The following is a 144179-nucleotide window of genomic DNA, read 5'->3' as shown; positions in this document are numbered from 1 at the left end:
CTTTGTACTAAGCAAGCAAGAATTAACATGAAATGTGAACAGAAAAACTGTATGCTGAAAATTTGTTTTGGAGTAATTAATGTTATGAGAGAATTTATAATTTAAATATACTAAAGAAGAAAAGAAGTATAAATGGGATTGGAATTTCAGAATCATCTTTAATTCAAATGGAATTTAAGTTATAGTGTCAACTTATTTTAATTTGACTATCACCATTTGTGTAATAAAAGTAGTAAATATATTATTATATAAAATAACAGTATTTTAGTTTTTATTAATTTCTCTACATTTAATTAATAATGAGAGCTCAACATTTGTATATATTGAAATCAAACTCTAAAACCTAAGTGTCAAAGTACCAATGTAAATGTATACATAAACACCTTAATCTGCCGAAAATATCATTATTCCCATTGCATAGACTAGAAAATTGGAACTTCAAGTGGATAATAATTTTTCCATGGTAATATCACTGATATGTGGCAGAATTACACCAAGCACAGACCAAGGATAACAATTCTGCCTCTTTCACTTCCATGATCCTGACATACTCCTGAAATGGATCTGCCCTCTTTCCTTCTCAGTCTCTCTGTATTTTTATATTCCATACGCTACACCTGAAATGTGTTCCCATCTTAATTCCTGGCTGAAACTGTTGTAAGACCAGATATTAACTATGAAAACCTGTGTTGTGGCAGGAATTTATAAAATATATGAGTAAGTGTGAAGAAACATGACACCTGTTTTCACTTATCAAGAAAGATAAGTGATGACATTTGGGACCAAGTGAGAATCGCTTGGTAAATGTGAAAATTGTTGAACGTAGATAGGAGAAGCTGTAAAAGGCAGACTTCAATGTTGACTTTTGATAAGAACTAGGCCATGGACTTCCAGCATTTGATGTTTTGAAAGCTGTTCACAATTTTCCATTGTTCATTTCAGTGACTTGAAAAGATATGAAAATATAATATTTCTTCAAGAAAATCACAAAGAAAACACTCAAACATACACATATGAAAGAAAGGTAGAAATAAAGAGACATAAAGAATATGACAAATATTAAACAAAGGGGGCCAGTATTCTGCTAATACCAGAAAGAATTTAAGACATAAGTATAAATAAGTTCTGTACATAATAATAAAAGAGCAAATTCAATAAAAAAGAACTCAACACTGAGACTAAGGAAGACTGAGCAAAACACTGAGAACAGTCAACTCATGGTGAAATAAAAAAACTTGTAAAAGGACGATCAGTCCAATATATAAATAAATTTAAAAAGTAAATTGTGAGGAAATATTTCTTAGAAAAATGAATTTAGAATTATTAACCCTAATTAATGAAGATAATCAATGTTAAGAGCTAAATTATTAGCCTGAAATAGCTAGAGAAAAAAAAGCCATCATTTACAAATAAGTAATGCAGAATCTAAAGAAGATGCAATGAATGTGAACAGAAAAGAAAGGAAATAAAAAAAAAAAACACGGAGACATTTGATGATAGCACAAATTCTAAAACAATAAATAAATAAACAAGGAGATAGAAATATACAATAATGGAAAGATAACAGCACCAGTGGACATCTATCATTTGAAATAATTCACCATGATCTAGACAAGATGGACTTAATAAAAGCAGAAATGTTGAATGTTTCCTGATCTAAAAAAACACATTTTGTTAAGGGAATACTTGACATCTGACTTTTTGTTTACAACTCAAGAAAGGGAAAAGAGTATAATAAGGGCTAAAAACTACAGATTAAAATGTACAGTGACATTAACATTCTAAATATAATCAAACCTTCACTTTCTTTCTAGTGTTAAATAAAGATATTAACTGATATGAAAGAACTTAGAGAGTAAATCATGCGTGTGGAAATATACTCCAGACAAAAATCAAATGTGTAATCTATGACATTTCAATACAGATTAATGGTCAAAGACAGTGCTAACCAATGAGATTTATAATAAGCATAGTTGCATATAAAGAGAAAAGAGAATGACTATTGGCATTCTTAGAATAAAATAAACCCATTTTAAGAAAAACCTTACCACCCAACAGCTAGGAACAAAAATATTAAACCTCATGAATTTAGGCTTTTGGAGACAGCTATATCTAGGGGAGTTTAGAGGGCTAAAATACTTTCTAAAGACTTTCCTTAATTGGCATCAAAGACGAGGAGTGTAGTTAGAGAGTACTCTGGTGGTGATGGGATTAGGGAAAACTAATTAGGTATCTTATTTTTTAATGATAACAACAAGGCTAAGGGCAAGGATATCTTCAGTGTGTTAGAAACAGGGATATAGTTGCTAGGAGAGGTGAAATACAGAGTTGAAATTGAACAGAACAAAGGCAAAGCACTAATAACTTGCAAAACAAGCAAAAATAAGAAAAAGGAAAATGATCATTTAAAAAAGAAACAAATAAGAAAAATAAAAGTATTGGAATCTGATAAAGTACATCTGAATGTTAAATGAATCATTTATTACTAAAGATGGATTTCACAAACAGAACTAGATTATTTGTTGTTTAAAAAGAAATATTCCTAAAAGAAAGTATTGAAGAGAGGTTAAAAATAGAGGGATAGTCAGAAAGCACCAGCAAATAGTCACATCACAATACCACTATATTATTGCCATGTTCATAGCAGACATTAAATGACATTAAATGTTAAAAGCATTAAACAGGTTGAGGAAAAATATTTTATGACTAAATTTGTAAGACATACCATATACTAAAACATGCTTAATCTATGGGAAAATATCAATTAAAATAATAATGTGATAACCATTTTAATCTATTAGATTGATAAGTGTTTAGATTTAAAAGATTGATAATATTTAGTGCCCTCGTGGCATATAAGAAATACATATTCTTATATAGTTTGTAGGACTAAACTGATGGCAAACTTGTTGAAACAGAGTACAAATTTTTGAAATCAGCAATTTCACTTTAATATTCTTTAGGATGATTTCTCCTTGGTATAATTATCCTCATGAGAGAGCACAGGCTTGGACTCAGTCTAGGGTTTTAGTCATTCTAATCTATTTGTAGGATAATCTTCTAAGAAAGAATAATACATAGTCAACTTTATGATTAGGTAAAGTGGGTAGTAGTGATTAAGAAGAAATTTGGTAAGCTCAGTATCAGGTTACAGTCTTTTTTTCCTGAGAATTTGTATGACATTACCAAAATGATTTTTTTTTAAACAAAGCTATATGGTAAGTAGTATTTCTTTGGTGCTTTGAGGGCAAAAATAGTTGAGAAAACAAGGGCAAGAGATAAGCATTCAAATATATTTAGATGCATTAATAAAATCTGTATTCACAAAGGAACGTATAGCATTTGAACAGGATTTTTGGTTTACTCACATCCTCAGATTAGCTTGATAAGTATTAGAACAGTATATTGAAAAGTTAAAGTACATGTATCCTCGTTCACATACACTGTCCTTCAAAAAGAATCCCCGTATTTTCTATGACTTGAAACAAAAAATCCCCAGTAAAGGGGCTTTGAGTGAGGCACCAGTAATCTCTACACAAGTAGGTTGAAAAGTGGGGTATGTCCAGTCTTCAAAACAAGCATCATGAGAAGTTTTACTCTTTGTCAAAAATCTTTCTTTTTAGGATAAAATGCGTTCAAGGAGAGTAAAGGGCTTAACATATTTGAATTAATATTTCATCATTCATTATTTAATTTCCTTCTTAAAGGGCTGCTAATAGTTAGATCTCGAAATACCCTGTTGTGTTTAATGGGCTTAGTCAGTAGTCAGCTGAATATTGTAGGAAACATTTTAGCAATATCACCTATCATCACCATGATTACTATTATCAAATATTTATTGAAACTACATAGGACTTATTATTCTCAAGTGTGTGCCTTTATATGATATTTCTCAATAAGTTAGTTATTTTAACACAAGGTGCATAGCCTGAGGATTTATTTTTTTTACAACGTAATTATAGAGGGAAAGAAGCAGATGAAATTCTACAAACTCTGTCCTTTTCTTTTCAGCATTCTTGTTGTTTGCTGTGTTATGTTGAGGTTCCATCAAGTGGCTGACTCTTTAAGTTCAATAGTAGATAATTACCATGGATTATAAAATGACATTCCTATTGAAAATCAAAACTAGAGGAAAAAGAAAAAAAAAACTTTGGAAAGTTTTTTTAATGAAAAAAATAACAATTTATTCACAAAAATAAAAGTAAGCCTGACAGTTTTTTTTCCTGCTTATCGACTTGTATGTCTTTGAAAATATACATATACAGATTTCTAACAGAAAATTACTAGAGTGTAACTAACTGTTGATATTGACAGAGTTAATTATCAGCATTGGATTATAGTCTTTAATAAATATTCCAACAGTTAAAAAATAAAACATCTGTCAACAAAGTGAAAAAAACAGAACAAGTTGTATCAACACATTAAAAATCATAACAGAAAAAAATATATAACGTATTTTTATTTATCGACTTACTTCATTTCGTAGACCTATCAAAATATCAGTATTTTCAAAATATGTATATGAAATTGCAAAATATCAAGTAAAATATATAGTTTTTTTATCCAGTAAAACAGCAATGTAGAGAAGTAAATGAGATCAAGAAATTTATTTTCTCAGCTCTCTGCTTGCCGATTTGCAATGAGTTGACTGTCCCCCTCAATAAAAGTCATAGTTCCATTCACAGAACTCTTACATTATCTGTACCATCTTTATGTTTTGGAACCTGACCTTTTGTATTTTTCAGGCCTTCGGGTGGGAATGCCCCCCTTCATATTGCTGACCTTAGGGTACTTCATCTTCCTTGCTGGTTTCCTTAAACACATGCCACATCAATGTGGTAAATAGTCAATTTATTAAAGATTCCTCAGATTACACAGTTTGGAAGGGCCATTTGTCTGTTGATAAGAATCAACAGGTAGGGTTGAATCTAACTGGTGTAGTTAAAGATTCCTGGCTGGAATGACTTAGAAAAATAACTGAAAAATAATGATATCTAAATTTAATTTATTAGTTTTTTGGGTTGATTTGTTTATAATTTTTGAACGGATAATATAATGCTCTAAATAGCTATTAGCCAGAGCTCTACATAGGCTTTTTATCTTATAAAATGTAATCTTATAAAATTTTGTTTTTTTAATATTCATAGCAATGAGAATATTTTACATAATATAATATTAAAGTCTGATAGTGATTATTGAAAAATGACAATATTGCAATAGATTTGGTTCTCTTTCCATTAGAATGAGTTTTATACAAAGGTAACACTCTACTCCTATGGAAATAAAGAAGCTGCTAAAGATACATATGCAAATTTCTCTGTCTTGACAAAATGAGCTTTATGAAAATTATAGTTGGGAAAAGAGTAGGTATCCATGATGATAGAAAAAGGAACAATATTTGCTGTTTTTGATTTATTTTCTATTCATGCTAAACTAATCTCTCAAATTGTTAAGGTGTTTCTTAAAAAATTCAATCACAATCAAGCCATCATGATTATCTCATTTGTTATATAACTAAAACATTCAGTGTGAAAGCAATCTAAATTTTTATCTTGGACCTTATATGAAAGAAAAAGGTTCAATTCTTAGAATGCTGTAAGTTTTAATAGGTAAAACAACTATGCAGCTGTGATTAGTCATGAGCTAAATGTCACCTCAGAAGGGTTACATAATAAGTCTTTTATTCCTCCTGGTTGAATCATGAATATTCTGTTGAATGCCTTCATTGTGTGAGGAAACTTAAGAAGTAATGGATAGATTCTGTCGTGCTATATAAACATTCCTAGTGTGGTAAGTACTGAGAACTGCATTCTCAGAGTTTTAACAACTTACAGAAAAGTGAATTGAATTTCTGAAGCCTGGGAAATGATAAGAGAGGTGAAAGAGAGATAGTGTGCTAATGATCCTAGAGAGTTTGAAAATGTTATGGTCACGTATATGAGAGAATCTCCTAAAAGAAGATAATGGGCATGGCTGAGTCTGTAAAGAATAGATCTTGCTATCAAGTGCCTGAGAGCGTGGCAATCAGGAGTCAGGGGCAGTCTGCCAGAACCTGAGTAAGTTATTCAATTCCTTCAGAGTGAGGCTGTGCCTACACTACCAGAAATGAATTAACCATTGCCACTTTTCCCCCCTCCGCACTAAAATGAACAGACTTGTTCTTTTCTTTTTTTTCCTTTGCTCATTTTTTTTTTTGGTAATGTGTAAGTATTAAACTCGTGCACGTCATGAAAGACATCTAAAGGGCATTTCATGAAATTATCTGAAGTATTTGGGAAATGAAACGTAAGATTTGTAATTCTCTACTATTGTAAAGTCATAGTTCTTTCTCCTGTTCAATTAATGGCTTTAAATCAATGTATTTTATTTCTTCTTCATTTCAGTGATGCATCAAAATACATACCCTATAGGTACTGTTATCACCAGAATTGTGTCATACTTGATATCTCAAGCTTTAGAATTAGTCAACTATAATATTCCTATCTCTCCTGACATTTCACCCCAAACATAATCATACTCCCCCATGTCTTCCTCTCAATTTCAGATTTTCTCCATGTAATTATATTCCCTCTGTATAGACCAAATCATATAAGTAACCAGCCATAAAGTTGGAAATACCGAACTTAATCACCTCACTTCTTAGTAGATGGCTTTAACTTCTATTATGGTTTTAAAACAGAGGCAATGAAATTTGAGGTTCTTGAATATTATTCCCCTCACCTAAATGACTTCAGATAATTTTTTCATAACTGATTTTCTTATCTCTGCTTCAACAAATAAAATTCTATTCATTTATGAGTTGTAATGGTGACAGTGTTCAGAGCCAGGGGAATGAAGACCTTGTAGATTTCTAAACAACTGGTGTCCCTTCAGACTTTCATAAAATACAATTCAAAGGTGGTTTCAAGCATCCTCCTCAAATTATATTGCTGCTTCTTATAAAAACTCTGGTTGAACACTTTCATTGTGTGAGGAAAAACTATTGGTCTCCAAAACTTTAAGCTATTTCTTTCATCAGTGCTTGCTTTCTCTTTCTTCTTTCTGTTTTCATTGTCTTCTACTACATAGGCTATCTACGCATATTCAAGATCTCTTCTTTAAGAAATAGTGAACTGAGATTTCCCTTCAAACTGCCAGTAGACCAAAGACCATAATAATTAGAAAGGTCTAACCCATAACTCCTTTACCTCTTTTCATACTCTCAAATTCCTGACATCCTGGACTCCATAGTCATCGTTATTATAATACTGGTTCCTCAGAACTCACCATGCTTTTCTTTTTTATGAATTGAAATTTTTATTGTGATGATTGTAGCTTCACCTGCAGTTGTAGGAAGTAATATGAGTAGATCCCTCATGTATTTTATCCAGTTTTCTCAATGGTAATATTGTCCAAATTGATAGTGTAATATCACAACCAGGTACTGCATTTATGCAATCCATGAGCCTTATTCAGATTTCCCTGTGCAGGTCCTGTATCCACCACCATAGTCAAGATACAGAATATTTCCAACACTAAAAACATTCTTCATTGTAAAATCGTACCTACTTCCCTCCTGCATCCTGCCTCTGTCTATAACACCTAGAAACTTCCTGGTTCTTTTCTATTTGAACAATAATCTTCCTGTGTGTTTTGTTTTGTCTTTTTTAAGAAAAAGAAGACTAATTTCATCCTAAAGTAAAATGACTGATTGTTCTAGAAAAAGAAAGAGGAAATAGATGACTATGACAAAACCTGAATAGATATAAACTGTTACAAAATTTTCACAAAAAACAAATTTTGTCGTGCAAATAAAATGGAATGGGTTTATTTATAAAATTTTAAAAAATAGCTTTACTCTCAAATAGTATAGTGAAGCAAAACTAGAATTTGTTTTTTTCTCTATTAATAGAAAAACACTTTCTTGGATATTGGTCTGTTTTTAAGAGGTTGTAAAGATTTTCTTTACCTTCTTTGTAACCTACCTAGCAGGCAAAGATTCTAGTCCAACCAGAATAATTTTCAGTGCTTTAGGTTGACTTTATCATGTCCCTAATTATTTATGAAAACTAAGTCTTCTCACTTAAAAAGATGAGGTTTTTTGTTTTTGTTTTTACAGTCAGATTACCTTATATATTTACTTTTAAAATCTTTTATTGTCAATGTAATTAAACAGGTAGCCAAGTATTGTTTCTCAGTGATCCTGTTTAGCTAAGTGTTCAAACCTCCAGGCAACTTTTAACATTTTGCGTTCCCCAAATCTAATGACATCTTTACACATAAAACTAACTCTAGTATTTCCCAGAGGGCCTCTGGAAAAATCACAAAAGATTTGTTGGTCCATTTTGTAAAAGAGATGTAATAAAAATAATTAGGCTTATTTAATATTATTATACACTTAGAAAGTATTGTCAAATTTTAAAAATACTTACCCTTCCCTAGATCAAATTTGTATCAGTAATGTTATTTGTAATATTATTGGTATAAATATTTAAAACATATAATATGCCTAGAGTTTTGACAATGCCCTCATTGCCCATATATTTCAATTTATCAGAGTTCTAATTCTGCTGTGTCTGATGTTAGATAATCCAGTGTTATTGCCTATCATCTCAATTATTTTGTAATTAACCTGGTCACAATTTTACTTCTTTAATTTAAAACCATTATATTACAGACCAGTGGTTTCCAGTTGAGATTTCTCATCAGTTACCTATGGAGTTTTATTAATACACAGATGTTTAAGACCTTTGCTTAATTTATAAATAGATTTTATTCATCTCTCTAAATCTCATGGTTGAAAATAGATTCTTGCAATCATGTACATGTCCTTTCACTGCCTCTTTTAAGAGGACTGGTGCCATTATTGCTGTTAAACTTTTATCAAAGCAAATGTTCGCCACATTTTCCACTGGTACAGTAACTGAAGAAATCCAACAGTTCTTCCTTACTCACCCAAAATATGTTATCCTTATCATCTTCAGTCATCTGAAATAATAGAGAGCTAATTAGATTATTAAAATTAAAACATGCTAAACTGACGGAAAAACTCAATCTCCCATGACCTAAAGTTTTACCCTTTAGCCTTGATTGCCCTCCAGTCCTGTCCTGATGAATTACACCAGTGACTCCATAAAAAATAAGTGGATGACCCATGAACATTCCCTATCTGCCTAGATTCTCAAAGACTCAAACCCGGCGAATTCAGATATTCTAAAATACCATAAGGGACTGATTAATTATATGCAAACTTACCACAAATAGAGGCTACTTTTCCTCCAGCGTTAGAAACTTTGTTCTCTGGAAACAAGTCACCAGAAAATGAATCTTAAGGGCCTTGTTGGATGGACCCTTACAGTGTACTTTTTACCACTAAACATTACCACCAAACCCCAAATTCACATCTCTAAACTAAAAAGATGCAAAAGCTACTCTGAATAAAAGTCCACTCCAGTTGAAGACTTGAAACAGGTTCTCTTGAGAGTCATGAAGGGCAGACAACACTATGAAGTAGAAAGCTTTCTGGAGAACTTTGAACCAAGACAATGACATCGCAAGGTGGTTACCAGCAATCCTAGGTGTTAAAACAAGACCCCAAGGATTACCTGTCGGGAGGAAAGTCTTGGGCCCACTGTGACAAAGAGACTTCCTATTCTGGGTCACTAGCTAAAATTGGACCTCTTTTTCCTGTTCTGTCTGCCTATACCAACGTCTCTGTGTGGAGAAGAGTCTTAGTCCGTAGAGTCTAAAGGCTTCCTGGAGTATGCCACCTGCTGTAGCTGAGTTTGTCTTGCTTGTTCTGCTTGTTTACCCCCATTATCTCTTGGCAGAACATAGACATAGACATATGTTTGGTAGGGAAGGGTATTATTTCACCTGGAGTTATTTATGACAGAGCTTCCAGTTCCATCTCACCTGTGGTGTTGGGTTCACAGGATCTTGCTAGAGGGACTGTCATTTCAATCCAGGAGAAGATAAGCCTACATAGGCTGTCATTTCTTGCTAGGATAAAAGTTAGAAAGCACTGGATTTGGGTGGTTGTCTTCTGTTAGTTGAAGTGATGCCAGACACACTATCCTCCAGACTTTGGGTCCATAAGCAGGCTGCCTTCTCTTTAACCCCTTTAAGTTTTCCTTTTGTTGTTTCTTACAACATTTCCTGGAGTTATAAATATGATTAGTAGATGAGAGTTGGGAAAATGGGCATGCATCATTGATTCGGTCTCACAATGACTTTTTAATCTAAATAGCTTCTTTTAAATCAGACTTTTAAATGCATTTAAAAACACATTGTACATTGTATAGAGATGACTAATCCTTCCTATCTGAACTTTTCATTTTTCTTATTCTGTAGCATTGAAATCTACTTTTTTTGTTTGTTTGTTTTCTTCAAAGCAGTCTTCCTTTTCCTTCATGGATAGCCTTCCTGTGCTTAATATTTAAATACTGATATTCCAAAAATAATTGTTTTGGTTTCTTTTCTATAATCATGCTATATTTAACTCTTGATTTACCACATTTTGTTCACAATTTGTAACTATTATCACAATTTGTAATAATTTAGGGACATTATTTTTTTCTGAATTCCAAACTTATTTTATAGTTTATTGTTGGACATAGTTATGCAAATGTAATGACAATTTGGCAAAATCAAATGCTTAAAATTTCACTCAACAGCTACCTTACTGCTGGCGCCCCCCTTTATATTTCCTAATGTAAATTCTCAAGACTTAACACCTGGGTAATGTTTTTTGTCTTTTGGTTGCTACTGCTAAGTATTCCCCATTTCACTGGAACATGACAGGCCATCATTAACTTGCTCATTGAGTGTTACAGCAATACCTCCTTAAGTGCCCTTCTTATACACACACTCCTCCTCTTATAAGTTATGCTCCATCCTTCCACCTCAAACACTGGCACATCTTGCCATGGAAACTATACCAGGCTCAAATCCCCATACATACCTCAGCTCTCCCTGTCTTTATACTCTACTCAAATTATTTATTTTTAGTCCTTTTCTAATTTAAATATACATATAATTTTTAAAAATCATACTCAAGTCTTAATTGAAATCTTATTTCTTCACTTTTGTTGTAAATAGTGACCCTTATGTCCTGTGCATGCTTCTATTATATCACTAAACTTAAATGTTTTAGATTTGTATGTCTCTATCAAATATTTTCATTGTAAATACCATAAATGTCTTATTTATGTTTGTATTCAAACCATTCTAGCACTAAATCATTATTTTCCATGAATTGTATATGGTAGCTCAACTATATTAGAAATTATAATAAAGGTATTACTTTCCCAAAATTCCTATCTAATGCCAACTTTTCATACAAGTGGTATACATACAATTTAAGAAAATTTAGATGAAGAAAGAAAGAAGTGAAACTAATTGTTATTCTGATACATGAATACACAAATGGTTTGCCATTAAAATGTTTTATTTATTACTTCTGTATTGGTACAAATGAATGATATATAATTCAGAAGGAACAAACTGCTAATCGGTTTTCTTCCTCAAAATATATTGATACCAACTTTTCTACTTGCCTACTCTGCCAAATAGAAGCATGCATATTTATGTGTGTGTGTCTCACTCTCTCTGTCTTGTTTTGTTTACACACATGGTATTAAAAGTTGCAAAATGTTTTGGCCTGATTTTTTTCGTTAAAATATATATTTGGGGATTGTTTCGTATCAGTAAATATACAGCTAACTTTACTTTCAGTGACTTAATATTCAATTTTGGATATATCTTTTATATATATAATTATATATATAAATTATATGTGTATATATGTATCTATGTATAAAAATTATAGATATGATATATTTAACCTGTATCTTATGCTGGACATTTAGATTTCAATATAATTTGATATTGCAAATAATAATCTATTGATTATTACATCAACAGTGGGAGTAGTCTGAAAATTTACCCTACTTTCAAATTTAAAATTTATAATGCCACAGTTTTATGGATGCTGGCAAAAGATATGAGACTCCTGAGTCAGAGATAAAAGACATTACTCTTAAATGGAGTATGGCATTTGCTCTAATTCCTGGGACCCCAGTTTGCACAGGGGCACAGGGTGATGTGAAGAGAGGCAGGTGACACCTGCACACTGAGTGAGTAGGGTTACCTAAGAATAACTCTGAGTTTATAAAACTCAGGGCAGTAAGTCCACCACCCAAATTTTGCCCCAGAGTGAGACATTGCCTTATTATACAGGACAGTGAACAAAACTGACATTTGCTCTGGAGGGAACATTATCTCTGTTTTCCAAAGCTGTTCAGTATACAAACTTCCTGGAAGAGAGTGTCTAGAGCAGAAGACTATGAGTGACTCTGTTCACAAGACTTATGGAAATGTGAAAGACTTTTGGCAGGTTGTCTCCCAATATGTCTATATTCAAAAGTCCCAAATGTGATTTTAACTGGACAATATGTTTCCAGTAACAAAATTGCTGAGTTACATTTGAGTATTTTTAATTTTGATAGACATTTCCAAACTGTTCTATTGCAATGTGTAGTTTCCACTCTCTCCAGCAATATTGAGAGTGCCTATTTGTGAAACCCATTCCAACTCAAGGATTTATCAAACTTAAAAAAAGTAGGTATAATTAACATACCACATTATATTAGTTTCAGATGTACAACATAATGATTTGATAATTGTGTATATTGTGAAATGATCACCAAAATAAGTCTAGTAAACATCCATCACCATACATAGTTATACATTTGTTTATTCCAATGAAAACCTTTAAAATTTACTCTTTTTGACACTTTTAAATATACAATACAGTATTATTAACTATAATTGTCATGCAGTATTTATTTTTATAGCTGGAAGTTTGTACCTTTTGGTTCCCTTCACTCATTTCACCTACCCCTAGCCTCCAGTAACCACCAATCTGTTCTATCTGTGAGGTTGCTTTTACTTTTTATTTTTATTTTTTTAAGATTTTACATGTGAGTGATATCATACAGTGCTTGTTTTTCTCTGCCTGACTTAAATCACATAGCATAATGCCTTCAAGTTGTGGTAATTCTCTTTTTAATTTTTTAAGGATTCACCATAGAGTTTTTCATAGTAACTGCACCAACTTACATTCCTACCAACAGTGCACAAGGATTCCATTTTCTTCACATCTTTGCCAACACTTGTTTTCTCTTGTCTTTTTCATAATAGCCATTCTGACAGGTGTGAGGTGATATGTGACTGTGGTTTTGATTTGTATTTCCCTGATGATTAGTGATATTGAGCACCTTCTCATATACTTGTTGGCCATTTTTATGTCTTCTGTAGAAAAATATTTATTTAGATTTCCTGCTCATTTTTTAATCAGATTGTTTATTTTTTTGCTATTGAGTAGCCCGAATTTTTTATTTATTTTGACTACAAACCCCTCATCAGATATATGATTTGCAAATATTTCTCCCATTCTTTAGGTTGCCATTTTATTTTATTGATGCTTTCCTTTGCTGTATAGAAGCTTTATAGCTTGATATAATCCACTTGTTTTGATTAGCTTTCTAATATTTGAAAATTTTATGGATGAAATACTATTTTCATAATTTTGAGCACTATCTTCTTTTGTCTGTTCAGTATAGCATTTTTCATGTTTAAGAGAAGTTGTATTTCATTTGCTGTATCCATTTATACCTTATGTTAATTTTTCTACAAGTTTAAATCATTATTCACACTTATTTTAAGAGCTTTTCAATATTAAGACAATTCTTAGCTCTGTTCTTTTTGATGAATTATAAACATTTTCGGTTTTTTGGAATGTGTTTTTGACTCTTTTACTGTGTTTTGTTTCACAGTTGAAATGTTTATTTTTTGTATATGCAGAGGTACCCATCCTTTTTCTCAAGGCAACTGGGTTTATGTTATTTTTATGAAGAAAGCCTTCTATGTTGTTCTTTGCTATCATATAATAACTGTATGGTCTTATTTTTAACTTCTAAATTTTGAATCCCTTGTAATTCAATTCTGCTCTCTGAATAAGTTGTTCTTGTTTTTCTAACTTTTTAATATAAAAAATACATCTTTACTTATGGACTATGAATAAGACTTTTATAATATTTTGTATTCTTCTATGTAGTGAGATTGTATGTGGATACTGTGTTCCACAAGTCTAACACAATTACAATGTTTTGATTATTTAAGCTTGAAAATTCAAAATAATGACAGATCAGAATAATCTACTCTCTATACTCTAAATATTATTGATATTTTTATTTATTTCTTACTGATATTAGTGTATCTGGCTCATTCCATTTATTCCCCCAAAATCTTTTTTTTTCATATTCAGATTTCCCAGTTTTATTTGTATTCATTCTTTTTTTTAACATTTTTTACTGATTTATAATCATTTTACAATGTTGTGTCCAATTCCAGTGTTCAGCACAATTTTTCAGTCATTCATGGACATATACACACTCATTGTCACATTTTTTTCTCTGTGAGTTATCATAACATTTTGTGTATATTTCCCCCAAAATCTCTTTAGATCTTTAAAAACCTAGTTTTGGTTTTAGATTTCTAGATTTTCTTTAGAGTGAACTGACATATTATGATGTTATGTTCTGCTTCACAACCATATAATGCTTTGACATTTGTTTGAGTTATTTGCTATCCCTTAGTAGCATTTAAAATTTTTCATTATATAAATCCTATATATTTCTTGTTAATTTTTCCTAGTTATGCCATATTTTGTTGCTATTTAAGTGGGTATTTTGATCCAGTTTAAATAATGTTTTAAACATTATTTATTAAGGAATTGATTTATACATATTACACCCCAAAATTCATTGAATTGTTATGCCATATGTGATAGATTTTTAGTTGATCCTTTTAGGCTTTCCAGAGAAACAATCATATTTTCTGTGAATTCGAGTTTATACACATGACTTTCTTACATTTATTTATAGCTCTCTATTATCTGGTTGTCTCTGCTATTAACCTTTGTTGTTTAATTTTTTTTTTTAATTGGTAAGTTATGGCATCCTCATCTCTTCCCTCATTTAAATGAGAAAAACATTTTTAGTCAGTTTACAAATATAAATAGATCACTATTCTATTACTCTTTTATTATGAAATTTTAGTGTAAATACTGATTCTTTTACAGTTTTTTTTTAGTATATAGAGATGTTCACCTTTTTTCATTATATGTCAATATTTTGATTTATTTTAATGGATTTCCTTATATTAATTTTTGTATTGCTCTAGAAAACCTTAATTGATCATGAAGTATTATTCTTTTATATTGATTCTTGATGCTATTTATCTTTTATCTGAATTCTTTTGCTTTGGTGTTCACAAGTAAATTTGATTTCTATTTTTTTAAATGTACCTTCTTTTTACTGGGATTGACCATTTATATTTATCTAGAATGTCATTTATTTTACCTGTGTTTTCCAATTTATTTGGTTAAAGTTGTAAAGTGTAGTTGCTCCATTCTTGTTTTATTGTCTATGTCTGACAATTTCCCACTTTGTCCTTGACTAGTTTGGTTAGAAGGTATGTCCATTTATTTTCCAAAGAAATAGTTCATGGCTTTATACATTTATCATGTTTTATGTTTTTCTAAGTTATGGTATAATTTCATCTCTATTAAATCCTTTGTTATGCTCTTTTACTTGAGGTGGGAGGGTGTGATGTCCTACCTTATTGTACAAAGTACCTAATCATTTTTTTTAACCTTTTTGAATTGAATACATAATTCACTTATTTTTACTATTCCATAGGTTTTTTTTTTAAGCTAAGATGTTTTTGCTTTTAGAGTTTCTGATTTGAAGAAATTTTATCATTATTCTCAATCAATATTCCAAAACTTTGTATTAGAAATCTTCCTTTATCGCTTAAGAAAGATGGGTTTTTAATACTTTTTGTTCCTTTTGTCCTAAATTTCCAGGAGTTAGATTTTTTAACCATGAATATTTCTATAGTATTAGGTTCCACCTTTTCTATCTTTGCCATTAAAAAATTATTTCTGCCATTTGTACTTATCATAACTTGTTCATTTTAATGCCAATTATTATGAATTTTTCCTTAGAAACTTTAAAATAAATATATTCTCTCCTTTAAGATATGCAGTTAGTTACATTTAATTTTATTGCTTTATTTATTTATTTTCAAGTCCGTTTTTATTGTTCATCCACTTGGTCTATCTTAGACTGAAAAAGCTGAATTAATAATGTCTACTACACATATGTTTCTACTACACATACTACACAATTTCTTATCTTCTTCATGAATGTCTTGTTTTTTGAATAGTGTCTACTTTATTTGACCCACAGATAACAATCATAATCATAAGTGACTTCCCTGATTTTTTCAAAATAATTTTTACTTCAAATTCTACTTAATCTGATACTAATATTGAAATTTTACCTTTTTATTTTTCACCTTTTTAATTGCAATTTTATAATATGTCTCTGGCTATGATTTTATTATAAGTCTTTTAGTGTCAAAAATTTTTATAGTCATTTATATAATGCATATAGTTAAGTTTTGCTTGCAATTCCATCTGAATTTCTGTTTCTTTCATTGATCTACTAAGCAAAATACAAAAGAGTTGCATCCCTTGTTTGAGATATTTATAGAAAAATAGCTTTTAATTTACTGTCTAGTTGTCTTTTAAGAATTTATCAAAAAATGTGTTGCCTTAATACAATACATAAACTCTTTAGGAATAAGTGCATGGAAGTTTGAAGACTTATATGAAGAACACACAGAAGTTTAGGTATTGATATGAATAGTTGAAAATTGGTAAGACCTACTATTTTGAGGCCATAATACTACAATTAATATTATAAAATTAGTAATTCCTTTTAACTTATTGCAATGGTTTTTAACTCTAAGACAGTTCTGCCAATTATCTAGACTCCAAAATAATAAATATTAGAGAAACAGTGGATTACTGATGGGAGGAAGACAGAGATATCCACTAGAGATTATTAATACACATTAAATATGCAGAAATATAAATATTGTTGTAGCCCAAGAATAAGCAAATTGACCAGTAGAAGAGACTTGAAATACCTAAAATTAAAACTGATATATATGGAAATTTGTATATAAAGTAATTATCACAATGTAAGGCACACGTTATTGGTTACCAAAATTATATGGGTGTGTGTATGTGCATAATTTTACTATAACAAAAAATTTTAAAGAAAGCAAAATATGAAATCAATAAAGAGTTTTTACTTTGTTTTCTACTCTTTTATTTTTGGTATTTAAAAAATATTTTGGCAAATTAAAACAATTTTCCATGAAGAATCCTATACCTTGCAAAGCTATTCAGAAATGAAGATTTTCTCAACACACAAAAGCTGACAGAGTTCATCACCACTTGACTTGCCTTAAAAGAAATGCTAAAGGGACTTCTTGAATTTGAAATGAAAAGATGTCAAGTAATAACATGAAACATATAAAAGTTCAAACTTAATGGTAAAGCTGAGGAGAAAATGATTTGCCATGAATAATATGAACTACAAAAGAATTTCAGTGTAATGATCTGAGAATTTTCACCTATAGATGCATATATTTTTCTGGAAAGCCTTGGGCACATGAGGCAGTTTTTCAGCTACAGTTACATTGATTGCATTTTTATAGAAATATGAAAATCTATCCTCTCCCTTTAACTTAGGGATAACAAAAATGTGATTAAAATAACTTACTACTCAAATTCTATCTTTGTAGAATGAATATATCTAATTTCTCACCGTGAAAAGAGGTGATTTTGTTCTTCTATTTTAATATATATGCCTTTTATTTTCATTTTTTGCTTTATTGCAGTCCAGAATCTCTAGTACAAGACTGAATGGAAGGGATAGTAGTGTATATCCTGGCTTAATTCCCAATTTAAGTGGAAAAAAATCATGTTTTCATCAATAAATATGTTAGCTGTATATTTTTCACAGATACCCTTTATCAGTTGAAAAGGTGTTTTACCTCCTTCTTACTTTGCCTAAAGTGTTTTTTCAAAAATAGATATTGAATTTTATCAAATGGTTCTCCATCCATTGAGATAATCATATAACTTTTCTTGTTTATATTGATAGTATAGACAAATACATTGATTGACTGTTTGACCAAATTGGATTTCTGGGATAGCCCATTTGGTCATGTTGCATTATATTTTTTTATTCATTTTTATTGGATTTATTGGCTAAATTTTGTTGATAATGTATATATCTATATTCATAAAGAGTTCTTGTGTATAGTTTTCTTTATTTGCAATATCTGTGCCTTACAATGATGTCAGAGCAATGCTGGTCTCATAGTATGAATTGGGAAGTTTTTCCTCCTTTTTTATTTTCATGTAAAATTGTCATTTAGTTTTTCCTCAAACGTTTGGTGGAATTCACCAGGAAAGCCATCTGAGCCTAGATTTTCTTTTTTCGTGGGAAAGGGTTTAAACAAAAATTGAGTGTCTAAATAGATATTGAGTTATTCTTGTTATTCCAAACAAAGTTTCAGGTATCTTCCAAAATAAAAAAAGTGTTCATTTCATTGAAGGAGTCAAATATACTGGCATGGAGTTGTTCTTAAAATATCCTTAGCTTTATTTTAAAGTTCATAGGAATTTCTAATTCTGCAAGTATTTCCACTCCAGTTTGTGGAATCATGAACTAGTCTCAGACCTGTGTGTTTTCTAGTGATTGATATGCCTGATCCTTTCTGGTGGTCCCTCCGTGGGCTTTGAGAATTAGCTCAGATGTGTGCACTTATCTGAACTCAACTGAAGACCAGAGAAGAACCCCTCTCAGAAATCCAAAGCCCTCTCGATTTATGTGCAACTCTCTTTACTCCACTTGCCTGCCCTGGGAATTTTACCAAACATGAACTCTGAACACTGTCTCTTTTACTCAGAGAAACTGTTCATTCTGTTTGAGTATTCCTTCCCTGTAATCACAGCCTGGTAAACTGGGGCTAATGTAGTGATTACCTCATTTATTTCCTTTCTCTCAGATATAACTATCCCTTGTTGCCTGATGTCTGATGTCCAATTTGAGAAACTCTGTGTGTGTGTGTGTGTGTGTGTGTGTGCACATATGTATGTGTGTATATATATATATATATATATATTTTTTTTTTTTCCTGTCACTTCATCATGACTGGAAAGGGGGATCTGAATGTTATATTTTCACAGAGGAACAAATAGAGTGAGGCAGTCTAAGGTAAAAGAACACTTTCCAGATATGTACTTGTGGACTTTGAAAATTCCTGTGTCCCTTTCATAATTTTCTTAGATTCCTCTCTCTGGTCACATTAGTTTTTATGTTTAGTTTGGTTAGTTTGTTTGTTTTGGCTAGGATGTGAAACCTAATTAAAAAAATAAATGCTATAACATAGTGGAAAGAAAAAGTAGTTTAAAACATCTCACATGAGTTGAATAAAAAAACATTTTTCAGTCAAGGAAAATATAATTCTATCTTAGTATATACTGTGACAATCTTACAGAAAACTCCAAAACTTACTGGCAATGTAGGAGACTATCTGGTTCACTGATTTATATTTTATTTCAGTAAAGGAGAAAAGTACAGATGCTTTGGACCTTAGTTTAGAGCTCAATTAACTTTGAAAGGTTTGAAAGTAATTTCCAAGGCCATACAAGTATTTAATGAATCAAGTGCCAAGGGAGGTTAAAGTGCTTGAGCAAGAGATAATAATAAACCGCCCCCTTTTTAACCCACAAATCATGGATGACTTTTTGTAGCCTGGTAAGTAGGACAACAGATTCTTCAAGCTCAGGATGAAGTAAATCAAATAAATATAAAGAAAATAAGGGTTCTCTTTATAAAGTAAATGGACAAAACTTTACAAACATAAGAAATAAATTTTGAATAATTAAAGCTATTATTTATCAAACAGTTTTGCCTGGCATTCCTTTATATCTTTTTAGAATATGAAATTGTTTGTTGAAGGAGCTTCAAGGACCAGTTTTTTCCTCCTGCCACCCTACCTCCCCCTCAGAAAGTATATAGGTGTCTGTCAAAAAATTACTTATTTTTACTATTTTGATGATATTTTAGATGACCTGGCAATACCATTCTACTGGCTTAGGGTCATTTAAATAAATCATGTGTGCTCTCTCTCTCTCTCCTCTACTTAGTTTTCACTAAAATCCTGTACAATCTTATTTTGAAAATAACCCCAAAAATGCCACTTTTATTCCATGATATGAAATCATATCAGTAGGAGAACTCATAGGCCCATATATCACATTTCCCATGTTATCTAAAGTTTACTGTGATATTATAGATTGTTATGATTGCTTATAACACCGATAATTTTTGCCACTAAAAATCACTTGTATTAGAATATGCAGTAGGAGAATAGCTGTGAATTTTAAAATGACAGTCTACTACATTAGTTATCATACTAATCATTAGTCAGAATTAAATAATAATTTTATCATCAAAAATTCCTTACATTAAAATGTATAATAGAAAATAAGTATGGATTTTTTCCAGGATAATACATTAATTAATGAATTAATCAATAAGTAGAATTAAATATATTTAAAATCAAAGAGCTCCATAGATTTTTGAATCTTATTTAGAAGTAAGTCAAATGTATGTCTGAGTAATTAATAATGGGAATCCAACTCTTCAGTTAGAATTGAAATGTCGAAGGGTTGGTAGAGCAATTTGAATCTTGTTAAATATGCATCTCTTTTACGGAAGATTTAACTTTGAAAATTCAGTCCTACACCGTAATTATTTTTAGTAAGTCCTCTTAGCAGTGTGCCATCCAAATGCATAACATTTAATCACAAAAGAAGCATGGAAAGAATCTTCACAACTCACCATTGTGCAATCTCAGGTAGCCCATATGCAACTTACTTTCAGAGTTCAAATATTCTAGCCTCAAGTTTATTATCTTGCCTTTGAAAAAAAAACTACTTTATGATATTGCATCCAAGTTTATTAAAATGACTACCTTTTTCTCAATTTATCTGAATTCAGGCTAAACTAATCTCTACATTTTTAAAAACTCCTTATAGATCAAGAAATCTTGGGTACATAATAGTGTCAGGCCAAACATCCCTTTGAAACTCTGTCTTTTCTTCAGGTTTCACTTCACCTGCAATAAATAGATTTTTAAAATTTTGTTATTTACACATCTCTCAGCTAAAATAATAAAATTTCTAAAGTTTACCTGTTGTTTTATTGTTCTTTAGTTAAACTTAGACACATAAAAATCAGCGTTTTTATCAGTATGTAATGAACGAAAGAAATTGCAAAGTGGCATCCACAAAATCTCATGGAATTCCTAGGTGGTCTTCTTATCATCCAATGAAGTGTGAACATATATAGAAATCAAGTATATAATTAGAATAATCAAAGGAGTATAAACAGAAGATATTTGTAGTTTCTTTCAAAATAATAAAAATAGAATAAATAAAATATTGCTCTTTTGGGGGGCATTTTATTTGAGAAAAATTTTAAGAAATTGAGAAAATAAAATCTATGTTATAAACTTAAAGAAAAATTAGTACTTAAGTCTAATTAGATTTGTTTTATCAAGCTAGAAATGTCACTGAATAAGTGAATCAATTAAAACAGGTTTGAATACAATAATTTTGGAGAGAAGCTGCAATTACGTATTTTTTAATAAAACTTCCTTTTTGATTTATCTCCAAACGAGACCTCAGAAGCTTATTTCAGCAGTCGAGGCCCATTCTCTTCATTAACATTCATAAAGCATCAGTTATTTAAAATCCTAGCTTTCTATTAATACCTTACAATTTAATTCACAAGTATATGAAATTTTCTCACATTTGAAGACCTGAATATGTGGAATCTCAGCTTCTTCAAACAGTGGCTTATCCAATGATTAAGTCTTTAGGGATTCATTGTTTTAATAATATATTTATTAGTAGATATTTATAAAGGTTTATATCTGTTAACCATATACATGAATATGAGTATAACACTAATTATCACTGTTATATGTGTCTTTTATTGAACTTGTAAATAAATACAGTGAAGTTAAACAAAATACTTTAATCACATTGGTAGAAGGAAATTTGGCCACATGATCCTAGTAGTAAATTACTCTCTGTTTAATTTAGAGACCCAAATTGAATCTTTGACATGCTTGACTGCTAGTCATATTTTATGCAGATAAACCCAATAACCTTTTCCAAGACTTGGGCAGTAAATAAAAGAGGCGCTGATTTTATAATATTGACATCCCATGAGGAGTGCTCCTGCATTTCTCTCAATTTCTAGAAAATGTTTTTATTAAAAGTGTGTAATGTTGTATAAAGATAATCACATTGGAAAACAAAATTTGCTTACGATTATGAAGACTAATGTTAATTTCTGTCTTCATAGTGAAATCACTTTTTGATCTCTGCACTTCACTTCATCAACTACCCTATTTTATTTTTGACATTGGAAGATAGAATATATATCTCACAAGACACATAATGAACCAATCTGTTTTTAGCTATTAAAATTAAAATATTTCTATAGTAAATAAGCACTATCTAATTGTCTATAGTATATAGAAGGTATCCTTATACTTAACATATTACATGTTTAAAAACAACAAGGGAAACAAAATACTGCCATTCCTGAGGTGTCTGATATGTGGGGATCTAAAATCTGTATAAAGTTGAATAGATAGTTATTTAACTAAACCAGTAAAAGGGAAAATAAAAGTACTTTGTTGATAGATTTATTTAAATACTGTAGACAGAATGGAATCATAGCAAATCACTTTTTAAAATGTTTTTAATGATATTTGTAATCTAGGGAGGAAGACAAAGAAATAAAAAATTACTTTTGCAAGGTATTTTTGAAAATAATATTTTGCATAAATTCTTCACTTCACATTTGGAAATATCATCCACATGTTCAAAAGACTTTTTTAAATATGAAATATCTTAGTAATTACCATCAGCACTGAGCATGAGTTTCAATATATCATAGATGTTATTATTTAAAAGTTTCCAAAGCTCTACAAATTACATGATGGGTTACACAATAAAATAAAGTAATTTATAGGAAGTAACTTTATATAGAGATAAAACTATATGTTCTAATTACTAGGTGAAATAAACCACCTATTTGATTTCTTCAAATTAATTTGACAATTTTTGCCAGTGTTAAGGGAGATATAAGTCTCTCTCACTGTCTCTCAGTCTGGATTAGTCATCTTTTAATCAAGTAAGCAAAATTTTAGCTTAATCTAATGTTATATTTTATTTAACTTTATGATAAGAGATAATAAACTATTATTTATTTTACATAGATACACAAGTTTTTATAAATATGCTCACTAGATTTACTGCTGATATAAATAGCATATTAATCTAATTTTTCTCCTTATACTGAAAATATGCCAGGAAGGACTATATGATAAGAAATAGATAGATAGATAGATAGATAGATAGATAGTTAGTTCATTAGGGCTGCTATAACAAAATACCACACACTGAATAGCTTATAAACTACAGACATTTATTTCTCACAATTCTAGAAGCTCAGAGTCTGAGATCCGGGTGCCAGCAGGTCCTGTGAGGGCCCTGTACCAGGTTGCAGACTTCTCTGTACTCTCACACAATAGAAGGGACTGGACTGGGGAGTTCTCTGGGATCTCTTTTAAAGGAGTTCTAATCTCCCAAATTTATCCCCTCCCACCCCTTTTCCCTGGTAACAATAAGATTGTTTACTAAATCTGAGAGTCTGTTTCTGTTTTGTAGGTGAGTTCATGGTGTCCATTTTTTTCCTTTTTTTTAGATTCCACATATGAGTGATGTCATATGGTATTTTTCTTTCTCTTTCTGGCTTACTTCACTTAGAATGATAATCTCGGTCCATCCATGTTGCTGCAAATGGCATTATTTTATTCTTTTTTATGGTAGAGTAGTATTCCAAGACTTCTTCATCCAGTATTCTGTCGATGAACATTTAGTTGCTTCCAAGTCTTGGCTATTGTATATAGTGCTGCTATGAATATTGGTTTGACATTAGTTTGATATTTACAAATGTTAGCCACTATATATAGAGATAGATTTTTAAAAAGTTTCTTTTGTATAGCACAGGAAACTATGCTCAATATCTTCTAATAACCTTTAATGGAAAAAATATGAAAATGAATATATGTATGTATATGCAAGACTGGGACATTGTGCTGTACACCAGAAACTGACACATTGTAATTGACTGTACTTCAATAAAAAATTAAAAATTAAATTAAATTAAATGTCTCCACCTCCTAATACTATTAAGATTTCAATATATGAATGTAGGAGGGGACACACATATTCGGACATTCAGATCATAGCAACAGCTAAAACCAACACACTTAGTAGTTCTACTTCATCAACTCAAATTTAGATAGATTTGACAGATAATTACCCAACAATGGTTCTAAAAATAGGCAACTTATCTGTCCAATTTAACTGAACAATAACTTGTTAAGTATCATAACAAAGTATGTAAGTATGTTGAGTAGAACTATGATCAAATATCACAAACTGCTTTTCTTGCCAACTTTATCTCTTGTTTATGCTACTATTTTTACTCATACCTGCATTTTTAAAAACACAGATCTGTAATACAATGAAGAAAAAAAAAAGTGAGTTTCATCTTGTGCTGACACCTTAGGTGATGAAATCCCACTCAGATATTCGGAATAATTGGCAGTTAGAGATCCTTGCTTAAAAGTACCACCAGGACATTTAAACTAGCTCCACGTATTTATTGGTAGGAGAGCTACAGAAATGCCACTTTCCTGCTAATGACTATTTCAGATTTGGAGATGCAATACATTTGGTTTATGATGAACACTTCAATAATACTACAGATAGAAGTCAATTTACAAACATGAATTATTTTTATTTTCCTAACATCAGAAGTTTTGCTTTTACATCAGGCTGAAGTTTTAAATCGAGAACTTGAGTGAAATTCACATTTATTTTATCAACAAATTTCCATGAGATTTGTTTGCATTTCACACTGTGTGAATCACATAATGATTCACATATTTCATATCCTACTTTCAGGGGTAGTAATATCATGCACCCAACAGTGTGCGTTTGATTTAAACTGCAATCGAGCATATTTTAAAAACAATCTGTTTTAGAATCACATGCACAATTTCAATGTTGAAAACTTTTATTCTTAGGAAAATATATATTTCATGGGGCCACTGCTTTAAATATAGAAAATTTAAGACATCAGATATAATACTGGTAAATAGATGATGTGTCACTTACTTCTTTGAAGTTGTTATTTATATCACTGAAACTGGCTATATCCATAACATTTAAATTCAAACAAAACCCATTTGAAATGACTATGAAATTGAGGCACAAGTGATATTATGACTCTTAAATCTTGAAAAGTTTTAATTATTTCACATGTAAAGTGTTACTTCTAATACAAATTTGTGAAATGTTTTGAAAAGTAAGCTTTATTCTGCTTCTGTGCCTTAAGGCAATAATGAACATCAAACATCCAGGTATTCATTTATTTATTTAACAACACATATTTTGCACACCAATTATATACAAAATATTCATTTGGTTACCATTAGGATAAAAAGCACAATCAACAGTACACGTCTCTAATAGAGATTATAGCTGAGGGAGGGTATAAACCTAAACAAATATACTGCAAGGGGGTTAAATGTGTCAGAAAGGAAGCACAATGATAGAAAGAATGCTGTGGAATTTCAGAGGAAGAAATATTTGCATTTGAGGGATCAAGAGGAGTTTAATTAAGGAATTCACACTTGAACAAAGATATAGAGAAATTATTTGAATTATGGGGAAAAAAGCAATAAAAATTATTCAGGTCTATGAGATAATGATTAGAAAATACATAGCAATAAGAAAATATTTGGCCCAGAAAGAAATATAATAGATTGCCATATTTTTAATTCTAGTACATGTATCCTTTCTCCCAGGAATTATCTTCAGATCCAGAACAAACACGTTTTGCAGTTTATATCCTAAAATCATTCTTTTTTACAAAATTACTCATATTTTTAAAATTAATTTTAAAGAGGTAAAAGATACAAAGTTTGCTCATTGAGAATCTAAGTCCCTAGTATGAGTTTTTCATGTTACCTAAATATACATTCACAAAGTTCAAAAATTATCAAAATCTAACCACAGATAACAACTGCTTTTAAGCATTAAAAATATGACAATTTATTATTTCCTTCAGGGCCAAGTATTTTCTTGTTGATATATGCAGTGAGAGAGAGAGGGATTACAGAAAATATTTTAACAACAATGTCACATACCTCTTACAAATGGAATAATAATAATTGGATATTTTCCTTGAATGGTAAGGTTTCATAAAAAACACTGGATTTTTAGATTCAGTTTTTATATTCTATATTGGAAATTTACAGCTAAGTATCTCAGATTAGTTCTGGGTTTTGCCATATGAATATGCACATTCACGTTCCTATTTATTTATTGTTCTTTATCATTTGAATCCATTTTTAACAAAAAAGCAAATGGATAATTAGATCATTGCATTTCTTGACAGGTAACTCCATAATAGCTCAAATTTGCTAGTGAAACAAAATGTAGGATTCAGTTTTAAATACTTTAGTCATATGAAAATCTTTGATTAAAAAGAAACTTGCAGAGTTTTTGCTTTGTTATATTAACACCTTAGAAAATCCTATCTTAAAAAAATGTATTTACAAAGGAGTAATTCTAAAAATAATTGCATTAAATTTGATCTCATGAAGACTTCATAAGATAGATCTAATTTAACATTATTCCTGTTTATGATATGCAAGTTTTTTTCATATTGATTTATAATGAGTTTGCAAAATAAAAATGTTAAACTAATACAAATTCACATTTGAAACAATGGTTTTAAATAGTAAAAATACACATTTTATAATTACTTTTTAAATAGTGTTTGTGTATTTTTGGCTTTTTATCTTTTGGTTTCTTGTTCTGTACTCAATCTGAAAATCCATAGATTAGTTTCCTTGGGGAAGAATATATATATTGTTATTTTATAAAATGACATTTAAAAATTTTTAAATAACATAGTCTCTATAAGAAGCCATAAAAAAACAAAGTGACTACTTTACATTTTTACATTAATTGTTCAGCAAAAATTAACGAAAAATATCACAGATATTACTTTTATTTATTTTTTCTAAATCAAATTATTTTCAGTTTTTCCACATTGGTAGTCTTTTGAGTTCTTGGAGCATTTATAAGTGTCCAGAGAACCCAAAAAAAAATACCTCATTTCCTCCTTCTGCTGGAGTCAAGAGATTTTCCCTTCTGCCTTTCTACTCTGATTTGAAAAGTTGATCTTCGTGTCTGATCCTCTAGCCTTTTCATCTTAATGACTTCCTCTTATTTTGACCTGATTGGGTCTGAATTAAAAACCACAGCTTAGGAACATCTTATGACTTAGCACCTATTCAAGAAAATACTCTAGAGCCTAGAAGATGTTGCATCACTGCCCATTGGAAGTTTTTAAGGTAATTATGCTGCTCTCTCTAACAAAGGACACCAGTACATGCACCCACTTCTACACCTCTACCGCCACCACTCTCTGGTTTGAGAAAGGCATCATACATTCATAAAGATCATCACACATTTTATATATTTTGTCATGCTTATATGGATAAGATAAATTTTCATAGGTCCCAAGTTGGGGAAAAGAAAGAACGTCTAGTAAAGAAGAAGTCATATTATATGAAAAATTTAACATGCCATCAGAAATGACCTTGATAAGTTTTTAGGTGCAATCAATCTTCTTGTCTTTAAATTTCTTAGGTCCAACATTGATTTCTATAACCTTTTCCAGGAGACAATGAATTTTAAATGTATGCCAATAATACTTAGCACAGAGTTTTATGAAGTGAGTGGATGCTTTTCACATTTTTGACTTTAGCTTTCTTTGTCCCTTCCCTAAGCTGCATTTATCTTTTCTGGTTAGAAAAGCAAAGGATCTAATTATCAAGTTTTATTTTCATTTTGCATCTCTCCTCTCTTGAGGATATGGTGGTAAAGAACTGTGTCACCTTGTAAGTGTTGAGGAAATCACAATTAAATAATCCTCTGAGATATGTTGCAGGCTGTCCTCATGTTCCTCAGGGAATCCAGATCTAAGGTGAGGATTTAAATTCAAAATTATTAATGTTCATAATATCATAAAATATTAAAGCTAGAAGATACCAGAAAAATAATCCTATCTTGATTTCCTTGCTTTATCTGAAAGAAAACAGTGTCAAAGTGACAATCTAGCCCAAAGTCACAATGTCTGTTAGCAACTGAAGATAGACAGAAACCTAGACATCCTGATCTAACATAACCTTCTGCAGCTAATTGAATATGGAATCTTTCATATGTCAAAGTAACAATGGTGAAACAATACATCATCCACCTTGATTAATGACCATAATGAAAGGCTTGCTTAACACAACGGAAGTAAATGCAGCAAGTAGACTTATTGAATTTTAAAGGCTGTAATGCCTTTGTGTCTGTGATCTGCTTGTACTGCAACCATGCTCTTTTAAATCTGCTTATGTTTTAGTTACCAGGTCTATAATACCTGGTTATTCACGTGGCCATAAGAAGGGGAAAAAAAAAAAACTCAAAGATGAATAATTATGTTGGAAAGTGTGTAGTTACAGAGAAAAAAAGGCTCTCATACATTAGAGAAAAATGTATCTGTGTTGTGTTCATTTGTGTGTTTAATTTATACATTGTAATAAAGGAAAATTTTCCTATATATTCATTTGGAAATATTGAAAGAATAAACCACAAAAGAGTACTGGAAAGAAAATAATACTACTTGGCTTTTTTAAATGAAAGTAATATTAATTTTAGACATTTATGAGAGCTCATTAACATTTACAACTAATTATAATGGCTACTAATTTTTATTAGAACTTTTATTTTTCAAGAGCTTTTATAATCACATCTTAATTTGTCCCCGCCATAGCTGTGGAAGTCATGGAAGATTTTATTTTCTCCATATTACTGATGAAACAACAGGGTCAAAATGGTTAAGTGGTTTGCCCAAGATAAATAAACCAAGTTGTTTAGATCTTTGACCAGCAATTGTCTATTATATAGCAAGTTAACAATTTCACTCACTTTCAATATCAAATTCTTTATAAAACCACAATCATCTATAACTCACGTGGTATGATCTCTGTTTACTGTTATACATTGAAAACCTTCATAATTGGTTTATCCATTCCATTTCCTCTATTCCAAAGAAACCTTCCTTAAAAAGCATCTATTACCATTAACTTTACCAAATGTATTTTTATTAATAGTATACTTCGACCAATAAAATATAGCCCAAAACACCTAAGGACTTTCATGCAGTCTGAGATCCAACATGATGCAAGAAAATAGAACTGATCTTAAAAGCAGGAAGTATCAGTTTATACCCAGATCTAATAAATATATAAGAATATGCCTTCCCACATCTTAGCAATAATCACTAATAAGGTGATTTTATTACATAGCCTAATCCCTGCTGCATTCCCAAATTGGTTCTTATTGAGATACGTGGTAGTTCCTAGAGTCCATGATGGGCCTGGGGTTAGTTGTAGTGCAATAATCTCAGTTTACAGTGTGAGTGCAGAGTCATTGTTCTCACTAAGATGTAAACATGTAGCTCTGTTCAATAATGCTGCATGCGGGGGCACTACATTATCAAGAATCAGCAACCTTTTTTTTTTTTTTAAATTTAAGTACAGTCAGTTACAATGGGTCAATTTCTGGTGTACAACACAATGTCCCAGTCATGCATATACATATATATATATATGTTTATATATTCTTTTTCATTAAAGGTTATTACAAGATACTGAATAAAGTTCCCAATGTGGTGCAGAAGAAACTTGTTTTTTTTAATCTATTTTTAGATATAGTAGCCAACATTTGCAAATCTCAAACTCCCAAATTTATCCCTTCCTACCCCCTTTCCCTGGTAACCATAAGATTGTTTACTAAGTTTACTGTTTACTAAGCAAGTCTGTTTCTGTTTTATAGATGAGTTCATAGTGTCTTTTTTATCTTTTTTTTTTTAGATTCCACATATGAGTGATGTCATATGGTATTCTTTCTCTTTCTGGCTTACTTCACTTAGAATGATGATCTCTAGGTCCATCCATGTTGCTGCAAATAGCATTATTTTATTATTTTTTATGGCTGAGTAGTATTCCATTGTATAAATATACCACAACTTGTTTATCCAGTCATCTGTCGATGGACATTTAGGTTGTTTTCATATCTTAACTATCGTATATTGTGCTGCTATGAAAATTGGGGTGCATGCATATTTTCAAATTAGAGTTCCCTCTGGATATATACCCAGGAATGGGATTGCTGGATCATATAGTAAGTCTCTTTTTAGATTTTTGAGGAATCTCCATACTGTTTTCCATAATAGCTGCACCAAACTACATTGCCACCAGCATTGTAGGAGAGTTCCCTTTTCCCCACTCCCTCCCAGCATTTATTGTTCATGGACTTTTGAATAATGGCCATTCTGACTGGTGTGTCAGCAGCCTTTATGCTGCTACATTTCAGTTTCCTGAATCATCATGGCTAGAGATTATGGCTTCCTTCTTTCCCTACCTCAATGAGACCTGGTTCTTTGATTTCATTTTGGAAATTTTAGTTTGGATAGTTGAACTCCTTGATCCAGTAATAATCCCCTTCCTTTCAGCACTTATCTTCCCCAAACCACCTCCCTTCCTCTTGAGTATATGATTTTAGATTGTTCACGGAAAGTAATGAATTCAGTAGGGTGCATTCTTTAGGGCACAAAGCTTGGATTTTTTAATGTGATTTCCCAGCAATTCTATTCACCTTGAAAATTCTTTATGCAGATTCAAGCTTTTATATTTACCTTTGGCATTAATATAGTTTTTGTTTTCAGATTTAAATTTTCCACCTGATATAAATTTAAACATTTCTCTAGAATCTAATTTAATCTGTATATCCATCCTTCTTACAGTTCAGGCCCGGAAGACTGGCAAATGACTGAAATTACTGAGAGTCATTTCTGACCACAATGTTATTAAACTAAAACTAAAGAAAAATAAGATAATTTTAAAATATCTAACTTTATAGAAATTTTAAGAAAAGATATAAATAATCCATGAATAATAGAACTCAAAATGAAAGTTAAAGCATGTTCAGCTTTTCAAACAACAGAACATTAATTAAGATAACAAGGAATAGTTTTAACATACAGAAAGTAATAACCTTCATTTACCCAAAAAATAACCAGTTAGAAGAGATACTTACAGAGAAAAGTTATTTGCAATAGAAATAAAGAAGATAAATAGAGCTAGGAAAAAGATAATACAAACAAACAAGCAAACAAACAAAAACCTCCATATATGCCAAAAATATAAGGAAAACTCTAAGACAGTATTAAATAAACAAGTGGAATTAAATAGAGATACTTTCTGTAGATGACTAAACTTACAAAGATGTGAGTTCTCATTAATTTATAAATTCAAAGAAACTCGATTAAAAAATGACTATAAGTTTTTATCAGAACCTAAACAAATTGATACTACTTAATATATGCAAGTAAACATTCAAGAATATTTTGAAAAAATGACAAGAAATCTACTACAAGTAGGACTTACATTACCACATGTTAAAACAGATTATAAAGCCTCCATAATTTAAACAATGTAATGTTGGTACATAAATAGACAGACAATAAAACTGAATAGAAAATCCAGAAAAAGACACAAGTACATTCAAATATAATGTATGGTAAATTTGATATATGATAAAGCTGCCATCACAAATCATTTAGCTAAAGGGAGTTTTTTTTACATTTTTTTATTGAGTAATAGTTATTTTACTATGTTGTGTCAAATTCTAGTGTAGAGCACAATTTTTCAGTCATACATGAACATGTATATATTCATTGTCACATTTCTTTTTTCACTATGAGCTACCACAAGATCTTGTGTATATTTCCCTGTGCTATACAGTATAATCTTGTTTATCTATTCTAGATTTTAAAATCCCAGTCTGTCCCTTCCCACCCCCCACCCCCTTGGCAACCACAAGTTTGTATTCTATGTCTATGAGTCTATTTCTGTTTTGTATTTATGTTTTGTTTGTTTGTTTGTTTGTTTTAGATTCTTTATATAAGCGATCTCATATGGTATTTTTCTTTCTCTTTCTGGCTTACTTCACTTTGAATGACATTCTCCAGGAACATCCATGTTGCTGCAAATGGCGTTATGTTGTCAGTCTTTGTGGCTGGATAGTATTCCATTGTATGAGTATACCACATCTTCTTTATTCAGTCATCTGTTGATGGACATCTAGGCTGCTCCCATGTCTTGGCTATTGTAAATAGTGCTGCTATGAACATTGGGGTGCAGGCATCATTTTGAAGTAGGGTTCTTGTGTCATATGGTTAAGTCTATTCCTAGTCTTTGAGGAATCTCAATACTGTTTTCCACAGTGGCTTTCCTTGCTTCCCTCTCCCGCTCTTAATGATTTAAATGTCTTCTTTTACAATTTTTTGTTTATTCCTTTTGTAATTCATGGCAGTTATCTCCTTTCCAGTTAAGAGTTTCTCATTTTTGTAGCATCCTGCTTCTCTTCTATTTAGAGTAGACCTGTCAATATTTTTTTTAGCATGGGTTTAGTGTTGCTAAACTCTGTTAGTTTTTGCTTGTCTGTGAAATTCTTTATCTCTCCTTCTATTCTAAAGGATAGCCTTGCTGGACAGAGTATCCTAGGCTGCATCTTTTTTTCATTCAGGACTTTGAATATATCTTGCCACTCCCTTCTGGCCTGTAGTATTTGTGTAGAGAAATCAGCTGAGAGCCTTACAGGGGTTCCCTTGTAACTCACTCTTTGTTTTTCTCTTGCTGCCTTGAGGATCATTTCTTTATCCTTGACTCTGGCCATCTTGATTATAATATGTCTTGGTGTGGGTCTGTTTGGGTTCTTCCTGTTTGGGACCCTCTGAGCCTCCTGTACTTGGATATCTGATTCCTTCTTTAGGTTTGGAAGTTTTCAGTCATGATTTCTTCAAATATCTTTTCAATCCCCTTTGTTCTTTCTTCCCCTTCTGGAACCCCTATTATGCGTAGATTGGCATGCTTTATATTATCCCATAGGTCCCTTATATTGTTTTCATTGTTTTTTATTTGTTTTTCTGTCAGCTGTTCTGATTGGGTGCTTTCTGTTGTCCTGTCTTCTAGGTCACTTATTCATTCCTCTGAATTATCTAGCCTGCTTTGTACAACCTTTAGGTCAGCTCTCATCTTAGTAAATGAGTTTACTAATTCTACTCGGTTCCTCTTTATAGCTTCTGTTTCATTTTTGACATATTTTATATCTCTTCACACTGTTTCTTTTAGTTCCTTCAGTACTTTGATCACTCCTTTTTTGAAATCTTGATGTAGTAGGCCATCAATGTCTATTTCCTTGATTGTGCTTTCAGGGGATTTCTCTTGATCCTTTAATTTGGAGTGGTTCCTCTGTTTCTTCATATTGCTCATAGGAATTTTTAATAAATGATTCTGGAACAGCCAGAGAGCTATTTAGAAAAAGCATTAACATAAGTCTATACATTATACATAAGAATAAGTAAGTATCTAAGTATATCAGAGATCTAAATATTTTTAAAAATATTTAAGTTCTAGGAAATAAATATAGGTGAATGTCTATGTAAAATGGATACAGGTATGAACTTTTTTATGACTCAAAATTTAGATGCAATAAAGTAAGATAGATTAAAAATGATAAAGTAAAACTGTATAAACAAACACTTTCATGTAAGCAAAAATCACCATTGAATTTGTAAAGAAAATTTAAAATATTAGCAAAATATATCACACAAAGGGCTACTATTCAAAATGTATAAATAAGTCATAATGATTCAGGAAAACAACACCAAAAGTAAGTTTACTATAATCACATGAACAGGAAAAACTGACTCAAGTAACTTTACAAAATTTTTTTCCTTATGATGAGAACTTTTTACATTTATTCTTTTATCAGCTTTCAAATATGCAATGCAGTGTTAACTATAGTCACCATGTTGTACATTACATCCCCATGACTTATTTTATAACAGGAAATTTGGACCTTTTCACTTCTTTAATCCATTTTACCCACACCCTAGCCTTCACCTCTGGCAACCATCAATATGTTCTCTCTATCCAGAGCTCATTTTTAAATTTATTTTAATTTTTTTTAGATCCAACATATAAGTGAGATCATACAGTATCTCTCTCTGTCTGACTTATTTCACTTAGCATAATACCCTCAAGGTCCATTCATGTTGTCACAAATGTAAGATTGCCTTCTTTTTTATGGTTGATGATATTTAATTGTATGCATACATAACACATTTTCTTTATCCATCCATCCATTCATGGACACATAGGTTGCTTCCATGTTTTGGCCACTGTAAATAATGCTGCAATCAACATGGGTGGGTGTATGTCTTTTTGAATTATTTTTTCCATTTTTTTGGATACTCAGAAGTAGAATTGCTGAATCATTTAGTAGTTCTATTTTTAATTTTTTGAAGAACTTTTATTTTTCTCACCACTTCCTCACCAATATTTGTTATTCCTTGTCTTTTTAATAATAGTCATTCTAACAGATAAGAAGTGATGAATAAAGAGAATGGATCTCTGATTGCCAGAGGCAGGGTGTTGGGGTTGGACAAACTAGGTAATGGTGGTTGAAAGGTACAAACTTCCAGTTATGAAATAAATAACTCATAGGTATGAAATGTACAGCATTGCAACTATAATTAACAGTGCTCTATTGCATATTTGCAAATTTCTAAGACAGTAGATTTTAAACGTTCTCATCAGAAGAAAAAATTTATAAATATATATGGTAACTGATGTTAACTAGAATTATTGTGAGGATCACTATGAAATATATACAAATATCAAATGACTATGTTGTACAACTGAAACTGCTGTAATGTTATATATCAATTATACCTGATTAAAAAGTAAAGAAGTGTATGGAAAAACTATGACTCAATTACATTTAGAACCACCAAGTGAATGTCCACATTTCACCACAACTCAGAGAAATATTTTTATGTGAAAGAATGAATGTAGAATGCCACCATGTAGCCGTGTCATTTAAAAAGATCAACCCATAAATAACTATTTGTTTTCACTTAAATGTGGAATCTGAAAAATAGAACAAATGAATGACTATAATAAAACAGAAACAAGCTCACAGATACAGACTAGTGATAACCAGTGCAGAGGAGTCAGAGGAGGGGCAAGATAGGTGAAGGGGATTAAGAGGTACAAACTATTAGCTATAAAATAAATAAGATACAAAGATGTAATGTACAGCAGGGAAATACAGCCAATATTTTATAGCTTTATATGGAGTATAATCTATAAAAATATTTAATCACTGTGTTGTACACCAGAAACTAATATAATATTGTAAGTCAACTATACTTCACTAAAAATAGCAACACAAATCTGTTTGAATAATTAGTTAAGCCAACAGAATATGGAAATCAGTATTCAGGGGGCTGTTAATATACTATGAAATTATTAAGCTTGATATTAAACCAATATTAAAATTGATATTAATTATAATCAGGATAGTAATAATATATGTAGTAATTATTTACTATGTGCCGGGAGATGACCACAGTGCTTTACATACCACAAATCTCTTGACTCTCACAGTAAGTTTATTATGAAGTTATATGAAATAATGCACTTGATTCCACACTTCACAGCCTCACCAGTTTATTCCTATCTGTGACTCTTGTGTCCCATCAAAAGGCTTTATACCCATTTAGTTTCTAGAGGTGAAACCTGAGTCCCTTGTAATTTCTTCCTTCAATCATGCTATTCTCCATCAAATCCATTATTAATTACAATTGATTCTGCCTCCAACCTGTATTTCAAATCTGTTTTATTTTTTTTTCCATGGCCCCAACTCCACCACAAGTCAACATCATATCTGGCCTGGAATACTGTATTTGCCTTCTCAATGATTATTCTTCATAGAATACGTCAGTTATGTTTTATAATATAAAAATATTCCTCTGCCTTTCATCTATATAAATCCTCAACATATTCCCACTGAATTTCCAATAAAATTTAAATTCTATAATAACACCTTCCAAATCTTACTGAATGGAGTCTATAAATTCCTTTATAAATATAGGAATATAGGCAGAGACTCCATATATTTTATACAAATATCCCACTCAGTTCAGTGTCACTGGCGTTCCTCCTATTCCTCTTTAAAATAACAACTTTTCCCACTACTTTGCATTTGCTGGTTCCTCACCTGGAAAGCTGTCCCCAAGATGTTTCAATTGGCCAACACATTCCCATTTTTCAAATATCTGTTCAAATGTCACTTGCACAGAAAAGTTTTCCCCAAGTATTTCATCTAAACTAATGCTTCATTACAAACTATCATATACTTCAATATATTCATAAGCTGAAATGATTTTTATTTATTTTATAAATGTATTTGCTTATTTATTATCTCTTTCCAAATAGGACTAGGATCCTATTGACATTGCCTATCTTTATTTTACTATGGCCTGAGCTTAAAACATTGCCTCACATATAGAAAACAATAAATATGTAAAATGACATTTTGTGTCAAAATTATATAAATGGTGAAGTTGCATCTTCCACAGAGTAGGATTCTAATTTCAAACAGGAAAGTAAAATTACATACAGCCAATGGTAATGTCAAGTATACTTTTAATCATCAATAATTACAGGGTGGATATTTTGTGTGTAGTATAACACTCTGTAGATGACATTAGTAGTTCCTCTCTTTATTAGCCATGTTTTCTTCATAGCAGGTAATTACATAATTGATGATTTTTTCCTGGTCTTCTACTAATTTTCTCCAACTGGTATTGGTAATTTAATTTTATAGTAACCTATAATTAAAAAGAATATGAAAATGAATATATGTATGCATATGTATGACTGAAACATTATACTGTACACCAGAGACTGATAAAACATTGTAAACTGACTATACACCAATAAAAAAGGAAGAAAAAGAAAATATGAAGTTTACTTATAAGCCATTTTGCTATGCTTTCTTGTTCTTCTCCCCCTCCCTCTCAGTCCCTCCTTCCCCATCCTTTCTTTTTTTTAATTGAGAGAAAGGGATTATCATTTCCAAATGAGTATGAGTATTTTGCAAATTATCACCTTACTTATGATATGTAAAGTTAAGGGAATTGGAAACTTTTATCAATATCTCCCAAAGGAAATCATGCCTACTCATTTTCTGACAATGTTGCAATAATACAAAACATATGCTTAAGACAAGATTAAAGAATCGAAATCTTAGGTGTTTAAAAATTCTGACTGATTCTTGAGTCACAGAGGAATGATTTGGATGGAGCAACTGAATCAGGGTTGGTCTTACTTATGGGTGTGGGGGAGGAGCAGGTAATGGGTAATAACAACAAAATAGTTTCCATTTTGGACAGGTTAGATTTAAAATTCCTTAAGGAAACCAAGTAGAATGCTGCAAATACAATTCTGTGTCTAAGTGTAAAATCTAGGAGAGAAGTTTGGCCAGATAGTAAAATTTCATCGTCATCTCTTTAGAGGCAGTATGTGAATGTGGACATGGATGAAATAACTAAGGGATTGAGTACAGAGAAAAATGAGAATTGACACTACACGCTGGACAATTCACAATTCAATATTTTGTGCATGAGAAAAGCTAGTAAAAGAGAATGAGAAATGGTGGAAAACCAGGAGCATGTGATATTTCAACATAATTTCTAATGTAATACTATACTTCTGGAGCTTTCCTTGATGGACATAATGAAACTAAGTAACTTCTCTCTCCTTCTCTCTCTCTCTTTCTCTCCATATGTGTCTGTGTATCTGAGTGTGTTTGCGTGTGCTGAATAATGATACAATGGTTAGTGTGTCACAGTCAAAATGTTTCATAATTACTCTATAGTGCTTATTTCCTAAATCTTTTTCCTTCAACATGAAAACTTTCAAAGCAGTCTTTAATGAGCTAAATGCATTCTTTTAAAATTGTTTTTTGCTCAATTTTTCTCTTACTAGATCCTAGAGTAAGTGAACATTCTTGGATACATTTGATGCAGTGTGACTCTCTTATTTTCATTTAATAAATGGGCATAAACATAACTAAAGAATAAATTTATTTTTATGATTTTCTTCTTCACTTGTTTATGCCACAGGCCAATGTCCTTCAAAGTACGCTTTCCCTTTTCCTTTTGTGTACCATGGAGTAAATGTCATATTTTTGCCACTTTTGTGTCTAGGTTGATTTCATTTCCAGAAAAGGCAATTTAAGTTTGAAAGTCATTTTAATGTTTTTATACATAAAATGTGCTATTGTGTTTTGGAGAGCAAGAAACTATATTCATATTTTATTTAATTTATATAATATATTCACAGACTCTTCTTCAAGATTGAGCATTTGGAGTAATTTATAATATAAAAATATGCAAGATCCTCTAAAAATAATTTAAGAGCCTTCCCAGATTATGCTATACTCATGCACGTGACAACTAATATTCTCAGCTTATCAGTATTTCTCAAATAGCATCATAAAATTAATTTTAGCCAAAATCAACAAGAGAAAATGTATGCTTCAAGGAAAACATTATCTTGTGACAGTTTCTTTTCAGCAGTTTAGTGATTTTGCTCCAAAGAAAATATGACTTACATAGTCTTACTAATTTTTTGAGTAATCTGTGAGTATATTAGTATAATTAAGATTGAATTAAATTTTGACCTGGAAAATTTTGCCTATGTGCATAATTTTATTTTTCATTGTGATGTTTATAAGTATGGGTATCTCCTTTAAACATTTAATATTAAAATATTTTATATAAGTAGTAGGGTTAATACCAAATTGAAATTTGAAGGTAAATGGTCACTAAGATCAGCAATCACCAGTTCCTAATTTTTTTTATGGTCACTGATGCTTCTATCTATGTGCCTATATATGTGCATGTACATTATTTCATAAAATTTCAGATATTGTTTTTTGGAGTAGGATAAGAAAACAGATTAGTTATTAAAATAAATCACAAACATATGGATGCTTTGACTATTATTTTTCTAATGAAATTGCCATTCAAGCAATTATTGAATATATATTACGCATAAGCCCCAATATTTTTTTCTAGGAATACATATACAAGTGAAATATGGTCCCTAATCTCAAGGACCTCAAAATTTGTGAAACAATGAATTTATGTAACCAATCAAATTTCATAACTATTGGGGCTGTGTCAGTGATACGGACAAAATGTTATGGGAATACAGAGGACAAAAATAGTTAGCTCTTTTTTTTTTTGACATTGGAAATGCCTTCCAAGAAAACGCAGATTATGAAAAATGAGTGTCCTTTCACTAGTGTGAATGAGGCAGAAGAGAAATGTAGCACACCAGGAGTCAAGCAGATACAGGAATAGAGATTATGTCTTACTTATTATATTTGTATTATTATGGACCAGTATAGTTTGAGGCATAAAACAAATATTAAATGAAAGTTCAATATATTAAGATTGTAGACTCACTAAAACAGACATAGAAGAAAGAGATTGGGAGCAGAGTTGGTAGAGAGAGTGTTGAAGTGACAGAAGGCTTAAGAGAGTAAGTTAGGGAGAGGATTTTATTGTCACTGAATTGTATTATGGAACATTTTCCTGTAAGCAATATGAAGTTCTACAAAGTTCTTAAACTGTCCTTTAAAATGTTTAAATCTATGAAAAATTTAGGAAAAGAAAGTGGCAACATGGCTTGTATATTACAAAAGAAAGAACTTGATGTGTGAAGGAAGTTATTAGTATTTTCTATAGAAGATTAGGACAGAGTAGAGGAGAGAAAGATGAGGAAAGTAGAGTCAATACATATATTTTGAAAGAAGAATAATACATTTTTGCTCAAAGCATTGAGTTCACTTATTTAACAAATGATTTGCAAGTCATATTTATAAAATAAAATGCAAGAAATTATAGTCTAGAGTGAACTTCTAAGATTCAACCACTATCTTCAAGGAACTGACAATATATTACAAATTTATAATTGGTAATCTCAAATTATACCCTAGTTTAACTTCAATCAGCTATATTTTGAACTTCTAATTCTAGGTATTTCCATTTTAATGCCTTTTAGAATGCAAATACTTCTTTGTATCATTTCCTTTATGTACCTGATTTTTAAATTATATATGCAATCCTTTACATATGCAGAAGCATAATAAATATTTCCTTATCCTTGTAGCATATAAAGTAGTATACAATAAAATGCTGAGTGCATCCATAAAATAGTGGAAAATACATAATCAGCCCACTAGTCACAAGGAAGTAAATCAAGTAATGACTTTTGAGAGTTTTTCTTCTTTATGCACAAATAAAGTGGTTAACTTTAGTGAATGTCCTTGCTGATTTTGAAACAATGTATAAGATTGACATCACTTATATGCAAGAGGTTAGAACACTTAAAAAAAGTTTTGTATATATGTGTGTATATATATAGCCTATATGTGTATATGTCTTTTCATATGTTTATATACATATTCACCATAATATTATAATATGCTTGTTTTTCTTTCAGTAGTATTTTTAGCTCTCTATGACCAAGCAAATGTGGACTTCCAAATAGAGAAGTTGGAGAATTTCTAGTTTTGTTTGAAAATCGATATCCAGATAATTTTCTTCATAAACCACTTCTTTATATAATGAATAAGGTGTTGGCATTTCTACTTTTTTAACATGTTAGCTATTTTTGTTTCTAGTGTAGTCTCCTTGTAAGGATTTCTCAGGACCCGTTGTTTAACATGCAAAGAAAAAACATTAAAATTTGATATATGGAAATTGAATGTTATATTTTTATTGTATATCAGCTAAATCTAAAACTTGATAAAACACGAAAATAGTACTTCATTATATTCTCTTCTACACAAAACTGTCAGCAATTTTTGTCTTTCTAAGGATTTGCATTGCAATGATTCTATAAATCTTCCTTAACTCCTGCAAGGATGGTTGATCTTTAGAATGCCATTGAAAATGAACTTGTGGGACAGGTAATTCCTATGTGGCAAACCTATTTGCACACTGCCATCAGCATGCAATGACGAGATATAAAAACTGTCAGAGCAATTCATGTGAAGAACATCACAGCAAATAACATCACAGAGAACCCGTGTAAACCAATGATAACACATTTTCTCCTGATCTTGTTAATGCAATACATGTAAATTATTCACTTGATTGCATATTATAAAATCTACATTTTATTCAGACTATCTTATTTGTTCCTATAAACAATGAACACACACACACACACAAGTTTCCAGTGCATTAAGTTCCAATGAGGAAATACGAGACACGGGCAGAACCGGAGAGCCCTTGATAGAAGTAAACCTTTATTAACCCATGGCACCACTGTAGTAGTTCTAGCCAGCAATTCCACAGACACTTAAATCTAAATTAGTTAATGGTCCTTGTCAGCAGCCTGTAGTTCTAGGAAGGCTGCAAAGTATTTCTTTCTTCCAGTCACAAAGAGCCTTGACTAGAGTGAAGGATATTGAGGAAGTAGGGCATGTGTCATCAATGAAATATATTGGATCTCTAATGTTCATCTCCTAGAAACTGTTATTAATCCCAAGTTTCTCAGACTGAAAGTCTAGTAGCTGCCAAAAGGAAATAGTGGTAGTGGCAGTTAGAGCAACCGAGGCTTAAAAGGTAAATGGCTTCCAGGCATGGACAATTCATTGCTAGAGCTCAAACAAAAACTTCTGCTACTGAATATAAACCTATTTTAAAACAAAACTAAATTTCAAAATATGCAATGACTTTATTACATTGGAGAATGTAGTTACATGTGTCCATATATTGAAAAAGTATTTATATGCTGAACGTTTTTGGCTCCAGTTTCCTCTTCTCTAAAACGAAGATGACAATGCATAACTTGTAGGATTGCTATGAGTAAATATTTTTTTTCTACTTTTAAAGCCCTTAGGGCAGTGCTTGGCACATGGTGGGCATGATATAAGTGCATGGTAAATAAAGCAAAGAGAGAGTTGAGAAAACTAATTACAGAAAGTTCAGATCCAATGACTGACTGTTTAACTACGGAGATGGCATGAGGCAGATCCCAGCTCTGACATTTACAAGCTCAAGGTTCTTGAACAAATTGCTTAACCTTGCTAAACCTCATCTGTGAAATGGAAATACCACTTGTTTCCTAGCAATAACTCAGAATCAAGGGAGTAAGTACCTGTAACCTAGTAGATTGAACAAAATAGAAGTTCAGCATGGAAGAGGTAATATTATCCAGCTTCTCTTGTCACTAATAAGTGCTGGGCTTATCTGTGGGTTACTTGCACTTGTCATCCTTGTGACCTATGCTGAACCCGAGTCAAGCTTCTATCAACACTTTGATAGCATAAGCATTTCTAGGCAGTGCTTCTGTAGTGCAGGACTAATGGAAATGAAATTATTAAAAAGAAAAACCTCAGGGTGCTATAGCCAAAGGCATGTCTAAAAGTATAATCTAGAATATTACTTGAAATCAATGACTTTTGAAAAGTGGAGAAGACTTGCTCTGGTGGAAATCAACTTAGAAGTTACTATTTTTCTACCAAAAGCAGGAGCCAAAGAAGATTTAGCTTATTCATTAGAATGAATAAAGTATAGTTCTATACAGCACAGAGGAACAGTTGATAAAGTTTCTACATTTGAGTGTGAAGAGAGTGACTGCAAACAGAGTGAAGTTGGTATCCAGCCAGCAATGTAAGAAAATGACCATTTTGACTCAGATTGGTTTGCAATAGAGAAAAAGATCAGTTGATGACAGAGAACATGGATGAAAAATAAAATATTCTGCAGAAGACTAGGTAAAAACGTGGATCTTAACAACATCTAACTGAAGGGTATCAATTTTTTTTTTTTAATGTAAAGAGCCACATCCTAACATGATAGCCATGCTGGATATTATGTAATGTTGTTAGAATGAAAATATTTATACTGTGTAAATATGTGTTGTATGCATGTGAACTACATGAAACTAATATAGAGGCAAAAGAAGATGAAGTAATACATAAATGGAAATATATTTGAAGTGTTAATGAGGAAAAGAAAAAATCAACTAATCGGAGGGATTTTTTTTTCAGATATATCATGGGAAAAGGAAAAATGAAAGAAAGTATGACAACTATAGGAGAGTTAATTAATTTTCCTATTGTCCTTTAGTGGATTACAGGATATAAGTTTGAAAATAAGCAAAATTAAAATCTGGATAAATAGAAGTAGAGTCATACATCCACAGACAACTACAATAGCAACCATAATTGAGTATAGCATAATCCTGCAGAGTCCTACTTAAGAACACAATTTGCTATTGGAAAAATATCAGTCTTGGCATTAGCAGATTAACCTTGGGGAACCCGTCTGATCCCAGAGTAGTCCTTGGATATATAAACACCTATACAGGTCTTTAACTTCAAATATATGATTATGTGTCTAAATACACAAACTTGAGATAATCTTAGGTTACCAATAAAATGAGAGACACATAATTTCAAATACCATAGTGTAATTATCCAACGACCTTATTATAGTAAAAAAAAAAAAAAAAAAAAAAAAGAGGGGGGTGGCTTTAGAATCTGATGAAACTGAATTCAAAATATGACAATACATTCTATTTTTTCTTACCTCAAGCATTTTAACCCTGTTAAATTAATTCATTTATTTAAGAAAAAAATATATTCAATGCTTACCATCTGTTAAGACATTTGATAAAGACTTAAAAGCCACAGTACCTGTTCTTACAGAAATCTCTGCTAGTGAGGTGAGAGAATAGTGAACAGATACTTACATGGGAGTATTGTAAATGCTAGAGGGGGCGGATAGAAAGGGCTATGCTCAGGGTAGGGTGTAGAGGATGTGGTTAGGTATTTAGAAGGAAATGAAATTTTAGCTAGGCTAGGAAGGCTAATAAAAAATGGAACTGTGAATGAAAAATATTACCTGCCATGTCAGTAAACAAAAGAGGTTGCATCACATTGCAGCCACCTCCAACAGTGCCCCCCAGAGGAGACTCGGGACGGGAAGCACAGGATACTGGCCTTAGATAGTTAAGGTGTCTATCAAAGAAATGGTTTCAGTGAGCCCAGTTTGCATCGTCCTATACATAGAAAAGCAGCAAATTTATTAACTTGGGATATCTGGTTTTCTTTAATAAACAGTCTTTTTTTTTTTTTTTGAGTAAAGGCAGATTTATATAGAGTTATACATCGAAAGGCAAGAGAAAGGCCACGAGGTTTGGGGGTTGGGTGCTCAAATTAGAGTAAAAGTAGGTACATACACAGAGTGGGCCCTCTCCAAAGGGGGAGAGATAAACAGTCATCTTTTAATGTTCTGACTACCTGATCTTTATTGCAAAAGCTACTATATCTCCTAACTCCTCTCCTTTTGGCGTAGTCTCTTAGAGCAGTCTGAGAGGCTGCCTCCCAGGCTTGAAGTCCTTAGAGTATCCACCGAATAAAACATACCTCTCAACTTTTATGTTGTGCACAGAGCCATTTCTCGAAAAAGGATACAAATATATGTCAAAGATAGCATTTTAAAAATCAAAAAAGATCCATATGGATAGAGTGTAAAGATGGATAAATTGAAAGCGAACAAAAGCATGCAATGTTATGTCATTTGGAGTTAAATTTGAAGCCTGTAGGAAGCGACTGAGGGATTGTAAACAGAGGAGTAACAGGGTTGTGGAAATCACTTGGATGATGTAATGGATGTGGTTGGCTCTCTTCCTAGATAGCTTTTTCTGAGAAGTTGAACCTATTTCTTTTCCCAAACTGCTGTTGCTCCTGCTGCTGTGGCTCTCTGTTGCTCCCCTTTAGAGAACTGTCCTCAGCCATGGTGACCTGCTATACCCAGTATGTTTTGCTCCCTCATCTCTAGAGGGCTCCACAGGCAAAATCACTGACTGTACAAGCACTCCTCCAGATCACCGCAATAAATGATTATCACAATAAAGTGAGTCACACAATATTTTTTTTTGGTTTCCTAGTGCATATAAAAATTATGTTTAGACTATACTATGGCCTGTCAAATGTGCAACAGCATCATGTCTGAAAAACAATGTACATACCTTAATTAGAAAATATTTTATTGCTAAAAAGTGCTAACCATCGTCTGAGCCTTCAGCAAGTAGCAATCTTTTTGCTGAGAGAAGGTCTTGCTTCAGTGTTGATGGCTGCTGACTGGTCAGGGTGTTGGTTGCTGAAGGTCGGGGTGACTATGGCAATTTAAAATAAGGCAACAGTGAAGTTTGTTGCATTGACTGACACTTTCTGCATAACAGGCAACACTCTCTGATGGCATCTTAAACAAACACGAAGTTCATGAAATTTCAAATTGTAATCAAGATAAAGGACTAGCAAATTGTACATATGAGTTGTGGACTGATTAATTTCTATATGTCACACATAGTCACAGGATTAACTATTCTTGATCATATATAATACTCAAGCCTATATGCTGAAATAAAGGTCATATTTCAGAAAAAGCAGAGACCCATTATTTTCAGCTTCCTTTTATTAATAAAGCTTAATACCAAAGATGTGTAAATTCTCCATTTAGTGTGTTTTCCTCCCAAATAAAAAGGATTACCTTCACGACTGCTCAGATGACTAATCCACTTATGCTACGTTTTGCTGCTAATCTTTTGCTTATTTTCTTGCATGTTCTGAAAAGAATGCTACTTTATAGAATTAAACTAACAGAAAAGACTCTAATAAGTCATAGAGTGATTTCCTTTGCCTTCAGTCAAGACTGAACACATATCCTAAAACATAGTTATTTGTCAAAATTATTAAAATATACAGAATATATGAAAATTTATAATTCATTAACTATGCTAGTAACTATGCTTACTATCTAAACATAAGAATAGTTGAAAGATGAATGCCATCTCTGTAGCCCCTTTATATTTTTCAATATTTTTACCAATTTATTAAATTAGTAAAATTTCTAAGTAAATTTGGTGCTAAGCCTCTAATATTTTTTCTTTTTTTAACATAATGTTTTACCTAAAACTATGAATTGAAAATGTACATATTTTATTCTTTGTGTTGTGTCACGTAGGATAAATTCATGGCTTGTAACATCCTCCGAAAATAAAAAGCTTACAAGTACACACGTGAGAACACATCATTGAGAATCCATACACAGAATTCCAAAAGTTCACATCTAAGCGAGTTGTGAGATAGAGATTTCTTTATTAGATTGTGTGGTAAGGAAAGGCAATACTGAGAAGGTCACAATTTGAATAATGAATTGACGTTAAGGAAGAAGCAAAATAGCAGACATTTGGGGCATTCCAAGCAAGAAAAAAAGCAACCACCAGTGGTCTGAGATGGTAGCATGACTGGGGTGCAAGGCCAAGGTTGCTGGAGTGAGAGAGAGAGAGAGAGGTGAGAACAGAGAGGTAACTATGGGCCATTTGTGTGATCTTTGGCTTTTATTCTGAGTAAGGAGGGAAATCACTGGAGGACTTTTAACAAAGTAACATGAATTGACTTATGTTTTATCATGACTACTGTGACTATTTTAGTAAGAAAAGATTGAAATTCATAAGGTAAGATACCAGTGGGATCCCACTGAGGCTCCCAAATCATTGAAAGGCATCATTGGAAAGTTAGGGTTTTAATTCTATAATATTCAGCTTTTGTTTCCTGTTTTTTTAATTTAAAATTCATCCATTTATTAAATTAGATTGTTTAAAATAATCATCTATATTTTGCTATGCATATACCTCTGAGCAGAATGAACAGGGTCACTAACCTCAGTGACATTAGAGATTAGAAAAAAGAAAGACTAACAAATATATTCAAAATATGTAACAGGCAGGGAACAAATTATGTGTTCAGGAAATCCTCTTTGTGCAAGTAACTTGAATTAAAGATGAGTAAGGGAATGTCAAACTAACAGTGGAGGCAAAAAAAAAAAAATCAGGAAATGAAAAGAATGTGAGAATTCAGAGAGGGGAAAGATCTTGGTATATTCCAGAAATTTAAAGAAGTCAAAGTGACTGTGAGCAAAAGTAGAATTACTGAAAAGCTCAAGATGAAGGCAGGAAGAAGACATGGAAGAATTTTTAGATTATTGTGTTAATTTAGTATTTTATCCTAAAAAAAAGAGGACTCATTGAAAGATTTAAGCTAAAGAAGTTGTATTATTTAATTCATTTTTTAAAAGAATTCTTCTTAGAGCTCTCTCAGGAATGGAACTGAGGTAGAAAGATAAGAGTAGAAAAGAGAAAATGAATAAAATATCATCGCAGAGGACTGTCACTACCTGACTTCAAGACTTACTATAAAGCTACAGTAATCAAAACAGTGTGATAATGGTAAAGAAGAGACAAACAGATCAATGGAGAAGCGTAGAGTCCAGAAATAAACCCACATAAATACAGTCAACTAATCTTGACAAAGGAGCAAAGGCAACACAATGGAGAAACAGAATTTCAACAAGTGGTGCTAGAATACTGTACACACACATGTAATAATAATAATGATAATAATATAGACAGGCCTATGTAAAATGTCATAAACACAATTTTAAGAATTTTTAATAAGGTCTACATGCTTAAACTTACAAGACATGAAAGAATAAATCAGAAGGTTTACATTTTTAAGTCTACTTTCATTATCCATGTAACGTAAGAATCCCAAGTAACAAAATAAAGATGAAAATGTTCTATGTGAAACTCCAAACACCAAATCAAAATCAAAATAGTGCCAAAGTAGTGAAGTGTTGCAATTCTGAGTTTATATGATGCCTATAGGAATAACAAAATAGATTAAAAATAATTATTAACATAACAAAAATGTCAGAATAAGAAATTATTTTAAAAATTACTTACTATGAAACACAAAATACATCAGAGAGGAAAATTATCTCCCAAAGAAGTTGAAATTCTATTAAAATCTGAATAAGTTATAAAATATTTTTTAAGTAAGTGATTAAAATAATTATGAAAGTTAGGAAGTTAAAATAAATTTATGAAAATTGAATAGATTTAATTTAAATGAGATGCAATATATTAGAAGATACAATTTTAAAGGGTTAAACTTAGACAGGGAGGTGGGTGTAGCTGACAGTGCACATGCTTAGCATATGTGAGGTCCTGGGTTGAATCCCCAGTACCTCCATTAAACAAATAAAAGATTACACTTACAATAAATTTAATATATATCTAGTAATAAATATAAGATGTAGTTGTAAAAGACATGCAAGCATGAAATTATAAAGTATTAAAGGATACTGAAAAATAAGAAGAAAGGGAAATTGTATTCATATTTTGGGAGGCTCTTCAATTTGGAGCTTTAATCCATCTGTAGCTTTAATCCATCTAGTTTTGTTTGTTCATTTGGTTTTTGAGGGAACTTGACATACTGCATTTTAAAAAATGCAGAAAAGCCAAAGCCAAGAATAGCTAGGAACTCCTGAAAGAGATATAAAGAGAATGTACCTACCAAAGACAGATAATGATTAGAAAGTTAGTTGCTAAGACAATGTGTTATTTACCAAGTATGGGAAAATAGAGAACCATGAAATAGAGCCACTTGATCTATGGACACTTTTTTTATGAAAAATGGGAATTTAGAAATTAATATTTTCTAATGAAGATACATAATCTGCAAAGAGATACTCTACAGATAGGAACATTCATGGAAAATAAATATTTGAAATATGTTTACTTTAATTAGTTAGCTACAAAACATGAATTAAAACTGTAATCTTATACCTCTTCATGAACCACAAACCTATCCACAAATTCTAAAAATATGATAATACCAATGATGTTTCCGGAGGTGGAAGAGCAATGCATTTATACAGTTTTGGTGATGTTGTAAATTTTTTAAACTACTGTTACACTTTTGAATAACAATTACAACAAACATATCCTAAGACGTAGAAATTTCACTAACCCATATATACGCTGGTAAACTTTTTGCAGTTATGCACCTGATGACCATAGTAGAATTATTTGTAATAATAAAAAATTATACACAGCTCAAATATCCATGAGCATTTGAATGCATAATTTTGTTTTGGTGTATTTTTGCAATATAATGTTGCAAAACAAAAATGGATAAATTGTAAATGTTTTTCAAAATATATATTTTAGTGAAAAACATGAGTCATAGATATATTTATTCTGAATCAATATGTTTATAGTTTAAGACAAAAAAATTAAATACAGCATTAGGCATGAAAAATTATTGTATTAAAACTATAAAGAAAAGTAAGCAGAAAAGTTTTAATAATCATTACATCTTGTTTGAAATATATTTTATATATCACAAACTTCCTTAATTTTAATGTATTTTTATCAGTTTATTAAATTTACACAATTATGCAACATTACCTCAAACCAGCTTTAAAACTCTTGCATAACTCCTAAAATTTCCTTTATGTTCTCTACAGTCAAACCATGTCTCCAATTACAGCCTCAGGAAACCAATGATATTTGTTCTATATTTATAGTTTTCCCTTTTTGGAAATTACATATAAATCACATATAATTGAGCCACATGATATGTTGAATTTTGTGTCTGGCTTCTGTCACTTAAAATTATTTGGAGATCCATACATATTATTGTACTTATCGGTGGTCCATTCTTTTTATCGCTCTGTTGTATTACATTTTAATAGTGGTTGCATTGACTCTATAAATCAATTTTGAGATAATTGTCTTCTTAACAATAATGGAGGTCCCAATTCATAAATACGGTGTATCTCTACATTTGTTTAGTTTTTTTTTTCTCTCAGTAATGCTTCCTAGACTTTATTGTAGAGATCTTACATGTTAGTTGTTCAATTTATTCTTATATATATTTTTGTAATGACATTGTCATGTTACTTTTAATTTCATTTTTTGATTGTTACTATATATATTTAAATACAATTAATTTACTTATTTATTTGGTATCCTGTCATCTTGCTTAACTCTTATATTAGTTCTAATATATTTTATTGTAGAGTCTTTAGAACTTTCCACATAGAAGATAGTGCCATTTGGAAATTTAAAAATGTTTTACTTCTTCATTTTCAGTCTTTGTGCTTTAAGGTTTGTTTTGCCTTATCGTACTGGTTTAGGTAGTTTAGTACAATGTTGAATAGAAGTGATGAGAGCATAAACCCTAGTCTTGTTCTCAATTTTGGGGGGAAAATATTCAGTCTTTCACCATTAAGTATAATGTTAGCTTTAGCCTTTGATGAGATCAAGGAAATTCCCTTCTTCTACAAGTTTTCAGAGAGCTTTTATCATGAATGTGTTTTTGTTTTATTAAATGCTCTATATTGACATACTTTATCTCCTTTTCTCACTCAGTATGGCCCATTATATTGAATTGATTATTAATTTAGTTTTTTGATGTTAACTCTATCTTTCATTCTGTTCAGTTTGAGTATATTATTATTTTTATTGCTATTAACTTTGTGAATATTTTATTAAGAATTTCTGTATCTATGTTCATGAAGAATATTGGTAAGTAGTTTTCTTCTGCAGTAGTTGTCTGGCTTTAGTGTCACAGTAATACTAACCTTGGGTTGTGTATGAAGTATCAAAAAAATTGTTAAATTTTATTATACTTTTTTCTATATTTAATTTTTAAAATAAACTATTATATAAAATGTGAGCTGTGGTGAGAAAAGATACTTGAAAACATATACGTAAATCAAATAAGCCTTGACTATTATTAAAAAAGAATGACTATTTTGAATTGGATATTACAAAAGCAAAGGAATTAAACTATTAGAAAATCATAACATAGATCAATAAATGAGAATATTTGATATTAAAACACTCTAAAGTCCTTGGAATATTCAAGAGAAAGGTTTCACTTCCTGGCTGCACACCTTTTCTCAGCAGATTCTCGCGGTGCAGAGTGATTCTCTAGCTCCTGTGTGAACAGCTTCTGCGGTGTCCTGCCTGGCCAGCAGTACTCAGTGATCAGCAGCTTCCCCCATCACCCTAATTTGGGTGGTTTATTGGTTTCCTAGAGTCACCATAACAAAGTACCACAAACTGGCTGGCTTAAGACAGCAGAAGTTTCCAGTTCTGGAAGTTAGAATCTTGAAATCAAGAGGCCAGCAAGCCATACTCCCTCTGAAACCTCTGAAAGTGACTCCTTCTTTTCCTTCTCTAGCTTTTCATGTTCGCTGGCAATCCATGGTGTTCTTTGATTTTAGTCATCACTCTAATCTTTATCCCCATTGTCCTATGGTCATCATTTCCCTCTGTGCCTCTGTGTATTCATTTGACATTTTTCTCTTTGTGTCTCTCTCCTCTTATAAGGACACCAATCATATCAAATTGAGGGCTCACTCTTCTCAGCATGGTCTCATTTTAACTAATGATATCTGCAGGGACCTGATTTCCAAATAAGTTCACATTCACCAGCTCCAAGTGTTAGGTTTTTAACATATTCTTTTGGAGAACACAATTCAACTTACAGCAAGTAGTGCCTTAAATGAGAAACTGCCCATAAATGACTTTTTCTAGTACCTTCAAGATCAGATTTCTGACAAGTTTCAAAAGTACAACTTGCAGCAAATTTCATCACTGTGGTACTGCATTAACTTCTTTGCCTTAATTTGAGTTTTGTGCCCTTTCCAACAAGTTCTAAATCCCAGGTCTAGAGTGGAGTCTCTTCCCTGGATACTCCATCTCAGCCTTAATGACAGTGGCTACTGTATATTAGAATAGATTGTATACGATATGATTGATATGATTTATAATATGATATATTTGCTATTTCTGTATTATTTAGAGTTTTGTTCACTTTCTACTAGCCAATCTCTTATAATCTTAACTCCCTATTATCATTATTTACATTAAACTCTTCCTGTTCAAACTACATTGTGTTTTCTCTCTTCAGATTGCAACCAAACTTGTATAAAACTAAAAAACATAAAGGAATATATAATTTCTAAAAAATAAAAGGGAAAATAGAAATGCATAAATACTATCTTTAGCACATTTAGCAGCAAGACACAGGAAAGAAAACAAATAAAGAAGTGAAACAAATAAACACCCAACTGGGGATGTTTAGGATGGTAGAAATAAAATCAAGGAAGCCAGTAATGCCAGTAGATATAAATATTAAAGTCTCCTAATAGATATATATATATATTTTATTGGAAATTAAAAATCAAATTAAATCAATACCAACCTGGTACTGTCTTTCTATTTAAAAAAAAAACCTCAAAAAATTCAAACTAGTAGGATAAGAAAATATATCTCAGGAAAAAAGTCTCTAAACAAAAGATAGTGTAGTAAATTTAATTCTCTTATTACCAAGATAAAATAAAAATTGCATCACATGTATGAAACACGATATAACCTCAGAATTATATAATTCATATCCTATAATCAAAGGAAGAAATTGGCAAGTCCATAAACAGATTAGTACTCCATTCACATCAACTGACACATCAAGCAAGACAGAATTTGTTAAGGACTTATTTTATTAAAATATAATATATACCAAGAATGCTTTAATTTGTGTAAGTGAGCAGCTAGTCTTTTCCTATTTTTCTACTAATTCATCTAATTTTTTCTCCTTAAATTATATAGGTTCTTTAAAAATTCTTCATACAAGAACTCTGAATTATGTACTTAATAGTGTCTTTTGATGAATAGAAGTTGTTAATTTTAATATAGTTCACCTTATCTTTGTTTTACCTTTATGTTTAACTTTTTAGTTTCATATTTGACAAAACTTTGACTACTCCAAGACCACTATAATGTATTTTCTATGTCTTCTAAAACTCTTAATGTTTATTATTTTGCCTTTTCACATTTATATCTATAGCTTATGTGTAATTTTTATATTGTGAATTAGGAGTCTATATATGTATATAAAAGTATATACAGATATATGACTACTGAGTTGATACAGTTTCATTTATTGAAAATACCATGCACAACCCCTCTTAATAGTAGTGTTATTATTTTTGTAATTCAGGCTCCCTTGGGTCAATTTCTATAATCTCTTTATTTCCATTGCTCAGGTTTTACACCTCTGCACCAATACCATCTTACCTATCTTCATTTCTATAGCTTCATAGTCAGTCTTGGTACATGGTACAGTTGGATATAGAAGATTTGACCCACACATTCGATAAGCTTGATGAAATGAGTGTATGCTCATCTCTACATCTGAACTTTAAAGAGTTTGTGTTAACTCTAAGGTTCCACGGAAAACTATTTTTTAAATCATTAAGTGATAGCCTAACAACAATTTACCAGGAATTCCAACAAATTGTACTGTACAGAACATTTCACTGAACATAGTTCAATAAAGTTCTAAAGTAGTAACAAAAGGAAACCTAGATTTCATTTTAGACTTCCAACTGTAAGATTAAATAATTTATGATATAAAATATATCTTAAGGGGAATATTAAAATTTGTGGAGCCGAATAACAAAGAAAAGAATAAACACACCATGTGTAGCATGCATCTAAAGCAGTACTATTATTGAGAGATAAATATAAATATTATGTGAATAAAATGTAAAAAAAAGATGAATTTAATTTAAATGAGCTAAGCATTGAAATAGGCAAATTAGAAAACCAAAAAATGTAAACCCAAAGAAAATAAAAGAAAGGACAAACTAAAGCTAAAAGCAGCTCTAACACTATGGAAAACCAATAATCATCAGAGAAGATAAAAGGAATCAGAAACAGATTTGTTGATTCAAGGATTCTTTGCAAATCCCTGTGTAGTGTGTGCTATTAGCTCCACTTTACAGAATAAAAATTTGACTCTCAGAAAGTGTATTAAAACCACTTCATTCAAATAGTAAGTGTAGGTGCTGGAATAAAAACCCAGCTCTGGAACAAAAGCTCTTATCACTAAGTAGAATTTCTAAAAAATAAAAAAAAGCAAATGAAGTCTACAGTAATGTATTAAACAAGCAAATATATACAAGATAGTCAAGTACTGTTTGTCTGAGATATACAAGGATGATTTAATATCTTTGATATTAATGAAATTGACCTATCCTTAGTTTATAATATGATGAGATGAACATTATTCATTTAATCATAACTATAACCTTGTGAGATAAACAGACCAGATGATACCACTCCAAAGTCAACTATATGCTTATCATAAGTCGCAAAAAATTCAAATGAAAGCAACTATATTAATGAAGGAAATTAATTTTCAAGCATAAATGAAAAGCGTGCAGGAATACATATGTTAAAATAAAGACTAGTCTAATCTTTTGCTTAATGTCTCCAACTAGATTTCTCTCTTTGTCTCTGTTCTGCCTTTCACTTTTATTTTTGCTTCACCATCTGGCTTCAAAATGTTTGTTCCCCTGACAATACCAGGCTTTCTTTTCTGGAAAGGAAAATGCCTTTTACTTTCCAGAATTTGAGACTGCAAATTCTCCTACCAGGCTGTTGAATGAGAAAGAGAGAGAGATGTGATAAGCTGATGAGATTTCGTTTTTCAAGGGTGAACTTCATGGTGTAGAGGTTGAATATTCTAAATATTCTACATGTGTGAGCAGTAATTAGGGTGAATTCTCTTTCCCCTTTGCTGCAAAAGATGAGTCTACTCTTTGGATGGCATTGTTAGGATTATGTATGCTTAGAAGCACTCAACAAAATTAGCTGCATATAATGCACTTCCCAAATAGAAAAGTAAGTATTACTATTTTGCTCTAAACAACTAAACAAATTTCCATCATACAGAACCTGATTGGAGGATTTTTGGAGAAAGAAATGCTTATTTTAAAATTTGATGGATTAAAATATGTATTTACTGAAGTATTTATTTTTATAACTTCTAACTTAATGTGGTATTCTTTATAAGTAGCTGTTTTTAGATTTTTCATGTTTTGTATGCATATTTATGAATATATAAAGTACTGCTAGTAGCAAATATCTTTAAATTTATATAAAATAAGCTTTAAAACCAAGTGGATGACCAGTGAAAAATTAAAATAGAACATTAAAAGAATGAAAAGTTGTAACTAAATGTTAGCAGTCTTAGTTACCCAATTCACTATTATTTATTGCATTGACAATTTTCATATCTGACAATATAACAAGGTATTTTACAAGTCATTTATAAAATATAGGGAGAACCCTTATAAATGTGCTGTATATAAAGTGTATCACAGATTAAATGAAAACACGTTAAGATTGTGATTGAATATTGTTTTAAAAATATAACTGATCACTTTGTTTACATTTGTGAATCATGGATGATATTTCAATTCTATTATAAATTATAAAATAGTTTGTAGAGGTGTTATATATATGCATATACATATATACTTGCTTAAGGAGAATATTTAACTGGAAATTGCCATCAGTCTCATTATCTTTTGACAAGCTCACATCACCAATATTTAACAAGTCTAATTTTGGGGGATGAGGGTTAGAAAGAAAAAGTAATACTAAGATTCCTTAGATGTTAGAATTAAGTCAGATCAGCTTTAAAATATTGCTTACAAGAAAACAATGGTAGTGGAGTAAAGGAATACATCATGAGGTTTTACTCAGGAGGGTAGATACAGAACAACAACAACAAAAGGCAGAAAAGCTATTACCTTTTAGGGACACAGAATGATAAAGCAACTAGGGATAGACAAAATGGTATGCTTAAGAAAAGAGAGGACCCAGAATGCATTGAGGCAGAAAGACTATTTGTGTGTGCTAAGAAGAAAAGAGAGAAGCTGGCTTAATAATGATGCAACTGAAAATAAGAGCGAGCCATACAGGATCTACTGTTTTAGAGGAAAGTGTTTTCCTTTCCACTACCATTTCTGAAACTTTTTCTACAAGAGCCATATGTAACAGATCCTTAGGAAAACTGCCCATTGTGATTATCCTCACTTTTCACCTTCAAAACCTAAATTATTTTCATACCACCCCTCACTTTTTTGTTAAGTAGGGTTAGCAAAGTCAAGACATATGGCCCTTCTCCCCCTCTCTACCCATGTGAACATTCCTAATTGGACTGATCTTAGCATTCTTTAGTAATGCACGTGATAATGATCCCAGAACCCTCAACACAGGGTTCTGGCCAACCAGCCCATATGAGTTGATGGGCAAGGCCATGTAGGCACTTACCATAAGTGGCTTCATGTTGCTACTCAGTCACTTTGCCTCTCCAGCTATACTGTGTGCTCTGAGTCCTCAGTTCATATCACTTCTTTGTAGTGCAAGTCTTCCCTTTTAATAAATGTGCAGTAAAAATTTTTCATAGTAAAGATTATAGAAGACATGGGCTAGTGCTCAACCACAATTGTATTTTCCTCATATTTTAACTCATGAGTATTCACTATTAATGGCCACCAAATGTTCCTGATTCTCTTTGGAGCTCTGGTAAGACGGTACTCCCCCATTCCTTTAATTTAGATTTAGACAAGGTTTGTCTAATTCAGTGGCTTTCAGCCTTAATTGTGCATCAGATTCTTCAGAATCTGCTGAAGGGCTGTGAAAACAGTTTGCTAGTCTTCAATTCAGTATATAGGTGACTAAGTGAATCTATCATCTTCCTCACCTAAGAACTTGTTAGAAATACTCTAGGTATTAGAGTTAGAGTAATACCTAGTAATACCGTGAGTATTTCTAACCCAGCATTTAACTACCCAGATTATTTAAACCCAGTGTTTAACTCTGAGGGCAGAACAAGAAACCTTGCATTTCTAGCAAATTCCTAGGAGATACTGATATTGCTGGGCCAAGGAACACATGTTTAAAAACACCAGTTTAATAAAATGTAAGTGGAAAAGGCAGAAATTCTGAGACAGTGAGTGATTTCCTCTCTTTCTCTCTCTCTCCCTCTCTCTCCCTCTCCTCCTCCTCCCTCTCTCTTTCCTTGTCTCTCTCTCTCCCATCTGCCATGGAAACCTGCAACATTCACATTCTGGCTTCTCCATTAGTCTGGATCCCAGATTAAGGAGACATGGAGAACTCAGGTCAGACATGGAGAACACAGAACATGTATAACAGGAGTAAGAACTAAACCTTGTCACTTCACATAACTAAGATGTTCATGTTGTTGGTTTCCATAGTATTCATAACCTAACCCAATCTCACTGGAAAAAAATATGCTTTGCAGTTTTTTTAAACATCAACATGTTTTCTTTTAAATGAATATCTGATTATTAGCAGGAGAAAATCATTCCTGTATCTCTTTCCTTTCTTGATTAAGTGTCTCAGAATTAAATTTGCACTGATTTCTTTATATTAGCCAGATTAAACCACTTTCTACCATAATTTCAAAGTATATAAGAAATATTAAGTAGGTAATTATGGAAATTAAAATGAAGTATACATTTTTACAGATCGAGTTTAATAAAATTGTCTCTAGTAGTATTTGGTGAAAATCTGATTTTGGAATACTAAAAAAGTTCACTGACTGGTTGTTTTAGTTAAGATAATAATTGATTTACAGAAAAAATAATGCAAAGCAAAACTATATCAAATACACGACTTGCAGAATCTAGGAAATTAATAGCATTGTAGTATTCAAATAAGTGAATTTCAAATGATGAGTGAAATTCAATACTGAGGCTAGAGAAAATTATTTGATGATTTCTCAAAGTCATCATCTACAAGGTGGGGAGAATATTTCTTATAAATAAAATATGTACCAAAAAACAGGTAGTATTTTAAAGTGACTCCAGAGGACTAGTTATTTTTTTTCCTCAAGCCACAGATCTTTTCACTTTAGAAATACAGAGTTGAAGAATCCATCATATCTCATATTCCGTGTATTGTCATTCAGATAGTAGTACTGGAAACATTTGAATTACTGTATAGAAAACAATTTTTAAACCAATTTTATTTGGCATACCTTGAAAAATCAAATTACACATATGAATCAGATTAATGTGTCTTAAATATTCTCCAGTTTCTTATAAGATTATATCAGCACTGTGAGATCATTCAATACTAAAAGATTAAAGTACAAAGGACTACAAATTGAAAAGATAAGACAATTTTTCATTGTTAGATCTACCTGATTAAAGCACAACAACCTGCGTATCAAATGGCTGTTGAAGGAAAGAACACTTTTGCTTTCCTCTCAGTAATTTAGTCAATCACTTTATATTTATTAAACCACTGCTTAAGATAATTTATGTACATAAAATTTTTTCTTGGGCTATTTCAATTAAAAATTCTGGTTTTATAATCGTATTGCTTAACTTGTGTGAAATAAGGTTTGGACATACATGTGCATAGTGTGCACTATGTGATATAATATTTATCACTTATCTAATAATTGTGTCAGGATAAAAACACTTCCATTATGAAATAGATTCCTTGACATGAGATAGGATCTTCAAATAACTAAGAAGAATTCAAGTACCTTCGAAAATCTTCGAGTCTCCTGGAGACTCATGTTCATATCATTTAATTCTGGAGAAAGTTAAAGTGACCACCCTGAACAATTTTTAAGAATTTAGGATTTTTCTTTACAATTTAGAGATTGAGAAAGTACTCAGGAGATTTTCTATATCATTTTCTGTTGTGGATTTTCTATAAATCAATTAATTATTTGTTATAAAGTACTATCTTAAAATAAAAAATTTACTTTTAAAACTGTGTGATCTATATTCTATTCACAATTCTCACACAGGACTATGTGTGAATACAGTTTGTGTATATTTACATACACATGTACACATACATATTCATATATAAATAGTATACATAAAGTATATATGTATGTCCATATATACACACATATACACATATACAAGAATATATATATTTGAATATATATACACACACACACACATATACACAAAGATACATGATTTTACTTCGCCATTATTTGGCCTTTGAAGTACATAAATTCTAATTTTCATATACTTTTTTATAAAATGATAGAAAGGAGGACTAAATAACAAGTTTTCTCTGTATCATGTTGAATTATGCCCTGAGATTTTGCAATCTAAAATGCCAGGATTTCACTGGAAGAAACAATGTGATATTCTTTTAATCCTAGTTCAGTTAATAAGCAGCATATATGAAAGAGAATAAATAGAAATGAAATAGAATTGAGAGGGAAATTTCCCCCATTAAAAGGGAAAAATGAACATTTAACAATAATACCATAAGCTCATTTAACTTACCAAATCAAGTATTTTATTATGCTTTCTCTGAGATTTGTCATAGTTCATTGCTACTAATTCTACCTAAATAGTCAATGGTCAAGAGTAGATCCGGGGAAATACTAAGCAATTGGGTTCTCTCCCTCTCTGTTTCTCCCCTGACCCCCTCATTTTTCTCTTCCATGTATCTGTCAGTCTATCTTTCTATCTAAATATTACTAAATGCATGTAATTAACAATACTAAACAAAATTTAATTATTTAAGATAAACTTTTTGTCATAAGTCAATATTCCAGACTCAATTATTTATAAAACCATTTTAAACCATTCATTTCATTCCCTTTAAAGTAATATTGCTTATAAAATATTCTTACTATGTTTTCAAGGTTTGGTATTTTATAAATTTCTTATATAAGTTTCAAGAAAATGATTTATTTGTGAATCAGTTTAAAATACTTGTGTAGATGGTTGCTTTGATATTTTATACCATTTTTAATTAAAGAGTGAACTTTATTCAGAAGTAAATTGCAATTTATACATTACTTGACACCAAAGACATCAGTATTTTTTAAAATTTTACTTTATATATGGCAGTAAATATTTTCTGTGTAATGAATCTGTTACTATTATTACTGTTTCATTAGTATATCTATGCATTCTATGAAAATGAGCCTAATTTTCTAGTAGCAATTATATAAGCTCAGAATTGTAAACCCACATGCCTTTAGGGACAATGTAGGTACATGAATTAATGAAGTTGAGTGATTTGCATATTAAACAGGTAAGGAATTTTTTATTTCCACAAAATACTTGACTGCATAGGCTCACAGTTTATCTTTCATTTTCCATTAATATTAAAAATGTAAATAAATACTAGAAATATTTAACTTTCCCTTTGAATCATTATTCTAAAGCACCACCACAAGGGCAACAACAAAAGCAAATGACACATTGCGGACCCTTTTGAGTTGGTCCCCAACAAGTGTCCTGCTCTGTGTCAATCATGCCAATAAAACGAGACTGAGTCTAGGTGAAAAGCAAAGGAAAGATTTATTCTCTGATCAGAGAATGGAGAGGTGTGAGTTCTGGCTCTAGAGCACGGGCTCTCCTGACAGGCTGTGGGCAGGGCTGCTTTATAGGGATCTCCCCAGCGGGGGTGGGGATGGAGTTCTCGTGGGACCTGTGAGCTGTGTTGCTCATTCTTCAGATCCATTTGGACAGAGAGCCTCTGCTCATGCCCACCGCCGCCATCTTGAAGTGTCCCGGCCCCTCTTCTGCACACATCCCCTGAGCTGAAGTGTTGGTGCAGCAGTTCGGCCTCTGCATGTGGCATCCTATGAATAAGTGAAACTAGACTAAGCACAAAGGAAAAAAAAAAAAAAAAAGGTTAGACTTTGTTTTATTACCCTAATTCCTCAAGGAATTGTTAATGAGATTTGCTGATTATACTTAAACATACCTCTGGGAGAAAATAGGAAGTGGTGGGAAGCAGCCTTACTTATTTCTAATTGTTTGCTTTGTTTTGGTATGTGTGCCCAGTTTTTCCAGGTCTTTCAATACGGAAGAGAGTCTAGCAATCTGGATTTTTTTGATGGAGGCAATATTGTTAAATTTCTTGATTTTTACATAGCTGCAAATTGTTTAACATACATCATTATTAATATCACATGGGTCAAGATTGCAGATCACCTCAATATATCTGTAGGCAGAATACTGCAGAGTAAGCAGTTTGAGTTCCCCTAAACTACACTTTTTGGTATTTTTATATATGATACTATTATGAAGTTTAAACAAATGATGTTATTAAGTAGTTGGCCCACAATTCAGTTCAATTATTGAAATTTTAATCATTTTATTCATTAATTTGTCTCATCTACATTTTGTATTTACTCAGTGAAATTGATTTCTGAAAGTTGTATTACAAGCTGTAGAAAAACAAGGATATGAGTTATCTGCTCTAATCTCATAATCAACATTATTTACTTTCTGAGTAGCTACAAAATACTAATAACATACCAATATTTATGCTTTTTCTTATTTATAGTATTTTTATATATTGTTAGTTTATCCTAATAAATGCTATACTTGTAGTAGTAAAAATACTTGATCTATATTACTATCGATATATTTCCAAAATTTAATGTGAATAATATGGAAGAATAAAAGATATAGGCTGGTGATTGTTGAGATTACACATTTCCAGTTAATGGAGAAAAAAAGGTATATATATATTTTTTGTAATTAAATGAAAGCTTCCCCAAGGATATTTTCACTGACTTTTAACATAAGGCTAGTGTGTCTTACTCACTGAGCAAAGTATGTCAAAATAAGTTCTGTATTCTTCATTCTATGCAAGCACAGAGATCATTCTATACAGAGGATCAAAATGTTTATAAAAATGCTTTTTTTATAATTGTGGATTTTTAAATTTCTAAAAGAATAAATGAGGCTAAGTACCACTTTAAATGCCTGTAAGTAAATCAATTCTAATTTTACAAGTTCATAAACAGACCACCATCTTTTCTGTTTATATTTAATTCTTTACTCTTATTAATTCTGTGTATAATTACTAAGAAAAGCATAGTTATTAAGTCTTTATTTTATGTACATCTTCATTATCAGAATTTATACACTCAAGGCTATTTCCCTGTTAAATAATGTATTATGTCTTAGGATATTATATTTTTTGGCTTAAAATATTTTTAAGAAACACAGTTGCATATTTTACTCTGCAAATGTTGCTGTTTTATGAGAACTTTTATAGCATCTAATTCTGCTTTTCTTTTATTTTAATGGCTTTTCTGCTATGCTAAATTTGTGATGTATGATGAGACAAACAGAAATAAATATATATGTTAATTCTGTAAAATTAATTTAAAATCCTTTAGAAACACTGTCACAAACCTTGTCGATTAGTTTATAGTTCATGCCACATTGAGAAGAAGGGGCGTTCTTAGCACTGTAACAAATCAGTTAATTAGGGCTCAGGTAAATATCTGAAGAAAATAGGACTTTTTCAATACAGCATTATATAATACTCTGTTAGACCATAAAAAGAAATAATGAGGCAAGGAGAAATTAGCACTAGGAAGGAAAAGGGTAGATTTTTACACACTATATAAAGTTGTGAGATTAGATCAGCTTCTCTTAAATTATTGTAGTTATTTACTTTAAATAATTTTCCAGGTGAGACACTTCGGTCACTTACTTGTTACCTCTAGGTATGTAGGGGAAAGAGAGAGAGAGAAAAAGCCTTTCTGCAAATCTTTCAGTGATTCATTGTGCTATTCACTTTTCAGTCACCGAAGGATTTATCTGTATTTCCTGAATAAATTATTACTTAAATTAATATTCTTCAAGATTCTAAATAATATTAAGCACATATTTTAAAAATGACTAATTAGAAAAAGTGTGTTTTTGAAAATAGACACTTATATCTTGGTATTGAAACGCATTCCTTTGTATAAAAGTGTCATCAGGCATCAGGTATATTTGTTGGCAGTATAGACTGTATAATCACTTTGAAAAACAATTTTCTTATTTAAAAAACATTTTCTTAAAAATTAATTTCTCATATAATGAAAATACACACAGTCCGTAACCTACAATTCTACTTCTAGATATTTCCCCAAGAGTAATGAAATTATTTTTATTGATATGAATTGTATAAAATATTTATAACAGCTCTTTGGCCAATAGACTAAAACTGGAACTAATTTAGTTTCCCATCCAGTTAATGAATGGATAAATAAATTTTTGTATATTCATATACTTTATATAATTCATAAAAAATAAAGAGTGAAATAATAATACATACAACACAATGAATAAAATAATTTTGTTCAGAACAGAAACAAAACAAACACAAAGAAATACATACTCTTTTATTAACCAACCAAAATGTGTGTTTATGAGTTTATGAGTACATTGCCTATTTCTCTTCTTGGCTCATTTTTCTATTGGGATTGCTATCTTGTGTTGTTGATTTACAGTTATCAATATATTTTAATATGATTTCTATATGGTAATTATTATTCCTTATCAGTTTTATGCATTATTTCATGGTTTATATTTTTCATCTATTTTTATTTAACATCATAAATCTTTCATCTTTTGTTTGTTTTCCTTCATGGTTAGTGCTTTCAAACTCTTTGAGAAATTCTTCATAGTATCTTAGTAACAATGAGAGTCTTTAACAGTTTTGTTTATTTACTTTATAGTTTTCTTTTCATTAAGTTTTTAAACTGTCTGGAGTCCACCTTTCTACACAGAATTAGGTAGAGATCCAAGTTTATTTTTCTCCATATAATGAGCCAATTTCCCCAACACTATCTAATAAACAATCTGTTCTTTGTACATATATTTGTGATGCCCTTCTTATCATGAATTAGGTTTTCATATATTTGTAAGCATGACTCTGAGAAACATTAGGAGAAGGCAGTTGGCAAGTTTTGTGGTCCAGCAAGAGGAGGTTGAAAATAAATGTCTGTGAATGACTGGTCAGGCTACACAAGATTTCATCAATTTCACTTCTGTATAAGGCACTTATCCTGCCCTTGCGTTACTTCTGTTCCCTCAGTTTGTTATGTAAAGACTTGACAAATAAAAATACAATGGGATTTAAAATATTTCTTTGGAAGTATTATCTCTCTGCTTTGCCTAGTCAAGTTCTGCAGGCCTTAGTCTCCCACATACACTGACTTTCGAGAGACTTGAGTCTCCCCACACATTTCTCAGTTTGATGGCATCTGTTGCTGCTGTTTGTTACCAGAATCCACATTTCCCTTTAGCTCTTGTAGCTACTCTAGGCTTGTTTCTCTAAGCAGACTGAGTTTGCTGTTATCTTGGCATGAACCATCATCTACTCAATGCCGTCTTTGTTTGCCCCGCTTTTCCTAAAGTCTCCCAAACTGTGTTATCATCCTCTCTTTTATTCTACAGCCAAGGAGTTTCTCTTCTTAATTTATAGAAAACCATTTTTTTTTTTTTTTGTCTTCCTTCTTCTTTGGTAGGCTTAAGCTTTGGAAACATATGTCTTCTAGGATCATTCTTTGAGATAAGGAATCACAGAACCTGGCACCTGGTTAAGTGGGAAATAGGAAAGGGGAATAAAAGGGGGAAAATATTAACATTTTAAAAAGATACTATTAATGGTAATTAAGAAGAATCTGTGTACCATATTATGACAACTTCCAAATCAATATGTATTTATATAATGTTTTATAATTGACAGAGTGCTTTTAAATCCATGGATTCACAGAAAGGTAGGCACCTCACCAACGTGCATATGTATGAAGTCCAGTCAGCATCTCACAACGCAGGACCAGTTATATTGATTCTCTAGTTTTTAACACACCGTAAGCTTTCTTTATTATCAACAATTTTCAACTAACTCTCCACATATGACTGTATTGCTTAAGGAATTTTTCATGTTAACTAACAAAAGTGCCTGGCTTTTCCTTATCACACATTATTTTACTGAGCTACCAATTATTATGCCCTGAGGAAAGAAAAACTAATTTTATTATTAGCTTAGGTACAACACAACTAGGAAGTTAAATCTACTACAGAAAATCACTTCATATAAATTCTTTTAAAATTAACTGCACTTTTAGATTATTCATGCCACTGCTTCTCTCCAATAGCATGGATAAGTGAAAGTTGATGAAATTGCTAAATTGAGTTCTTCAGAACAGCAAACTGGAAAGTTTCCAGGAAGTTAACACTTTTCTTGATTGAAGATCAAATCATTTATTTTAAGGAATAGTCTCTTCACAGTATCACCCCAGAGCATTTGAACTGGGGGTTTCAAAATCACAGTTTGAAGTTTCTCATCTCACAACTCCCACATCGAAGCTAGGGTCAAATATGTTGAAGTTATGAAACAATATACTCTAAACTAGAACCAAAGAATAAAGAAAAAAAGTGGAAGTTGTAGAAAGTGCAATCCCTTTTTTCCCTACTTGCAGACTTCTAAACTTAAAGAGGAATGTCTTCTGAAATCTTTGCCTTGTTACGTAATCACCATTTTTAAAAAAGGCATGTCTAATGCCCTGTTTAGAGGATATATTTATATGATCATTTTGATGAAATTACATGACTAATTTAAAAATATGGTTTGGCAGTACTTAAATGACTGGTTTGTTGATTGGCTAGAAAAATTGATTACTTATTTTAAGGTTATAGAAGGCAATCAGATTATATTACTCTGTATTGGCTCTCTTGGTATTTCATAATATAACAAAGTTTATTACATTTTCTTTCCTCTTTAGTTTTTTCAAGATCTTAATTTCCAAAGAGTTTCGATAACCTAAACAATTAGTGTATCCCACTGCCTTCTTGATAATAAAGCCCAAATGCAACTTCCCTTTTCTTGGTTTCCTAATGGAGTCCTTCTGATGATACATCTCTCTGTGACGAACTTTCATTAGTAAATTCTGGAGGACACTTTTCCAGCAATTTCTGCTAGTGGCACCCCAGTGACTTCTCTGCCACTCAGGGGCCTAGGCTGTGCTTCTCTACAAGGTCTGATCTAGCTCTGGGTGTTCTGGAAGTGCTCTAACTCAGCTCTAGGGGTAGTAGCTACACTTACATATGCATATATATTCTTATGTTCTCTAGAGTTCCCTTTACTTCTTACTAACTAATTCTCATTACTCTAATCCCCTAGTACAGTTAATAATTCTTTATATTAAGCTCTTCGAATTACTGTGTGGTTTCTACCTCCTGACTGAACCCTGATTAACATACAGGAGATGATGGCAAAGTGAGGTTGAACAGATTTTCACTTCCTGTTCACTGTTCACAGATAGAGATTGACTTTAAAAATAATAAATGCTAATAGAGTTTATCCTCATGGAAAATACACCTCCACAGAAAAATAGTGAAATTTAAAGTGGAGAGGGAAAAGGACAGATGCCAATGTCTTTGATCAATATGATGGGGTAAACAGGTGGTTAGAAAATGACAATGATCATCAAGAACACAGGGAAATTCATATGGTAAACACTAGTCATTTATTTTAAGATATACTTTTTTCACCGTCTTACCTCAGGATATTTAAACTGTATATCAAGAGCCAAAAGAATGTGGATTTTATACATGTGTGAGACAAACTTTGAAACTAAAAGTATGGAGTTGAGAAAATACAGGTTACTAATTTTCCCCTTTTCTACCTGTACTATATTAAATATACATGAATGTGAGACTTTTCATTAAAAACAATTTCAGAGAAGTTTGTCTCCGTTATGAAAAGCCTAGGTTCATTTACTGGGTTTTTTTGTTTTGTTTTGTTTTGTTTTGTTTACTTGTTTTTTTGTATATGCTCTGAAAGAGTACTCTATTTTTAATCATTGTTTAATTTGTAAAAGAATGCAGCTAGAAATTTTTTTTTAGGTCAATAATAGTTACACATTTTTGGATAATGTCCAGTAACCTTGGATATGTAATTAGAACAGATGGCAATGTAAACAGAAAGAAACATTCCTAGCTTCTTAAGGACAATCTTTAATTAATTAACATATATTTAGATAACTTTGAGATTTCAATTGAGAGCAGTTATGGAAAATATTTTGATCACATTAAAAACTGCATAGTGGACTACAAATATATAGCACTACCAAGTATAGCTTTTACATGTTTTCAAAAATTTGTATTGAACTGCTAAGCCATATGAATAGACAGTTTACAAATAAAGTGCCAGATCACCATGAGAAATATTTTATTTAGGGGACTCCAAATTTAAGAAAAAAATCCAGGGTAATATTTAATTTACTTGAATTTTTAAAAATCAGATAATTTAGCTAATACCAAACAAAAGTCTCATAAGTAATTGAAAATCACAATCGCAATGATTTCTCATATTATAAAAATCACAATTCCTAAAATTTTTTTAAACAGGTACTCTTCTTAAACAGTTTATTGCATAATTTCTAGGTTAAAGATTTCCAAAAATATTTTAAGACAATAAAATCTAAAAAACTCATTGTGAATTATAATCTCATTACCTTTAAACATACACTTTACTTAAATAAGCTTATTTACTATTTCACCTTAAATTGTTTCCTGACAATTAATATAAAATCTTTAAAACAGAATTTAATAAGCAACAGAGCTGTCAATTTTGGTTCAAGCAATTACAATTTGATTGTAAACACATAAAAAAGAAACAAATACATTGAAGTATTTCTTACTATTCAGGCCTTGTCTGGTACTTTAATTTTGTCCAGTCGCTCTTTGCAGGGTGCTGTTTGACCCACACATGTGGAATGCCTAATTTTAGCTTTTGGTCCTACTTTTTTATCTTGGGAAACATCGTGGAATTTAATAGCAGGAACGCTTCTTACTGATCTAACTGAAGTAGACTCCTGATTTTGATAAGTGTGCTTTTATTTTGTTTCCAATATGAACTTTTGGTGATTCTTTTTCAGTAAACTGACATCTACTTTTTGCTTTTCTTCACAAGGATGAGTGGTCAGTTTTCTTTCTCAGAAAACATTTTCTTTGCTCATCTCCTGCTGCCTGCTCATATGCTGCAAATACCATACTGTGCCATCTTTGAAACTCCCAATGGTAACTCCTTTCCTTTGTCCCTTCTGTGGTGCATTGAGTTACTGCCTTCATGCCTACCATGCTCAGTCTACTGGCTGGGCCTTCCTCCGAACAGGAAACAGCATAACTATACCTTTTTATATGTTTCATTCTGGTTTGCTCCGCTGTTGGCATTGACATGTGTTAGCCACCTTAAAGGGTTAGTAAATTATGTAAGTATGACCCATTCAAGTATCATATCACATTTACAGGTATTTAGGCATAAGGCATAAAATTGGGTACATTAGGTAAAATTTTATGACTTCATGACAATAAAATTACTAACAGCATTGGTTGAGTTGGTAAATTATTTATGTGTGACTTCTGAATATTGGCAGTACTAGCTTTTAAAGCATTCCAATACTTTTCTTTTGAAAAGTCTGAGATGCCATTTTACATTGGTTTTGTATATGATCAGTACAGTTACTCATAAAAAATTGTATAACATTATGTCAGATTAACATATTCATCATCTATCAGGAATTTCATTTCATGTTTTTATTTTATGTGACTACAAACTTAATGTGTACAGTTACTAAGGAGGGAATAATAAATAGGGCATAATATCACACATTTTTAGTAAGGATAATGTTTCCTAATAACTTTAGTTCCTGGGTATTATCTTTATAAGTATTTATGATTTCATTCTGAAACTATCTACTAAGATATCAAAAAATAGCTAAAGAAAGTAAGCAAATGATGAAGCATATAGACGTCATTGAGATTATTTCAGTTATTCCCTTGGGATATATATGCTTTTTAATACTCTCTCATTATTTTTGTTTGACACTAAAAATATATCCTTCATTTCATTTGCTGGTTTCCATGTGTGAATTAGTTTTTCCTTAGAATTGAAAAAACTGAAGTATAAAATATATTTAAGAAAAGTTGTCAAAAAGAAAAGTTGTCACAGAAAATATTAACCTAACAATTTTTCTACTTACTAATTCAATTAATTCTTAGATGTATATGACACATTCTTTACTGCAAATGCACTATAATGAAACAGTGAAATTTCTGATTAGGATGATCAGGAACTATTCTATTTAGTAGTGTAGCTCCTGGAATCTTATCATAACCAGAGTGAAAATTATAGAAAACTGGTTTAGTCCAAAGATATCTATGATCTGAAACCAACACAGAACCATGGGATATACGGGATTTCTCATCTCGTATTTGCCATGGATCAGGAGTCCAGCACATTTTAGCTAGGTCCTCTGTTTAGGATCTGAGAAGGCATTGGCTGGATGTGTTTTCAACTAGAGTTTTGATTAGAGAAAAGTGTACTTCCAGACTCCATCATGTTGTTAGCAGAAATGTATTTCCCTGCAGTTAGATAATTGGCATTCCTATTTTCTTCATAGTGAGTAGGGGACCTCTCTAAATTCCTAGAGCTCACACTCAGATCTTTGTCACATAGTCCCCTCCATAGGCCCTCTCACATTTCAAATATCTTCCCTCAGGAAGGGTTTAAGTTCCTTTTAAGGGCTCACCTGACTTAATCAAGCCTATCCAGGATAATTTTCTTATTTGATTGACTCAAAGTCAACTGATATGGGATTTTAACTGTATCTATAAAATTCCTCAATTCTGCCCACATTCAGAGGGAGAAAATACTACTAATTGTGTACATTAAGAGATAAGAATCTTGGGAGCCATTGCAAAATTTTGCCTACCGTGGTGGTTTTGCTCATAGAATAAGAATGCCTAAGGGAATCCAAAAGGAAAGCTGAACAAAATGCAGATACTCTTACTTTTCTTATAAAGAACTGTATCAGTAATTTTGGAACACTAAAACAGATGAAGTATTTTAAATTATATTTCTCTTTGGTCCTGTTTAATGCAGTAAATTAGCCTTAGTGTTTTAAAATACACAGATATCTGAAAGTCTTAATTCATGCCCAGTAAGCCTTTTACTTGATATAGGTTATATTATAATGTCCTTGATCACTGAAATAAAAATTCACCATTAGAGAACCAAAAAATGTTTCTTTACTTTGTTCTGATCTTCTTCTGAAAAGAAGCATATATTTAGCTATGATAATATTTATAATAAATTATGTAGTTTTATATCCCTTGACTTTACCTATAGAAATTCTACCTTTTAATACTCCTTATCTGTTAAATCTCCAATAGCATCTGATGAGGTATTTATTTTTTACCCATATATCTACTATTTATGTAATGTCCAGAGCAACAGACTTATAGGAAGTTTAATAATTTACTAGTATAGAGATGGTTATTATTCCCCATTTAATGCATACTATCTTCTTTCCCGAAGATGTCTACTGCAAACTGTAGATAACTATGTCATATGCCTATGTCTGACACACATGTGATTTTACCAGCAATAAAATCATAATACATATTTGATTTTTTAAATTAATAATATAGTCAATTATTAAAAACACATTCTATTCGAAGCACTACTCTAACTATTGGGTATATAGTAGTGAACACACCGAAAAGGTTTCGAAAAGGTTTCGAAAAGGTTTCGAAAAGGTTTCAAGCAGCATGAATCTTACTTTACACTGGGGTGGGAAGAAAGGAAACAACTAAACAAATATCTGAGAAAAATAATCATCAAGAGTAGCAGGGAAAATAAAGGAAATAAAATCAATTGTGTAATCAGTCTCCCTAATTTATTAGATACAAATAGGAAAGTCTAGTCTTTTATTTAAATTTTGTTCCAAAATCTGAATAATTTAAATAATTGAACTATTGACCTCTTTTAAGTTAAAAGGAATTAACTATATAAAACACTGGTCCAACAATATTAATTTAATAGCATTAAAATGTTTTCTATATTAATTGTTCTATGTATATTCCTACTTCTTCTTGTATATGTTTTGCAAGCTTATATTTTGTTAGGAAATAACAAATTTCTAAAACTGGGCTTTTGAATTTGTCACCTGTAGTAGGCACCCTCTCAGAATAGCTCCTAATGATCCTACCTCCTGCTATTCATCTTTTTAAATATAATCACCTCCCCTTGAATGTTGGCAAGCCCTAATGCCTTCCTTCTACATGGTAGAATAAGACAAAAGTGATTGGATGTCATCACTTTGGACGTTAGATTATATAAAGACTGTGTCTTCAGTCTTGTTCCTCATCTCTTTTTTTCTGGCTGTTCTTGCTTGCTCATTCTAATGAAGCAAGCTTCCATATTGTGAGCTGCCCCAAGGAGAGTCCCATGTGGTAAAAAGCTGAGTATGGCCACTGATTGACAGCCAGCAAGGAATTAAGGGCCTCATTCTAACCTGGGAGGGTCTGTATCCTAACAAGTGATTGAGCAGAGAAGTAAGTTCAGTTGAACCTTCAGATAATTGCAGCCCTAGCTGAAGGCTTAACTGCAGCCTTGTGATAGACCCTAAGCCAGAGAACCCTGAGAGGTTATACCTGGACTCCTGAGGCACTGAAAATGTGAGATAATAAATGTTGTTTTGAAGCACCAAGTTTTGGGTTAATTTGTTATACAAGAATAAATATCACCAGAGAGTTGTATATAGCATTCTTCTGCTGTTTTAATCGCTACTGATTGCACGTTTTTATTCCCTCTCTAGTTATTAATGTGGATGCTCTTGTTTCTCTTCTTTTCCCTTGAACAAGCTTCAAGGGGGTGTTCCTAGTCTTTACATTTTTCTTCTTTTTTTTTAATCACCTTCAAAGAACCAGATATCAGATTTATTAGTCTTTATGTATATATATCACTTACTGATTTATTATATCTTATAAAAATGTAAGACATAGAACAAATTTCTATTTCTTTGAAATTTTAAGATTTACTTGTGACAAAGTTCAGAGATTATTTTTGTATTTGTCCCGTGGATATAAATACAAAAGATATATCCTTTAAACTTTCAGGGAAAAGTTCTAAATATATCTAACTAAACTGAAGTTCTTTAACTAAATTATCTATAACCTCACTATCTACTAAATATTTCTTATTTGTAAAGAGATAACTCCCTGCCATAATTTCATTCATACAGAATTCTCTTTGCATTTTTATTAAATGTATCTTTATGTAATTAGTTGCTGTTAAGTTTGATGCTGTTAGTATATTTACCTTTTATTACTACCTAATGTCATTCTTTGTCTTACTTGTAATGTTAATCATAAATTTCATACTATCTAGTATATATTTTATCAGTATTTTACTTTTGTATTAGCTGGCTCAGGCTGCCATAATTAAATACAATCAGCTGAGTGGCTTAAACAACAGAAATTTACGTCTTACAATTCTGGAGGCTGAGAAGTTTAAGATCAAGATGTTGGCAGATTTGGTTTTCGGTGAGAGCTTTCTCACTGACTTACAGTCTTTCTTGTGCTTCCAAGCAGAGAGGAAGAGATCTCTTTTTTTCTCTTCTTATAAAGCCACTAATCCCATCATGAAAACTCTACCTTTATCACCTAACCTAACTCATTATCTCTCCTAAAGGCCTTATCTCCAAATACCAGCACACTTGGCCTACAGGGTGGGAAGGGGGGTATTGGAAAGGGAAAGGTTAGGGCTGCAATATATGAATTTGGGGGGAATGCAAAGATTCAGTCCATAACAATTTGCAAGCTTTTTTTGAAATCACATGGTTTTAAACAGACATCTAATAAGCAGCCTGAGTAAAGTTCTTAAATCAGTCTGTTCCTTTTTAAAATGTTTGTCCATTCATTCTTAAAAGAAAATATGATTTAATAGTCACATATTATATTTTTCAGAAAAGTTTGATAAGATCTGTAATAAAAAGAGTATAACAACAACAGGGAAATGAAAAGGCAAGTGGCAATAATCTTGCACAAGCTGTTTAGTACCACGTGGTCAGAAAATACAACGGAATGAATCCTACTTTCTAGTTCTTTAAGTAATATTCTCTGCATCTGTTGACCCTTGGAGCAGAAATATTTCCCCTGAGTATCCATACTTGGGAAAACTTTATAAAACTTTTCAAATTCTGCTTTGACATCATTTTTTCTATGAAAATTGTATTATAATTAATAAAAAATATTTCAGCTGTTTTTATTATTAATGCTAATTTTATTGCTGTAAAACTAAATGATATATTCCATTTTATTTCTGCTTTAAAAATCATGGAGCTGTCATTATGATTTACTAAATTGTTAATATTTTCTCAAAAATATTTTATGCAAAGTTTTAAACTTAAAGATTCAGAATAATATAAGGAATCTAATATTGAATAATTTATTAATAATTTCTATGTCTGCTTTATCTATTTATATCTAGATTTTAAAATATAAAATATATATATGTACAAAGACAAATACAATAGCAATCATATATATATATAAGTACTGCTATTTGAAATTTGTTTGAAAACAATTTGAAAAAATCTAAATACTTCACCATTAAGTATGCATCTATTTTTAAAATGTACATTATCCTCCATCACATTATCAAGTTTAAAACAACTTAATTACTTTTTAAAATTATTTAATATCCAGTTTATATTTAAGTGTCCCCAAATGTACCAGTGAGATACAAATATCAATTATATACATGTGTTTTCAAACAGGTTCACTTATTACACCTGTTGGTATATTTTATTAACCTCATTTTTCTAAAAACTAACATTGAAGTAAAGAGACCCATCTGGTTTAACTGATTGAAAAGTGGCACATGTTGTCCATTTGTATGATTATTTTCTCACAATATTATTTAACATCTTTTTCCATTCCCTGTATTTTCTGTAGACTGGAAGTCACATTGGTCTAATCTAAAAGACTGAATGGATACAGGGTAAATATTTCTGGTGAGAGGACTTCATAGATGATGATAGGCACTTTGTGTTGAATCATATCAGAGAAGAATTGATACCAGGTCATCTCATTTTTAGTAATGCTATTTTGAACACCACTTTTTAAAGGATATAACTGCCAGATCTCAAAAATATAAAAAAACACAATTCCCTTTAGATTAGCAAGTACTCTGGGACTTTGCAAACTGGCTGTGCCCAGATGACTTTTCACTGATGGCTTTATGGTCTTTTGACCATCTTTATGTGAATCAATTATTTCATCATGGGTTGAAAACTTGACTTTCTAGTTTACATTGTTTCCATATTTATTTGCCATTCCTTTGAAGTTCTGTTTGAACTACTGTTCTCCCTTTAAAAAGGCAAGGTAAATGTGTTTAATTACCAGTTTTTTAGAGGATGAAACTGGCATGGCCAGTTTTCCACCATTGGTGGAAAAGACATTTAAAAATTTTTTGAGTGTCTTTATGAGAAAAATGATTACTATTCAAAAATACGAAATAATTAAAAGCTTAATAGATTCATTATAAACAACTTTGAAAGTAAGTAGTTATATAATATTCTCCACCATTGATATTAAATGAATTTTTTTGAATGTCATTATGATTTAAAAGATGGTTATTTATTCAATTTTTGATAGTAAACTATAGTCATTATATTTCCCTATGTTTAAATTATTCCAATTGTGGCATTGGAACACCTTCAAATTGGATTTTTTTTTACCCATTTTACAAGCCCCTCCTCATAAGTCTTCATGTGCTACCTTACTTTTTGACATAAAAATTGTTCATGATTATTATATACTTTGTTCTCTCCAGACCCAGAGTCAATCATTCTTTCCAAGGAGCCTTGGGTTCAGTTGTCATGTATATGTTATTTTGAAAACAAAAACTGGATACAAGTTGTGTTCATTACTGTTGAAGTGTCATTACACTTGGCCAAATCAATGAATGGTGCTAGAAAATACATTTTGTTTAAAATAATTTTGAGTTTATTTTTATATTGTCATTCAACAATAAAAAGTTGTTTTTCTAATATATTTGATTTTATATTTGATTATATTTTTAAATGTCAATTCCTAATAATGCCATATAGCTGCATTTATGTTTCATTATTTTCTATATATGAATAAATACAATATTTGAGTAATATGATAAAATCACTGAGATCAGCTTATGATAAAATCACTGAGATCAGCTTAAGATTTATTTATGTTTGTTTCTTAATATTACCATGAGGAGGGGGAGGAAAATAGAGGGGTAGAAGCTAAAAGGACGGGGTTTTATTTTAAGGTGATAAAAATATTCAAAAATTGACTGTTGTGATGATGGCACATATCTATGAATATAATAAAAATCATTGAATTTTACATTTTAAATGGGAAAATTGTCTGTAAATTATATCTTAATAATGCTGTTAAAAAGTGTATCCTTTTATAAATGTTTATTTTAGATACTTTGTCCTTTTAAATTATGTTGTCACTTTATTATTGATTTGTGAGTATTCTTTATATACTCTAGATACAAGTTCTTTATTTGATATGCTATTTGCAAATGCTTCTCTCCCATTTTGCGCATTATATTTTCACTTTCTTGATGGTATCCTTGCTTTTTCAATATTGGTGAAATCCAATTATGTTTTTCCTGTAGTCATTGTGCTTTGGGCTGTGGTATATAAAACAACATTCCCTAACCCAAGATCACAGAGATTTAATCCTACTTCTTTTCCTTGGAGTTTTATAGATTCACCTGATAACATTAGGATACACTTGGAATTAATTTTTGTATATGGTGTGAAGTGAGTGTCCAACTTTATTATTTCGCACATGTATATCTGTACACCAGTTGTTGAAAAGACTGTTCTTTCTTACTGAATTGCCTTGCCACCCTTGTCAAAAATCAATTGACAATTCATCTAAGGTAACTACTGAGCTCTCAGTTTCATCCCATTTATCAACATGTCTATCTTTAGGCTCCTTTTGTACTGTGTTGATCACAGCTTTGTAGTAAACTTTGAAATTCGGAATTGTGAATCCTTTAACATTGTTCTTCATTATCTAGATTGTTTGTCTATTCTAGGTCCTTTACATCTCCATATGAATTTTAGAATTAGCTTATTATTTTCTGCAAAAAAAGAAAAAACAGCTGGGATTTTAAAAGGCATTATTTTGGCTCTATTGATCAATTTGGAACATATCTCTGTCTTAACAAGATTAAGTCTTTTTATCCATGAACATGTGATATCTTGCATTTACTTACATCATTTTTCATTTCTTTCAACAATAGTCTTTTCAGTTTTCCATGTATAAGTCCTGTACTTAATTGTTAAAAATTTTTCTAAGTATTTAATTTTTGATAACTGTTTTAAATGGAATTGATTTCTCAAATCCTTCAGATTTTTCATTGTTTGGTGATAGGTTAACAATTTATTTTTTGAATATTAATCTTATATCATACAAATTTGACTTACTAGTTTAATAACTAGAATAGTTTTTAATTAATTTATTAAGATTTTCTATATAAAAGATTACGTTCTTTGTAAATTGAGATAGTTTTACTTTTATTCCAACCTGGATGCTTTTATTTGTTTTTCTTTCTTACCACAGTGGTTAGAACAGCAAGTACAAGTTTCAATTGTTTAACCCAAGTTGTAAAAGCCACTTAGATTCTTCCTGACCTTTGATGGAAAACACTCAGTCTTTCATCATTAAATATGATGATAGTTGTGTGGGAATTTTTTTACTGTACTTCATCAGGTTGAGGCAATCCCCTTCTATTCCTAGTTTGCTGAACATTTTCTATCATTGAAAGAGTTGGATTTTGTAAAAAGTGTTTTTGCATCTATGGAGAATATGTGTTTTTTGTCTTCACTATTTTAGTATTTTGTATTACACTAATTAATTTTTGGAGGTTAAACTAACCTTGCAATCATGCAATTAATCCCATTGGTTATCATGTATAACCCTTTCTTTGTGTTGTTGGTTTTAGTTTGCTAGTATTTTCTTGATGATTTTTGCACCTATTTTATAACAGTTCTTGGTCTGTGATTTTCATGTTATGTGGTATCTTTGCCTGCTTTTGGTTTCAGGGTAATGTAACCAATTTTCATAGAATGAATAGAGATTAGATGTCAGCAGGATGGTGGGCTAGGAGGGCCCAGCACTCTCCTATCCCTCAAAAATGATAAAAACAAACAACTACAAATGGATGAAAATAGTCTGGGAAAGCCCAGGACTACAACAAAGTAGAAGCAGAAACCTTGTGAAGCTCAAGTCTGAGTATTTCTACACAGAAAAACATATGAAGCATTTTATCTACTGTCACCACATTCCCTGTCCAGAGCAACTCAGTGCCAAAAGGGATCCTCTCAGAGGAATTTCACCCCACAGGGAAAAGGAGAGCTGGCGAACCCCAGCAACACCTGTCAGTGCCATGAATGTTGGCTGCCTTTACTACTGAGGATCATTTCAGACTTCACCAATGCTAAACCTGGCTGACAGAGCTGTCCAAAGCCTCTGCCACAGTGTCTCCTCCCTGGGGCTGGAGCTGTTGCTACGTTGAGACTATTCTTTTCCTGTTTGTAACTAATTTCTACTTTTATAATTATTTCAATGCTTCTACTTTATTTTTATCCTTTAATAACCCTTACTTTTAGACATTTATTTATCCATTCCTTTACTTGATATACTTAATTAGGCTGTGAATTTTTCACTAACATGAATTGAATTGTGTCAAGTATCTTCCCCTCCCTTTATTTTTAGACTTTAAAAATATTTTAAGGCATGTTTTTTATTTACATGATAAATTGGGTTTTGCTTTATTAAACAATCTGAAATATTTTTCCTTTAAATGAGTTAAATCCATATTACTTTATGTTTAAAATGTTTCTTTCTTAGTATATATTCAATTTTCTTTAATGTTTAAAATTTCTTCTGTTTTTTATGTTTTTAAACATATGTTTTGTTTTTATTTTTCTTTAGATATTTAGTGAGGTTTTGGTAAGAACTTTATATAGCAGAATGCCATTAGGCCCCCCTTTTTTCCTCTTATTTGGTTTGTAGTTATAAATAATAAATATCCCTTTACTTCCATCTTTGTGTGTATGTTAATCAGTACTTATTTGACTTTTCTCATTTTCTCTCCTATTTTCTCCCCTGTTTTCTAAGTTCTGGTATTTCTATCTGAACAGAGTATTTACATGTTATTCTTTTATATTTTCTCCACCCTTGTTTCAGTCTCAGATGTTAATTAAATATAGAGTGATCACCAGGAATCTTTTGTCAAAATATTTTCATTAATCTCTGAGGTGTATAAAGCCATCCCCTGGCAGACTGATCAAGAATGGTTCATAAATACAGTATTATCTGAGCGTTGGTGTATCAGATAATGGGTGTTTTCTTTAGCTCTCATAGTGGAAGGATAGGCAAGATGGATGAAAATATCTTCAGTTCACCCTTTTTATCTTTGAATTTCTTGAAAATGTTGCTTCAAGATATTCTTGCTTTGTGTGGTGCTCTAGAAAATTATATCACCGTTTTTCTGCTTTTATGTTGGTTGTTTTTCATAGAGGCCTGGACTTTTTTTTTTCCTTTAAAGCATAAATATTTCATAGAATAGATTTCAAAATTGACTGTATGGGACATTTTCATTCCAGGTATCTGGGGTTGCCTTTTAAAAGGTAGTTCAGTTCTTTTATTTTCCTCTTTTTTTTTCCTGCAATTGTTGCTTTAAATATTAGGTCTTCTGTGTTTTATTTTCCTTTGTTGGTAACTCCAAACATTGATTTCTTTGGACCCACTTTTCCTGTCCTCTATCATTTCCAGATGTACAGTTTTGTTTCTTTAGAAAGTTTTGTTTAATTTTCTGGGCCTTTTTAATTTTTTAATTTATGTCTCTAAACTTTTAGTATCTATTCTCTCTTGGGTACCTTGTAATTTATTCTTGTTTGTGAAATTATTTTACTTTTTCTATGCTGCATTCAGTTAACTCTTATTTCGTATCTTCATGTTGATTTTCCTTCTTTATACTGGGTTTTTGAATTCAGATTTGTGGTAGTGTTTCATATCTGACATGTGGGGAACTATATTAAACTTACATAGATATGTTTGTTAGTTTTATTCCTCTTCACACTGTTACTCAGGGAAAAGTGTTTTCGTCAATGTTTATTTTTTTTGCTTGAAGTAACTGCTTGTATGATTGTGTTGTAAAAATAATAAAAATTATTGATGATTACTTTTTTGCTGTTTTTCCCTAGAGTAACAAAAGCAGCCAAATCTGTGAAAGATGAGGTAGATGGCTTACTAGATTTCTTAGATTTAAAACTCACCTAAAAGTGAAGTTAAGTTTTAAAAATAAGTTGTGCCCTTGATGCCTTCTTTTTTAAAGTTCAGAATGAACTATACTGTGTTTCTGTCTTTTTTCCCTTAAATCACCAAGCCTTCACTGGAAACCTGTCCTTAATGTTTTCCTTTAATCCAGAAACAGTTCCTTCCATGAGACTTGAACTTTTTGGTCATTTACACTTCCCAAGTCTCTTCCTTTCAACTCTGTTGTAGCTTGTGCTCTTACCCAGGAGGCCCTCGAACTATTCTTAGTATTTCTTCTCTCAAAATAGAATCCTCTCCATCTGGGAGTGACTTTAGTTGATGGTACTTATGTTCTTCAATATAACCACACTCTCCTTTCTTTGACACTATGCTTGCCTCTCTGCTTTGTTGTGAACCAAATTTGTTAGTCTTTGATTTTTTTTCCTAATGCATACATAAATTAAAGCTTATAGTTTTCATTGTCTGTTACTTATGTTGTAGGTTTCCTTTTTAGAATTATTCTAATTTGGAGAATATATGGAATGATTTGAATTTTAATAGCTACCTTTTCTTAACAGAAACCCCTTCATAGTAAAATATATTTAAATTTGGGAGGTCAAGGGGAAAATTTTAGATCGATAAAGAGTTATAATCAATCAAGAAAGTAACAGTATAAAAGTCAAATTTTACATACCTACTAACTGCAATGCATAGAAGCAGCAAGAATAATTATAATTAACAGACTTTGACAAATCTGAAAATTTTTTAAATGTCATCTTCTCATCATAGGTTAGTTTATGTAGATAAGATTAAGGAAGGATTTGGAGAAGCAAAACAGTAATGTTTGGAAATCTAGGGTTTCAATATATAATGAAAACACATCCATGATTTATCTCATATAAACTTTGTGACTTTGATATCTATTTTGTCTAATTATAATATCATTCCTTTCTCTTAAAATATATTTGTCTGGTATGCCTTTATTATCTTTTAATATCCCTTATTTTCAGGCTTTCTTTACCTTTTTCATCAGATTTTTTATCTTCATTGTTAGACAAATAGATTTATTTTTTCAACAAAATCTTAACCTCTACCTTTTAATTGAGGAATTTAAATTATTTTTGTTTGTTGCAATTGTGATGTATTTCGTGGAATTCTTTATTTTACACAATTATTTTTGTTTGCTGTCTTTGTTGTTTCTCTCTCCCCTTTTTAATTACACTTATCAAAGTTTCCTTTATCTCTTTCTTTTTCATTTAGTAATATGAGACATTATATAGATTCTATATTTTTCTGTTAGTTGTTACCAAAAAAAAAAAAAAAGTAAATAAATAAACTGAAGGAGTTCTACCTTATTTGTTCACTTAATTTGTAATCATTTCCCAAGATGACTATAGTGATCCACTCCATTCTCCAGACTCTGTGGTTTTTTATTTCATTGAAATTCTAGTATTCTGCCAGTGAACTTACATTTTGGAGGTTTTTCCCTAGCATAGAGTTGTAGGTTCTCAGTTTGCATAAAATCTTCCAGAAATTATTTACTCTCTCGGAGTAATCATGAGACCCTTTTAGAATTTTCAATGCTGCTTTAATCGCATTTTTATACTTTATATTTCTCATGAACTTTTAGTGTGAGTTGATGTGGAAACTTTTAGTGTGAGTTGATGTGAGTTGAATGCACAGTCTATCATAATAAACTGGAATGTTCTTTTTATTTCAAGATTTTTCTCAAATGTTACCTCTTTTGTTAACTTTCTACAGATCCGACCCAAAGTGTATACATTTTTGATATACAGTTTAACTTTGTATAGCTCTGTATTCATACTTGTATTATTCTATTTTATGATGTAATAATTGCATATATTCATGACTATTTCTCCTGCTTAGAAAACTGAGATAATGTCTTAATTACTTTTGGTCCTTATAACACAGTGTGGTTTAAAAATGTAAGTTTAAATAATGTATGTTAATCTTATGTTTAATGCCCTGAATAACATATGACTCTATATAGAAAAATACTGGTAAATATTCACAGAACATGCAGCTTTTAATTCTGAAAGATTATATGAACATATTGGTAAATATAAAATAAATGCATTTAATTGGTATTTATCTACATCAAATTAAGTAATGTAAAATACCAGAAATCACTTGTCTCCGTTAGAGCTTTGCACTTACTCATTGTACAATAATCACTTAAACTCTCTGATACTTAATGTATCCATAATCTGAGAATAACGTCTACCTTATTTCATGTATTGACATGCATTTACTCATCATTAGTAGAGTGGAAATTATGCTTGGTTATTTAACACTGACGAGATAATGGAGCAAGACAGCATCACTACACTCAGGAGCAAAAATCTGTAAATCAAATGGCATAAAGCATGTGAAACCAAACAGTAAACTTGGACTAATATGCAAGTGTAGGGCATTATTATTTCATGCATACCTTTTCAAAAATAAGTTAAAATATAAAGACAAACTAAGTGATATCCTGCAAGCGTAGTCTGATAAAATCAGAGCGAATAGAGCCTAATACCAATAGACACCAATAGTATGTATTTGGTTATTTTTGTTGTTTAGGTGTAAAATTAAATTGGAATGAAGACAGTATCTTCTCATCAGAAAAGCACCAATGTACTGTAAATTAGATATAATTTGTCTTACAGTATTCAGACGTAAATGAAACACTTAAGGGAAAAAATGATTCCTTAGGACAAGGGTTGGCAAACTAAGGCCTCTGGGAGAAATTTGTCCTGTTGCCTGTTTTTGTAGGGCCTGAGAGCTAACAAAGTTTTTTTTACGACTGTAAAAGTTTGAAAAACAATACAAAGAAGAATACTCTTTCAGGACCCTTAAAAATTATATGAATTCAAGTTTCAGTGTTGTTATGAGCTGAATTGTGTGTGTCCCTGCAAATTTGTACATTGGAGTTTTAACCCCCAGTATCTCAGAATTTGACTGTCTTTGGCTAGGGCCTTTAAAGAAGAAATTAGATTAAAATGAGGTGCTTAGGGTGGGCCCTAATCCAATCTGGCTAGAGTTCTTAAAAGAAGAGAAAATACAGACACAAAAAAAGACACCAAGGATGTGGCACACCGAGGAAAGACTGTACAAGGGTGCAGGGCTAAGGCAGTTGTCTGCAAGCCAGGGAGGGAGGCAGAGCAAATCAAACTGCCAACACCTTGATTTTGGACTTGCAGACTTCACAACTGTGAGAAAATAAATTTCTGGTGTTTAAGCCACCCAGTATGTGGTGTTTTATTATGGCAGCCCTAGCAAACCCATACAAGTGTCCAGAAATAAAACAAAATAAACAGCCATGCTCATTTGTTTATGTTTCGTCTCTGTGGCAGCTTTCACACTCCAAAGGCAGAGTTGTTGTTGTGACAGAAATGATTTGGCCTGCAAGCCTAAAATATTCACTATCTGGACTTTTGCAGAAAATGTTTGCCAATTCATGGTGTAGGGACTGGGGAAGATATGTGCTTCAGCAGAGAAACTTATATAGTGCTGTGAGTTTGAAAAGACTTTCAACAATGTTTTAAATATTAACTGGGGAAATGCTACATAGTAGTAATTTTTTCCTTTTCCCCTATCATGAGAGGTAGATAAAGAGAGGTTCTAAATAAGCTAGAATTGCAATACGTTTGCAGCCCATGGGTAGAATAATTTCTTAATCAAAAGTACCATTATGAGAAACTGATTTTTACTTCCATGGTAAAACTGTAAAATTTTGAAAGATTCAGGATAAAGATACAGGAAATAAATTTTATCCTGACATATCTGGAATCAGGAATCCAGGTACCATACTGAGAATTATAATCAAAGAAAGATTCAGATGAATCTGAAAGAAATATTTTAATAGAAGGATAAGAATAAGATGACAAGTTAGATAAGTTAAAGTGGTGTTAATTATAGCAAAGAGTTAATAACAAAAGCAGCAGTAGCACTGGTGTTGCAATCAAGTGGTTCTTATTTTCCTGAGAGTTGGAAAAAGTGTGAAAAAATAATGTGAGAAAATGTCAATCCAACTCTTCTGTTGAAATTTGGGAAAATAATGTATCTCAAGGGACACAGTAGGTGTAAAGAGTTGCAAATGCCTGAGCCTTCCGGGGAGACAAGACTCTCCAAGTCCCAAGGGAGGGAGGTGCATGATGAAAGGGAGCTTCTTTGCCAAAAACCGTTGGGTTGGGTTTCTGCAGCTTTTTTCAGTACAAAAACAAATTGTAGGCAGTAACCTAGGTCTCCCAGCAACACAGACACACAAGAGAATGTGAGGTTCCATTCCATGAATTCACACAATTAAATGCCCTGAACAGTTGTTCTTATTCAGTATGCAAAGTACAAAGGAAAACAAATGGACAGGTATAGTACCATTGTATTCTTGCGCTCTATAACCCATGGATGCCCCTACTATGTGCCAGGTGCTCTCACTGGATCTGAGATAGAAGTATGAAGCAGGATCCTTGCACTCTTATAGGTAATAGACTCAGGGAGGCAATAAAGTTGTCTTGAGCAATAAATTTGCTAATGTAGTCATTTCTTTAAAGATCATAAAATTTTAGCTTGATAAAAATACAATGTATAAGATAAACTGCTTAATATTTTTTCAAGAGTTATAGGAAAGTGAACAAAATATGTCTAACCTATTAAAACACTCTTCTTTGGAAGAGTCCTAATACTCACTTGATAACTACCAGGGATATAGCTATTTAAAGAACAGCCAAGAGGTAGATAAAAGTTAAAATAATACCAAATCATTTATTCAACCAATGTCAGATGCTCCAGATTTTCAACAGATATTCAGCATGCATGTAGGTGGAGAGGAGTGCTATATGCATCATATTTCAATTTTTTTTTCACTTAGAAGAATTATAATTTGATAGGCACACTGCATGCAATTTTGTTTTTCATAACTGTGCTCCCTATAGATCCATAAGCTAGCAGCTAGAATGTGTGAGACATACACACTATACAAAATGGAAAGCTGGGACTTGAATAGTGATGATTTTTTAAATGTGTCAATAGTGGCCAAAATTAGCTTCTCAATTTCAATATCATGAATTCAGAGAATTTTAAAACCTCTATCTATTCAAAATAAATTATGTTTTAAGGCTGAAGTAATTCCCTTCAGATTTCAGTCTTTAGAATTAAACAAATTGAATATATTTATAGAAAACTGTCTTGAGAATTTATGGCTCGGGTTCTGTAGTAGATGCAGAAATTCTGTACATTTTCATTCCTGGCTGGGATACGGTTCACTGTGCTCTAATCCCATGCTCTTGTTTTAATTATGATAATTTGGTCTTTGGTGTTTTTTGTTTGTGGGTTTTGTTTTTTGGTTTTTTTGGCAAATCATAACATTTTCCAGTAGTTTTGACCCAGGCTATTTGTTGGTTGTTTTCATAGAAAGATTGTGTCAAATTTACCTGAAACAGAACCTATCCTCATTCCTTAAGGTAATTCCTTCTATAAGGTTTATATTCAGATGGAAGAGCTCCATCCCATCTGCACTGCTGTTGCATTCCCTAAGGCAACGGAATTTACCAGCCCATCATCTTTTCAGGCACTAAAGCCAATAGCGATTAGTAAAAAATAAGAGCTGTTTAATTTACCTGCTCTTTATTTCAAACTGTTTTTCAGCTAATTTCATTTATCTATTTAGTTATCTGCCACTATTTAGGCATTTTAAATCATTTTGCTTCTTTTTACCTTGTTAATATAGATGATAATGACAAAACTTTTAATAATAATCCTAGTAACACTTTCAGGTGGAAAACCTGAAATCTCATCCAGTATGTACTGCATGTAATTAAAAAGAAGGAAGATAAAATAAGGAAGGCAGGAAAGAAATCAGGTTAAAAGAAAGACTAAAGAAGTAAAATGGAAGGAAAGTAAGAAGGAGGAAGGGAAGGAGAGAAAGAAAAAGGAAAAAAAAGAGTAAGAGTTTAACATTAGAGAAAATTAACAGCTCTCATAGGAGTCAGGTTCACCTGCATCAAGGCTTAGGAAGAATAAACAATGTTAAATGGGTAGAATGAGCAGGGCTGATGTAGATTAAGCTAACAAAAATATTCACTGGAACAAATTTATGTTTACTTACATAACACCTAGAAATATATATTTGTTTCAGATGGATATTCTAACATTTTAAATGTGGCTGACTCTTAGGAAGTGTAAAATACTAGTTATCCATTATAATACTTATACACATGTATTTTCTAATTTGTTACCAATATATAATCATATATCTTATATTGTAAAGTCAGTCTTTTTCTCCTTCCCTCCCTTCCTCCTTTCCTTTCTTCCCTCCTTCTTTCCTCCCTTCCTTTTCTTTTTTCTATTTTTTTCACTTTCTCTTTTTTTAAATCCATTTCTCTTTTATACTCCCCTACGTAAGATCATAAGATTCAGAGTGGGACCTACAGAAATTGCTTAGAGAACTATTAGCAGTAAGAACGAAAATATTTACTGATATATTTCTTTAAAATGTCCCTTGTAATTATGAATTCAAATTTAATGGTTTATATTATAGATGCAATGAGAATATTACAAAATTTCCAAACATTAAACAGAAATATGGGTAGACAGTTAAAAAAATCATTACTATTTGCTATATAATATAAACAGAGTTCTAGATGTTGCTCTTGATATAGGGAATTCTGAATCCTTCCCTGGGCACAGATGGAAAATGTTTTTCTCATATTCTTTTATCATCCAGATTTATACCTAAGGGAAATTGATACATTACTAGTCACTGCCATGTCCCATTCACCCAACTGTGTGGTAGAAGAAAGAGTCGAGCCTTTTCCAGGACATTTTGTAGTCTACTGGCCTTTCCTTTGCTCTAGGTCTACATAGTAGAATAGATATTTTTTTTCTTTTCCTCAGGCACTATATTTCATGAAAAATTCATTTCTTCCATCTTCCACCTCTAAGTAACTCTTTGTAAGAAACACAGACAAAAGGAAGTGACCTTGAGTCTATCTGAATGACTAGTCTTGAACTGTTGGCTTGCTGTTTTCTGCTTTCACTGTGAGTGTCATACTTCTTATACCGACTCTTGCATACAAATTAAGCTGCTATCTACCACTGCACTTCACACATACCAATTAGGGCCTTCAGACAGACCCCGGTCTGTGGGCTATTATTGAAGCAGGTTGGGTTCAAAGTTCCTCAGAAGAGTAGAGAATAAAAGTCTCAGTTTTTCAAACCTGTTAAATAGAAATATTGGAATAAGCAAAATACTGTTGTTCTTAAAAATTAAAGGAAAAGTAATAAGCCAGAAAATTTTAATTTAGGAAGATATCATCATGAGGCATTACTCTGCATCTACCAGTGATTATTACAATTATGAGTTCAAGGATGGTTAACTATTCAATGGCTCAATAGAACAAAACCCCCCAAAGCTAAAAAGCAAAGACACTTTAGCAAAGTATTTATGAATGAAATCTAATAAATTTGAAATAATATTGAAATAATGCTAATGTAAATTCCTAACATTTTCTATCACTTCTTACTTAGCATTCCTAAATCACCACTAGAAAATACAAATGCTTATGATCATGTCAATTCTTTTCAAAGAATAAACCTACATTTCAAAAAAAAAAAACACATACAATCTATTAATCAAAAATTATCAACATGGTATATCAGAGACACAAATATTTAAGGAACCCCCATCAAAGGTTGTAGTCAGGCATCAGGGGAAAGAGTTGGAAAGAGAGATGAACAATAGTTCTTAAAATCCTGAGGTGAAAGGGAAAACTCTTTCGTTCTGTATTTTACCATCCTCTCATAACAGAATGAGACTAGTTGATCATTCTTAGCTTAAAATAATCACTCCTAATATCCTTTTCTTTTCTTCTTAAGATTTGATGTATCAGTATTATAAACCATAAAGACGGAAGGTGTATCATCTTGTTTCAGAATTCTTTTTCAATATTATGATGTAGAACTAGCAGAATGGTTATTCTTTGTTTTTCTAGCTGTTCAAAGAGTTACACACGTGGGCTTCCTGGTTTCACTATCAGATCATGACATGACCTTGATGTCTCATTGGACACATATAAATCATAAACTTCCAGGAAGATATTTATTTTGTGCCTATAATCTTCCATGACCTGAATGTAAGTAAAAGTAGGGGGATTTCACTGTCATCCCTTTGCTTAAGGATAAGTCCAAGTACCTCAACCTGGTTCATGAGGACCATCATGATCTTCCATCTACACTTACGGAAAAAAATGTGTATTATACCATTGTTGCTTGCACTGCTCTATAAATATTAATTAGGACAAATTGTTCCAATCTTTTGTATCCTTACTGGTTTTCTGCTTTATTTTTGGATTAACTATTATTGTGAGAAAAATTCTGTTTGAGTTTTCCATCTCTTCACTGAGGCCTTAAAACTACCTTCAGGCAGTGACTAAAGGTGTTAACAGTTACAAGACTTTTTTGTCCCTCCTATCAGGGATTCACAGATTTGTGCTGCTTATTGTCTAATATCTGAAAACAGATTTTCAGATGTCATCTAGATTTCTATTTGTTTAAGTCAGAATGGTAAATCTGGTTCCTATTACTCCATCATAGTCAGAAAATGAAAATAATTATTTATTTGGTTAAAAATTTCTCTTTTCTTTTTTCTCTGGTATGATATATATATGTGTGTGTGTATGTGTGTGTATATATATATATTATTAACATTGGTTTCCAAAGGAGGAAAAGATTACAAGAAACTTTTCACTTTTCTTCTTTTCTCATAGGCTATAGCGTTTTTTTTTTTTTTGCAATCTGATAACATTCAGATAAATGCAGTCTATTTTATATGTAATAGGTCATTTCATACTTTTAAATTCAGCTCTAAGAACAAAAGGACAAAATTGATATAAACTGTCTTATTTTTCAGAAGAAGAACCTGAACCTGAAAGTTTATTTAAATTATTTAAAACCATATCATTTTTATTTATAGTTGTAGGATTAAACTCCACTTCTATCGATCCTTAATACTGTTATCTCCAAGAATGCACACGTCGTTTTTTGCATTATTTATTTTCATCGGAAACTTATTCAACTATGCATTTTCTTTCTCAAAAATCAGATTCACTCTCAAAGGAAGAATAACTGATAAGGTCAGTTATTTAAACCAATTTTTAAAAATCCATACCTTGATATAGTGTCTGTAAATGACAAGGATATCAGTGGCTTTAAAGCTTCCCAAGGTGATTGCTTTGAAGGCTATTGTTCTTTCCTGTGTATTTGTTTAATGATAAACAATATAGCAATTATTTCATCATTCATATTCAGGGACACTAAAATAATATTTAAATCACAAATATAACTTACAAATATAACCATCATTTCAATGCATAAAAGAATCCGAAATCAAAATACACCCTTATATTTTCCTCCATCGTCTAGTGAAGTTAACAGAAGAATTTTCCAGAGGTAGAGAGTGTAATTAGCAAATCAATGGGTTAATTTAAAAATATGCAATTTTCAATAATAATGAGAGTTAATATTTCTTATGGGAACTGGCTTAACTGGGTTATGAGGAAATATGAATAGTTGAAATAGATTAATTATCTTTCAAATTTGGGATATTAAGGTTGAATAAAACACTTTTAAAAACTATTAAAATGGTATCTTTGCGTGAGCAATTCAGGTCATAGATACCATTTCTTTTCCTTTCTTTTTCCTCTTAAATTCGTATTTTAAATCTTTTTACTGTAAACCATTGAATGGTAATGATAGTTTATGGGATTCTTACCAGTGACACTGAAAATATATTAATAATTTTATATACCTTGATACAGATTGATTGAAAATTCTTGAACAAGTAAAGGTTCTTTAGAAGCAGTCCCATTTTTTGAATAAACATATTTTTCATTCTCAGTTATTTTGTAGATCCAAATTTTAAATATTTTGTAGATCCAAATTCTAAACTTATATGTCTGTTCTAGCATAAAACTTAATTAATGCACAGGCTACTTTGTTCAAAAAAGCCTTAAAATTAGGCTCCCGATTTGAAAATTTTATCAATTCTCAATTCTTTCAGTACTAACTCTAAGAAATGAATAGTAATTCACTTTTATTTTTCATGGTTTCTACTTTTCTGTACCTACCTACTGCTGTAACATCTGTAGCTGTACAATTTGTACTTGGAAAGCTGGCAAATGGCTGACTTCCAAAACTTCCTGCCAATATAAATTAATATGTACCATCAGAGGTACCCCCATGTGGTATAAGAAAGCAGTCTCCTGGGTTGTTTTTAGGGAAGAAGCTTGAAGCAAAACTGAATAGCTCTGGCTCTCATACAGCAGACATGAAAACACTTGTGCCTTTAGTGTTGTCCCTGATGGTATGTACTAATTCACTCTAAACCATTCTAGTTTCTATTTTAAAAAGAATGAGAAAAAAGGTATGTAATGTATGGGTACATTTATATGTATTCTGACTACATAAATGTAGTAATGTAGTCAGAATATTTCTATCTACTTATCTTTCTCTACATAAAAAGCCTTAATGATATTTTTAAACTCTTCTATTAAGACCACTTTTATATACCAGCTCTTCACTTGAAGGAAAATTTTAATAAAAATTCAGAGTCATATGTTCAAATATAATTTTAAAATATAAATGTTTTTCTTAAAATGGCAAGTTTTCTTCTCACATGACAAATCATTATATTTATGTTGATTTTCTCATAGCTGATAGAATTTTGTGCTTTAGGAAAATAAATATTTATCTATAAATATTTTTCCTGGACTGGTAAAGACATAATAAGATATATTTCAAGATCAGGAGTGAATTTTCTATGTTAAAATCATTCTTAAAATATTTTTAACAAAACAACAAGTAGTCACCATTCCCCCAAACCCCACATCATGCAGAGGCCCAGAGGGCACACACATACTTAAAACTTTTTAAACAGTTTTTCAAAAGTGATTTCTTAAAAAAGGATATTGGGGGGATTCATACATGGACATTTCAAAAAACAAGACTTTTTTAAAGTGTCTTTGAGAACCTCCTGGAAAATGGCTGTATTGTCAAAATACAATTTTAATTGTTTACATACAATTTTTTAGTTTAATAGTGCATTCCTAGTAATGCAGTTTACATATTACTAGAGGTAGAGGAAAATATTATAGGCTTTATCCTTACTATTTAAATTCTTAAGTTCCACAAAATTTTGCTAAGCTAATATAATATCAACTTCCTGATTTAAATTTCAGGCTCCTTAAATGAGCTATGATGCACAGAACAGAATAAAAGACACAGACAATGTTATTATTGATTAATCTAACTATACATAAGGATATTTGCCAGAGTTGTTTCAGGATATTTATTTTTTTAGAGGCCCATCACTTTAGCATAGGCATCTTAATCCTCTTTATTGTATTATACACCTGCCAAAGATGCCTGCCTGTGCCTACTCAGTAATGCTTATTCATATTGTTTTCTCAAAAGACTCTTCTACTGATGCCTTATTTTCAGGGTTTCAGAAGCTTCTTGGCTGGTAATTTTCTTTTCTCTGTACTCTTCCTCTTCATATCCGTACTTTGCCAAGTCATGTCTCAAGACCATTACTAGTGTCAGGACTGAGCTGGCAAATCAATGAGGATTGAAAATAAAGGGTTACATAAATATTGTGAGCCACATGTCATTGATATGAGTAAATTTATTCTGTGTAGATATTTAAGTGGAAAAATAAATAGCTGATTTGTTTTACAAAATTAGCTTATTTTGTATATAAAAATCTATGTGTTGTATATTTTAAAAAGTATATATTAGCCTAAACTCAGTATTTCTTCTAAACAACAAACGGAAGAAACTGCTGCTTGGAAAGTGAAAAGCTATAAAGTGTAGGTAAATGGTAAAGTGTTCTTACCTCCCTTTCCATTCCGTATTATTGATGATACCTTCTCTAACATCATAAAGAATAAATTGAAATGAAATTATGAAACTCATGACTTGTCTTTTCTAGTGATAGAAATAAGACTAATTAGAAGCACAAAATGTAAAGGTCAGTTTATTGTTTTCAGTTTTGTTCATTGGTTTAATAAATACTTATTAGTTCCTAATTAGTTGCAATAGATAAATCAAATATTTATTGTGTGCCTAATCTAATGGAGACACCTTCCAAGAGATGATGATAATGAAGTCTCAGTTCTTATGAATCTATTTAAGTGAGATATGCAGATACAAAATAACAAAGAGATATGTGAAAATTGTAGTGGAAAAAAAAAAAAAAAAACACCTCTGAGACCTGAATGTACTTCTGCAGCAATATTTGTAGCAAATGTATAAGATACATTTGTTCTCAGGGAAGGGAAGAGCTAATGCAGAGGCTCTGTATTCACTTCCTGAGGCTGCTGTAATGCATTCCTACAAACTGGATGACTTTAAACAATAGGAATTTGTTATCTCATAGTTTTAGATACCAGGACTCAGAAGATGTTCAGTGGAGTCACACTTCCTCTGGAGTCGCTAGGGGAGAATCCTGTGCCCCTTTCAGTCTGTGGTGGCACCAGGCATTCCTTGGTTTATGACTGCATAATTCCAATCTCTCCCCTCTGTCTGCACATGGCTTTCTCTGTCTGTCTTCTCCTGTGTGTCTCTTATAAGGACACTTTGATTGGCATTAGGGCCCACCGATATAATCCAGGACTATCTCATCTTGAGACCCTTTAAATCATTAAATCTGCAAAGACCCTTTTTCCAAATAAGGTCACGTTTACAGGTTCTAAGAATTAGAGGCTAGTTATTATCTTTTGGAGGGTCACCATTTAACTTACTCTAAAGCAAATACACAGGCAGGATATTCAACAAAGAATGACATCATATTGAACTTGTGTGAAGATAGGTTAAAACGTTACATGGAACATGATCTCTGTCCCTATAAGATAGCTGCCAAGTTTAAATGACACTCTCCCATTCCAAAATACTGAAATGAGGAAAGACCGAAGACAAAATAGGAGTGCCGACTGAACCTGCTATCTATCCTGAAACTACCATAAACATTTCTGCTTACATCTTTTAGACCTCCATCTTATCTCTCTCTGTAAGGCAAGATAGGAAGTGAATTTTTGGAGATAATCACAGTTTCAATCCAGAATTCAATTAGTGAAGAAGTAGAATGAGCAAAAATGGAAATTGGGTAGCCTCCGTAGTACTATGAGAATTTGGAATTTTATGCTGATAAACATTAGAAAACCACTGCAGATGATTTTGAACAAAGGATGCCAAAAACTGACCTATATTTTAAAAGGTTATCTCTGGCTGCACTGTTTGCCATGGACTATAGAAGAATAAGAGTAGGAAAAAGGAAACCAGTTAGGACATTTACACAAGAGGTAATGGTGGCTTAGACAAAGATGCCAGCAGTATAGGTGGGGAAAAGTGGTGATTTTTAGATATATTTCAAAGTTAAAGTTGACTAGATTTTATCAAGGTTTGAATTTGGGGTATTTGCTAAAAAGAGGAGTCAAGGATCACTACAAGATATCTGTCCATAAAGACTAGAAGACTGAAGTTGCCACATCCTGGGATGGAAGATGTTGAGGGGGAAACAAGTTTGATGACTGAAATAGAATTTTGTTTTGTAATGTTAAGTTTGAAATGCCCATTACACTTATTAACATAAATATCCATATAAACAAGAGTTTATGAGTTGGAAGTTCACAGTTGGAGATCTATACTTAGGAATCATCATCAAATAATAGATTTTTAAATTTGTTTTGTAGAAATATCAGTATGATAAAACAAACATCAACTTACAAAAATACAAATGTAAAAGTTGAAGCTACTCACATATTGTCATTAGTATTTTAGTAATAATTATCTAGACATTCTCTATGCATTGATTTATACATATAAAATAGATTAATGTGTCGTATACATAATTTTTTTTAAATATGTAACTTACTGTTGTTATAAAACAATGATTCTTAAGGGATATACTGTGCAATAGAAAGTGCTAAACTCTCTTTGAAAGACATCAGAAAAACCTTATGAGATGAAAACTTTTATTTACTATAATGTGCTTAAATCTGATATTGTAAAAGCCAGGTCATATGGAAGATATTTATTTATTTGAAAATACGATTATTGTTCTTCCCACTCATTTGCATGACTACTGCTCTCTATTACTTTCCATTTTGAATTGTGTTTGGTAGTTGGTTTTCCTTGTTTAATTGGCTGTAGTTCTCTTCCTGACATTTTCATATGATGTCCTGTACAGGACAAATTTTCAAGCAGTTAAAGCCTTCACAAGTTATCTTAGGAACTACAAAAATCTCCTCTGCCATTTTGGGTTTTCTTCTTAGCAGGAGGATTGAAGGTTGTGATTTTTTTTGCAGCTCAAGGCAGTTGATCCTCAGTAGGAGCCAATGCTCACAGCAACCATAAAACTTGAAAAGATTATTGTCTGTACTCAGATATGCCTTTTCATATGAAAACAAAGATTCTGAATGCTACAGACAGCTGCAGGGATTTAAGTGTGGTTTTTTTTTTTTTTTTTTTTTTGAAACAGACCTAATGCAGTAGCCACAAGCTATGAAGCTACATAGGGAGTATCATTAAGGAAAGTCCTTCATGAACATTTCATTTTTAATTCACTTCATATGAAATAAGGCTTATATCAGCAATCAATCAAAAAAGTAAATACACATCAATGTTGTATTATATACTGCACCATTGCAAAAACATCATTTTTTTATACCTGAATAGTTTTGGGTCATTATATTTAAATAAAATTTTAAATAGGTAAATTATTTTTACCACATTTATTTTAAAATTTGGCTAAGCCTCAGAAATTCTATATAAGCTAGCTCTGGCTTTAAACAAACATGAGTGTTCATTCTGTACATAATGGAATATTTTTCTATCGTCGTATAATGACAACATCATTTCAAAATAATAATTTGAAGATATATGCCTTACGATAGTGATTTAGTATGTTGATTGGTATCATGCAGTAAAAATGGGAAAGAAGTCATGTGACCCTTAGATTAGTCTGTACTCCTACATGTGCATATGAGTAAGTTATTTCACCCCCTTTGTTTCCCAGTTTATAAAATAAAAAAAGTTATTCATATTCATAATAATTAGAGATCTTCAGAGGAAAGTTTACAGTAGTCCTCAAAATGTTACATTGACTTTTCAGGTATGTCAAAGGAACATTTAGGAGAGATATTAATAGTTTTGTATGGTGAATCTAATTTTATTTTGGGATGGTTAAAATCATGACTTTCAAATGTGTCATTTGAAAATATTCTGGAAAGCTTTTATGGTTTAAATACAGAAACTACAGTTACTGTCAAAAACTTAGCTGATTATTATTATTATCATTATCATTATTATTATTAATATTACTAGATAATTTGTTGGCTATGTGGAAAGCATTCTTTTGCAGGTAAAACATAACAAAGTCAGCAAAGTCAGTGACCAATTGTTAATTGATTGGGCAATTAACAAGATATTGATAGGATTGCTAGAACTAGATCAAAAACATTGTAAGTCACAGTAGATCTGAAATTACATTTATAGATAACCTTAGGCCTATGAAACGGATAGTTTCCTTTCACACATTAATAGATATAATTATATTTTTATTTATCTTTAAAATTGTTCTATGTAGGTTTTAGTGACAAATTGTGATCATAATAGCTTTAAATTTGTAAGAAAGAATAAGACAAAATTTGGAAGGAGGAAAGGAAAAATCATATAGAAGAAACTGACCATTTTAGAATTGGCAGGCCCAAATCCCAATGATCATTTTAAGGATCATTTAACCGGGCCAAAAATTTCAATAATTTTCTGCCCAAGAGATCACTATACTATAAAAAGGGCTTAGAATGTACACCTTAATTACACATTTAGATCTTAGCTTGCTCATCCCATTCTTTTTTTTTAAGATTTTTTACAATGACATTATTTTCTCTATATCTTAAAGTTTAGATCTGTGAAATGTCCCTTCAGTTAAATTTTTTCTTAACTTCATTCCATATCACGTAAATATTTAATGTGTCTAAATAACCTTTATGTTTGAATCTAGCATATTATATCAACAATTTGCAGAAAATCAGCATCTGAATTGTTCCTGTTGAGAATGAACCACAAAGTCCACAATGTAATATCACTTCTTCCCTGGGACAACTTTGCTGTGCCAAAGGCACAGATACTTGCTTCATATGTCAGGAGAAAAATAATTTCTAAGAAACTAAAATGTTATTGTCTGATACAGATTTTATTGGTGAATACTGCATAGTTCTGTAATTTCTTTAATATATTTCATTAACATAGACTTCCCAGTCTCTCTCACAGTTTAAATATTACCAATACATCTGTAGGTAATGTGAGATAATAAGGGTTATGTTACAGGCAAAATTGTGTCCCTCCACCACTCCCCAGATTAATATTTTGAAGTCCTAAACCCTAGGGCCTCAAAATGTGACTCTATTTGGACACAGGGTTGTTAAAGATACAATTAGGGTAAACTGAATAGGTCCTCTGGTAATATGAATGGGCCGTAATCCAATATGACTGGTGTCCTTATAAGAAGAGTGCCTTTACACACAGACTTGCACATACATGGAGAAAAGACCACTGAAGACAAAGGGAGAAGATGGCTACTTAGAAGGCAAGGAAGGAGACCTCCGAATGAACCTAGCCTGATGACACTTGATCTTGGACCTCTAGCTTCCATAACTGTGAGAAAATAAATTCCTGTTGCTTAAGTCACCAAGTCTGTGGTATTTGTTACAAAAGCCCTAGCAAATTAATACAAATATATTCAATTATCTTAAGTAAAGGAAAGTAACTAACAACTGCTTATCATACAAAGTTCACGATGGAAAACAAAAGAATTAGTAGTAGAGTTCTTGAAGAATAAGGACAAAAGGGTGATGTAATTTCCTAATATTCTTTAGCTATGCTAATGTATTACTATGTGTTCTCAGTATAATATTATCTCTAATTCTTCATCTGTGCTATGTGAGTTACAGTTAAAAAACAATTGTAGGCACTGTCAAGCACCATAGTGAAAAACCCTTTAACTTCTCCAAAGATTAGTGCTGTTTTTAGATATTAATTCTACTTTTACTAGTTGCAATATAAGGCATTCATATTTATCATATATTTTTAAGAATTTAATAGTTAATATTTTAAATTAACTGTCTGTGATTCAGGCAAGATCCTGTTATGATAAAATATTTGCAATCTGCTGAGTACTTATTTTTATCAAAGGTTGACTTTCTTTAACATTTATATAGTAAATGGCCATATTTACAGATTTTGAAAAGTAGATGTAAGTACAGAAATGTGAAAATGAAGAGGCTAGCATTCTCATCTTCAGTTAGAGTAGCCAAATACATTTAATTAGGCCAGTTATTCAGTGCTTTAATTCAATTCTGTCTCCTCATTTGCAAATTGAAAATGAAATGTACATTTTATTTCCTACTAGTTCTAAATCCTATATAACCTATGATCTATGACAGGGGTCAGTATAGGACCAGACAGTAATTATTTTAGGTGCTTTAGTCCACACAGTCTCTGTTGTAAGTACTGAGCTCTGCTCAGTTCAGTTGTTGAAGTGCAAAATCAGCTAAAGATAATACAGATAGAAATGAATGTGACTGTATTTCAGTAAACTTTATGTATGAAAATAAGAAGTGGGTCTGATATGGGCCATATGCTGATTCCTGTTCAGTAAGATTTATCACCATCCACAACCTCCTCAGATCTAAACAAACAAATATACATACATATTTCCCCTTAGTAGAGATATACATATATTGCTACTAAAGAGAAACAAAACCCAAGATCTATGTCTCATTGACAACATAAATATGCATAATAGAAAATTGTGCAAAGATGTATGAATAAGCAAGTTGTAAAAGAATAAATTCAAAATAGCAATAAATGTAAGTAGCCACAAGTACTACCTAAATACAATTAGCGGCATTATTATAAATTAAAATAACAATGAGAGAATGCTTTCACAACATCCGTTCAGTAAATACTAAAAGACGTGATTACTTCCTTAGCATGGCAGGGAAAACAAAATTCTCATATACTGCTTTTGAAAGAGTGAAGTATAATAGCCTTTTTGAAAAGCACTGTGGTAACTACATATTAAAGTTTAAAATACATGTTAACATCAGTGCCAGTCACTCAAGAGGAAACTGATAATCAACTGTCCTGTAAATATCAAATGAATTGAATTCACAGTTAAAATTCTCCCATTAAAGAAAACATCTTAACCAGATATGGGATGTTTATGAGGGTTATTGATCTATAATTTCATTTCTGGTAATAGCTTTCTCTGATTTTGGTATTAAAATAATGCTATCTCTTAAAATCATTTGGGAAGTATTTCTTCCTCTTCTACTTTCTGAAAAATATTGTATAGTATAGGTGTTATATTTTGACTATTAAATAAGAATAGCCTCTGAGAATAGCTATGGGCACTGAAAGGAAACACAGAATGCCAACAATATTTAAACTCCTTTTAAAGAAAAAAACATTGGCTTAAAATATTTCACTCTGCATCAATCTATCCGCAGTCAATGAAAGAATGCCACTAACATACTATGAGCACCTTTCACAATGTAAATCCACGGTGTATATGCCAAATAAAATTTACATCATACCAAACATACCCGTCTTTGGGAAACCTGTCATCCTTCCACATTGATCTCAGTGCCTTTTCTCATAGGTGCTTTTCTATATCATCAAGCTTATCCTCAGCTTCACCTTCAGCTTCTCCTTGGGCTCTCGTTCTGCCTCAGTCCTTGCAATGTTGATTTTGTTTCTGGAGCAGCAATAGCGGCAGGGTCTACAGCACCTGTCGCAGAAGCAGCCAGAGTATGTTCTTTCTTTTTTCTTTCTTGTGCTAGTGTGTGTGACACACGGGACAGGCATGGAGACTGCCGTGGACCGGGAGATCCTGAGACAAATATGGAGCATTAGACCCTCCTTACAGACTGAGGGATTGTAGACGCTGCCTTTTGTTTTGTTGTCTTTTTTGAACTCTGGATCCCTGGCTGTAGGGCTGGGGATGTGGACTGCCTCTTTATATGCTGCTTCTATTACTCCTCTTAAGACGGGGGTGAGTGGGGAAGAGTGTTGAGAGAGGCTGGAGGTAGTCTGAAGAGCTCCAGGCGTTAGTGAGGGCAAATGCTATTTGGTGGCGCTGATGGTGCCTCTCGGGTAAATGGTATCAGGGAAGACCCTTTCTCACGCTTTGACGATAATGAAGGTAAATGTCTCTCGGTGACTGGGAAGCTTCTTTGGGAGATGGAGAATGGGAGTCCCTGCGTTTCTCCGGTTCAGATGGTGATGTGGAGGCTGTTCTACTCTTTGGGCGTGAAGAAGAAAATCCCTGTATTCTAGAAGAATGTCTTCTTGGAAAGGTTAGCACAGATGTGGGAAAGGAGCAGGGAGAGGACGGAGAGGAGGAGGGTGGGGGGAGAGGAGGAGGGTGGGGGAAGAGGAGGAGGAAAAAGAACTCGCCCTCGCAGGCGCAGTGCGAGCAACTTCTCTGTCTACAGTGGAGGAAGTCTCTTTCTGGCACTTTCGTGGCAAAGTACGCCTGGAATGGGAATGTGAGAATGCGTCCACAGCCTGACCACCCATTATAATTCTCACAAAAACTCCTGAGTCGACGGTTATTGAAGAGAGGAGCCATATTCATACAAAGACAGCTGGTTTCGTTGGCCATATTGGCATCCCTGCTGTACCGAATCTGCTGCTCTCGTTCTGACACTTTCTCCTTTGTCGGTTTGGATGCTTCTAGTTTTGTAGGTTCTCGTGCTGGTGTGGGGCAACCTCTTTTCTCAGTGCATTTCCGTTTTGCCATTTTACCTGAACTTCCCCCTGGAGAGACAGAAGCACGTCTTCTTCTTGTACGGCTGGACTGCATAGGGTCGAAAAATGACAAGTTTTTGGCAGACGAGTTGCTGGAGGTGACAGTACCTTCGCCTTGGACTTGCTGAAGGAGTTAACTTGCTCATTTTTCGTAGAGAACCTTAGGAGGCTTCTTCGGTGGTGACCTTTGGTGAGGACAATGAGCTAAGGTGGCTGATGAACATCTTTTTGACTCACTGGAAATCTCCTTTTATGCTTTGGCGGAGAGACACCTGTCTTTGGGGGCGTTATTTGAGGAATGGCCACCTTCTTGGGGCAGGGCCGCTTCGTGGCTGTGATCTGGCGCTGGATCTACTGAGTGTGAGGATAGCTACAATGCGTTTGGGACCTCAATTTGGAACGTGACCCGGTGAGTCTTTTGGACTTTTTGTTTGTTTGTCTCCTTGTTTGTTTTTCTCAGAGAAGTTTTCTCTAGACTTTGTTACAGACAGGTTCAGATTTGAGAAATTTTAGGCCGTCACCTGTAGAGCTGGCCTCTCACACTGAAAGTTCATTTACTTTCACTTAAGGTTTGGGGAGCTTTAGAGTTTCTCCTTCATTTTTGGAATGAGGGATGGACTCCCCAGTTCTTGATTCTGTGTAGATGAAATGGGCAATGACTGCCCTGTCTCACTTTCCTGACAGGGGAAGTTCCTCTTCTAGGGGGAGGCCATCTGGATTAGCATCTTCTTGGGCTTTTGAGGCTTTCTGTTTTTCAATTCTTTTTCCTCCTTATCCCTCTTTATCTTCAGCTTGCTTTCTTATAGATGGCAAATTTCTTGTGTAATCTATGTCTGTTATATTTATTCTTTGAGTTCTAGGAAAGCAGAATGGAGTAGAGCCATGCTTTCCTGTGCCTGGAGCAGCAGAGGCCATAGTTAATAAGTTTTCTAGCTTTTTATTATTATTATTATTTTCTTTTAAAAAAAAAACAATCAAGTTGATATGATATTTTGGAGTCCCAGAGTCTTCACTTCCAGCTAGTTAAATATAAACTCAATCATAGTATCATTTTTTAAAGCCCAAGGATTTCTGATGTTTGTTTCGCTATCCAAGGCTTTATAACCTCCAAATTTACTTGGCTCATGGTTTCTCCTGAGGCCTCTCTCCTTGACTTGCAGATAGCCGCTTCTTGCTGTAGGTCCACATGACTTTTTCCTCTGTGCAAGCACACTAGGGGTCTCTTCCTCTTCTCATAAGCACAATACTCTTAGGGGTTAGGGCCCCATCCTTATGATCTCTTTTAACCTTAATTACCTCCATAGAGGCCCTATTCCAAATACAGGCACATTGGGGGTTAGGCTTCAACCTATGAATTTGGGAGAGTATAATTCTTTTCAGACAGAGGGGAACTGAAAGCAGAATATAAGCAGTTATAAACTTTATATTTCAAATTGATAATTTTACAGTGAAGAAGGTGGCGATGAAAAGAACTAACTCATGTAGCTTTGGAAAATAGTATTTTGGCTGAGTATTGTAAGACTAAAGACAGAAGGAACTGTAGGTACATGAATACTATATTCTATCAGTAATATTTAGTAATTATTTTCAATAGGTGTATGAGTTGCAATTCTAGAACTCTTTTGTCTGTATTTGGTTTTAACAAATCAGTAAATGCAATTTTGCATCTTAGATTGGACTCTTGAGCAGAAAAAGAATATTAGTTGAAAACTGTTCTGGTGAAATCTATTAGTTATCAGCATTGTGTTAATATTAATTTCTCTAGTTTTAATAATGATTGTTCAGGATACTAATATTAGGGGAAATGGGTGATGGGTGCAAAGGAAACATCTGTACTGTTTTTGTACATACAAGATTATTTCAAAAGAAAAAAGAAAGGTCATGTGAATCATAAATTTAAGTCTAATTTTCAGCTCTGGAATTTACATACAATTACAATGTGATGTTTTCTTGCTCTTAGTGACGCTATAGTTTATATCTAGGTATATAGTGACTAAATTGTTCATGTTTAATTTTTCAGTTGCAGTTATGTTTTAGCTATATACTGTGATTTCCTTCTAAAGTTCTCAAAGTTGTAAGATAAATTTTATTTAAAACTTAAATGCAATTTATGAAAGTATTTTTTAGGAAAAAATTTTAAGATCTCAGAAGATGCAACAATATTGAAGAGGGTATACTGGGGTATTGTATTAGATGACTTTTTCTATTTCTTTTCAAATATAGTAAATATAAGGAAGTTTAAGCTTGATGACTTGGTGAAATGACTTGAGACCTTGTTAGCAATGCATTCTTCAGAAGAGGCAAGAGGAGTAACTGTCTAACTGGCATTGTTTCTCAAGAAGTCATTATGTACACAGCATCGCATGTGTTATTTCAAAATGACAGTAATTAAATCACCTCAACCAGTGCATAGAAGTGTGAGTTACACCGTTGATGAATATCTAAGTTTTACAATTCTAGGGAATGTTACTTGAGGTATGCTTTGAATAGGTGATTTTAATACATACTAATTTGATATATTTCCCACTTCCTCTGGCTCATAAATTTTTAAAAGGAGTTTATATTTTAAATTAAAGTTTAAAAATGTAATTAAAATTCAGTACAAAATTTTCTTTCTCAAACAGTCTCTTCCTTATCAAACAAAGGATGACTTAGACTTTTTTTATTATGGTAATGGTGGCAGTAGTTCTGAACAAGCAAATAATACGGAGTACTCAACTAGATATAACAAATCTAGCCAACTTCGTAAAGTAGCATGATTAAGAAACACTTTTAGGAAATACAGTGGAGTCCTCTTCTAACTCAGGATGTCAGTATTCAAAATAAGAATAGGTTCAATTATCATTTCACCTAATGTTTAATACACTTACAGGATCATTTTTAAAAGCCACTTGTATTAATCAGATATGAAGATAACTAGGGAAGAAATAGCTGCATAGATGTATTGTTTTGATTAACAAAATGTAATTAAGTGAAGGTAAATGAGATTTTTCTAGTGAATATTAGTAACAGGAGGAAAGTAAATTTAAAGAAGCAAATTAACACTGTTAGTATCTCCTCAGCATACATTCAAAAGAACACAATTTGAAAACTACAGGCACAGGATTCATATTGGTTGTATTCCTTTTTAATTATTCCTTCAATAATCAAGTCAAAATATAGTAGACTTCATTAAGCCATCTTGAGATGACCAAGAGATTATGAGATTTAGTTTTTGAAATTTTCAGGTGAATAGGGTTTATAATATATTATTGTCATACATATTATGAAAGAAGATCTGAATTCTACTATTTTAGAATGACTCAAATAAAATAATACATTTAATATTTGGACTCACATGGACAAACTTTCTAAAAATGTTGATAAAATTATTTTAAACTTCTGTGGACTAAAAAGACTTCTAATCCTCCTGAAGTCTTAAGTATTCAAATATACTGTAGAAAAATGACATCTAGGTAATTAGAGTAGGCTTAATACGCAGAACCAAATACCAAAACTATACTGTCTTCCTACATCAATAAGTGTTTCTAAATATCTGTCTTAAAAATAATTTAAGCTAATGATCAACACATCTGTAAATTTTAATAAAGTTAACATCAATGGCACAATAGTAAACTAGCAGTTTCAGAAGAAAGAAATCACAAATTTCACATGGTACTGTTTGCTCTTATCAGAAAACACACATTGTGTTAGACTTTCACATGATATTCGAGTGATGTTTTATTGACAAAGGTGCTCTGAGGCCTTGCTTCTCAAGGTGAAGTCCAAGGACCTGCAGCAACTGCATCACTTCGGAGTTTGTTAGAAATGTAGAATCTTGGGCCTGTCTCAGACTTCTTGGATTACAAATTACATTTTAAATTTGACAGATACTATTCTGAAAAACTAATTCTCTAATTTGGCTAAGATTTAGAAACACTGAAAATTAAAAAGAAAGAAATGAAAAGCACTGATGCCATTTCAACCCCGGAACTTCTGATTTAGTAGGCATGAAGTGTAACTTAGACATGGATTTTTAAAAACTCCCAGGTGGTTCTAATAAGCAGCACAGTTTGTGAACCACTGTACTAAAATACATAATCAGCCACCAGTAGGTAACTTGTTGACACCTGCTACTCACCCAGCCAAAGTCAATTACATTGATAGTTTTATTTCTTCTGTTAAAGAGGAATTAACTAATTCCAGGTGTTTCTTTCAAAAACTGTGTCCTTGAAAAGTTGTATATGATTCAGAGGATTATAAATTAGATAATAGGGTTACTTCATGAAGTTTTCTCTTTAAAGGGATGGTTGTGAATACATTAGTAATTAAGAATTCCATTTTAGTTACTTACTGACATGCTTTGTATCTATCTATAATTTTATAATTTTCTTAATCATGTTTTAAACACTTTCTGCTCTAGTCCAATTTCCAAATATAAATTTTTTTGAAATTAAGAAAAACAGCATTTATTAATTTTTGATTATTTAAATATTTGCTTATGCAAATATTAGTGTTTAATTCCAGTATGAAATAGCAAATTACTAAGAAGGTCATATATTGTTCTTTATCACCCTTCAGAGTACACTTAAACTTCTGTGCCATTGAAAAGTGTGCATTTTAATCTATAGTAGGCATTTCTTAATAGAGTTCTATTTGTCTCAAATATTATGCCCTTAGGGTACAGGTATCACTCCTGAAACCTGTTTTATATCATTTTGGATAATATCAGTATATAAATGGCTATTTAAAAAGTACCAGTGCTGATGATTATTGTACAGTGCTTTTCCTAAGGCAATAAAAACATGCGTTATGTGTAATAATATGGTTTTCATCTCAGTTGAACTGTCTGAAGTTAATAATTCCATATCATAATTTAGAGTTCACCCTGATGACCCTTCCAATAAGTATGTAAATGGTATGTCTCTGGTTTTGTTCTAGTAAGAACTGTGCAGCAGTAATTCTTTTTAAAAATTTCCTTCACTGTACTCTTTAACTTACATTTGTCCTTGTGTAGAATATGCATTTTCTAAAGATTGTGATCATAAAAGGTAAATAAAAGAGGAAATGTTAAATGTAGAAAAGTAGAGAATATTTTCAATTACCTGTTACTAATTAACATCTTAATTAAAAGTCTAAATATACCAATTTTAACCAGTTTTAAGTAATAAATTGTGTCAAATTACAGTGTCAGAATGACAAATTATTTAATCACTTTTAATCTGATAAAAGTCATTCTTCCTATTATCCATACACATTCTAATTGCTATATAATCATTAATATAGTTTTATAATATTTTAAATGTTTAAGTGCACAAGAAAATGTACAAAGAGAATTATATATCTTTGGCTCTTCACTGTTTTTATTGAGCTGTAGTCAGGTTTCAGCGTGGTATCAATTTCTGGTGTACAGCACAATTCTTCAGTCATACATGAAAATGCATATATTCATTTTCATATAGCTCTTCACAGTTTTAAAGAGAGCAAAAGTCACCATTTCCACAATCCAGTCCACACTGTTAGCTTTAGATTTTTGAGACCAGAACTCCTGATGCCTAGATTAACATCCAGTCAGTTTTGACTGGGTGTTAATCAGTCAGCCAACACTGACTTGCCATTAATCTAGGCATCAGGGGTTCTGAGTTTTTCTGATAAACACATTTGGAAATCCTCAATTTTAGATCTTGATTAATACATATACTTGTAATCAAAGTTGTGGATGGCATTTGATGCTTTTAAATAAAAAAAGATATTTTGGAAGTTACACATTATTTTGTGATATATAAGCTTTTGTCTTTGTCCCACTTTAAAAATAAAATTGATGTAATAAGTTATGTGTACTACATACCTGTAGAATTCCTACATGAACTGTTTTCCATAAGAGAAAAATAAATAAAACAAGCACCCCTGTCCCCAAAAAAGACTTTGTCCCAAAGCACTGAATGAAGAACTGTCTCATGCCAGTAATATGAAAAATTAGATTAAAAATAGGGTAAAAATGGCCTTATAATACTTAGATAATGGCTGAATTTCAAGGAGAATACAGAGCATGATAATAAGTACTGAGGAATTTGAATTCCTTCCATACATAAAATACCAGCGGAATTAGTTGTAGAGATAACTATTGAAATTTTAGTTTCTACTACTTGGAATTTAGTATAACCGCTCTCATCCATTTCTTAAGACTGTTATGCACTAATTAAAGACTATAAAGCATCTTGGAAATAAAATGCTACATACATGCCTAATAAGGCTAATAACGTTTATAATGATACCAGCTGTTGAAATCCAACAGATATACATAATTAATGGCAGTTGAAGTTTACCTACAGCTTTTCCATCTGCTTCATTAGAATACAATTTCCAGAATTAAAAATGATACTTTTTCTTCAGAAGTCAAGGTTTTTCTTCACATTCACTCTAAAATATGTAAAGGTTTTATATATGGCCTAAATATACACTTAATTTCTTGTTTCAAGAACATACCCAAAGTAAGCTTTATGAAAAACACACTTGGAAATACCATCTCTTTCTCTAATCTTATTTGTATATATGTTAAGTTTCAATATCTTTTTTTGGAAATTAATAATAACTGTAGTTTAATGATTTATGTCACCAAATTTGTACAAGGCTGCATACCAAACACTGCACGTTCCATTCCTTGGGCAATATTCAAAAGAGGGCTGTAGGATAAGTATTACTAATACCTCCGTGTTACAGTTTATGAGGTGTTGATAGATAACTTTCAAAAATTAGAGAAAACACCTTCAACATTTAACAAAGTTCAAAGAGAAACAGAAAAAGAAGTCTAAAGTGTGCTGTCAACGATAAAAAGAGAAAATGGATATAAACATACATTATGTGCTTTGAAAAAAATCAACTCTTTAGTTCAAGATGAGTTGGAGGATGCTCCTTATAACACTATGGTTTCCTGACGTAGAGAGGTTGAGTTGGCAGAGTATTGAATATCCTCAAATATATGTTTCATATTGGAAAGAATAACAGATAAGTTAAGTAGATGTTGTTAAACTATTAACAGCTTCAAAAATCAAATATACCTTTGACTATATGGAATGGATTCCAGAAGACATGTATTAGGACCCAAGAGAGTACATAAGTCAGAACCAATACACAGAGGGACACTCTTTTCAATTTCTTCCCAATCTCTCTTACCTTTGTAGCCCAGAAAAGTAGAAATCAACACTTAGCCTTCAAACTCAAGCTTAGCATTGAAAAATAGATTGATCTTAATCAAGTGGGATGAATGTTAAGAATTTAATCATACTAAATCAGAGGAAAGGGGGAAGTTCTGGACAGATCTATCAACAAAACTTAAGCATAAAGAAGATAATAAACATTGTATCCAGAATTAAGATAAAGAACTCTGTAAGAAAGCATAACTACACATAATAAGTATGTATCACAATATAACACATACCACAGGAAACAGTATGTACAAACTTAATAAAAATGTAGAGACAATAGAACCAGAGCACAGATCTCAGATAAAACAAACAAATAATTAAATGAAAAGTGTGATTTTTATAGTAGAGGAAAGCAATTCAGAAATATAAGCAATGCTAATGTAGTAAATAAATAAGAAACATCCAGAGACATAAATAGCTGAAAAATGCAACTGTGCCATAGAGAAATAAATTGAAATAATCGTATTGAATAGAAAGAGAAAAGGCAGAGAATAAAACATTTACAGAGAGGATAACAGTTCTGAATGGTAAGGATAATGTAACACAAGACTGTCATTGTTGAAATAAAATAACTGAAGAAAGGAGAAAGAACATGTGTTGAGAGTTAGAATTCAAAAATCCGTAAGTCCCAGTAATCAAAGGAAGAATAAAATACATGGACTGAAAGGGCATAGTATCTATAAGAGAAAACATTAAATCAATTACCATCAAAACAATCTGTTTCAGTTATTGAATTTCTAACATGAATTTTTCAGACAACCTATACAAAAATCAAAAATGTAAGTCGCCCTTCAGGGGAAAGATGAGGTAAAATTTCACCATCTATGCTCTTGTAGAAAAAATGTGGAAGTTGGGGTTTTGGGTGATATTTGGCTTCTGTATTTTTACATTTTGAATTACTTGTTCTGTATTTTAAGAGGATTATAATTTATATAAATATTGTAGGTTCATAACTATGAAATCTTCATGTATACCAAAAATCCTTATTTCAAAAGTAAAACCGTTACATACATTTTTGCATCACACTGTAAATATTGTATTAATCCGAATGTATTGCTGTAAGTAATCTGCAGTAACCTGCTTTCTCTTATACATTTAAAGATTCTATTATTGGCTTTTATCTTTAGGTTCTCTTCTAGGTTATGAAGTTATAGCAGTGAATAGAATGTCATATCCTCAAGAAGCTTTCATTAGAAGGGAAAGAGAGAAAACAAACATAATGCACAAGTTACAAGCATATTAGAATTTGCTATGTTTTATGGAGGAAATAAAATAGGAAAGAATACAAGAGATGTAGGGTGGTGATGATGGGCTTGTGGCTTGGCATTTTAAATGAGGCTGTTGGATAGGTATCTCTGAAAATACATAATTTAAGCAAAGACTTGAATGAAGCTCTAGGAGTAGCCGTATGAACATCTAAGGGAAGTGCTCTGGGCTGAGAGAGAACATAGGTGAAAAATATCATGAAGCAGAACATGCCTGGCATTTGGAATGAAGAACAAAGAAGCCATATGTCTGGTGCAAAGTGTGAAAACAGAAAAATATTAGGAAATAAGGGCAGAGAGAAAGGTGGATAAGGGGTGGACTCTGAGCAGAAAAGTCACATGATCTGAGTTGCATTTTATATATATATTTTTTTTAATTGAAATATAGTCAGTTTACAATGTTGTGTCAACTTCTGGTGTACAGCATAATGCTTCAGTTATACGTATACATACATATATTCGTTTTTATATTCTTTTTCACCATAAGTTACTACAAGATAATGAATATAGCTCCCTGTACTATACAGTATGAACTTGTTGTTTATCTATTTTATATGTATTAGTATCTGTAAATATCGACAGGATTGCTGGAATTGTGTTGAGAATATGCTTTAGGGGGACAAAGGTAGGGGAGGCAGAGCAGATGTAGGCTAAAACAATCTGGATTAGAGAAATGATTGTTAGACTGGAAAGTAGTATAGATGGCAGTGAAATATTCAAATTCAAGGTCTTGATCAACTTTATTCAGGTATAATTTACACACATATGGCTGCACACAGTCACCATAAGTGTGATGTTCAATGAGCTTCAAAAATATATACATTGTGTAGTCAAAAAAATCAAAATATAGAACATTTCCACCACCTCCAAAATTTCTATTAAGCTCTTTTGTAGTCAATCTGCCCTTCCATATGCAAACACTAATTTGTTTAATTTGTTTTCTGGCACAAGTTTGTTCTGTAATTTCATGTTAATGAGAGTATACAGTATGCCATTTTGAGATCTTATTTCTTTTGTTCTGCATAACATTTTGGGGTCCGTCTACCTTGTTGCTGTGTGTATCAGTAGATTATTTTTATTGCTGAATGATACCATATTTCTGTATACTATAATTTATTTATTCATTCACTAATTGATAGAAATTTGTGTTATTTCTAATTTTAGTTTATTAAGAATAAAGCTGCTATGAATATTCAAATATAAATAGTTTTATGGGCATATATTTTCATTTTTCTTGCATAAATGTCTGGGAATGGAATGACTGGATTGTATGTTAGGTGTATCTTTTACTTTTTAGAGAAATTGTTCTCCAGAGTGCTTGTACCATTTTGCTTTCTTATCAGCAATGTAGGAGAATCCCAGTCTCTGAAAATCCTTCCTAAAACTTGTTATTGTCTATCTTTTTTCTAGTGGGCATATAGTGGAATCTAATGATTTTAATTGTTATTTCTTGATGACTAATGGTGTTGGATATCATTTCCTGTGCTTATTAGCTATATATATATGTATGTATGTATATAAAAATATTTATATTTAAATTGTATAAATTTTTTTGGTCTAGTCATTTGTCATAACGTTGAGAGTTAGGAATCCTTCATATATTCTGGATTCCATTACTTATCATGAACATGTTAAGTAAGAGGTGTTTGTTAGTCATCCAAATGAAGAGGCTGAAAATGAAGAATTTCAGAGAAAAGACCCATGCTGGAAATCTAAATTAAATATATGATATTTATATCCATGAGACTAGATGCAGTAACAACCATAAGCATATTATCAATAAAAAGAAGAGGATATCTAAGGACTGAGAAATGCTGGAAATAACGTTTGGAAAAAAGGGAACCAACAGAGAACACAGAATGAGTGGTCTGGTTAGTAGGAGGAAAACCAGGGGAGAGTGTGGTTTCCTGGGAGGGCAGTGATAAAAGCCTGTTAAGGAGAAGGACTCAACAACTGTGTCAGATTTTGCCAGTGGGTCAAAGTAGGTTGTGGACAGAACATTTACCATGGTGCTTAGTAATAGATGTCTCTGGTGACTTCAACGAGAATGGTTTGGATGTAGTTGTGAGGTCAAAAACGTAATTGGTGTAAAATTAAAGAGAGAAAGGATGACTAATGAATTAATAAAACTAAGCAGTGAGCACCGCTTTGCAGTTATTATAAAACAAATCCAGTCACAGATTATGAACCTCATAACAGATGTTCACAACACCATCTGTAAAGTAGTCCTGCAAAAAAATGAAACCTAAATCGAGAAAGTGTTAAGTACCACCATACAGCTGATGTATATAAAAACCAGACAGTAGAAAAAAATAATGTGATTTTGAAAATAAATGGAAAAAAACAATATGATGAAGGCAGAACATATAGACTAAAATAGATGTAACTTTACAATCAATTACAAGGTAATTACTTTCTTGGATATTGATAAGTCAAACAGACTAGAAAGAAACACATTTGTGAGAAATTTGGGTAACTTTGAATACTGACTGCTTTTTAATATTAAAGAAATATTTTTTCTTTGTTTTGAAATGCTGATTTGGAGTTTTTTAAAAAAGTCTTTACCTTTTAGAGAGACATCCTGGAATGTTTATGAATAATTATATCTAGAAATTACTTGAATAACTTAAAATGAGGAAAAAGAGTAGGGGTACAGACAAAATAATATTGTCTGTGAATTAATCAGTGAAACTGGGTGATGTATATGTGTGAGTTTATTGTCTCATTCTCTCAAAAATTTTATATATTTGGTAATTTTCATATTAAAAGGTTAAAAATAAAGAGCTCAACTAATTTATTTAATATTAAAATAAAAGAGAGAATGAATAGGAGGAGAGGTATCAAAGAAAGCAAGTGTCAGTGACTTCTAAGAAATTATTCTATATTTTTAAAAACAGTGAAACCTCAAGAGGGTTGTTGGAAGATGAGAGACAGAGCATCTTGCTTGTAAGCTGACAGAAATGATTCAGCAGAGTTGAAAAGCTGATGAATAGGGCAGAGAGAAGACGCTTGATGAACTAAAGTCCTTGGATAGGCAACAGTGGCTTCTCAAATAGAATCTGGTAAACAGTGGAGTAGTTGTCTTTAGCCTAAATCACAAACTGTTCATCTTTAATATAAAGAGAGAAGGTGGATAATACGGGTGCATGTGCCGGGGAGCAAGTTATGTGGTAGCGGGAGTTTGAGCAAGTTCTCTTCTGCTTGAAAATGAAATAAGAAGCAAGGTCACCAGCTGAAAATTAAGTTAGCATAGGGGATGTTGCAGGTTTGAGAAGAAGGGAGAAATCTTAAAAGAGTCATCTAGAAGAGTGGAATAGGCAGTAGCTAGAGACATGTAGTGTGCATGCCCGGAAACATCAAAGGCTCTCTTGAGATTTATGGTCAGGAATTTGAGATGAAATCAGTTAGCATAATTTTGAACCATTTTGTTCACGGGAATCAATATAGATCTATCGGCATCCAGTTTTTATACATGTAATTGGTTTTGTGGACTATAATGAGTCTTATTATTAGAAATATATATATTTCATCATCTTCTCTCCACAATTAATGGTTTTCTGTTGTTCTTAGGATAATCATGAGAAATAAGATCATACATAATCTTGTCTTTACCTAACTCTCTAGCCTTACTTTATCTTCTCCTTTGCCCAAGTAAGTTTGCCAACAATATGTGTAATTAAATGAATAAAGGGCATAATTAAATAATGGATAGTTAGTACCCAGCTGTTAGTCATTTAGATTGTATAAAGTAGTTTCCTAGACAAAATTTCTGGAAATACTATATATTTTAGGCAAGAGACCATAATTTATTTATTTTTGTACTCCCTAGATCTAATAAGATGCCTGAATTAGGCATGTCAGAAGATTCCTAAGTGTTAAGTACTTAATAACTGTTTGAAAACATTTCATACATCTTCTCAACATTTTTATACGTTACACTTATGTAGAGAAACTATCTTAAAACTTACTTTTTAAAATAAAACAATAAAATACTCATAAATTTTCTAAAGAGTTGGTCTTACTATAGATCTTAGCATATATGTGATCATAAAAATATAGAAAATATATAAATTAATTTAATTTTACCTTCATATATATTACAGGTATATGTCCATATTTAACTAAAATCATCTATATGCCCACTGACTAGAACAGTCTTGGCACATAATAGTGTTTGTGGGGTGAAGAAATTTTTCCTCTGCCTTTTCAGGGTCCATGGCTGGGTCTGAAAATTAGACTGACAACAATTAATAGGACAAAAGCATACAAATTTTATAAAATTGTTATACGCACATAGGAGACTTCATAGGAGAATGAAGATCTGAAGAAGTGACCAGTGCAGGAAGTTTTTATACCTTTTAGACCAAAAAAAAAAAAAAAATGTATAAAGAATTGGCAGTACAAAAGGATTTAGGCCAGGGCTAGCAAATGATGAAGAAGTAACTGAGAAGACAAAGGTTAGTTTAATAAGTTTTGTCTGTACAGAGTTGTATAAAATGAAAATTCATAGTTTTATTATCCCTCTGATGGATAGAAATGGCACTCTGATAGGTCTGAAGGCTGGGAGCATATGGAGATGTGTGGTAGAGGAAATTAAGTGAAACTTGATTAATAAATTGTACAGTTGCACTGTAGAAATTAGTCTGTGGTCACATAGACTACCTGAGTGAATAATTTGGGTGGATATTGTATGTGAATGGGTCATGTTTCCCTGACCTGAAATTTCCATAGACCAGTCTGGTTCTTCAAGCAGTTAATTGGTCAAACTAAACATTCGACTTGTCCCATCTCTCCTGTACAACAAACGTTAAGCAATACAGTATTCCTGGAGGGGAGTGAGCAATCACTATTATGATTAAGGGAGTGTTTGAAGGGGTATTTTTAATTCCCCTTGAAGTCCTTTTATCAGTCTTGTGTGGTCAGTATGCAAAACAGAAGGCTCTAGGAGGTTGGCAATAGACTAACAGAATTAAGCAAGGTGATTGATTCCTTTGGTTCATCTGTACTTCATATGGGGTGGGCACCGTAGGAAGTACAATGAGCCAGGGGGGCGGCAGGTCACAGGCTAATGCCTTTATTCCCATTCAAATTTAGAGTCCATCTAGGCACAACAGTAAGGTTGCCAGATTTCACATACAAAATGTAGGAGCCCAGTTAAATGTGAACTTCAGATTTTTTTAAAGGCTTTTTTTTTCAAAATATAAGTATGCCCTGGATATTGCATGGTACAAATAATGCATTTTATCTGGTGACTCTATGTGGCATTCTTCTAGATTGAAATTTAGTATACAGTTATTGTTTTGCTATAGGGATATTTGAATTGCCATTATCTAGTGAGACAGGGTTTGGACCTGGTAACCATTTAAAGTATTTTAATGCACTACATGGATGACGTAATTAGTTGCCTCCTCTGAGGAAGAAGCACAGGAAGAGTTAAGGACTGTAGTCACTACAAATAGAGACCAACTCATAAATCCAACTAAAATTGAAGTGTCAGTCCAGTCTGTGAAATTCCCGGGAGTTCTGTACTCAAAGGCAGCCTGTGCAGCTGCTTTTCACAGCCCATTAAATAGACACTCACTACCTTGTTATGGGATGTTTGTGTAAACTGCCTTAACCATAAAAGAACATCAGATAATATGGGAGCCAGAAATACTGATCATGAAAAGGGTGCTATAGATAAGACAGATATTCAAATATAGAAGGAGAAGCCCAGCAAAGATTACTCGTAAGATGGAAATGTATTCTTAGGCATACTAACCAGGGAGAGTTCAAAGGAATCCACCTTGTTCAGGAGAAGATTAATTCACTGCCTGTAAGACTGAGTATATAGCACTCCAAGGACTTTCCTGCCCTCATTGGTACACAGGCTGAACAATATCATTCTCCTTAACTGAGGCAAAACAGACTTCCAGGTTCCCAACTGAGGGTTTCATTGTTGATTGGAAATCATCTGCAATATACCCTGCAGATGGTAAAATCTTAGTGACAGAAGGTCAGAGCTGAGAGTTGTTTATTTCCTGGTAGAAGAGAAATTAGGCTTGGGTGCTTAGGGCACTGTTTGAATATTTACAGACTGTTGGGCATTAGCTAATGGCCTTGCAATATGGACAGGCAAACAGAATCCTAGATGGCTAGACAATAAAAACACCATTCTATGGGATTCTCACTAATGGAAGCTTCTGTAGGAATATACAGAAAGAATGAAAGTGGTTCATGTAGACAGCCTTGTGTGTGTGTGGTTGTGTGTATATGGTTGTGTGTGTTCGTGTGCACACAACCAACACACACACAACACAACAGACAAATGATCAAAAACAGAAATCAGTTGCCATCTCAGAAAGGGATGAGAATGCTAAGGGAGATGTCTTTGTCAGGCCTCCAAGGCTTTCTCCCTAGGTATATGAAATGTTCAGAAATTCAGATACTCACACCATGCACTGATGGACAGAGAAAACACACATTATCCCGACATCCTATGAAACTGCTATGAGGAAAAGAAATTATACCATTTTCAGTGGGAGAGAAATTTGAAAATAGCTTGAGGAGTAACTCCGCAGAGTCAAGAGTTCTACCATATCTAACAGGTGGATTATATTGGCCCTATACCAGTAGCCTCATGGACCTATGGCAATAGTCTCTGAATATTGTTATTAACTGGGATTGACACATATTCTACTTTATGCTTTACTTATCTTGTAACAGAAGTAAAAGTTTGAGAGAGCAAATTTTCTATCAATTCAGACTACCTGAACATATTTCTTCTAATCATATTTGTACATGTCATTGCTACTAATGTACCAAAATACAACAAAAAAGGAAAGGGAACAGTATAGAGAACCATATTCCTACCACACCCTCAGAGCACTGATCTCATTTAAAATTAAAGTGAGTGACTGAAGCACCTGTTACTCAAAATGTTTGATCAAAACTTTTAAAAGTATGGATTAGTTATTTAAATGATTGTGTTCTCATGTCACATGTGAAAGTAAGTAAGCTGGGGCCTTTACTGAAAGATTTCAAAGACCAAACATGAGAATGAAGAATGGAGGAGGATGAAAGCACAGAACTTTCTATCTTTCCCACCTCAACATTTTTTTCTTTGATTTTGATTTTTGTAGTCTCAGGCCCTGGTGGACTTGTGTATATCCCACAGAGTTGATATAAATGCACAAGACATGCTACTTTGCCATTCCATTTGACAGCTCCTATTCCTAAATGTACTGCAGAATGTATCATCAATTCACCCCATGTAGCCAAATTGTGTGACTGCAACTCCATCACCGTCAACAGAGACAGTTCTATGACTTTTTTTTAACCAGACATACCAGTTGGCATCCATCTCAAGTGGGTCAGTTTTTCATAGTTTCTGCCCTATGGTAAATAGTACAGCTGAACCAAGAGAAAGCCTGAGTAAGGAGAGTGGTGTGGATCAAAGAGATGATACATGGGAACAGAGGAGTATTGCAAAAAGGAGTAATGCCTATAAGTGGGTCAGAGTGCTAGGAATGAAGTCAATCATACCATTTTCTTGAAGGTATCTCAGACCTAGAGAATAATCCTGTCCACTATTTCTTTCAGATCTGGTACTGATGTTGGGAGAAAACCCTTATAGAAACCTATGAAATATTCACAGAAGGATAATTAGATTTCTCCTGATTCATGAGGTCTGCCTAAATACTACCCTTGGATAATCTGGGGGAATAAAATGATGTTTTGTGTCCTAGTGACTCAACTTCAGGGTAGCCAGAAACAGTTAACCATCAGATTGTGCTTTATAGGGTTTATTACCATTGTGACTAATTTTCAGATAACTTGATGCTGGGTGGAGAATTCTGACTAGCAGAGCTTCTGCATCCTTTGGAGACACAATCCATGGTGATACCTTAATATGATGAGAAAAAAGATTACTGCCATGTGACTAATATCACAGCTTAGTTTACTCCTCTGATTATACTAAATGTGAATTTAGATAGAAACTATTTAAGGAGAGTGGAAATTAAATTAAGATGGCATTAAGAGATAAGAATTTGTATATTATTTGGTTGCTGTATATTACCAAAATCACCGCTATTAAGGTTGACAAAGAAAGTTTATAGGAAGTTTATATGGGAATTGTATTTGATGGCAGAAGATATAGTATAATGGGCTCATGGGACACACAATATTTTTGGGTGCATAAATACCAGTAATATGTAATGACAACATGTGTGATGGCTTGATCAACCCTGACCCTGCTATGCGTGCTATGCTATGCTCTGAAAGGATTTTAGGAGCTGCTCTAAGGGTCTGAATCAATCTAAAATAACATTCTGAGAGGCTCTTCATAATCATGAAATAGACTTGCAGATCCAAATAAAGATCCTAGCAGGAATTCTCTCCCAAGAAACCCTGGAGGCATTAAACTTTAGAGGAAAATTAAGTCATAGGTAATTGAACTAATAAAATAATTGTTCTAAGGTAACAATGCTGAGATGGCATGGAATCTCACCCAAGAAAGACTGCTGGATATTTTAGTCATCATGGAATCTGATGTATGTTAAGATCAGTGGCCAGGATCTCTAGAAGGCCAAGTTAGGTAGGTACATCTGTGGGTACCTTATTCATCAGAAGCTTATGGTGTATGTTATGATCAGGCCCCACTTGGCTGATGATTTGATGCCATTTTTAACATCTAGAGATGGTACATAAAAGGCAACTTTTCTTCTTTGTGTTGTGACTCATCTGGGACAGGATAGATAGAAGAACACTTCAATGGGAAGTAGATAGGCTAAATTACATGATGATATCTGGAAGCTAATATATTAATAATCTGTTGCTATGTAATGACCAAGATAGCCTTCATGTTCCCTTCAATTTTACCAAACTTTAGACAGGTTTCTTACTGCCTAGAGGCCTTTGACGGCCTCCCTTTTCTTAGAGCACTTACTTTAGAAAAGTTGGCAATTGAAAATTCTTTCTTTACCCTTTAAGTATAAATCTTCTACACCCAGGAATGTCTTTTTCAAAGACCTGAGAGCCATCCCTTTGAAATGTAATCATTAAGAAAGATAGCACCTCTATCACCTAGTCTCTGTTGAAGGTAGGAGCCTCACTTCCATAAATGCCAGTCAGCAAACATATGGCAGATGGCCTTATCACCTTGATCAACCTTCCTCCTAATGTTTTTCCATGCTTTTCCATCAGCTAACTCTGGAGTTTAAATAACTTCTTGTCTCTTATTTCAGCAGAATTGAGTTCAGTCTCTTTCTTCTATTGCAGTAGTCTTGAATAAGATCTTCCTTATTTTTAACAGATGTCTTTTACAATTGCTCTTTGACAGTAACAGTATTACTGTAAACTCAGTGACTTGAAACACCACGTATTTGCTATAAGAATAGACATGAGGGTACTATCTATATGGGAATTTAAGTGAGAGCACTAATTAGCTAGTTTTCCTTTGAGCTACTGAAATATACTACTAGTCATTTGTTGATAGGGTATCTAGCTTCTTTGACTAATGTAACCATCTAACTCTCTTATCTCTCTCTCTTGCCTTACATTGTTTTGCTTTACTTCATCCACAGACCACCGTCTGTAATGTTATGTATTTATTTATGCATTTTCCTATCTTCATCCAATAAAATGTAAGCTCCATGAGTGGTAGGACTTTGAATTTTGTATATTCATGCATCCTCAGCAACTAGAACAATATTAGGTATGTCATATATCCTCAATATATTTTGATTAAATGAATGAATGATTATTATCATGCTAGCATGTTTCATTGCTGACTCTTTCAAAATATATATATAAATAAAATCCTTTAAAGTCTGTATTTATTTTGTAACTGTTAACATTAGGTTTTTTCACTGTTGAGAAATCTGGAGGAAATCAAATTTGATCTTCTACTTTATAAATCTCTGGAAAAAAAATCTGTCTTCTCAGTGTCTGCTAAAAGAGGAACAGCTAAAATGTATTTGCATAGAATTGCAAGTTTAATGTTCCCTGGGAGCATTCAGTTCTAGAGCTTTCAATCATTTCCTCATCCTTGCTCTCAAATGCCTGAGTCTTTTTAGGCATTTGGTAATTTCTGAAACATTTTTCTCCATCTGAAAATTCTTACATGGATAGAGTGCTTTTCTTCATGATCTTTAAAAATCAATTTTACTTTTTTTACTTTAGCTTTATAGTTTTATCTATTTCAGTGAATGATGGTTGATTCTTCCCATTAAAGCCTTCTGAAAGCTAAAAACCTTCTAGTTCAAAGCCCTGGATAATAATTTGACAATATTTTTTAAGTCTGCCAAAATTCTTGAAATACTAGGATGCTCTAGTATTGAGTTACTTTTTCATTTTGCCGACTCTTACTACTTCTACATATACCCAGAGTTTCTTGAATTTTAGTTGAACATTTCTTGTAATAGAACGATCTTCTCAGATGTGTGAATGTGTGTGTGTGTGTGTGTATGTGTTTGTGTAAGGTTACAGGAAGTCAGATCAACTAAGAGATGCAAAGACAAAAACCCCTTTGGGGTTAAAAAATCTAAAAGATAAGATGAATAGAAATCAGACTCCAGACCAAGATGGCGACATAGGAGGTTCTTCAGTTTCTCTCTTCCTCCAAGACACACTGAACATACAGCTACTCACAAAGCAGTTCCTTCCAAGAAAAACCCAGAAATCAGCTGAGTGATACCTGCACATTGCATGAGTAAGAAACCACCCACATCAAAATCAATAGAAAGGTTGAGACAAACTTTTGCCATAAACCCACCACCAGCACAGGACCATAAAATAGGAAGGGAACCCCCAACTCACAGATTTTCCTGAGGAGCAAATGGTTTGGACTGCACATCTGGTGCCCCAACTTTTAAGGCTCCACCTGAGGGATAGGTTCCCTAAATCACCTGGCTCTGAAAGCTAATGGGGCTTGCATTCATGAGTCCCACAGGAATATCACAAACAGGTAGTCGTTAATGGGCACAGATAAAGCTCTCCTTCCAGGGCTCAAAGCAGAAGGAACAGGCAAAAATGCCCATATCTCAGTATTTCCTGAAAGAGATTTGACCTTTCAATTAACATGCATCGAGGTGCTGGCTGTAATTCTCCCTAGATCCCAGGGGTGCTGATGAGTGCTTCCATCACCTTCTCCTCCAGTTCACTCCAACAATAAAACTGAGTCATCAGCATCTCCCTAGAAAGAACTTGTACACATGTCTTGTACACCCCAACTTTTATAGCTGCTATCTGAGGTATGGGCCCCCAAATGCCTGCTGTGATGCCCAAAAGAACTTGCGTTCGTGAGTCCCACAGGATTGTAGCAGACAAACAAGTAGTTGTTAAATAGGTGCAAACATAAGCACTCTCCAACACTGTACTCTTAGGGCCCAGTGCAGAGAGGACAGACAAACATGTCCATATCCCAGTCTTTTCATGGAAGGGGTCTGACTGCATACTTCACAAACAAGTCTGAATAAATTTAAGAAGACTGAAATCATACGAAGCATCTTTTTGAAACAGATGATAGGAAACTAGAAATTATTTACAAAAAGAAAACCAGAAAATTCACAAATAATGTGGAGTTTAAACAACATGCTTCTGAATAACCAGTATGTCAAGGGAGAAATCAAAAGGGAGATTAAAAAAATCTCAAAGCAAATGGAAATTGAAACATAACATACCAAAACTTATGAGATGCAGGAAAAGTAATTCTATCAGGAAAGTTTATAGCAAAAAATATCTATATTAAGGGAAAAAAAAACCCCTCAAATAACCTAACTTTACACCTCAAGGAACGAGAAAAAGAACAAACTAAGCTCAAAGTTTGTAGAAGAAAGGACATAAAAAGCAGAACAGAAATAAATAGAGCCTGAAAAGACAACAGAAAAGACCAATGAAACTAAGAGCTTTTTTTTTTAACATCAAACTTGGAGCTAGACTAAGAAAAGAAGAGAGAAGACTCTAATAAATAAAATTAAAAATGAAGAGGAGACTTTACAACTGAAAACACAGAAATAGGAAGGATCATAAGAACCTGGTATGAACAAATATTAGATACCTAGAAGAAATAAATGCATTCCTAGAAACATACAACCCACTTAGACTAAATCTTGAAAACATAGAAAACCAGAACAGACAAATTACTGGTGAGGAACTTGAATTGGTAATCAAAAAACCATTTAGCAAGTAAAAGTTCATGACCAGATGGCTTCACTGGTGAAACTCTACCAAACATTTAAATAAGAATTAATACCAATCCTTCTCAAATTCTTCTAAAAGGTAAAAGAGGGGAGTATACCCATTTTATGAGGCCTGTATTATTCTGATACCAAAACTAAGCAAGAGCAATGCAAGAAAAGAAAATTACATGCCAAATCCTTAATGAACATAGATGTAAAAGTCCTCAACAAAATATTAGCCAACTGAATTCAAGAGCACATTAAAAGGATTATACACCATTTTCAAGTGGGATTTATTCCGGGGATGCAAGGATGTTTCAGCGTCTGCAGGTCAGTAACCACATTATGATACACCACACTAACAGAATGCAGGATAAAAACCATGATCATCTCAATAGATGTAGAAAATGCATTTGGCAGATTTCAACATCTTTTCATAATAAATACTTTCAATGAACTGGGTATAGTGGGGACATACCTCAACATAAAAGGCCGTATATGACAGTCCCTCAACTAACATCATACTCAAGGATGAAAAGCTGAAAGCTTTCCCTTTGAGATCAGGGATAAGACCAAGATTACCACTCTTGCCACTTTTTTCTAGCATAGTACTGGAGGTACTAGCCAGAGCAATTAGCCAAGAAAAAGAAATAAAAACATCTAAATAAGAAACAGGAAGTAAAATTGTCTCTGCTCATGATTAACTAAAATACACAGAAAACCCTAAAGACTCCACGAAAAACTGTTAGAACTTATAACAAATTAAATAAAGTTGCAGGATACAAGATTAACATGCAAAAGTCAATAGAGTTTCTGTACACTAACAACAAACTATCAGAAAGAGAAATCAAGAAAACAATCACATTTACAATAGGGTCGAAGAGAAAAGTAATCAGGAATAAATTTAACCAAGGAGATAAAAGATCTGTGCACTGAAAACTGTCAAACATTGATGAAATTGAAAGCACAAATGTAAAGGTATTCATGTTCATGGATTGGAAGAATTAATATTGTTAAAAGTTCATATTACCCAGAGCAATCTAAAGATTCAATGTTATCCCTATCAAAATTCCAATGGCATTTTTTACAAAAATAGAAAAAAAATGATCCTCAAATTCACACAGAACAACAAAGGACCATGAATATCCAAATGAATCTTGAGGACAAAACTGGAGCCATTACACTTCTTGATTTCAAACTATATTGCAAAACTGTAGTAATCAAAACTATACTATTAGCATAAAACATACACATAGAACAATACAAAGCTCAGAAATAAACCCATGCATGTATGGTCATTTAATTTTTGATTAAGGAACCAAGTATATACAATTGGGAATGGGAAGTACGGTCAATAAATGGTGTTGGAAAAAACTGGATATTCACATGTCAGAGAATGAAACTGGATCCTTATCTTACACCATACACAGAAAACAACTCAAAATTGATTAAAGACTTGAATGTGAGACCTGAAACTGTGAAACTCCTAGGAGAAAATATAGGTGTTAAGTTTTTTAACATTAACTTTTGCAATACGTTTTTGTATTAGACATCAAAAACACAGGTGACAAAAGCAAAAATAAATAGGCGGCACTACATTAAACTAAAAATCTTCTGCACAGCATGAGAAACAATCACCAGAATGAAAAGGCAGCCTATGGGATGGGAGAAAATATTTGTAAACCATATAACCTCTAAGGGGTTAATATCCAAAATACACAAGGAACTCATCCAACTCAATAGCAAAATATACAAATAACTCAGTTAAAAATGGTCAAAGAACATAAATAGACACTTTTCTAAGGAAGGTGTGCATATGGTCCATAGGTACATGAAAAGGTGCTCAACATCCTAATCAGGGAAATGAAAATCAAAACTACAATGAGGTATCACCTCATAGCCATTAGAATGGCTATAATTTAAAAAATCAAAAGATAACATGTTGTTGAGGATTTGAGAAAAGGGAACCCTTGTACACTGCTGGTAGGAATGTAAATTGATGCAATCACTAGGGAAATCAGCATGGAGGTTCATCAAAAAGTTATAAAAAGAACTAACATATTATCCAGCAATTCTACTTCTGGATTTATATATATATATCCAAAGGAAATAAACCACTAACTCTAAGAGATATCTGTACTCCCATTGTCATTGGCACATTACTGACAATAGCCATAATGGAAACAACATGAATGTCTATTGATGGATGAATAGATAAAGAAAAGGTAATATGTCTCTCTCTCTCTTTCTCTCTCTCTCTCTATATATATATATTTATGTATATATGTATGTATATATATGTATGTAAGCATATATATGAATATTTCTCAGGTTTAGGCTTAAAAAAAATCCTGCTATTTGCCACAGCATGGATAAACTGGATGACATTAAGCTAAGTGAAAAAAGCCAAAGACAAATACTGCACGATATCACTTATATAAGAAACTTTAAAAAAAAAATGTTATACTCTTAGAAACAGAGAGTAGTATGGTGGTTGCCAGGGACTTGGTTGCTGGGGAAATTGGGAGAGGTTGGTAAAAGGGCACAAACTTTCAGTTATAAGGTGAATAAGGTCTAAGTATTGAATGCATAGCTTGGAGACTATAATAGATAGTATTGAATTACATAACTGAAATTTGCTAAGAGAGTAAAACTTAAGTGTTCTCATCAAAAGAAAAAAGGTAAACATGTGAGATGATGGATATTTTAATTAACTCAGTGGTGGGAACCCTTTCATAGTGTGTATGTACGTGAAATCATGTTGTATACTTTAGATTTATTATAATTTTATTTGTCAATTATACCTCAAAAAGTCTGAAAGTATGCATTCACCATAAATTACATTGTTGGTATAAACTATCTGGGCAAACTGGCACACTGTGGTTCCAGGCTTCATGCATGCTTAAATGTGGTCATCAGACAGAACATTCCAGGATCTTAGTTTCCAGGAGACAACCAATGACCAGTCCAGAAAATAGGCCTTTCTTTGGAAAATGTGCAGGTTTGAGCAACCCAGATCTTTTGATCTAACCCTTTCCTGACTAGTACCCTTTTCTGTATCAATAAGAATAGGCCAGAAGTAAAATTTGGAAGCCAAGAAGTAAAATAAAATGTCAGTAGCTTAATATAAAGGTCTAATTCTTACTTTTACAACAAGAACTTGTTGTGTTAGATGGGGACTATACTGTATTTCATTCTTATTTAGGGACTTGAAAAATTTATAAAGTAAATTGTGATCTGGCTTTTAAATTTTCAGCCTGGAAATGACACACAGCATTTCCTCTCACATTTCAATGACAAAAATAAGTCACATGCCTAACTTTTTCAGAGGGCTTAGAAGTAAACTTTTAGCATATGTACAGAGGGCAGAAAGCAATGGGGATTTGATTAATGCTACTAATGACATATATTTATATTATAATATTTGTATCTTATTTATATATATAATGCATGCACAAGTTATAACTATATTATATATTTGTATGTTATTATATTATTAAACTTATTAATTGTTATCAACAGTAGTCTCAAAGAGAATTCTCATTGTTTATTATCACCTCTCAAGTTAGCCGTTAAAGATGCCCTTCTCATTAAATGAATGTGTGAAAAACTCCCATTGCTTACAAACCCGTAGGTTCTCCATTTAGGACTCAACATTCCTAAAAGATGCTTTGCAGTTTGTTTCTGACTGTATCATTCTTTCTATTGGCAACTTGTTCCTATTAGGAATTTAGTAATTTGAGGATGTCATGAAAATTTTACTTTCATATATGTATAATTATATAAATACATAAATATATGAAAAATTTTACTTACAGAATGTTAATTTTTCTTAAGCACCTGCCAGGTATAAAATCATCCATCATACAATTTAGTACTTATTTCTGTTGTAACTTCTATTATTCTTCACTATATATTTATTACATTCATTCCCCCTATCCTCAACCTTTGGCCATATTTTAACTGCCCTTAATTTAAGGACACTATTTTTCCTAATTTTTTTCTAATTATATTTAATTGTTCTTACATTTTCATTTGGAGAGAGTTGAATATGGATATTTCCATTTCTTATTTTGACACTTAGGCTGAATTTCTTTTAAGGGAAGAAAAAAGAGCAACTCTATTTATCTGAGTCCCAGTAAAATTGTTTTTGTGGATCTTTCACTAATTTAAGGAAGAAATTCTTTGATTTTTAGTTTGCTTTTGTTGTTGCTTTAATTTTCTTAATATACCAAGCAAGACTGAATATAAAGATCTGGAAAATTTAAAAAAATTTTTGATCCTCATGCTCATGTGCGTATTCTTGAATGTTTTAAGGGTCATGCTTTCCAATGCTACTATATTTAAAATAACATAATATGCTTTTAACATATAATATAAAATGCTATTAATAAGGAATTATTTTACTAAGTCTGTGGAAAACAAAATATTTCTAAAAGCAGTTGCACTGGAAATGAAAAACTAAAAATAAAGTGAAATTTAAACTTAAATTTCAATTAAAAAATTAAACTATGAAACATTTTCTAAGTACAATAACATGTTTTTCAGGGACTTTTATCTCCAAATCTGACTCCACTATTTATTTTCTGTTCCTACATTTGTGCACTTCATTTTTCTTAGCCTAAGAGAAGTTTAGAAGCTGCTGTTTTAAGCAAGGTGATGGTTCCTATCCATTAGATTTCAAGGTTACTAGTCAGCTATATTTTTGTTTATTCATAGCAAATCTCATAATAGGATAGTTTAAATACTGGCTTTAAATCAGGGCATGAACTTTATTTCTATTCCCTTTTCTTATTTTTTTTGAATGCTTTAATTTATTGAGTTTGCTAAAGAGTACCTTTGAACCACTTTTTTTTTTTGGTAAATTGTATTTTTATTGAAGTACAGTCAGTTTACAATGTTGTGTCAATTTCTGGTGTACGGTGCAATGCTTCAGTCATACATGAATATACATATATTCATTTTCATATTCTTTTTCACCATAAGCTACTACAAAATGTTGAATTGGGTTCCCTGTGCTATAAAGTATAAACTTGTTTATCTATTTTATATATACCAGTCAGTATCTGCAAATCTCAAAACCCTTTGAACCACTGAACTGGATGGCATTTTAAATCACAGCATGCTTGTCAAGAAGCAGGTTGCTTGTTAAAACTCTAAATGCACATGTAAATAATAGTAATGAAATTAATGAATTATTCCAATGTTTCACATAACAGTGTTTTAGTGGTTTTGATATTAAATTGCTTTTAATGATAATGAAATAATTCGGTATTCTTCTAGAGTAACTTGGAGACTATTTATATTCTTTACATAAATATTAAGACTGTATTTACTTCATAAGAGTTATAATCTCTCTGTTTTAATCCCTTCTGTCATTCTCATTCTATTGAGTATCTGTTCTTCAGGTTTTTTCTCCCAGGAATCTCTCTCTTGGCATTGCCTGTAGCATTCCATCACCATTGACACTCTAACCTTGGATTCTGTGGATCAATATTTACCTCACCTTTCCTTTTGAAATTCTGCTCATACTTGGTTTCAGTGATCCTACTTTCTCTTCTTTCTCCTTCTAGCTCTAAAAGTGTATAATATTTCTCACCATATCTTCTATCTGTAGTATTTTATTTGTTTTAAATAGCATGGGAAATATACGTGGATGGAGAGTATTCAATACTTGGAGATTTAGGATCCATGATTCTAATCATTAGAAATTGACATGGTTTTTTTATGAAATTTAATAATTTATCATTTTGATGAGATATAACAGGTATTTATCAGTACTGCTTTACTTTCTTGAAGATACTATTTTCCTAGATCTCTTTCCCTTCCTGGCCCTTTCAAAGCCTGTTCTACAACCAGTTTCTGGAAAATGTATTTATTCATCCTCCAGAAATTTTCATTTGTCTTTTGCCTGAACTTGAGCTCCAATTTTTATTAATTCGCTGCCTTTTAAAAATATGGTCTGTGGTCTGTACTTTTGAAATTTTTCATTAATCTCATTTTCTTTAAGCATACCCTTAAGCAATTTCTTAAGAAAGGATATATGCATAAGAGATAACTTCTTAGAAAGATATGTCTAAAAGTCTATTTATTCTACTGCATTCCTGGTTTTTAATTTATCTAACAATACAATTTTCTGCTGTTTTTCTCAAAACTTTGCCATTTTAAAAATTCTTATACCTTTTATTATTAATATAGGAAACCTGCTACTTTCTTATTCTTAATCCTTTTAGTTTATCTCAGATTACATTTATAATTTTTCTCTAATTACAGGGAGATGTTAACATTTTTTAGTCCTTTTTAACAAATTCTTTTGTAAGTGCTCAATTCAGTAAACATTTTCTCTCTGTTGATCAATTCTGAAAAATGTACTATTTTTCAATTCTAATTAACATCACTTTTTATTCTGTTCACTTCTATTGGAAGTTTTGTGTTTAGTCTGTTGAATGTGATGTATTTTTTCTAAATTAATTTTGTTTTCTCCTAATTTCCATTTTTGTCTATTCAAGTTTTTGAGAGATTTTTACCAACATTCCTTTTAACTCTTTAATTATTTTGTTAACTAGCATTATATATATTTTTTTACTTCTCAGAAATACTTTTCTTGTTTTCTGAATGTCATGGTTTTATAATAAGTTTTTTTTTTTTTTTCTTGGATGCAAGTGTCTCTCATCTCTGTGGATTGTATAGGCTTCTCTTGCACACTCCATACTTAAGAATAAGGAGCTCATTTCTGGCAGAGGGCTCCAAGTGTGTTTCAGAACAAATTTTTATTGACAATTAGAAGAAGAAAAAAACCTTAAAAAACATTCAAAACCCTTAGTTTGAATGTATTAGAAATAAGTGAGTAACTAGTAATTATAGAGCAAACACCTAGAGAATGATGAACTCAGAGTGATGGGTCTGGAAAATATTACCTCTTTTCCTCTTAAGGTGACTGATGATTTTGAAAGTGATTTTAACTAGCTGAACAGTGCTTTTAACCATCTCAGGAAGCTGAAGGATCAAATATTAAATAAAGAGCACAGTCTGCCAGAGAGTTTCCTGTATCCACTTAGGTTTAATATTGAGATTCCAAAGGCCTACATCTTGGGAGGAAGGGCATGTAGGAAGTGCATAAATTCCATGGATTTCAACTCCAACATGAATTTTTTAAGTCCCTGAGTAGAATAAGTAGATTTGGAATTTCTAGGACCTTTAGCCTACCTAATTACAAAAGTAAATTTTGTCTGAGGAAGATAATGTTACCTGTAAATATATTACATAAGCTCTTCAATTTTTCATGTATAAGGTATAGATTCAGTTAAAAAAAAAAACACCTAAATGAAACATCACATTAGTAAAAGAAGAAAAGATAATTGGAATAACAACATCGGAGTTTAAGTAGCAGATGCTAATCTTTACATTTACTACTAAAATAATATTATAGAACACAGAATTACATTTGATAACAGGGAAATTTTTATAGATCAAAATTTTGTTGTAATTATTTAAGAAATCATGTGTTTGTTTAAAAACTCACAAAGAGGGGGAGGGTATAGCTCAGTGGTAGTGTACACACTTAGCATGCACCAGGTCCTGGGTTCAGTCCCCAATACCTCCATTAAAATAAATAAATAAACCTAATTACCACCCTCCCAAAATAAATCTTAAAAATACAAAGAAAACTTCAGGCCTAGATGGACCCACCACTGAAATTATACTAAACAATTATGCTATAATGCCAATGTTATGAAAATTCTCCAGAGAATGGAAAATGAAAGCATTTTTCCCATTGCATTTTATGAGGTCTCTATAACATTAATACTGAAATTTAACAAATATTACTAGAAATTTTCTTGGTCATATATGTAAAAATAAATAGGTATTATAAACTGAATCTAATGTAACCAAGTATTATCAAATATATGTTCTACTTGGTTAATGGCTGAAAGAGGAAAAACATTTTTTCCATATATTATAGACTTTCATCCTGGAATATATCTAACAGCCTACTATTTGGAGGAAATATCAGAAAGATTAAGATATCTAGACATAGACTTTGCAGTAACCATTCTGTAGGCTGTGTTACTGATTGTACTTCTCTCAGTCCTAACAAAATGTCTTTCCTTAATAAAAAGCATGTATCTAACAGATGGCATTCTTATAGCCAAGACAGATGGCTAGAACTATATAAGAATGGGAGAGAGATCATCTGATTAGTTTTCTCAACTTACCTGATTGTCCTGATTTGTTCTTTTGTTTCAGAAATCTGTCTTTTCTATGGCATTTTTACCTTTTCCCAAATGAAAGAAAACTGAACTTCAGCTGTGGAGATATCTGAGAAAAACAAGAAAACAATACAACTAACATGACATACTTTTATGGCTGGTTCTGTAATTTGGAGGTGCAGAGACTGCAAGGTAAGGAAAAGATTTGCTTATGAGGTTAAACCAAAATGAAATAATGTACAAATGCATTTTCCAGTAACACACCCCTTTGGAACATATAATTTAGCTAGAGCAAGATCTAGATCTGTAGAGAAATTGATATGAAATCAAATTCAGTGTATATGGGAAAACTCTTAAGAATTTGCTTGCAGTGTCACCAAGGAGTACTCTGGGGCTACCTTGAACACTGGGATGGAGAAAAATTTCACAGGATATCACTAATTTCTCAGAAATTATGCAAGGATAACACCTCTTCATGAGATCTTTAAATGGTAGATTCACTGGAAAGTGTCTGTGCAGCATGAATAGGTTTCAAGTATAATACAAACATTAGTATTTTAACTGTAGATTTTTCGGTGGGACTTTTACATTTGAATTGTATTTAAGAGTTGGAATAAAAAGTAGACCTATAATTCCATGTTAGCCATTATGTATTGAATCTGTCACATATTCTTTGTACTATTCCTGGCTCTCAGTATTGTAGAACAGATTACAATTGATGGTATCTGCTCTTGAAAGGCTATACTTTAATTCTGGAGTTAAAAAAAATTAAAACTTTAAAGAAAATCTACTCTACATTTTTTTCCTACTGACTAGAACTTAAAAATCATTTGCAATCATTGTCATTCCTTCCTTTGCCATAGTTCTAATTTTCTTGTTTCTTTAATCTTCAGTTTATTATTACATCCACCATCCTAGTTTCAATCTTCATTCCTTACACCTGAATGGTCAAAATTGCTTTCTAACTGTTGGGCTGTCCTTAATCTGCATGTCTTCCAATTTATTATTCACACAGTTACTAAATGAATCTTCTGAAACACTGATCTAATAAATAATCTATTGTGGAACATCTCTGCTGAATTCCCCTTGCCTACAGAATAAGACTAAAAAAATTGACATGTTTTTCAGGCACTCAAATATTGGCTCCAAATCACCTTTCTGATTTTGCTTTTCACTGCTTCCTTTCATGAGCCCTATAATCCTGCCCACAGTCTTTACATATGTTTAACCATTTGCTCCCATTTTTCTAATATCAAATCTCTATCATTCCCAGTGGCTCTTCTTTCAACAATCCTTCCCTGATACTTTCAGCAGAATATATTTTCTCTCTTTTTAACTTCCATCATATTTTACCTATATATTCCTTTTTTTCTCTAAAAATATTTTATTATTTATAAAACATAACAAGGGCAATAGTGATGTATGAGAAACAATATAAAGGCAAAATTACCAAAACAATATTTTGTGTCATACTTTAAGTATAAAAAAAATTATAGTGTCTTATTAATGCAGTATCTTGATTGACTATGTTTCTGGCTTTCCTTTCTACAAATTCATTTTTTAGGTCATCCAACTATATAATTTATCAGCTTTATTTTCAGTTAATTTAATATGAATGAAAATATTGGTTGCTCTTGGCAAATACAGCACTACAAATAATTTTTGATAATTTTTTAATATTGAGAAGGATATTTCTGCTGATACAATCAAATTGAATTGTTTGATTTTTAATAAAACTTGAATTTTGAAAACTTTCCATATGTTCTAGATTCAAGTGTTTTATCATGCATTTGGTTTGAAAATATTTTCTTTCAATATGTACATTTTGTTTTCATACTTTCAGCAGAGGCTTTCATTGAGAAAATTTTATATTTTTAATGAAATCCAATTTATCATTTTTTTTATAAATTGTATTTTTGTTGTCACATTTAGTAACTTTTCACCAAATACTGGTCATTAAGCTTTTCTTCTATATTTTCTGTTAAATTTTTATATTTTTATGTTTTACATTTAAATCTATAGTTCATTTGGAGTTCAGTTTTGTGAATGTGTATTTAGGTTGAAGTGAGTTTTTCTTTTTTTTCTCTCTTCCCCTCCATTCCCTCTTCTCTTCTTTTTCTTTTTTATTTTCTTTTCTGAATATGGATATCCTGTTGTTTCAGTACCATTTGTTGAAAAGATGATCCTTCTTTCTTTGAATTGCTTTTGCACCATAGTATAAAATCATTTGGTCGTTCTGCTATGTGTCTATTTCTGGATTCTTTATTTTGTTTCATTGATATGTATGCCTTTTCATCTACCAATACCACACCTTCTTAATTATTGTAGCTATACAATAAGTCTTAAAATTAGATAGTGTGATTCCTCCCATTTTATCTTTCTCTTTCAAAGTTGTTTTAGTACTTGAGTTCCTTTACCTTTCCACAATTTTAGTTTTATTTTAGTTTTAGAATAATTTTATCAGTGTAGAATATTGCTGGAATTTTGATGGGGGAGAATTAACATCTTTACTCTGTAGATATTGTCAATTGATAAATATAATATATCTATCCATTTATTTAAATCATATTATATTTCTTTCAACTGTGTTTTGTAAATGTCAACATACAGCATTTCTGGTACATGGTTAATTAGATTTTGTGTAAATAGTTCCTTGTGTTTGAATTGAGTAAGTAGTATCGTGTATTCAATTTTTGTTTATATGTGTTCATTGCAGAATATGTAAATACAATTGATTTTGTATGTTGATATTATACCCAGCACATTGATGAACTTTATTAGTCCTAGGAATTATTTGCAGGTTCTTTGGAATTATGTACATAGACAATCATGTCATTTGCAAATATTTTACCTATAGATATATGTTAATAGTTATATATCTCTATGTTGTATTATAGGTTTTAAGAATTGTGTTTTATAGCTTCTCCATTACTTTCAAAGATGAGTCAGAACTGAATTTCAGTACTGTGCATTAGTAGTCCCCAACAAATAATTTTGAATGATTCGGGTGAAATTTCCTAGTTATTTTTTCATATAAGTCAGTAGAGTGAATTATAAATTAAACTATGCTTTTATTATATTGCATGTAAAACCCCAATATTTGGGAATTTTCCCAGCAGTATGTGAAATGATATCTGCAACAGATTCTGTGGATTCCTAATATTATATAGCTCTCCAATATATTATGAATTAGTCTTACTTATTAGACCCTTGATTGTGTCATTTGCCGGTAATCCTGGAGGTATCTATACTAAGTGAACTGCTGAAGGTCTTTAACAACTTTTGAAAATGTGAATGAAGTCCATGCTTTAATTTCAGATCTACTGAATCAATATGTCTTGATTTTGAGGCACTGGAATTCTATTTTTTAAAAGCTCTTTAGTTTTTAAAAGTATGCATATTGCATGATTCTATTTACAAAACAGTTATGAAATAGCGTAATTTAAGATATGGAGGATAGATTAGTAATTCCTAAGGTTTAAAGCTAGACAGTAGAGGAAGAAAATATGGCTATAAAGGAGTAGCATGAGTGAGTCTTGTCATGGTACAGTTAGTATCTTGATTGTGCTAAGGGTTACATGGTGCTTTATGTATGAAAAAATTGCAAGACAGGGTCATACACACACATACACACACGCACAAAGTAAGGCACGTATGTATAACAGGTGAAATTGGATTAAGCTTTCTGGATTGTACCAATCTCAGTTTCCTTGTTTTGATGATACTGAAGTGATGCAAGGTATTAATATTGGGGGGAGACTGGGTAAAGGGTTCATGACCCCTCCCTATATATTTCTTTAAAACTTCTTGTGAGTCTATGATTATTTCAAGTAATAAAACTTAAAAACAAACAAACAAAAATCTTTTCGGGTAGCTTTTATGCAGCCTCTTGATTCTGCCCTGACTGGCATTTAGGGATGACAGTGTAGGAAGCTTTTGGGGTAAGTCATTAGAAAGTTGCATAAACAGTTCTTTTAGTGGTAAAAAAAATACTGTTATTAAAAATGTGCTTTTTAGTTTTAGTGTTTGAGTAACACAGAATCACTTTCAGGCACATGTTAGAACCATACTGCTTAATTTAAAATTAATCCACCCATCTCTTTCTGCTCTACATTGGCTGCCCGGATCTTTTATTATAGTGATAGAAGATAACATGAATCTCAGACTCCCACACTGGTGGATAATATGTCCAGGGTAAGTTATAATTGATAGTCATTTCATTATTGAGGAAGGTCACTGGATTTGCATGATTATTCTTTTATTGTGAATGTGTAATTCACATTTGATCCTATGAAGTGACATCGTTGGTTTTCTAGTTCATAATCCCAGTGGGAGCTATTCATTAGCAGTGGGTAACAAGATGAACTAACAAGATGAACATGAGTGCACAGTGTCATTCCTTAGTTATAAAAACAGTGCAATCCTGGAATTCATGGTGAGAAGAAGAATGTGTTGATACCAAGAGATAAATCTCCCATTATACTCAGCATCCCAGCGTGCTTAAAGCCTTTCATGGATACCACATTTAGTTTTGCCTCTGCAACTTAAAAGGGAATTTACAGAGGATTAAAAGAGAGTTCCTAAATGATTAAAGGATTAAGAATATGACCTCTAAAAGAAGGTTAAAGGGACTGTAATTATTTAGCCTGAAGCCTAGGAAACCAAGAGATAAGTTAGAATTATCTCTTAAGAATATGACAGACAATTATACAGACAATGCTATACTGAATTTTCTAATTCTTCTGAATATGTCTAGAAAAGCTGAAAAAAGTTACAGCGTAAGGAATTTAGATTATATCTTAAATAAAATTTTAAGAAAATTAGGTCTTTTAGATATTTAAGATTACTGTTTATGGATATTGTAGTGATTCCATTGTGAAATCAAATAAAAAGAATATTCAAACAAAATGTATCCAATTGACTTTACCTTCTTAAAGGAACACTGGGAACTGAGTGATATTTATGTCATAGAAACCTCTCAGGTAAGAGTTGATTTAAATGATTTCAGTCATATTAAACAAGCATTAACAATACATTCAAAACTTACTTACATATACTTACATAAATCATAAAGCAGCTGTACTTCTTTTTGCAATGATGGAAAAAATACTTCCTGGCACCAGATTAAGGTGAAGAGAGTCAGTTTAAGCAAAATTATTCTCTGTTTGCAGTTTCTTATCTTCCCTTGACCTTCTGTAAGGCGTATTTTTTTCTCTTTATACTTTAGGAGTCCAATGCCTTCCTATTCTCCCGGTCTATTCTCCTGTCCCTGTGGAATTGTTCATTTATTTAGTCTAAAAATATTTACTGACATGCTACAGACATTATTTTAGCTGATGAGGATACAGTGGACAATAAATAAAACAGAAACAACCACTGTCATCAAGGAACTAACAGTCTAGGGGGCATACAGAGAAGTAAACAAGCAATATAATATAAATAAGCAATATAATATGCTATGTGGCCATGTAGGACAGTTAACTAATTTTGATAGTGTGGCAGTTTGATAACGTAAGATTCCAGTAATCAAAGAAATGTAGATCCCTTGTTGGATAGCAGAGTAACTTAATCTTGCCTGCTAACAATATCTCAGTTGTTTCTGAGGTGTATCATTTTTGATCAGTTTACAATAGTTACTTTAAGGCAGCTGATCAGTCTTCCTGAATATTAATGTTTACATCTGTTTCTTTGCCACATGGAAAGTGCTCATTGTATCCTCTTGACACAGAGCACAGGATTTTGCATCTGTGTGAGACTTTGTGCTGGTTCTTGGGCCCTGGAGGGATTCTGAAGTGAGGATTTCCTTTGGCCACCTGATCACTGTTCCGGGAAATCAAATCTGCAGCTAATAAACAAGGGGGCTAAACTCTTTCAGTTTGGTCATAACTTTAGGTACTCCTTGATGGCTCAATCTCACTTCAGCTTTAATTTATTCCCCTTATATCTGGCTGTGATTTCCATTTGATCCCTGACCCTGCTGAGGTTCCACCTGACTGCACTCATAAGTCTCGCTAGTCCAAGGCAAACTTAGGAAACACTGACCAGATAACTTCATTAACTACATTTTTCTCTTGCCAGAGGTTATTCACAATTTCACTGGCTGTCTCCTTACTCCAGTGAATCAACAGCTAAAGAAGTGGGTTGCTGTATTTGCTGGGATGAATTATTTTGATGATTAAGAGAAAATTAGATTGCTTTTACACAATGAGAGTGAGAAGGAATGTCTCTTGAGTGCAGAAATACCCTGAGGCATCTCTTAGTACTGCCCTGCCCTGTGATTTATACCATAAAATTACAACAGCCCAATATGAGCACATCTGATAGTGACCCACATAGTTCAGGGATGAAGTTTTGGGTTAATCTAAGCTATAAGGAACCAAACAACCTAAGATGCTCTCTGAGGATAAAGGGAATGCAGAGTGAGTAGGAGAAGAAAGTAGTTATAAATACTAGTTGCAACCATTGGCTATATCTATTTCTTCCTCATTTTGATATAAAATATTTATATAAAATAATTTTCTTTTAACTTTATATCATTTATATAGAGTATATAAATTATATTTACATATTAATGTCCTTGTTATATATTTATATATTATTTATTTGTATATAAAATAAGAGCTTTGTTATAGAAATTTAAATTTATGCAATTATGGGAGCTGAATAAGCAGTCTGCGTGAGGCTGCTCCAGTTTCCATTTGTTTATCCAAACCTTGAGTAATATATGTGGATAATAATGCAATAATAAGTAAAATGTGGATAATAATAGTAACTATGGACAATCATTATATTTAATCATATATTTAATCATATATTTAAATATGTTAGAGCCTATCTCATAGAATTGATGTGACAGTTAAACTATAACATTAAAAAGCCCTTAGAAAACTCCTGGCTTATAATAAACAATTTGTGGTTTTTTATTACTATTATTATTATTATCCCCATTTTCATAAGCTTTCCATTCTTTCTTAAAGTTTAACCATCTCTGTTTGTCCCTAACTTGTATATTGTTTCATTCCACCTGCTTTTGAAATTTATATAAGTTGAATATACTATAACTTGTAAATGTAACTTTTTGTAACTACTTTTTTCTAATATAACAGGGGATAGAGAGAATGAAGGGGGTGGAACAAGCAAAAGAGAGATCTATGGTACTTTAAGGAAATGTTTAAAAACTTTAAATGGATTATAACCTGTAAAAATATTGAATCACTGTGTTATATTCCTGAAACTAATATAGCATTGTAAATCAGCTAGAAGTCAATAAAAGATAAAAAAAATAAAGCAACAGCTTCCCTCAAGGCACTGCTGAAGCTGTATTATATAACTCTTGATATGTTTTGTTTTCATAATAGTTTAGTACAGAATATTTTCTAACTTCTATTTTCATTTTTTTCTTTGACTAATATATTTTTGTAGGTGTGTAGTTTTATTTCCAGATATCTGAAGCTTTCTAGCTACTTCCTTTTTGCTGATAAACAATTATAGTTCTTTTCATTCAGGGAACTAATTACATAAGATTTCCTTTTTAAATGTTTTAACACTTGTTTTGGACCGATCATAGATTTATATTTGTGAACAATCCGTGTATATATATGAAGGGAATATGTATTCTGTGGTTTTTAGAGGTAGTGTTTCATAAATATCACTTAAGTTAAGGAACTTGTTACTACTTCAGATTTTATATTACAACAGAGGTGCATTAAAGCCTCCAACTGTGATTGTGTGTTTCTCTATTTTTCCCTTTAGTTCTGTTAATATTCACATATTTGAAAGTCCTATTATATACACACATATATATAGACACATTTATATAAACATTTATCATATAGACTTATGTGTATATATTATATCTATATGTATATGTATTTTTTCCCTGTTTTATCTCCTTCATGTATTTCCCCTTTTTATCATTATTTTGGAGACTTTCTTTTCTGATATTAACATAGAAACTCTGGCTTTCTTATGTCTACTGTTTGTATAGTGTATCGTTTTCCATCCTTTCACTTTCAGCCTCTTTAAGTTTGTAATTAAGTATGCCCCTTTTGAATAGCATTTAGTAGATTCTTGCTTTTGTATGCCATCTGTTAACATAGAAATTACTACATGCAAACCTAACATTTCAAAGTGTAAATTTACTGAATCTAGTTATACTCCTATAAGATAATACATCTTACAAAATATTAACTCCTTTAATGACTTTCTGACTTATACATTACTGTAGTTATTTGGCATAATTTGTCTTGTTGCTACTGTCATTTTAGCTTCATATGAAATTATTATCATTGATTTATACTCTAAATATGTTTAGATTTACTCATATTTTTTCCACTTTCCTTGGTCTTCATTTAGTTAAAATTAAACATCTCAGATATTCATCCTGAAGTTATATTCTTTTTGCTTGAAGTATATACTCTTTAGAATTTCCATTACTGATCTTTAAACTCTCTCCATTTCATTTAAAAAAAATTTCCTGGAAGTATCTTTCAAAATCTTCTTTGTAGCATATTATTTTTGCCTTTGAATGTAGCATTTTAAGTGGTGGTAAATATTGTTGATTCGCACCAAGTTTTTTTTTTTTCCTTCAGGCATATAAAAGCCTTTACTACTCAGCTTCCCTTATATTTGTGCAGGGCCATATTACTGTGACTCTGGATAAGGAATTAGGAGCATCATATCACTGTATTGTAAGAAAACCTGAAAAACATTTGGGCAACGGACAGTGACAAAACTTACACCAAGTCCAGAAAGATCCTGATTTCTCTTTGTGGTGGCAAAATATTTAGTAAATATTTACCCATAAGAGGATGATAGGGAAAGAGTTTGAATGATAGAATATGAATAGTGAATGTGTGCATTTTGTTTACTGCTTTTGGCAATTATTACAGGAAAGTGAGGAGCTTGGTAAAGAGTAAACAGTTTTTTGCATATAGAAAGGAGAAGGAATATTGAGGTTCCATAAATTTGGAGCCTTTCCAGGTATGGAAGAATCAACTGGTGCATAAAATAAAGTTGAAAATTCTTTTGAGAGGAAGGGATCCAGTAAATCCCTTCAATTGTACAAGTTGCCTATGGGCAAGAATTGTTAATCCTTATAAGCTATTGTTTCCAAAGTCATGTTTCTTTGAAGTAGTGGTTGAGCACTGCAGTATCTTACTTTTCTCGTTGTTTCTTGATTTTCTAGTTGTTAGATTCCCTGTGAACTACTTCTTTACTAGATGAGGAAATTCTCTCTTGAAAAAAAAAAATTAGTTGTTCTGTTAAAGATCCGTTGAGTCAAGAATGAAAACTCCTGTGACTGTTTAAGTTTTCAAATAATTTTTGGCGCCCCTTCAATAAGCAAGAAGTGGGCTGAGAAGACCATGTAGCTTCCAAGGAAGAAGGAATATTACCCAATACTCAGTTTAGCTAAAGCAAAGGACAGTAGAATTCTCTTAGAGCAGAGATGAGTAAACTTCTTTTGTAAAGGGCCTGATATGACTGTTTTAGACTTTGTAGACCATACGGTTTCTGTTGCAGCTACTTAATTCTGACACAAAAGCAGCCATAAAGAATATTTATATCAGTGATTCTGGCTGTGTTCCAGTAAAGCTATATTTAAAAATAAATTTGGCCAAGGCTGGATTTGACCCTAAAGCTGCAGTTTGGTGACTTCTGCTCTAGAAGTTGAGCCAGAGATCATGGGAAAATGTGTGCAAGGAATTACTTCCTAAATAGTAAAAACAGGACCTAGTAATAAGTCATGTTAGGAGGACCATGACTGCTCGAGGAGATTCCAGGATAGATCTTTACCTGTGGTTTTGCATGTCTTCCATTCTTCCCCTTTCTGAATGGGAGTATTTATTTTTCCTATTGGGTCGTTTTATGTCACAGCTTAGTGGGAGGATAGGAGTGCAGTTAACCTTGTTTTCTTTAAATCATGACAACATAGCCTAGTCTGTCCTAGCTAACAGCCTGTTGACAGGGTTTTCCTCTGTAATTTTGCATTGCTTATTGTGATTAAGAACCTTTTTTACCCCAAATCTAAAGTTTTTACCTTGGAATGTGATCTCTCTCTTATCTTGGGCTAATGTTAAGATCTGGTGATTTTCCATGATAGGTGATGATTTCTATTTTAATTTAAGCTGATTGGGATTTGTTGTTTTCCCTGAATCTTTCGCTGCTTGCTTGTCTTTTGTCAGTCTGCAGTATTCTCGCAATTATCTTTTCCTCTGGGCTGTCCTGTGTCTCCTGCGGCAGTCATGAAGAGACTGTATGGGATCTTGGCATAGTATCCTACCTGTCTCTTAACCTACTTTTCAGATCTAATATCTCTTGCCTTACTAGGCTGTGCCCTGGAAAATGTCTTCCAATCTTTCTAATCTTTAAACCTAGCCATTGAATTTTTTTTTACTTTAATTACTCTGCTATCATTTTGTTATTATAATATGAATTACTCTTTCTAAAATACTCATTTTTTAAAATCTTCCTAGTAATTTTCCATACTTATGTTTCCTATGAACAAATTCAAGTTTTTCTTTTTTTTTTTCCCTTGGAACTTTTTAAACACAATGAATAAGTATTATGTCTGATTTTTAAGTTTATGTCTCATAATAGCAATATTTAAAATATTTTTGGACCCTGTCTGTTATTTATTGCTGGTTCTCACTTACTAGTGACCTGATTACTTGTGTTTTTTTGGTCTGTGAGCTGCTTAGTTTTTTCAACACAGCTTAATCTGTGACCATTTTTAGGCATTCTTTGACCTGAGTTTTCCCAGACAGGATTTGCATTTGTTGCTGTCTCCTACCTGAGCCCAATACTAACTAGGGCCACTTTAAATTTTAATTCCCTCTTTGATATTTGATGTTTTACAGAGACCACAGGTATCATGTTGGGATGAAAAATCAGTGCTAGAGCCATTTTAGGATTTTGAATTTTCAAGAGATTTTTGTTTATTCTGCCGAAGTTGAAGTAGTCAAACTTCATTCTGTGTCCACCTCAGTGCAGCGTATTTCTTGTTGAATGTTACCCTGAAGGCGTACTCCTTTTGAATGTGAAATTTTATAACAGGTTTCTTTAGATTTTCTACCTTGTCTCTGCTTCCCTGTGTTCAAATGTCAATTCAGAAGCCCTTGGTCCTAGAGAACAGCAAACAACCCCAGGGTGAAAGCCACCTTCAACTCTCACCTTTTTTTTTTTTTTTTTTTTTTAAATAAAAACAGGATTCTTGTTCTCACTTCACTTGGGACTTTCTTTCAGTGCACTTTGGCAGTGTTTACAAGCTTATCTGGGTTTGTTTATTTCTATGTGTCATTTTAGTTGTTTCCTTAGGGGACCATCAGCATATATAAGCTGCCTTACTGCAAGAACTGTAGTTTATTCTAACCACTTTCCCAATTTGTAAAGTGTTTTAACAGTCTATTTTGTGTTTGCCTCCCACACGATTCATGATAGAAGGAACCATGTCCCTCTTACCGACACATCTCAGCACTTAGCAGCCAGCCTGGTGTGTAGCAGCTAGGTAGGAATCATTTGTGGAACAGAGGTACTTGGGTAGAGGAGACTTTCTTCAGCGTCACCAGATTCTTTCTGACCCCAAAGGCTGCTGCCCCAGAGCAAGTTTCTGTGCCCATCTCTTCAGTCCTCCCATTGTTCCTTCTTTGAATTCTCATGAGTAGGTTTTCTTCACTAAATCGTGAAAGAGATAACCTGCACTGCAGAAGAACAGTGTGTGGCACATGATTAAAACTTAATACATATTAGTCATAACCTGCTCTGTCTTAAGCCCTGTTCCACCCATGTTCCAGTTCTGTTTCACAAACTGAAATATACATTGATCTTTTGTTTATGATTTAATTTTGGTTGGCTTTTAATAATTCTTTTGCATTATAAACCATATAAACACCACCCACATTTCAGGCAGTAAAATTGTATTAAGCAATTACATTATTTTTACCTGTGGTTATGTAATGTCTGATGAAAGATGTGTGTGATTAAAATCAGTCTTGTAAATATATTATCATGACCTATCAATGTCTTTTCCAGATCTTTGATCCTGTTATCTTTGAGTATATTAGTAACATGTGAGGGATATTAAAATAATATATTTTGTTTGGACAATACTGAACTTATAATGAAAAAATTAAATATTTTAAAAGCTCATTTCTGTTTCAGTAAACACTAATATCTCTTGCTCTTAATGTTATAAAAAATGTATTTAATTGTTCTGGAAAGTGCAACAATAATTGAGACTTGAAAACTTTTCTCTATCCAAAAATTCTCATTTAGTAAGCATTGTTGTAGTAATGTTGACCTTTAATTCTGCTTGTTTTCATCTTAAATATTCTTTGGAATTTCCCTCATCTGGGAACTTTTCACTCGGTTTCACTGAGCCCACAGCATTTGCCCTTTTTGGGATACTTTTCCCATGATTGTAAACACATCTATATGAGGTATAGTTGTTAGTTTGCTTGACAGGATTAATCCACTGAAAACCAAATGGCATTTTACAAAATAAAGGTTTAGATTCACTCATGTTACACTGAACCAATAAATGCAATTCCAGATTTTACTTGTTCCTATGATACCGTTTCCTTGACTTCAGATGCATTCAAGAAAGTTAAATATATCAGACAAAAAACAATGACAGAAAAGAAGTTGAAGCACTTCTTCTTAAAATAATTTATCAGAAAAGTAAGATACTGGGAAAGTATATCTGTGGGGTGAAATTTCACAGCAATAAACAGTTTTCATTTAACCTACCAGAACTCAGTCTATGTAATGAAACAAGTAAACTTTATTGAGAAGGAGTAATACAATTTTTAGCAAAATAGATTATCCATAAGGTTTCTAGTAATCTGTGTTAAAGAGAAAGGCAGAAAATTTCTATGCTGTCTGGCAAATGTAAATGTTGTCCTAGAAGACACCAATCTGGTGTTCGGGAATCTAGAATTCTGTTCTAGTGGTAGTCTTCTAATTTAAAACAAACAAAAAATGAGTTCACCATCAGGAATCTGAATTATGGTCTGTTAGCAGTGAGCCACTGACCACAGAGAACAAAGGTAAGCTTCTCTGTGGAGAAGAGTGTTGACAGATGGGCAGGGAATGAGTCCCAAATAATCAGAAGATTTTGTAGAGGTCACTACAGTGCTGAGGGGGAACACAACGTAAGGGAACCCACCCACGCATAAGCCCAGACACACAGACTTAGCTGTCGCAGTGAGGGGATTCTGTCATTTGCAAATTTTTGAACATTAGTCATCTTGCATTTGGTTTACTGCCCATGTTCTAATTTTGTATCTTATCCTTGGTAACTCGAATACTCCCAGTTTGGTTTCCCTCCTATCCCCCACATACTTTTCTGCATGTTATACCTTCTCAACGGAAACTTTTAATGTGAGCGCTTTTTATATTTTAAGCTAGGACAATATATTTCTCTTTGTTATAAAGACAGGAGGTTCTGTTTTTTTCCATGTATTAATATATACTGATTTTCCCAAATATGTGTGTTTTATATTATATAGCTTTATATATAATGCATAATTATCTACTTATAAGTGTATAAATATATTATATATTTATTTATATATAACTTAAGTATATGTATATGTATTTTAATTATGTGTCCCGGATGACTTTTCCCACACCAGTGTAGCATGTGAGCTCCATAAAGGCGTGGGCTTTGTCGGCCTTGTTCTTCATGTCTCCCTAGCAAATAGTGTACAGCATACATGCACCAGGCTCTTAATAAATATTACAGAATTAAAAGATGTGTAAATAGTTAATGCAATATAGTAAATCAAAAGAAATCTTTTTGACAGGGATTGCAGATGGGTATCATTTTTGATCTTTGTTCCTTAATTTAAAAATTCTGTCTCCTCTTGAAAATATGAATTCCATTTTATTTTGTCAACAAACATCCATTGTAAGCCTAATATGTGATAATTATTGCTTTAGGAGATGGAAATTTCATCGAAATGTGGCTTTCCGTCTGGGTGTTCTAATAAAAAAGGCAAGGGATATTTAAATTATCAACAAATTTAAATCTTCAACATTTGTAATGATTGTAAAGGGGTATAGAAAGTGTCAGGTGAGTTTTAATATGAAGAAAAATTAGAAGTTAAATATGTGAGTTAGAAATACAAAAAGTGTTTCTGGCAGATATAAATGTGTGTGAAAGCCCAGAAACTTGCCTAGATTTGTATTTTCTTTTTATAAAGAGATAACTTTCACTTCCATTTAAAGTCTGAGATAAGAGAGATCCAAAGCAAATGAGAAGAAATCTGTGGGCTAATGCAGGAGCCCAAGAGAGGAATGTCGTACTTTGGATAAGGATGACAGCAGTGGAGATGAAGATAATTAAAGGATTTGAGAGAAATTCAACATGCAGGATTTAAAAGCTGTTCAGAAGTCAACTTCTCAGAATGACCATCCTTTATTATCCAATAAAATAGCCAATCATTATTCACTATCAAATATAACCTGCTTTATTTTTCTACATAGCAGCTATCATAGACTGATGGATTCGCTCTTTCATTATTTCTTAACTGCTTTCCTTTCCCACTTCCCTACTCTCACAATACTCCATGATGACACAAATTTTTTTTTTTCTTGCTGTATCCCTAGAATACAGATCAGTACCTGGCCACGAGCAAACACACAGCAAATATTAATCAGATGAAAGGCTGAATTTGGGAGCAAGGGAAAAATAAGCAGCAAAAAAAGCTCGCAGATTTCCAATTTGTGCAACTAGGATGGTTGGATGGTAATATAATTCACTGATGTTGGGGATACTGGGAGAATACCAGCTGTGGAGTGGAGGGGAGGGAAAGTCATAAGTATGGTTTAGGACATTTTGAGTTTGAGGGGATCAGGTAGATACACAGTTTGAAATAACTAATAGTCGAATAAAAATACACAGGTAATAGAACAGAAAATGTCGACTGAAAATATAAACTTTGGAATTATTTGAATATAATTCTTACATTTCTGTGGGTAGGGAGGAGATTGACTAGAAATCAAAGCCTTTGATTCAGTCTACAGTCTAGACTTGAGAAAACTCAACTTTTAATCGCTAGTTAAAGGATCACATTATTTAAACACAAACCAATAAGCAAACAAAAATAAACAAGACAAAAATGAATGGTTGGGAATGTAGGGAAAAAGTATTAGAGAATAATTTCATGGAAACAAGAGAAAAGAGTTCTAACAAAGAGGAACATTTATATCTGATCAGTGTTTTGGAGATAAAAATGACCTAATGATTGTAAATGTACATTGCGTCTAGCAATATGGCTTCTACTGATGTCTTTAGCTATTTTTATTTTTTTGATGGAAGGAGGGAGACAGAAGATAGATTGAGTAAGTGAGTGGAAAATGCAGAGATGTGGAATGATGGTATTCTCTGATGCTTTTAAAGAGATTATCTATAAAAAGAAGGTAGTCTGAGAGAGATGTGGAGTATAGGAATTTTTTTTAGATGTGAGAGAAAATAATGTTTAAATGGTGAATAATATTGAGAAGAAAAATTGATTAAAATAGCTAATTGGTCGTGTAATATTCCTAAGAGGGTGGGAGGTATAACACCCAAAACTTAGATGACAATACTGATTTTTGATAAGAGATGCTTCCTCTATTAAAACAAGTTGGGGAAAAATAAATGGGTAGCATTTGAAGACGTTCCAGTTGAATGATTTATATTTAACCTGTGATTTAGGTGGCAATCTCATCTGATAAAAAGTGAGAAAGTTTTGGTGGAGCGAAAAAAACTTGTAGGCTATTAGAAAACTTTAGAACTAGCAATTCTGGGAAAGAGGAAATTAACTAAGAATTACTGTAAGATGGACAGAAAGCATTAGTGAACGCGGTTCAGACTTTTTTTTTAAATCACGCATTTTTAGTGATAATAATAATAGCAAATACTTACATAGAATTTACTATGAGCCAGGCATTGTTCTATGTTCTTTATATGTTTTAAGTCATATCATTAAAGATAGTATGTGATTTGTTTAAGGTCAGACAGCTAGTGTTGAAGCTGGATTAACAGTTTGTACTGTGTTGTTAATTAGGTGCTACCGGTGTGTAATACTACAACCAATTGAAATTTCACCCTGCCTTTGCTGGTTATATACCAACTAATTTTTCCAAAGCCGACAACCAGAGGGAGAAATCATGACTCCATAAATACTCCATTCAGCGATGGGAAACATTTTTACCCTCCATTACAAACTTCCCAAGATATTTTTTTCCATTTTCTTTAGATACTCCTTGTGTTCTCAGTTTGCTTCCAGGAGAAACACTGCCAATTTTCAGATGTCCTAAAGTTCCCTCCCTAGAAAATTCTTTTTCTTTTAAGAGAAAGCTCAAACCCAGAATGAATCTGCATCTTACTTGTTTCCACCTTGCTTGATAGAAGGGAGCAAAATCAGATTCTAATACAATTAGGGCACCTACTCCTCATATAAACCTTAAATACCGTAGGAGATATGTACACACATTTAAGCATTGCATGAGTTTTCTCATCCCATACAAATAGTCCTGCCTTCCTGGATCAGCTGAATTACAAATAAATGTGTTATTAGCCACTGTGATGCATCATTAATCTTCTGAGAATTGAGTATTTCAGAAGCAACTTATGTCATGCTTTCTCTTATTCATAGATCCTTCAATGAAAGCT

This window comes from Camelus bactrianus, chromosome 1 (genome assembly GCF_048773025.1).
Source record: "Camelus bactrianus isolate YW-2024 breed Bactrian camel chromosome 1, ASM4877302v1, whole genome shotgun sequence".
Taxonomy (NCBI): Eukaryota; Metazoa; Chordata; class Mammalia; order Artiodactyla; family Camelidae; genus Camelus; species Camelus bactrianus.
Note: the sequence above shows the minus strand (reverse complement) of the source record.